This window comes from Triturus cristatus, chromosome 8 (genome assembly GCF_964204655.1).
Source record: "Triturus cristatus chromosome 8, aTriCri1.1, whole genome shotgun sequence".
Taxonomy (NCBI): Eukaryota; Metazoa; Chordata; class Amphibia; order Caudata; family Salamandridae; genus Triturus; species Triturus cristatus.
Window position 1 is genome coordinate 204,571,052 of NC_140591.1, and position 144,179 is coordinate 204,715,230.

General features: G+C 46.4%; 1 protein-coding gene across 1 annotated transcript; it reads left to right on the forward strand.

The window, feature by feature from the left end:
- Nucleotides 1-12,472: 12,472 nt before the first annotated feature.
- Nucleotides 12,473-111,860, forward strand: DONSON (DNA replication fork stabilization factor DONSON). Its single transcript, XM_085621361.1, has 10 exons — nt 12,473-12,935; nt 29,571-29,648; nt 71,550-71,744; nt 77,267-77,445; nt 85,837-86,015; nt 86,122-86,245; nt 88,464-88,562; nt 88,762-88,960; nt 89,419-89,631; nt 110,336-111,860. The coding sequence occupies exons 1-10, from the start codon at nt 12,546-12,548 to the stop codon at nt 110,471-110,473; spliced, it is 1,794 nt and encodes a 597-aa protein (XP_085477487.1). The 5' UTR covers nt 12,473-12,545; the 3' UTR covers nt 110,474-111,860.
- Nucleotides 111,861-144,179: the final 32,319 nt, after the last annotated feature.

Below are 144,179 nucleotides of genomic sequence, written 5' to 3' on the forward strand. Positions count from 1 at the left end.
CAGACTTGGCGCGGACGGGCGCATACGGGCTTGCCTTCGGTGCGCCTTCAGCGCGTCCGCTGCTCGTCTGGCCCAGCATGCTGTAAAATAGGCTGGGCCGGGGCAACTAGAGCGCTGCCCAGCAACTGCAGCAGGAAGTTGGAGGGAGGAGCGAAGAATAGAATACTCACTTCCCTCCACACAATCAGCAAGCTGTGGTGGACCGAGGAAGTAGTAAAGCAATCAAAAGCCCCCGAGCAAATGGTAAGTGCCCCAAGAGATGAGTGCCCAAAGTAAAATGCGGCGCTAACTAAAAGGAATTAACAGTTTTAAAAATTCACACAATCAGGTTTCATTTAAAATATGCAGGCAGGGTCAAAAGCATAGGCAGCGCAGCAGCGCAACAGCGTGGCACCTCTGACCGAAGTGATCCACTAACCGCGTGCTAAGTGCTGTAACGCCATAAAGAATATATGGTATGGGAGGTTCGTATTATGAACTCCACAGCACCATAATTGCCTTACTGAAAACTGGAAAGTTTGGTATCAAACTTCTCAGCATATTAAACCCACAATGATGCCATTGTGGGATTGAATGAAAAATTCACTCAGAGGGCATCTTAGAGGTGCCCCCTGAAAAACAACTTAACTCTAGTGTTCTGGCTAAGTGGCTGCTTGCCGCTGCCACCACCAGATATGTTTCTGGAGCCCTCGGTTGAAAGCCTGCCACTCTCGGGGTCATGAAACAAAGCACATCCTGGGTCTAGGTGCCAAGCCTCCTTCCCCAGGATGGGCAGGGTCCACCCAGGGGAAGCTTCAAAGGCTTGCCACCTTTGTGAGCTAACCGAGCCATTTGCTACTTCCAGCAACTGGCTCCCACCGGTTTTGACCCCCGCTTTGGGTGGGAGAATCAGTGTGAAAACCAAGGGAGGAAGAGAGGAGTGCCCACCTTTGCCAACCCCACCCTCAGTTGGGGAGGCGAGGTGAAGCATAACTCTCAGTACCCACCATCTTGCGGATGGGCGGACCCAACCAACCAGAGTGAGGCCTATGCACCCTCCCACTGGAGGGTGGCATAATAGGGGGTGTACCCTACCCAAGGAAGGGGCCCATTGGCCCCCACCTGTCCCTACCAGTATGGCCCCTAAATTTAGTATTTAGGAGCAACCCAGAACCTTGTCTCCTGAGACCAGAGCCAAAAAGAAGAGGAAGAAGGACTGAACAGCCATGCGGAGAGATGACGAGGAGGACACCAACTGACTTGGCCCCAGCCATATCCGCCTGTCCCGACCTCTGACTCCTCCAAAAGAACCTTGGTGTGTTCTGCAGCTAGGAGCCCTCAAAAACCTGGAGAGCTTGCTCTGCATTCACAACCAAAAAGAACTTTGTCTCCCGTGAGCACCGGACTTGCTCAAAAGTAACCGACTCTGACTCCGGCCGATTCTGTGAGTCTCCATCACTCTGCTCCCGGCGCCCTGAGCCCGAGTGACTCAACACTTTAAGAAGGTCTTCCCAACGATCCAAGTCTGGATCCTAGTGACCCCTGAACCTCTGCAAGCTCCTAAAACCAATCTGCAGCCAACAACTGAACCGCGACCGAAGGCGAACACCCTAACCAACTCCGTAACCAAAGGGGTCCAGACCAATCAACCACCACCGTCCGACCAACTCCGTCACCGAACGCTTGCGGTCACAAAGCAACAATTCCCAAAGACCACATTCGCCTCATCATCCGCTGACCGACTCAGAGGGATCCTCAACCGAATCTGTGGGCCATTTGGCCTTAGTGCTAACCTCGACCCCAGAAGTTCTTGTTGCCCAATCTGGTGGCCTGCTTGCCGCAGGCCCCCCACACCCACGACTGTGCTAGCTCGTTGGCAACTGTACGGCTCCTGCACCCAGCACCCAGCCGCCTCTGCGTCACTTGGGGTGCGACTCGAGTGCTCCTAGAACCGAATCTCTACCATGGACCCGTACAACCTGGTTCTGTACGCTCAGAACAAAATGTGGCTTGTGAGTACATTGTAAACCTGTGTTGAGTTTGCAAAACGTATTGAGTCTTTTTCGTTCCCTCAGGCAATGCACCAGCCTGGCATCTAGTGATACCTGGCTGCTCAATAAACGAAATTGCATAGTAATTCTACTGTAAAATTGATTAATTGCATTTGAATTGACGTTGAACTGCATTTGTATACAAAGTATTATTACATTCATGTGTACCAGGCCTGGCTTGGTTCTAGCAAATACAGTATATCTAAATAATATTTTTATACAAAACCAATTAGTCTGAGTTCAGTCCTTGAGTGTGCGAAATCATTCCTTGCCTGAATGTGTACAATAAATGCTTAGCACTACCCTCTGATAAGGCCTTACTCCTTGATCACACTACCACAAGTAGAGAGTAAGGTACTATCTACTTTAACCTCTGCCTACCTACCACTGGACTCTGTGCACACAATACCTCACTTTGGTATAGTATATACAGAGCCAGCTTCCTACAGGGATCCACTAGGCAGAGGTACCATTGGAAAAGGTAGATTTTCACTTTTCCAACAATACCTCTCCAGTAAGAATCAGTGCTCTGAGGGCAGCACTGATTCGCTGACAGTACAATGAGCCCATCGTCTCTTTTTACTTTCACTTTTACTGCAATTATATCACAGCGTCCTGCATGTCGATCGTCATTGAAGTTAAAAAAAACAATCAGGCTGCTCAGGAAGCTCTTCCAGAGCATCCTGATGTAAAAATAATAAAAAAAGAACCGCCCCAGTGTTGTCCAATGGCCGACACCCACAGTGGGAAGATAGGGCTGCAGGCAGCCATTCGCTGACAGCCGCACTTAAAAGGTTAATGCCCAGGCCGGTACAAAATTAAGCAAAATCACCTAAAGTCGATATTTTTAACCTTTATCTGTACATTCTTCAAACAGCAAATAGAAATAGAAATCACTTTTAAATGTGATCTAGTGGGGGCGTGGCCAAGATGGCGGAGCGGTAAGACGCGTCTCTGTCGGCTCCTACCTGCCGCTCGCCTGGTGTAGCACAGCACGGCCCGTGTGGGGCGTTTCTAGCTCGGCGAGACCCGGGTTCCCGGTCTGGGGTGGCGAGGCCTCGACATTGCGGTGGGCCCCGGTAGGGTCCATCGAGGCTGGCTCCGTTGCTTTCCGGGGGCTCCAGAACACCGCCCCACCGGACTGCGCCTCCTTGGAGCCTGAGCTGCCCGCTCGACTGAAGAGGGCCACCTGGGCAGAGATCGACGCAGGGGCACGGCCTAAACCACCCCTGTGAGCTACGGCGATCCAGAGCGGCCTGTGAGGCCTGTGTGGCGGGAACGGGGCCTTGTGAGAGAAGTGGAGAAAGCGGAATTGGAGTGTCGCAGCGGTGGTGCCTGGGGGCTGGCCCGCGCAGATGCCCGGCCCTACGAGTGTGGAGTTCCCACCGCGACGACAGCTGTAGGTATAGAGGTGCTGGTGGGACCGGGGGCAGAGACTGAGTGACGATACAGGTGGCGTGGGACTGCTCCGGCGCTCGAGCGCCACCCCTTCCCCCCTTATAGTCGATTGGTCCCTCGCTGACCCCGCTGATGAACCCCCGAGAGTGGGACCGGGCAGGCATGCTGTAAAACATCTCCAGCTGGACGCTGCGGAACACAGGCAGAGCGGGCAGTTTGAACAGGGGCCCCAGGACCTCAGATGAGCGCGATGTCGGCCCATCTCTGTACCACGGCAGCGGCTAGTTATTAGGTGGCCCTACCGGTCCCGAAACCTAAGCAGCAGGGACGATTGGTGCCGCGACATGTGGGTGTGCTGCGCCCCATTATTTCTTCGGCTTGTGGCTGTGGGCGCTCTCCTGGAGATAGAGGCTTGGAGTGTCGGCCGTGGCAATCGCGCGGCTGGATGACGAGGCCGCCCTGAGAGGAGTGGTGGGGGTGTCTGGGGCCTCCTCCCTGCGATACTTGACAGTGCTGACCTGGCCTTCGGGGCTCCCGGGGTGACGGGGGACTGGTCGGCTGCGTCCCTGGCCGCGCACTAGGTCCTGCCGACGCGGCGCATCGACGCGGGGACATCAGGCGGGGGTCCCCGGGGCTTGAGGCGGCTGGGGCCTGCGGTGGCCTCGTGGTGTTAGCGGGGGACCCACGTCCATCTGGGGCACCTCACCTCGAGCTCTCACGGACTTTTCCCGGTGATTGCGCCAGCCCCCGGAGGGGCTCTGCCCTCTCTGGTCATACAACGACAGGCGATAGGCGACCGGCAGGGGAGAGAGAGCATGTCCAAACCCAGGCACACCAACCCCTGAAGGATATCTTCGGTCGACCCCAGTCGCCCGCCTCCATGGCGAGCGGGCGCCTGATGCTGAGCCCTCCAGACTTCCACCGTGCACCGGGGAGGAGCCCATCACTAAAGCTTTCCTGGAGTCTCTGTTCCTTACTCTACGGGAAGACATCCAATCTGTGAAGGCCGAATTTGCCGCGGAAATCAAGGAAATGCGCAGGGATGTTGATGTTGATGGTGTTGGGGAAAGAGTACCCACCCACGAGGAGAAAAGCGATACGGCGGCAAATGAACTGGCAATGCTTCAGCAGGAGGTAATCCGCCTACAGGACCAGAATATGGATATTCAAATGCATCTGGAGGACCTGGAAAACCGGTCCCGAAGACATAATATCCGGATACGTGGGGTTAAACTGACCGACGATACTAGGGACCTGTTTGCCTTCACCGCGGCCCTCTTCCGGCACATCTTGGGGGGCACTCCTGATGCCGTCGTTGTCTTGGATAGAGCCCTAAGGGTGGGTCCGCCCAGAGGTCCCAATGCTCCACCGGCAGACATCCTGGTGTGTGTTCAAGACTTTAAAATCACAGAGTCCATCCTTACCAAGGCACAAGCCCTCCATCCTATCTCATTCCAGGGTCATGCTCCTGTCCTATATCAAGACTTGGCCTTGATTACCCTACAGCGACGACGGCAGTTCTGCCCCGTGACGGAGGATCTTCGGCAGCAGGGGATCACCTTTTCGTGGGGACATCCGTTCCACCTCATATTTCGCCACGAGGGCAGGCTCCACCAACTACGCTCTTTGGTAGATGCCTGCCGGCTTTTGGGCCTGGGGGCGCCAAGTGATGAAGACGATCGAGGTGGTGCTGTGTCGGGCTCGGAGACTTCCTCGTCTGGATGGCAGAGACAGACTAGACGGCGTCGCCCTCGTAAGCCGCCCCCAGTCGGAGATCACTCGGAGTCAGCAGGCGGTCCTGACCGCAGCCACGGAGGCTCTTGCAGAGAGCGACGACATAGTCAAGTGAATCGGGAGGGCACCTTTCACTCTTGATCTCTCTCTTAGCATCTTTGCAGGCTCTGGGTGGTTGGCGGGGGTGGGGCTGCTCTTCTGGTGGCCACGATATGGACCCCTGTACTTTGACTGACCAGTTGTCCAGGGACGACGGACTATGCTCATTGTTGTTTATGGTTGGTATTTTGCCTGTGTTAGGGGGTGTAGAGTCCTCTTGTTTTGTTGGGGTTCTTGGGTTGTTTTGGGGTTTGCTCCTCTCGTCCATCCTCCTCCCATCCACAGACAGGTGGTGTACTGGTAGTGCAATATGTCCGGAATGTCTTCGTGTTGCGCCTCAGCGTAGTCGCTGCGCGCTCCGCCTTAGCATGTCTCTCCTCCACATTCCAGATGCCTCATAAGCCACTTAAGATTCTTACTCTTAATGTTCGCGGACTTAACAATCCGGTCAAGCTAAGGCAGTTCTCTACTTTTTGGAACATTCAGCTGCAGACATATGCCTCTTACAGGAGACGCATCTCACCCCCAAGGACCATCATAGGATGAAAACGCGCGCCTTCCCCACACAACTATTCTCCTCTAATTCCACCAAATCCGCCGGAGTTGCTATCCTGGTCTCTCGCTCCTTTCAGGGCAGGGTCTTTCAGAAGGAGGCTGAGATAAAGGGCCGCTTACTTACTTATCAGTTCCTAGTGGCAGGGGTCTCTCTCATAGTGGGCTCTGTGTACGCCCCGAACGAAAGTCAGGATAAATTTTTCCACACCGTACTTACCGAGGCAACAGCTAATGATGCAGAGCGCCGCTTGTTACTTGGAGGTGATTTGAATGTAGTATTTGACAATGTCTGTGACCGCTCGGCCCAGTGGACGACATAGGTGGGAGCTCTTTCTCAAGCAGGGTTGGCTCGTCTTGGCGAGCTTGGGCTCGTCGATCTGAGATGCCACTTTCACCCCCGTAGTCACGCTTATACGCACTACTCAGGGGCACACAAAACATACGCTAGGCTTGACTATTTCATTAGCTCCATCCCGCTGCAGGCGCTCGCGACGGGCTCCGAGATCCTTACTGCATCTCTCTCAGACCACTTCCCTGTTGTTGCCACCTTCCACTTCCCCTGAGTCCAGCAATCACTGCGGCATTGGCGACTGCGCGACAAGCTATTACACTCTGCATCCACTGTCGATCAGATCAAGGTAGCCATTGCCAACTACCTTGCCCTTAATGCAAACTCCGACACGTCTCCAGCGATACAATGGACAGCCCTTAAAGCCGTCCTGCGGGGGGAATTCATAGCCATCTCGACGGCCAGTAACCTGGAGCGCAATCGCAAACGTGCTGAAATCACCCAGAGGGTTGCTGAATCGGAACAGATGCACCAGCGCACAGGGGCAGCTAGAGCATGGCGTCGGTTGTGCGTGGAGGGGAAGCAGCTCGCTGCACTGGACCAAGATAGAGCCGAATACGCGGCTCTCCGATTGCGCCAGTCCTTTTATGTTGGTGGCGATAGATGCGGCCGCCTGCTAGCCCATAAGCTGCGGGTGACTCGGCAGTGCCAAGGGGTGCAATCTATTCGCCGCTGCCCGGGGGGGACCTCACGTCGGACGATGTGGCGATTGCGGAAGCCTTTCGTGACTTCTATGCGACTCTTTACTTGAGCGACCCTCTGGATCCGCTCCACTGCTCCGACTATCTAGCGACTGCTCAGGTGCCGGCTCTCAATCCAGCGCAAGCCGACTATCTCAACAGGGATATAGGGACTGAGGAGGTCATTGCAGCAATTTCGTGCTTAAAGTTAGGTAAATCGCCTGGGCCGGATGGTTATTCGGCAGCCTTTTACAAAACCTTTTGTGCTCAACTGGCCCCCTTACTAAGAGACCTGTTCAACACCTTCTCCCAGGATGGAGCCATCCCTGAAGAGATGCTGGAGGCGTTGTTCGTGGTCATCCCCAAACCTGGGAAGGACGCGACACTTTGTAGCGCGTACAGGCCGATTTCCCTACTCAACGTCGATCTTTAACTGTACACGAGCATCCTCGCAACCCGTCTTGGGCCTTACATGTCCCAACTCGTGGAGCCGGACCAGGCGGGATTCATACCACAGAGGCAGACGAGTGACAATACCAAGAGAGTCCTCAACCTCATTGAAAAGGCATCACGTACCGCAATATATGTTACTGGCCGTAGACGCTGAGAAGGCCTTTGACAGGGTGGATTGGCCATATCTAGAGCGGGTTCTGCGGAGGTTTGGCTTAGGGGAGAAGCTGCGTACACGGATTTTGAATTGTTACCATCTGCCCACGGCTACTGTCCGGGTGAATGGACAGACATCTTCTCGGTTCCCCATTAGCAGAGGCATGCGGCAGGGGTGCCCTCTCTCTCCCCTCCTCTTTGCGCTATATATGGAACCACTAGCAATTCGGATCAGGCGCCACCCCCTTATAACTGGCATCAAATTTGGCGGAGATGTCCACGCCATCAGCCTATATGCGGACGACATTCTATTATCCCTCACTGATCCAATCCAGTCGCTCAGAGCGCTTTTCATCGAATTCCATAGTTTTGGGCAGGCCTCGGGTTTTAAAATTAATATGGGTAAGTCGACTGCACTTAATATCTCCCTTACCCAGCACACGTTGGCTCGTCTTCAAGAGGAACACCCGATACAGTGGGCGGCTTCCACAGTCCCCTACTCTGGGGTGCACTTAGGCCCCACCATTCAAGCTACAGTTACCGCTAACTACAATCGGCTTCGCACCGACATCCGCAGCGAACTAGGTCAATGAAAACATCACACCCTTTCCTGGCTAGGTAGAATCGCGGCCACTAAAATGACCATCCTACCCCAAATCCTGTATCTCTTACAGATGCTCCCTCTCCGTCCCCCGGCGGGCTGGATTCAGCAAACTCAATCGGACTTGGCGCAGTTTATTTGACAGGGCCGCAAGCCCAGATTCAAGCACGCGATATCAATCTTGCCGCCCGAGCGAGGAGGGGTGGGGATACATGACCTGCAGCTTTATTTTTACGCATCACAGCTCCGCTACCTTGTAGAATGGAGCCGTTTGGAGTCCGAGAAGCATTGGTTGTTCCAAGACCAAGCGGTAGCGGCAACGACCCTGCAGGGTGTCCCCTTTCTTTGTAAGGCCCACAGGCCGCCAAACCTCTATGCTTCCTACATCACGGGCACGATTTTGAAGGCATGGGACCGTACTGCCCTGACACATGCTCTGACATCCTTTCCCTCCCCCTTAACGCCACTCGTTAACAATCCAGAATTCCAACCTGGCATGGCAACCAGGGCCTTTGCGCTCTGGTGGCCCTCTCCGTGCAGATGCCTCGGGCATCTATTTGATACGGATGGCATTCTTTCCTTTCCACAGATTCGAACAGAATATGGCCTCCCGGAGACTGAGAGGCTCCCGTATATACAGCTCAGACATTGGGTCTTGCAACCCCAAGTGAAGCCCGGTGCCCAGCGTCCCCTTACCACCTTTGAGAAATGGCTTATTACTAGGTCCTCGGATAAGAAGCTTATTTCCGAACTTTACAAGCACCTCCTGGCTACTAACGCACATACGTACAATGCTGGCCGGGCACGCTGGGAACGGGAGATTGGCAGATCCCTCACCCATAAGGAATGGGATAACATCTATTTTAGGGCCCGACACTCAGCACACCACACAGGCCTTACTGAGACAATGACTAAGGTGGTTACCTATTGGTACTATACGCCGGAGCGCCTCCACCGTTTTGATCCTCGCCAGAGTGCTTTCTGTTGGAGGGGCTGTGGGGAGGTGGGCACCCTAGAACATCTACTGTGGAGTTGTGAGCACATCCAACCTTATTTGTCCCAAATTCTGGATGAAATAGATATTCACCTGGACACACAGCTCCCGCGCTTCCCGGCTTACATCCTTTTGGGCCTGCCAAACCCGTTGATGTACCCTCTAAAATCCCGAAGGGGTCGCCTGATCACCATTGCCCTGGGAGCGGCCACACAGAATATACTGGCGCACCCCCTTGCCCCCACCTCGTTCTGGATGGCTGCAGAGACTATGGTTGGTGTTGGGTATGGAGAAGCTCACTCTCACTCTGGCAGGCAGAGGGTCTGAGTTCCCAGGGCTTTGGCGTCCCTTCCTCACCCTCCTCCAAACTGACTTCAGGGAACTGACGTGCCCCCGCTATCACAGATTATTGCTTCTGGCTGACAGGCAAATCCCACAGAAGGCCCTCCCGCGTAGACCTACTAGACTGAGATGATCCTCTGTGGGTCCTTTAATCCTTTCCTTCCCTATCCCGTGGGTTTTTAGTTGATGGACGAGAGGGGGGGGGGAGGGTGGAGGGCGGAGGGTGGACATGTTTGGGGAGCTTTTGCGAATATTGCCTTTGGAGGGTTCCCCCGCTTTTTTCCTCTTTTTTCCTATGTTCTTCCTTTTATTTTGTCCTCTCTTGTAGCCTCACTCCATGCTTCTTACCTGGGTAATGCTATTAGTCGCGACACTTGTGTCTGTTATACGCTGTATTCAGGAGTCGGGGTCTGGTTTCATTTTCTCTCTTTGTATGAAAATTAATAAAAGATTTAAACCATAAATGTGATCTAGTGCTGCGTTAACAATCCCTGACTAATAATTAAAGTAAATAGAGACAGAAAAGTCATGTTACAAATGAATACATTTTATTCTATTTACTGCCCTATTTAGTATCATGTCTAGGCCTTTGCACACTCTTAAAACTACAACAAATGACTGGTATTTTTCTTTTGGAGAGGTAGCAACCCTACAGCTTAGAGATGTTTTAATCTCCCAATTTAGCTTTCCTTTCCTTTCCTAATTTATTTTGTTTTTTGCCAGGACTTTACCCTTTCTATTACTCCTATCTTAATGATTTTAAGTGATCACAATGTCATGACTTCAAAATCATTGAGAATACATTTTTCAGATCTCTCCTGGCAGCACCCCAATCTGCACCTTCTTTTGTGATCCATGAAGAGCTAGGGGTAAGCTACATTTCAGATTTACTGGTAATACGGCCTTTGTAAATTGTAATTGTAATTGCATTTATATAGCGCTTAATACCCCTGACTAGGCGTCAAAGCGCTTTTCCGGCAGAACCCAAAAAGGATTAGTGATGAATTAGTATAGGGAAATATGAAATTAATTTGAAAGGTGGACATGTTAGTCTGTTATTTGGGTTGAAAAGGATAGTGGAGGGTTAGAAGAGGGAATGGTTTGCATTTATATAGCGCTTGCTACCCCTGATGAGGTGTTGAAGCGCTTTTTGGGGAGTAGCATGGTACTCTGGAACCCAAACCCAAAAGGATTAGTGGTGAATTAGTATTGGGAAATATGACATTAATTTGAGCAGTGGACAAGTGAGCCAGTGCTTTGTATTGAACAAGGATTGTAAAGGGTTAGAAGAGTGAAGGGTTTGCATTTATATAGCGCTTGCTACCCCTGATGTGATGTTGAAGCGTTTTTCGGTAGGTAACCTGCTCCCCTGGGAACCCAAACAGGATTAGTCGGGAATTAGTATAGGGAAATATTAAATTAATTTGAGCGGTGGACATGGTAGTCTGCTATTTCAATTGAAAAGGAATAGCAGATGGAAGAGGGAAGGGTCTGCAAAGTTTTTTTTTTTTAAAGTCAGAAGGAAGGGTTTAGAAAGGCTTATTTGGGAGATCTGATTAGTAAAAGAGGTATGAGGATGCAAGGTGTGGTAGAGGGAGGAAGAGTCTAGAAAGGGTTATTTTGGGGATCAAATGGTTTTCAATTTTGTCTAACCCTGATTTGAAACTTAACGGGATTATACTGAGGGACTGTCTGCTTCTGAAGAAGGCCAAATCAATTCCTTGGCTGAATTATGTTAGCCAAGGAATTGATTTGGCTGAGTTGCTGGGTCGCCCTAACTTGTATTTTCATCCGTAGAACATTAGCAAGGGGGAATTTATCTTGGGTGAAAAAACGTTTTCTACCAGGCAGTGGACAGAATTTGTAACATTTTCTCTCCGCACGCACATTATCATCTCCACCCCTGTGCGTACCAAACTATACCGAACCTTTGACACCAACCCTCAGATTCGTTTTATGTTGACTTGCTTTAGGCTGAACCAATTGCATTAGTTTCTAGCAGACCCTATTGAATTGGAACAAGGCCGATAATCTACCTGTGTTAACATCTGAGATCAGAATACTTTTAATTTTGTCCTGTCTTGTCACTTTTATCATGTTCCTTGTAGACAATGTATTTATTCTTCCTATACTCAAAGGGAAGCAGTTTACTCAGGCCAGGCCTGCTTTTATGTTTTTTTTACAAATGTTAAATAATGAATTTGTTTGTTTTAGTGGTGCCAGGTTTTGTAATGACTGCTGTAAGGGTCAGAAAAAAAGGGGATGATTGGCTTTTTTTATGCACATATGATAATTTTTATGGTTTTATCTTAAACATTATATTTTTAACCATTTTTATTTTTTGACTCTGTTCAGATCAAACCTGTCTTTGAGGCCGTTTATCTTTTATTGCGGTTTGTAAATGCCATGAAATGTTTTTATTGTGTGTTTGTATCTTTTATGGTTATTATTAACCAATGAAAGGTTATTTTAACATACAAAAATGTAATCACACAAACTATTTACCCCTTAAATAATTAAAAAAAAAAACTTTACACTTTGCCTAAGCCTTCCACTTCAGGACCAGTGCAGTTGTTTTAAGTCGTTTAAGTCCCAATTTAAACCATTTCATTAAAAGGTTTATAGCTATCTCGATCAGCTCAGGACAAAGTGTAACTCAAAGTGTCATACAACATAAAGCATGTAAACGTCACACATAAGCATTCTGCGAACACAAAAGTGTCACACATAAACTGAAAACGTGGCATAAATAATAACACTACCTACCACAACCTCAACTTTAGAATGCCCTAACTTCAGAATGGACTGAGTGAATCTATTTAATATAGTTGGTACGTTCGACAAACAGGTCGAGTGTTCGCAAGTTTCTTTCTTTGGATTATATGAAAAATACCCTAATTCGCTTGTTTTGTTTCTCATCTTTCGCACAGTCGTCAATGAGGAATGATTGGCTTTTCCAACATGGCCGTGACATTTTACTACTTGAAGTTCAGAAAGACCAGTCAACTAATTCGCGTCCTTCTTTTGTGTTCACATGAGATCAGAGTGTCCTGTCTCCGCGAATACTGCTTTCCTGTTGGTTCCAGCTTTCAATACGTAAAAGACAGCTTCACACGCGCGTTATTTCAAAACAATTCAGTTTCCCGCCACATCTGCCATGGCTGATCTGCTGCCCGGCTATTCCCCCAGCTTCAAGAAGCCTTCAGAGATCTTGCGGCTGAGGCGAAGAAGTCGGCGTGCGCAGACTAGCGGGGATGCCCCGCAGATACCTGGCGTGCGGCCCTTCAGTCCGGGCCTCAAACGCTCTCCAGGCGCTCACGGGGCTCTTAAGCGCAGGAATCCCTTTGCCAACCTTGAGAACACAGTATGCAGCCCAGGCAAGAGAAGGGCGCTGCCTAGCCAAGGGGCATGTGGAACATTACCAGCATGGGAGAGCGGAGTGCAGCGCTGCGAGGGGCTTCGGACACCACCCAGGGAGGTGAAGACAGAGCTGCATGGATGGGACCGAGTGGCGGCGCCAACAGCCTGCAAGAATTTGGGACAGCAGGTGAGTATCCTCAGACCTCGCGCTCACTTCAACTTTCAGACGGATTCTATTTACCTTTCAGTGATGATTCTGAAAACGTACATAAGGCTGCTAAATTGCCCCATATCATATGATACCTTGAGCCAGTCTGGGTATTCTAGGCAGCAGCACTCTGCTTTTTGGTATTTGTAGCTTTTGGGGGAAGGGGAGGTGCTTTCTTTTTGTTGTGGTGTGTGTTTTAAACACATTTTAACTCTTCGGTTTCAGCATGTGAAGTGATATTAGCTTACGAGCCAGTGCTGGCTGTGGGTATTGCACTTGATAAGCGCCTCTAAGGCGGTGGACACTATATACTGAGCCAGCCTCCTACAATCAGCAAGTTGAATTCTAGCTTTAAAAATCTGCATACACCCAGAAGGTCACAGGCGCATATGAGAACTAGCTGACCTGGTCTTCTATCTGTGAGGATAAAATAGATGAAAACCATTGCACGAGTGACGCTAAACGAGACTGGTTTACATGGGTCTTTGTTAAGTCTTTACTGGAAACTCCACAACCGATACATTTGCCAATGCTGTGAAGTCTCTGTGGCCACCAGTATTTTATTATATTTATTATTTGCATGAAGTGACCCTGGTAACATGGCAGTCTAGTAGGCTGTTAACCCATTGCAGTCTTGTTCGGTGCTCTCACATGTCATACATTTTTAAAAGCATGTCTCCTTAGATTGATCTGCTGTTTATTGCTGCAGTGTTTCTTCTTTGTTAACCAAAAGGTAAGCTTATGACTTGGAGACCTATACCCTGACAATGCTTTCCACCGTCTCGCATATTTCAGAAGTGGACTCTCATAGTTGTTTTTCTGCAATGGGCATCTCTAACAATGCAGGAAAGGTTGTTGTACTGTTAGTGAAATGGAGGGCATTACAAATAGTTGGGTATCAAATGAGGGTACCTACTGATAATAAATTAGCCTGGAACTAACGTAAAATCCACTAAATGTTAGAAAATTGAAAAATAAATCTACGGCCTGGTGATATCGCAGACAGACATTCTTTTGTAGGAAAACTAAGAATAAGTGTTCCAAACCTCATTACATGAATGAAAAAATAATTTACATATTTCTTTCCAGAACTGAAAGAAATGAGCAGTTCTTGCTCTGTCATACTTGCTCGTTTTAAAACCAACATTGTGACCATTGAGTGTGGAATGACCATGTGCTGTAGTGTTTTTTTTTTTTTTTTTTTTCCTGAAGTCTCTTATGAAACTTTGAGCCCTGCTTAGGATGCAACTTACTAAATAATAATTTGATCTGTGAAATGATTAAAAAGTTTAAACCAGTGACTGTCGCATATTCTGCCATATAGCTGGTTCCTAAAGAACACCTTTTCTGGTAGACTAGCTAACCGCAGATTCCTTAACTGAGAATATTCCCTAGCTATCAGACTGGATCCAGAAAATCTTGAGCAGTACCTGTGCACGCCGGTTGGAGGCACCTACGACTGCCCGCATCATCCGCTTCGGATATGACGTGCACAGTGCCTATACAGGCGCCACCCCAGTGTGCTGACATCAATTTCTTTTGTGACATATTCCATGCGCACAGACTCTGAGCCATGTTCGAACGGTTGTGACTCGTGTGCATAATCTAAGTAGTAACATCTAGTTCGCAGAGAGGAGGAAGGAGGCCTTTAAGGAATCTGTGGTTAGTCAACATCCACGTAGCCGCCTAGCATATGCCCAGGACATGCACCCAGCGTGCCAGTGCATTAGCAACAGAGGTGGCTTTGGTGGAGTGAGCCTTCTGGAGACTGCTTCCTAGTCAGTACGTAGCAGATTTTAATCCAGAGTACAAAGGCCTTGCCTTTCTTTGCTCCAGTGAATCCGGTAACACATTGCTTGTCCAGCCGGTGTTCTTTTATACGATTGGATAAAAAGCCCACTTTGGGTCCAAGCGATACTCTCACCTCCTCCTCCTTAGAGGGGGGGAGCAAAGAATGTTGGGAGGATGATAGTGACTGCCGATTTAAGGGTTGGGGGGTGGCACCACCTTTGGGGAAAAGGAGGTACAGGTCTGAATACCCAGTTTGTACAGGTAGAAGCTATTGTATGTCAGGTAAAAGCCGGAAGCTCACTCACCCTCTGTGCTTATGTAATAGCAGCCAGGAAGACAGTCTTGAGAGCCATAAGTCTAAGAGGACAGCTGTGCACTGGTTCTAAGGGAGAACACATCAGATAGCTTTAGAATAAATTCAAATCCCACTGGGGCATAATGAAAGGGAAAGGTGGAAATTTGCTGCAAACCTTTCAAGAAACTAGTCCCAAAAGGTGTCATAAACTGGAAGGGCTGATCTGGCAACAATAGAAAACAAGCATTTACAATGCAACGGTCTCGGCATTGTTAAAGTTAGAGCTATTGGCATTGCTCATGACAATGCCGTTTCTTTAAATGTTTTAAAAACAAAAACATAAACAAAAATAATGTCATGAGCAATGCCAATAGCTCTAACTTTACCAATGCCGAGACCATTGCATTGTAAATGCTTGTTGTGATATATACTTGAGTGATCAATTGGGCTGTGCTGCTTTGAATCCCTTGACTGCTTCTGGAGAGTTTAGCATGGTGTGCCGCCGGACAGGTAAATTTGCTGCTTCTGTCATCGCATCCAGATAAATAATACAACAAGTAACATTACACGCACAACAAGTCAGTTGTTAGGCGCAAAAGCTAAATAAGCAACAACTTTGCCTTGGTAGATAACATTAAAAAAAGCTTCATTTCTGAAACAGTGAGACTGTGATAGAGCTATAACGAGTCTCTTTGAAGTTACATTAAACGCAGCAAAGGGTGGTACTGCTGCAGAGTTGTTGTATTTTTCCCACCCCGAGGATGAGGGCAAAAAAGGAGAGTTCGATAGTGACTCCTCTCATCACCTGCTTTTTAGCACCGGCAGGACCCGGCCCACTTAAAGCCCTTACTGTCCCTTTAATGGCGCTGATTCTCAGAGGTGTATTTCCGGCGTTGCTGTCCTTGGAGCACAGTGCGGTTACTGTCCCTTTAAATACTCTGCGGCTGTGTTGCGCAGTTCCCGTGCTTTTCTTATGATAAAGATTCTATCCAGCGCCTATTTTTTTTTTTAATATGCCGAAATGGACGCGTATGCAGTGCGATTTTGTCGCACTGCATGGATTTAATCCTCCCTGCTCGTTTTACTATTTAATGATCGTTTGGCAGCAGCAGCACTATGAATAGCTTTGACGTTCAGGGAGGGAGTATTTTTTTCTCTCATTTCGCTCCTGTCTGCATCTAACAGTCTCTCTCCTAGGGCTCTTAGTTACAGTGCAGCAGCCAACCACCGGCGGCGCCTCCTGCAGCCAATCACCGAGACCGGGGAGCACCGTCCGTGTTCAGCTCCCGAGTCCCGTGTTAACACTCTGGTGACATAACTTACGCGCGTCTCCAAGCCTGGATAACTTTCATCGGACCAGCTGGAAGTGAAATTCGAAGGAGGTGCAAAGTGCAGGTCCCACGCGCCATCTGGAACCAGAACTCATTGCCGGTTCTGTGGACGGAGCTGGGAGTGCTTTCTTTGACGCAGTTCCGGACTAACTACGGATGTATCATGTTGGGGACTTTTGAGCTCTGTCTCAGAGAACCAGTCTGGTGCCACTGGTGCCCCGCGGCGTAACTGTACTGTTGCGCTCAAAATTCTGCTCTAGTATACCATTTCAGCACTTACAAGCGAAGTCGATCAGTCCACGGTTAATTCAGGGAGATGGCGTGGGGTTTAGAGAGTTAGAACGCTACCAGACAGACAATACACGTCCAGCCAGTGACAAGGCCTGGCTTTGCCCACCACCGTAGTTACCAATGCAAGCGACATCTGGAAGTCTGGGGGTGGGGCTGTTACGAGTTGTACAATGAGAGCCCATTTCGAAATGAAAAACAAGGCAGAGCAAAAGGCACACCACCGCCTTTCTCCGAGGCAGAGCAGAAATGCCTCGGAGAAAGGCAGCGTCCTTTTCGGATTCGGGGGCGTGTTTTGCTGTTGTCTCCTCCTTGAGACTTCTTGCAAAAAACACGCCCCCCGATCCGAAAAGGACGGGGCCTGTTTGGAATGACTGACCTCTTCTCCAATGGCTGGCCAGCATTCAAGAGGCCAGCCAATGGAGAACAGGGGAGAAGAGGGGCGGGTTCAAGCCCCTCTTCTCCAAGTCATTAAATCTCCGACTTCCGGTTCTGCCTTTCGGCAGACCGGTAGTCCTCGACCTAAACAGTCAGCCGACAGATGCCCCTTAACAGTGCCCATAGCAAGGCCTTTCTGGCCCATCGACAACGCAGACGCAACACTTCAGACAGGTTTGCATGAAGTGGGTCAACAGGTTTGGTCGAAAACCAAGCTACAAACTTTAGTCCCAATGGCAGGTATATACAGATTTGGTTGAAGGCCTCGCTTCTAGACTGAACTTAACAGCCTAGAAAGGAAGATCATAAACACTCACCTGTTGCCGTTCGATCTCCAAGTGTGAAGGTGGAGCATGCACAGGTTTGGATGCAGGCCGCTGCTGCGACTGAAGATCCTCCCAAAGAGGCAGCCTGAAAGGAGGACGGATGCTCATGTCCAGGAGTTTGGGATACCATACTCTCCGTGCCTCGTCTTGAGCAACTAAGATGACTTGGCCCTGGTCGGCCCTTATCTTCTTGAGAATTCTAAGCACGAGTGGTATTGGCAGGAAGGTGTACAGGAGTCACGAGTTCCACACCAAGCAAGAGCCACTTCGGAAACTCCCATGCGTAGAAGTGCTGACACTGCACATTCTTAGCGGTCGCAAATAGATGGAGCCAAGGTTTTACCCATTCTTGGAAGAGACCTAGTACCACCTCCAGGTGTAGACTCCAATCATGAATGGTTCACAAGGCGCCAACGACTGAGTTTGTCTCCCTTGGCGTTCATAAATCTTGCCAGGTGTTGTATGACCAGAAAGATGTCCTGACGTTCCAGCCATGTCCAGCGGTGCAGGGCCTCCTGGCACAGGGTCCTTGACCACACCTCACCCAGCTTGTTGAAATACAACATGCTTGTGGTGTTACCCATGAACACCTGAACCAGCCTCCCTTCAATGGGTAGCAGAATGACTTTCAATAACCAGTGGATGGCCCTCGACTCCAGCATGTTGATGTGGAGCCTCGTCTCTGCCGGATACCAGAGACTTCTGATCTTCACCTCTCCCAGGTGGCCTCTCCATCCCAGGAGTGATGCATAGGTCACCACTGTCCTCTCTGGTTGGAGAAGCCGCTGACCAAATCCTTGATTCAGCAAACGGCACTTCAGAACTTTTACAGTCTCCTTCGAAAGACTGACCCTGTTGGAGAGATTCCCCTGGTGTTGTGCCCACTGGGACTTCAGATTCTTACTCGTATGCCATCTGGCATGCTTCACCAGCAGGATTCCCACTGCACAGCCCGCATCTGGTGTGCTTCACCAGCAGGATGCAGGAGGCCATAACTCTCAAGATTGTCAGTCTCTCACCAAACTCCAGGACAGAGGCTGAAACATCTGGATTATTGCCCAAATGTACTGGAGACACTGTGCTGGAGGGCCGATACAGAACCGCACCATGTTCAGAATAGCTCCGATGAAAGGAAGCACTTGCGGAGTCTGGTTTGGCAAATATAGAAAGTTCGCCATATTCTGGAGATGGTGTACAACCACCTGTCGCGAGCCTGCCTTCAGCAACAGTCATCGAGGCAAGGGAAGAATGGGACACCTGACTTTTGAAGATGAGCAGAAACTACTACAGTCACTTAAATGATCCCGGGGGGGGGCCCTGGTGAGGCCACAGGAGGAAGCGCATCGAACTGGAAATGCTCCTAGTCCACTGTGAAATGCATGTAATGTCTGTGGGACTGCAAGATGGGCATGTGCTAGTAAGTGTCCTGCAGGTACAACACTCCCATCCAGGCTCTAGAGCAGACAAGTGTGAGCATCTTCAATCTGTCCTTCCTTAAGGGGTTGAGAGGGCTTATGTGTAGAATAGCGCAGAGGCCTTTGTTCTTTTTAGGCACCAGAAAGTGGCAGAAGTAGCAACCACAACCTACTTATGGCATCTCCCTCTCTGAATCCTTTAGCTAAAAGACCCTTCACCTCCTAATGTAACAAGGACCGGTGGTCCTCTGACAGCCATTCTAGAGACGGTTGACATGTGGTGTTGAGGAATGGAAGAGAGTAATCCTGCTGCACAATCTGCAGCACCTATTCGTCTGAGGTAACAGCCTTCCATTCTTGTAGAAGGTGCTGTATCCGGTCTCCTTCCGGATGGCAGTATGTCGCTGAGGGCACACTAAAGAGGTTTGGGGAGCTTGGCAGCTGGTAAGTTGAAGGACTGGGCTGCACGGCGCCCACAAGATTTGTGGGAACTACCTCCGTGGCCACAAAAAGGCTGGGAAGTCTGATGGCCCTGTGCGCATGGATGGTATTGTCGATGAGACTGAAACCCTCTACTGTAGCCACGCAATGGGCGAAAGGCAGGGGCAGTGGACGAGGCCCAAGATCGAGACGTGGCTTGGCTATTTTTAAAGCGCTTCAGTGCTGCATACGCCTTGGCACTGAACATGCGAGAACCATCAAAGGGCATGTTCATGAGGCTTGCTTGGACATTGCGTGAAAAGTCCATTGACCGCAACCAGGTGTAACGCCAAAGTGCCGCTGTAGAGCTTATTGCTCTGCCTAGCAAGTCCTTGGTTTCCAACCCACGCCAGATGCAGCGATGAATTCACCATCCGTCATCAAGCATAGCTTGCATAAGGCTCCCAGAAGCTTCTTACAGAACTAAGGAAAGCACCTGCACCACCAAATCCCACAAGGCATGGGAGTTGGGGCTAAAAAGATCTGCTTTGTTCTTCGACCGCAATGTCAGACTGGTTGAGAAGATCCTTTTCCAAAAAATCTCCAACCTCTTGGACTACTTGTCCGGGTGAGTAGTAGGGAATGCTCGCAGGTAAGCCTTAGCTGCTGAGGCCTGCACCACCAGACTCTCAGGGGATGGGTTCCTGGTAAAGAACACTGGATCTCCTTGTGCAGGACGATGGCGACTGGCACTGTGGAAGTTGCCTGGGACCCCTGAACAGGGTTTAGACCAGGCCTCCAATAAAACATCCATGAGGGTTTTGTTAAATGGGAGCAGAGGTCCCACACTTGGGTTCCCTGGCTGATTTTTCTCTGTTGAAACATTAGTCTTAACTTTCACAGATGGAAACTTCTGGGGCCTCCTTCTCATTCCTTTCTCCCTTCCTCCTCCTCCCTCCTTTTCCCTTCAGCCTCCATCATTCTATCCCGAATCGCCATTGGGTGCATCGACCGGCAGTTGGAGCAAGACTTGGGAGTCATAGTTCAACCTCCAACACACAGACCTCTGTCTGTGGCATTCCCTGCAAGATTTAAAACCCATATGTTTTGTTGGGGACATGTCCCTAGCACACTAAAACCATTTTGAAAAATGCCCCAAGGAAAAAGTTGGTCAAAAAGTGACCAGGGTAGCTCTGGATCCCTGACTGTTGGTGTGGAAAGAAAATAATTGATGTAAGCACGCTAGGGTGGAGCATATATAAGCACCGCTCGCGTCACATCGGGCTGGGATGATGTCGCTGGATAAGTGTTTGCGCCACCAACTGGTAAAAAGAAATATTGCTCAACATTTTCTGGATCCATGCTGCCACCTGGGGAGTATTCTCAGGATAGGAATCTGAGTTTAGATGTCTCTTTGAAAATACATAATCTATCTTGTAACTCTCTCAAATGAGATGTGTAGTTGCGGATAATCTAAAGAAACTAATTGTGCTCCCTTGGGTTGGGGGGGTGGGATGTTTTCAGATGCCTAGATGGCAGACGTCTAACCTCCCAACTCTGCATCTGTTCCCACTTATCCTACATTTATCGGCTCTGCTGGGGGTCATCGGCTCTAGATTTCGGCCCCACTATTGCGAGGGGTGACTGGCGAGCTGTGCAGGGCTGGTCGATGACTTGCGTGATCCTGGCACCTTGCAGACTGAGTTGCAGCTACCCTTGCACTCGAGTCTGCCTGTGGCCTGCATCTCTTCCTGCTACTACAGTGGGCGTGGATGGACTGTTTTTTTTATGCCGCCTCAATTGCCTGGGGCTGGTTGGTTTAATTTCATGATCCCACTCCATCTGCCCCGCTGACGTCCGGACCGCTCTGCGAGGTGCTCCAGAAGAGTGGGGGGGCATGGGGCTTTATTTTGCACTGCCTTTTGTGGCCTTCCCTCTCCCCTGTTATGTTGTGAGGACCACGGAGCTCACAAAGGCGTTTGTGTACGGGGTTGAGGGTGGCCTGGAACGCAATAACCACAGGAGCCAAGATTCTGTGTTGGGGAGGGGGGGGGGGGGGGGAAGGCGGTCACTCTCGTTGTTCGCCTGACTGGCGTATGCCCGTGCGTCACCCATTTATTAACGTTGGGTCACATGACCCTATGTGGCGTGCCTGTTGTGTCACAGGCGCGACACATTCCTCCCCAACAAACGTGAAATAAACAACGAATTTGCAATCTCAGTACCATACCAGTTCTGAAAGTGTCAATACCTAATAGCTCACCATGAGCAACATTTCAAACATGTAATTGAGAACAGTCTTACGTGAAATAGTCCCTCAGCCGACGACTGGGCTCAGGATTTTCTCGCAGGCGGTACTGGACTCTGCCACGACCCAAGGCCTCTCGGACAGCCACACCAGCCGGCATGACACCCTGTTCACTTTTGGCGTCGCCTAATCCTTCTCTGGAGGTCTCCTTTCTGGACTCACCGTCCTGATGTGGGTTACTGCTAGGTTCTTCATCCTGATCCCTAGCGGGTGATGTTCCAAGACTTATGTCCCCGCTGGCCTCTGCCGGTGTCACCACCTGACGTTCCTGATCCACTAAGACTGCTTCTGGCAGTGACAGTGTTGGCTGGTATTTCTTGAAGGACATGTTTCTGGTCAGTCTCTCTTCCTCGCGTCGCAATAACTCTGGTGCCTTTGACGCCTACAACAGTCCATGGACTCTCTTCATATGGCAAACGGAATTTTCCGCTCATCACCCAGTTCCTGAGTAAGACCATATCTCATCTTGCAAACCGGGGTTGCTCACGCCGTTTTTTACTAATTTTAGCATGGGCTTGGAGACGTTGGTCATCCACTTGAACGTTATCAGGTACCTTGGGGTGACACTGTGGGTGATGTGGAATAGTCATTGACTACTCTTCCCATGAGCAGATGCGCCGGAGCTACTCCTCTGGTGGTGTGGGGTGTCTGACGGTAACTCCGTAGAAATGTAAAGATAGCAAGCTCCAGGGACTGTCCTTTGTCAGAGGCAATCCGTATTATCTTGTTCAAGGTTTGCATGAACCTTTCGATTTCCCCATTGGCCAGGGGCCATCTTGGGGTAATCCTCCTGTGGCGAATGTTCAAGGACTTGATGCAAGTTGTCAGTTCTTGCCCTTGAAAAGGGGGTCCATTGTCTGTCTTCAGCTCCTGGATAAGGCCATGGGTCGCCATTACTTTTTCAAGCTTGGGAATCGCCTCGGCAGCACTGAGGGATGACACGATTTCGACCACAGGATATTTGGAATGGTCCTCAAAGACAACAAACAGGTGCTGGCCATCAGGCAGGCTGCCACAATCCAAACTGACACATGACCAGGGTAAAGAAGGCCTTGGTTCCGTAATAATGGGAGCAGGACGAGGAGCGTCCCCAGTTACTTGACAGGACAGCCAAGAACGAACCGTGGCCTCCACCAGCTCGTCCATGAGGGGAAACCAGACCTTAGTCCGTAGTCGTGACTTAGTTTTGACCATCCCCTGGTGTCCGATGTGAGCTAGCTGAACGACCTGGGTTGTGAGGGCCGTTTGAATGACCAGTCGGTGTACCCTCAGGAGGCATCCTGAGATGTCTTCTGTGAGCTCATCTTGGACGTGATAGAGGCTGTCCATAATACGCTGGTCCTCTACGGTCAGAATTTTCCACTACTCTCTGGCTCGGTGCCATTGACAATGCCTCAGAGCTACCTTGGCCCGTTGCAGACAGTCGTCCTTCTCTGTCTCGGTTCGCAGGTCGTTCATGTCACTGGGCCCTTTCTCTTCTTCCGGGACCATGTTCACCACCTGACGAGGTTTCCGATATCTCTTTGATCTACAGACGATTTAAAAATGGTTAAATCGCCCACATCTTGAGCACCTTTTCCCTTTGGCTGGGCAGTCCGCTGTCCTGTGAGGTGTTCCTCCGCAGTACCCGCAGGTTTTCGTCTGCCCCTGGAACGCCGTTCCTGCGTCTTTTTTTTTCGTCCAGCCATTCGTCGACTTGGTCGTCAAGACATTCACTGGTTCCGTCTTGACTGGGGATTGGAGAGCTGCTTCCATATGAGCCGCCCGGGCTTTGGACAGTTACTTCGTGCGCCCCAATGTTACTATGTCCTGTAGTGGCTTCCCATATTCCTCCCAGGATTCTTTCGCGGAGCTTGGCAGATGCACAGCCCTGGATGATCTGTCCCCTTATCTCCTCTGTTTCGTCGCGGAAACCACACGTCGACGCCAGGTTCTTGAGGCGAGTGTGAAATGTGTCAAGGGACTCATCTGGGAGTTGGTGCGCCTGCCGGAAAATGAACCGCTCATAGTCCTGATTGGCCATTGGCTCAAAATAGCCATTGAGAGCATTTATCAGGGTGTTATGAGTCTATGGCGTGGCTTCGTTGAGCGTCTTGGTTATGTTATGGATGTCTTTACCCCTTAGATGCAATAGCATAGCTCGTTTCTGATCTCTGTGCACCTTGGTGGCTTCAAAGAATATCAATAGACGTTCCACCCAGTCTTTCCATTTGAGGGCGAGTGAAGACTGGGAGCCTTCCACGATAAAGGGCAATATCGGGGGAATTGTGGACATGGTGACCCTCAGTGACTTTATAGTGTTCCACTTCAGATGCTCTGTGGAGGTGATCTCCTGGCTGCCAGCGTTTTGGTTCCCTTTTTTTCTTTGCTGTGATAATTTCTATGAACAGCCTCCCCTGGTGTCACTTGCTGCAGTGTGCTTGCTGTGCTGTCTCCTCTGGGGATTTCCTTTGGGGGCAGGAGGTTCATTTGCTCACGAGCCTCTCCCTGCTGCAGTCACTGATGGGCAGGTATTCTAGCGCTCTGTGGGCATTAGGCTCACTTGCTGGTACGGATTGGTGGCTATTTTTTTTGTTCATTTGATTATTTCTCCAGCGCGCTGTGGAATTCACTGCCTCTTCTCCTCCATGTGCGCGCCGAGCAGAGAGGCGCCGGACGCAGCTGTGATCGGTTGGCAAAACACTGGGCATGACACTACGCATGTGGAGTAACGCACGCGGAGACTCCAGTAGCGGAGCGGCTCACACGCGGCGGCAGTTCTCACGGCGGTATCCCAGCAGGAGCTCCCCTCATCACGGGCACAGTACACGTCAAGCCGCCTCCGCACGGCACCCACCCACTGTGGCACGAGTGCCGCATGGCAGGTGAGCAGCCCTCGCGGCTGCCACTCGGTGCGAGAGCGGGGCACGCCCACCTCTCGTCACCAAATGTTATGAGGACCGCAGAGCTTGCGACCTCACGAGGGCGTTTGTGTGTGGGGTTGAAGGTGGCCTGGAACACAACCACAGGAGCCAAGATTCTGTGTTGGGGGGGGGGGGGGGGGGGAAGAGAGTCACTCTCGTCGTTCGCCTGACTGGTGTACGCCCGAGCGTCACCCATTTATTAACGTTGGGGTCACATGACCCTACGTGGCGTGCCTGTTGCGTCACAGGCACGACACAACATCCCCCCCCCCCCCCCCTCCCTGCACGCTGACCCCTCGCTTGTGCCCATTTATAGATCTTGGACCTGGTGCACACTTGATAACTACGGTTGTGCATCTCTCGCCTGCTTTTGTGCTTTCGCCGCTGCCCCGTACTATGTTATTTAACTGTTAGATGTTTGGATGGAGGAGCTGTTGCTCTCTACTCCCGCAATGGTTTTCTTGGTTTACTCCCCTTTGCTCCCTGCTGACTCTGGCTGGCTCCCTTCGTCTCTTCCCTAGGCGATGCACCGCCTCCCCGAGCGCAAAATTCTCTCACACTTGCTGAGTCCATGGCACGCACTATTTTTCCTCTGTCTATGGGCAATGTATCGAGTGACTAAAATCTTATCGCCTGGAATGTCAGGAGTATAAGAGCTGCTGCCAAGCGCTATCCTGTATACTCCTACACGAAACGCAGAGGGGTACCTATCGCCCTACTGCAGGAGTCCCACATGTCTGGGCATGAGCTTGGCAGACTACAGCAGTGTGGGTGACCTTTTTTCCACCTACTAGTCTGCATTTGCCCGGAGAGCGCTGATTTGGGTCGGGGTGGGGTATTCCATTTTAACTCCTCAATGTGGAATTGGATGTAGAAGGCAGATATGTGCTGGTAGAGGGCACCTTAGATGGGTGTCCCTTAGTGCTAGGCAGCATATATGCCCCAAGCATGGTACCAGTAGGTTTTTTTTTTTTTTTTTTTTTTTTTTTGTGTGTGTTTTGTCCTCACTCGCTGGGACGCCCTGGATATTGAGTGGTGACTTAACTGTGTTCTGAACACCAGCTTAGACCGCTCCATGCCACTGCAGCCCCATACAGCTGCAACGAGCTGTGCATCTGACCCGCTGGCTCCAGGATTGAGCTCAGAAGGACATCTGGCGCAGGTATCACCCACTCTCCCACAAGTACTCATTTTGTTCTCCCTCTTATCTGGATGTGCGTCTTGGCAGGCTTGCTTGCTCAGGTCCTCTCTGCAATACTTTTTTGTGACTAGACTACTTGGGTCGACTGTGTCCGATCGCAATCGGGTCTTCGGATACCCTCTTTGCGCTTGCTGCTCTGTCCCCTTGAAGGCCAGGTGTTCTGTGGCCATCGAATGGGCCGCCTCCAAAGCCACATTTCGGGGCACTGCTATTGGCATGGTAGAAGGAGCTTGTAAAACCCTGGGGAGAGAGCTCCATAACTGCAAGGAGTCTATGCTTCCTCTCGATTCCATGGCGTTGCTGACAGTTGAGTAGACGGACCCTCCTGACACTGTGTGCTCATCATGCTAGCCTCATTGACTGCCTTAAATGCGTTAATTACGCTGCATGTAATCACACTGAAGCTGATAAATCTGGCACTCTCCTTATGTGGCTACTCCAGCCAGACCACACTACTTCGATCCTACTTGTGCCCTGTGCATATCACATATGCACCTACCCAAGTAGACATACTTGAGGACTTTACCTTGCATTATGCGGGGTGTACTGACTCGGCCCAGACCCTACACTCGAGGGCATATTGGACTTTTTTTCGGAGGCCTTTCTTTACCCCTTAACCCAGATCAAGCTGGGTCAGTGCCATGCGCTGGCTCTTCCCATCGCCTCTGTGGAGGTTGTAAACATGCAACCAATAAACCCCGGGGGCTGGATGGTCTCCATCGAATTTTACTGGGCTTACATTGACCTGCTTAGAACATCTCTACAACACGACAATGACGGATTGTCTCCTCCTGTTGTCATTTCGGGAGGCCTTTCTCCTCTCCATACCCAAACCTGGCAAGGCTGCATCCGATATTTCTTAATGGTGCCCTTTAACGATGCTTAATACTGATTATAAAATTCTCAGCACAGTATTGGAGTGTCTTTTTCCCCTGGTCTCTGGCCTCATGTATGCCAAACTGCATGACTGATATTGGCCTAACTCATTCTCTTCAGGGGCACTAAATAGGGGTGTTCTGTATGTATGCTGGAACATCAAGGGAGGTTCTGCTTGATCGCATCCACGCCTTCTGTGTAGATTAGGTGACTTTCTACTCTACGTTTGGGATGTTCGAACCAAGTTCGCACAGGTTGCGGGTCTTCGGTTGAACTGGCAGAAGTACTGCCTCTTCCCACTGCCGCCCACTATGGACAAATCTAGAGTTAATTAGAGGTGCGGACGCTTATAATGGCAACCTCAAACGTTCTGTTATTTGGGAATCCAGATTTATCCTGAGGAGTGGGATGGTAATGTTGGAAGGGCAGTGACCAGTATATGCGACCAGATCGTTCTCTGGCAAGCCTTACCTCCGCTGTGGTTGGCAGAGTAACTCTTTAAAATAATGTTGCTGTGTCTGCTGTACTATTTTGCTAACCTGTCCCTTGCTTCCCCATCCCTCTATATTCCTCACCTTCAATTTCTTTTTTGGGGACCCCCTCTGGAGGGATGGCTGCCAGAGTGACCTTACTCAAGTTGTTCACGGCCACGATGGACTTGGCACCCCTAACTGCGAACACTATTATTTAGCCTCACAACTCCAGTGGGTGTGCGTAAGGTTTGCAGGGTGCCATCTGGATGACACCGCCTCGGCCTCCCCACCTTGTAGTCTAAACCAAGTCCTTTTTAGGTCTCGCCTGACCCAGCGCATGCGCTGGTCGGGCGAGACTTATTGAGAGGGCTCCAAAAAGTGCTACCAGGCCAGCCTAGAGCTACAGTGCATGTGCGCGCGCGCTGCGTTTTACCGCGATTTCCTTTCACTTTCGTGGCCGCTTTGATGTTTGATCGCGATCCCGATCACTTTCACTTTCACCGCCGCTTGGCATAGCCAATTAGTCTCGCTTTTGGAATCTTATAAGTATTTAGTTATGCAACTGTTGCATGGCTAAACACTTAGAAGGTCCCAAAGGCGAGACCTATTGGCTATGCCAATGCTTTTGACTTTTTCATCCTAATCAGACTAGGCCCCCTGTGACTCCTCACATCCTCTGGGTTGCCTTTTTATGGTATAGAAGAAGCCTGAGTGATACTAAGCTGTCTTAGTCCTCGGCTGTTCCTCTGCAGGGCTTCCCGAGTTGCTGGTACATGGTGTTGCCAGCGGCACTCCGATTGGCACACAGGGGCATTTAGACCTTGGCCGATCTTTTTGAGGACGGTGCTCCTATATCTTGTATATTAGCTGATTGTTGCGGGGTCCTGAGTGGACACTTCCTGGCACACCATGCTGTGCTCTGGGCACTGCATGCTACATAGCACAAAACTATCACTGAACCCCCAATCTCATTCTCTCTTGTAATACCTTCACACACTTGGAACAGGCAGCCGCCTTATTACTTGGCTGTCCGGGGCACTGCAAGACCTCTCGCAGGCCCTCCTTGCGAGCCAGCGTTACAACTAGGTTAATCTAAACAGATCACCACCTGACAAGGAATTGGACAGAATCTTAGCCTACCCCGTGACAATATCGTGTAATTCCCAGTTCAAGTTTCCGCATTCTTTACGCTTTCCAGGGCCTACCTAACCCTAGAAAGAATCAGTAGATACTTTGCTGGTGCTGACGCTGCTTGCCCTCGTTGCCTCACACAAGATGCTGACCTTTGTCACATGTTTTGGACATGCCCATTGCTTGCGCACAGTTATGCAATGGTCTCCTCACACCTCACAAGTAACTAATTTAATCCCTCTCCATACATGGGAGTTGTGCACCTTGAGCTGTTTGCCATAACCTGCAAAATGGTGAGTTGAGACACACTTCCTATATCTTACCATGCTCCTGTTGTGGTGCACCTTAGCACTCCACTGGAAGGCTGCTCAGCCTCTGAGTCCGGTGGCGTGTAGACTCTCGACCCTGGCTTGGGTCGAGAGCACCGCCCTTCGCAGGGAGGCTGCCAGGGGACATCGCCAATATCCCATCACGATGGAGTGGGACTCTCTCCTATTGCATTCCCGGAAGTAGGATGCACCAACTTCAAACCTCACTCCTTCCCACTTTGACAATGTACAGAACATCTGTACCCCCATGCTGGTATCCCTTCTGTACTTTGCCCCGGACTCGGGCCCTTCACTGCCTCGTTTTGCACACTTAATGGCGCAACCTCTTCAACTGCGCACAGCATCGCCACTCTCTTGTGTTTCACACAGGGAAACCATTCTCTTTCCCTTCCACCCCCTACGTTGCCACCCCGCTTCACCATCCTATCTCTGCCTCGATCATTTCCTTCATTTTCCGCCCTTCTTGGGTTATGTCTATGACCCTATTAAGCCTACTACCTCAATTATTTCTCTGAAAGATGATTCTTTGTTGCTGTTAATATTGCATTCTATAAACGCTATAAAGATTTTTATTTTTTAAGAAATTGATTGTGCTCACCCATCCATTGCCTTTGTTCAGGGGCTATTGAAAAATAAAAGCCTAAAGCAAATTATTTTTTACTTCGGCTGTGTTTCCTTAAACCCTCCCATCAAATGATGGTCTTTCTGAGCCTACACTCCCGAGTGAGTTGATGAAAGCCCCTCTGACGTTTCTGGGCAGAGCACAACGGTTGTGCAAAGGCAAAATGGATGACCGCTTCTAAGATAACATGGAGGAAACTGTGAAGGTGAAAACTAGATTAGATGCAAAATGGCACAAAAACATATTCGTGACCAGTTCCAGCTTGTCCTGATTTGGTGTTTTTAGTGGCCAGATATGAACAGTAGATTGCAACAAGTTCCATGCTTTTAGTATGTATTTTGGAACTAATGCATGCCACGTCTCATGAGCTGGGCCTGTTACTTAGACGTTTGAGCTCTATGAATTAAGCATCTTGATATCCTGTATTGCACATGAAGATGAACTTTCTTTTTTTCTTCTTTGTATAGTTGTCGGACTGTGTTGACGACAATGCTGTTTTGGAAGATATCTTTTCAAGGACGTTGGTTGCTGCTCCACTCCTGAAGGTAATCTCAATTTATTTTTATTTTATACTTCATTTAAAAAAAAAAATAAAAAAAATACACTTTGGCATTGTATGTTTACGATGCAAAATGTGAAGTTGGCATCTAGTTTTTTTAATTGTATGCGGAGGGGAGCCTTGTACTTTTGTTTCAGTAGGCGGTCATGCTGTAGTGACACCAAAATTACCTGGACCATTCTGCTTATGTTCTTGATCTGATTCTTTATAGTTTTCATCATTATACAGACATTGACAAAAGCGATTAGAGGACCTTTGTTTAGAGCATGCACACATAGACGCAAAAGTTGATCACAACATCCAAACTGAGCAAGGCACCACACTGGACCGATATCTCTACCACAGAAGCACAATTTATAATTACTCATGTCCTTGTAAGACCATAAGCAGTTTTGGCCAGAACCAGTTTGTATATTGGGAGTTGTAAAGGTCCTACTTTTAGTGCTATTCAAAAAACAAGTCTTGAGTGGTCACATTATGTTGGCTACTTAGTAGTCATGCCTTGCACTAGTGCCAACACACACATGTTCTTTAGCCTATTTACATTTTGATGTAATCATTGTGTCTTACACATTAAATCTTTGGAATAAGATACTAACGAGTCATGTTGCCATTAAGTGCTGTTATGTTATATATGCAGGCTGTTAAAGGAAATCCCTGCCTCAAATTTCTGTGAATTAAATTTCTACACTTGCTGCAGTGAAAACAGCAGACACCACATGAGCATATTTTAAGTTCTAAACTTCATACCTCAAGTGCAAATAACTTTCGATCAATCAGTTGCAAAGCTCCCTCTTTCTGCATCCAATGCCCTTTTATCTAATCTCCAAAAAGCTTCATATGAATGGCACAATTGTTCTTTCATGAAGGCAAACCTAAAAGTAACCTAGTGATATTTTCCAAGGTTGCATCAGTAGTTGACTGGCTAAATTATTTTAATAATGACAATTCATAATTTCAATATTGTTCCTTTCTCCCAGAAAGGAAAGCCTATCTGGTCACTTGTGATTGACATTTTTATGTGTATCATTTATTTCCTGCGGCTGTTCTCCAAGTCGATCAAATTTATTTCATAGTACTTAAAATAAGTAACCAGATTATGACTACAAAAGGTAAAACGTCTGACACAAAGTTAAAAATGTATAATACAATCAATAATGGCACCCACTCCTTTATGCAACTTAAGCCAATTGAAAAAGTAATTTTACTGTAATCCAAATGCTGACCCTCCCCTTATAGATAAATGTATTGAAAAGACTTGAACATAAATTCATACCCAAAAGCGAGAAGTAATTGTAATTTCCATAGATAATCATATTGTAACTCTAATGTTAACTCTAATCGTCTATTTAATTATCTGCATTAACCCGATTTTGGGTGTTCTTTGATAGGATATAAAGTAATTTTATTATAACCCACCTGTTAGTAGTTCTAAATTTTCAAATATTTATACAAATACGGTCATCCCTAAATTAAATATAATTTGGTGGTATTCCAGGAACCATTATGCCAGGTTATTCTTTGGTTGCTTTCCTGATATTTTGGGTGAAATGATGATTTGGCTCACTGAATGCAGGAGAAATAAAGATTAAGTAATGGGGTGAAGTAAATATCAGACATCTGAATCCTACGTTACTTTGAATATCTTAGTTTTGCTCTGCTTCCTACTTGGACTCCTACCAGCTTTTCTGATTGCACTTAATGTTTCTAATATCTTGCACATTGAACAACATTTCGCTACCTTTGCATATTCTCCTTGCAGACTCTAGGTATTTCACTCAGGGCAAGCACTGACTCCTTATACTCTTATGTTTCAGCATTTATCTGGCTCTAACTTGCTGTTCCACTGTTTGCCATAATTTTGTAGATGGGAAGGAGCGACCAAATGTATATATTTTAAGTCGAAGAATCCTGACTATTCGTAACTCTTAAATTACATGACTATAGAAGTTGGGCTAAATCTGTGTACATCTATGTGCTTAAAGCTCTTCAACATTCTTCCATACACCCGCAACCGTCTCTTCTATAGAGACACTAGCTTCAAGAAACCTCATTAGTTTAAATCATAAGTGTAAAGCCTATTCCTGAGCATCGTATGTTTGAAATGTGCTGGAGACTGTATTGTTTTCAAAATGGCACTCTTGCAACATTGAGAATGTTGTAGTTAGTAGGCCCAAAAAGATTTTAACACGTTTGAAAAGTTATTGTTTCCTCAATAGTGTTTTACTTTCAAGAGTGAGTGTTCACTGCTTACACCTGTGTAAGGCAAGGGAATATTGGGTAGTTGGCCTTTGCCACATATCCCTCGTCATACCCTATACTCTTCTAAAAGTAGTGGTAACTGCTTAGTGTCCAGTGTGACCGGAAGAAGACTGTCTTTAAAGGTTAAGTGGATCCTTGCCCTGCAGCTTTTAGACCTTGAAATGCTGAAGCTAACAAGTAGGTAAGTCTTGTGTTTTTCTGTGTGGCTATGTTCTCCTTAGATCCCCTGTTACCCATTCATAGATCGTCAGAAACGTTGGTTGCATCTAGGACAACTTTATTCAGATGTCCTTTTTCAGCAAGTGGACCTTTAACTAAACAGTTGATATGGTCTGTATTGACAAGATCAGCTTTAAGCTGGCATCCAAACATAGCTCAGCCAAACTAGAAACCTAGAACCAATAAGCAACATCTTTGAAAAAACTGTGAGCTGAGGAGACCTGTAAATATACCATTCTGGACAGAGGAAATTAACTGGAAATGTTTCTTTGCACGGTTCCTTGTACTCCCACACAACCTTTACTCAGCATATGTTTTAGCTTTTAGAAGAGCACATAGTTTCCTTAAATTGGGAGATGCAATCCTCAAATTTTAAGCAGCTAACTGGAAACTTTTAGCACACCCAGTTGGAAGGTAAAGGAACATAATCTGAAGCGCATTTCTCCTCCGGGGCATGCTGTTAATCTGTAGCACCACATCAGCTACAGGGACAGACAGAGTAACGAGGCAGAAAAGAGCAGGATGATGGAGGTTCAATGCCCATGCAAGATCTTTCTGCCATATTGAGGGAAGAGGTGTGGCGCAGCGGCCAGGGTGACTGACTCCAGAACCCGGAGGCTCACAGTTCGATCCCCAGCAGCACATCAGCCCAGCACCATGTGACTCTGGGCAATAGCTTGCTTATTCTTCCCGACGGCCCCCAGCGCCTTCACACCCTCGGGTAATTGTTTGCGCTTTGCAAATACACATATGGAACTTTCATAACCAAGCATAGATATCTGATAATAAAGATTTAAAACTGCATGAGTAACAGGACCTGTGCTGTCAAGAGGACTGAAGGAAGCTCACACTGGTCACTGAGGTTGCTGTTGGTTAATTAATTACCTAACCGTATGAAGATAGTCTTTGTCATTGTATACTTTATCTAAGATGAACTCTTCTGATATACTTTATCTAAGATGAACTCTTCTGAATAGTGATTTGAGCAGCACTAGGTTGGCTGTCTGGTGGCCCGCAGTACACTCCTCAACTCTGACAAGATTTTCCTTTTCCCCATCAGAATGCATGGGCAATGAGAACATAATCTACTAAGCACTTGATCCTAATCACGTGCGTTAGATTCGTCCATTTTGAAGTCTGTAGCCTCCCAGTGGAAGCTAGAATAATAAAGATAAATAGAACAGGATTGCAATTTTGTAAAATGCTCCGGTTCTGTCATAGGGTGTTGATTTAATCACCGCAGTGTGGTTGCAGTTTTTGCAGCTGTTGTCAAGATCCTTCTAGTCCTAGTGTTACTTATAGTATGGTGTTGGACGAGCTATTATACTGGTTATAACCTTTTTCTTGGGTAGTCCTTTCCTTGGATTCACCTCGTTCTTACTCTGCTTTATACTTCCCAAGACTACGAGTGGTAGCTGCTTTGCCCCTAAATTCAGACTGCAGGCTAGGTACTATGAGAATTAAGATGAAGCCCATTTTGTAAACCGTATGTCAATCATTTAAATACATGCAGTGGAAACCGTAGACAGAGAATTACACATAATTTTACATCAGAATCAGTCAGGTTTTCGGTCAAAACACTCTACCGAGTCTGCCCTACTGTTTACAACTGAGACTCTCCGTATGGCCATCTAACAAGGAAAAAAGGCTGTCCTAATTCTACTTGACCTGTCGGCAGCCTTTGACACGGTCTCACATAACATCCTAGTGGACCGTCTAGCTGCCGCAGGGGTAGATGGGACAGCCCTGACCTGGCTGAGAAACTTTCTCAGGGACAGACACCAAATTACAGTATTGGGCCAGTACCAATCTGAAGCAAAGGCCCTTAGCTCTGGAGTTCCCCAGGGCTCGAGCTTAAGTCCTATACTTTTTAATCTGTATTTGGCTCCCCTGATAGATTTGATTGCTTCCTTTCATATCAGTACCATCTTGTATGCTGATGACACCCAGCTTATGCTAGTACTAGACAGGGAGCAGGTTGGCGCCGAAGAAAATCTCAAAGGATGCCTAGCTGCAACATTTAAATGGATGACAAATAACCACCTTAAATGTAATGCGGGTAAAACGGAAATTCTACCAGTTGGGAAAGAAAATCTGTTTTCCCCGATAGGATGTTGGCCTGATGGGGAGGAAACTCCCCCTAATACCATCACATCAGTCCGGAACTTGGGCATTACATTTGACAATCAGTTGTCCTTTAAACAACAAGCTGTTGCAGTAGCTGGCACGTGTTTTCATATCACTAAAACCTTGAGAAAGTTCTTCGATCTCCTGCCATTGTCAGCCAGGAAAACTGTTGCTGTAGCCTTGATTACTTCTAGGCTGGACTACTGTAATAGTCTATATGCTGGAACCAATAGATCGGTACTCCACAGACTTCAAATGGTCCAACATGCAGCAGCCTGCCTAGTACTAGGCTGGCCACGCAGATCATCAGCTTCCGCTGCAATGGATGCTCTACACTGGCTTCCAATTGCAAAGAGGATCCTTTTTAAGGTCCTCTTGATTACCTTTAGGGCTTTTCACCATCAAGGCCCTAAATATCTAAGCCAGGGTTTTAGACTATATAATCCAGTACGCTGTCTAAGGTCTGTGGGTCAGAATCTGTTGGTTATCCCTAAATTCAGACTGACAACAAAGGGGGGTAAATCTCTGTGTTGGGTGCCAAGGCCTGGAACAAGCTCCTCCTTTTCTTACGTTCCATGTCGGATGAAACCCAATATAGGAAAGCACTAAAAACCTGGGTATACTCTATGTCCGATTCAGCTTGCATAGCAATGGTTTAATGATGCAGTGTCCTGTGTGAGATGTTTGTCTACCTCTTCCCCCCCCCCCCCCCCCCCCCCCATCTCGTACACCTGAGTTGGGTGAGCGCCAAGATACTCCCTGGAGTGATAGCAGCGCTATAGAAGTGGATTTTACATTACATTACATAATTAGTAACAGGTAATCGCAATTGTCTGTTTGATGGCCAATAAGGTCGTAGTCAAATTGTATGCATCGAATCTGTGGTTATTGCAAATTAGGTTCCATCAGAGATGACCAGAAACAGTGTCTTTCAATTTAAAGTTGGAGGCGACAACCTGAAAAGCAATAGCTATTAGCAGATCAACCTATTTAGCGAGCATGCTATTATGAGAACACTTAGTATGTACCCCACCCTAATTATTTTCTTGGAGAGAATTCCGGTGATGCAATTAATTTTGAACCATAGTAAAGTCCAAAACTTTTGAACTTTAGGGGAATCGAGGAACATTTTTTTGTTTTTTTGTTTTTTTTGTTTGGGAATCAAGTAACATATGCAAGTAGGAGCCATCCATACTACATCACCAGCATGTCTGTTTTCCTGAAAGAGCAAATTTATGCAATTTTTCAGGTGTAAGGTACATTGAATTATAAAAGAAAACAAGTTTGTAATGGGTTAGCTGAAAGTAGAGGCTTTGTGGAGTATTGTATGGTCTTATGACTTGGTGTTGGATATATCAGAATCCACAACAGTAATTGATAGAATATTCAATGCAGAAATAATTCTGTTGTACATAAGGTTAAACCTATTACTCTGAGTAGAGGTTAAATTAAATTTAGAAGAGAATTCAGAAAAAGTGAGTAAGACATGATTGTATAATAATTACGAACCTGTTATTAATCCCTTATCTGCCCATTCCTTAAATACATGTCCTTTGTTTAACGTACTCGATGGGACTTTTATTAAATTAAGAGTTGGATGAGTATACACACACAATATGGTTTTAACAAGTTACAAGCATGTGCTAATGTAGATAGCAACAAATATGAGGGTGGTGACAATATAAAGAGTATGTCCATATATGTTAATGGATAATTAGTGAGTTCTAGATCAGACCATAATGTATAAGTTGGCAGAAGGAAATAAGACCATGAATTTGTTTAATGCTAAATGCCCTATATCTTAGTCAGGAAAATTAACTCCTCCATAGGCGTTAGCAAGTTTAAGTCTGCAAAATTGGTCACTGGCATTTTTCCCGATTTCCATAAAATGTTTGAAGTATAGTATCAATTTTCAAAGACAGATCATGGAATTTTTATGGGTAACATCATTTGGAAAGAATTACAATAGGTAAAAGCATCATTTTAACAGTATGCAATCTATCCTACCAAGAAAGATACAAAAGGGACCACTTCTCTGTAGAGGTTCGAAGTTGTTCTGATAATTCTGTTATTTGCCTTAAAAGTTTCCCTAAGTGAACTGCATTACCAAATTCCTAACACTTTAAACTTAGACGAACTCCAAGTGAGACCCGTATGTGAAAACTGATCCTTAACACAGCATTTATTTAAAGACAGCCCCTCCGATTTAGTTAAGTTTATATTCAGAAACTTTAGAAAAGAGACTAAGTTCATTCAGAAAAGCTGCAAGCGCAGTTTCTGGAGATGACCTAACCAGTAGAAAATATCCAGCATAAGCAGTAAATTTGATATGTTGTGTTCTTTTTCTTTTAATTTGGAATCTGGTGAATTGCGGAGAGGACGTACGCTGAATCAATAATGGCTCTAGAGCAAAAATAAAGAGAATGGGCAATCCTGTTGAGTACCGTGTAGAAGAGAAAAATAGGAACCTAAATTGAAGTTTAAGGGGCAGAATATAATATAAATTTAGATCTATAAGGTTAAAACCAAATCCATGCCATTGTAGGGCTTTCCTCAAATTGTTAATTCACTCAGTCAAATGCTTTTTCAGTGACTAAAGATAGGTTTGATAAAGAATGTTTTAAATTAGAGCCAGGATTTATAATGTTGAAGGGCGAGAACTATCGGATATATTACAACTTTTCAAATATCCAGTTTGTTCTAATACAATTAAATCCGGTAAATGTTTCCAATGTGAGCACAAGTGCCTCTGCAAAAAACGTATATTCTATATTTATTAGAGAAATGGGTCTGTAATTCTGGCATGAGGTGCGATCCTTTCCTTTTTTCGGTATAAGACAAATCATAGCTTCAGTGAAAGAACCTTGAAGCATTCAAGGAGAAAAAGAAAGTTAGGAGTTCATAAAATAAGGGAATTAAAAAAATTGGAAAAAATAAAAATTAATTCGACAGTAAAGCCATCTGGGCCCTGCGAATTGCCATTGGGTAGTCTTTTCAGTGCTTATGGAAGTTCTTGAGTTGACAGTGGTCGTTATAAATAAGAGAAGTGTAAGGACTGAGGGGCTGTTTTTAAAAAATGTTTTTAATTTGGATGGATGAAAAGTAATTGGCTAATGTATACGAAGGTTTGCAATCTGGGGTATAATATTACACAAAACTACTCAAAATGTACGAATCTATAACATGAGTGCCGTATGCATTGAGGATTGATTTTAATATTTTTTCTTTCTGTTTTAAATATAAGAATTTACAAGCAGTTTGCCAGATCTATATATATATTTTTTTTTTTTTTTTTTTGCCGTTAATACCAGGAATTCAGTTTCAATAAATAACCACAAGCTTTGTTGGTGGCAGCTTTTTAAAAGTGCATTTTATAATGAACAGATTCCTCTAAGTTATGTTATTTTTGCAGGTACAGTACATATTTTGTACAGAACTAAAGATTCCTTTTCAGTTTTACTTTTTATTTTTTTTAACCGATACATCATTAATAATGAATACTGCTTTAAGAGTATCCCAAACAGTGTGTAAGGAAATGTTGTCTGTCATATTGTGTCATAGAAAATCATGAACAAAATTCTCCTATTGTAACAAAATATCAGGGTCACTGAATAAAGCATTATTAAATCTCCAGCGTATAGATTTAGTTTTTTTGTGCAGTATGTCAAAATCTGTCCAAAAAAGGGCATGATCAGAAAGTACAATACAACCAATTTCTGAATTAGCCAGTGCCTTAATCCTATTTTTAAAAAACACATTATTATTGAATTTTAAAAGCAACATTGCTGATTGCATCGGACAATTACAAATCATGTTATATACATGCATCAGGTAGCGCGTTAATGCATAGTACAAATTTGGTACATTGTCTCATCAGCCACATCTCTAAGAGTTCAATTTGTATCCCCTGGGCATCTCCACGGTGTCGCGTGGGCTGTTATAGATTAGTCACTCAGATCTGTGTCGGAGTCTTCCGGGTTGGGGGGAGCAAATATTGCCTCAAAGTGCCATTTTCCCCATACTCTTGTCCATTTTCGAGGACAACCTCTGTGGATAAAGACTTCCTCTCTGCCACCATGGCCTTATCTAGATTGTGGCACCAGTGCTGGTGCATGGGGGCTGCCAGTGCTCCCCACGTTGTGCAATGTTGCGCTTAGCAAGTGTAATCCCCAGCGTCGCCCAAGCCTGCGCCGCGTGATTAAGGTCTGTAGGCTCCCATATGTTAAGGCAGCACCAGGGCTTCCTGGGGACCTCCACTTCACTTACTCGGGTGATAGTAGCCATGACTGCTTCCCAGAATTACGCTATAATGGGACAGTCCCATATTGTGTGCTGAAACGTGCCTAATTGTCCACATCCCCGTAAGCAGAAAGGAGTCTGCCCTCCCAATCCTGTGAAACCTTATTCTGGTATAGAATGTTCTATGCAGTATTTTCAATTGCATAAGTTGGGGACGGGATTGCCACCTCCCGCGGGGATGCCAGGGCCTCTTGCCAGTCTTGATCTAGATCCCCCAATTCTGCCTGCCACCTCACTCTGAGGGCGTGTGTGGGGTCTTTTTGATTTTCAGTTTATGGTAGGTGAGGGAAATTGCTTTTTTTGGAGAGGTGGTCTATAAGGAGGCGGTCCTCAAGAGGTGAGGACTCGGGGAGGTTGTCCCCTTGGGTTAAGGTCTTAGTGAGTACATGCTTGATTCGTAAGTAGCGGAACTGTTCAGAGTCTGCCATGTGGTATGTTGTTTGCAGCTGAGCAAATGTCACCATTTTCCCCCTCCTACACAAGTCTCCCACCCTGGAGACTCCCAACGATCAAAGTCTTTGCTGTTTCGAAGCTTACCCAATCTAGGGGTGTCCCGTAGTGGCGTATGCTGGGTGATTACCCTGTCCCAACAAAGCATGCGCTGTGCCATGACCCAGCTGTGAATCGTGATTGCAGTGGGGCCAAATGGAGTGCGTACCTTGGCCTTATTATAGAGTGCCCCTAGTAGTCCATCTGTGCCAAGGGTGTACCTATCGAGCCGTAAGGCCTGCTCATCCTGCGCGGCGTGGAGCCACTGGTTCATTATTATAAGTTGGGAGGCCCAATAGTACCACTTGACATTAGGTAGGGCGATTCCGCCGTTGTACCACCCCCTAGTGAGTTTGGCCATTGCGATGCGAGTAGATCGTCCGTCCCAGAGGAGGAGGCTCACCTCCGCCTCAATGGACTTAAAATATGAGGGAGGGAGGGACGGGGGTAGGTGTATTCTGGAGGGCATATAAGAACCTGGGGAGGGCCATCATCTTAAACAATGCCGCCCGGCCCAGCAACGTCAGGGGCAGGGAGTACCAGTATTTCACATCACTTTTGAGCCTTCTTAGAGGAGGCTGTGCTCATAGAATAAAGTGGGATTAGGGGTGATGTGGATGCCTAAGTAGTTAAACCCGTCTTGACTAGTTGGGATGTTCACTCCTCTAGGGAGACGCGGGGGAGGACCATGGAGAATGTACATGACTGACTTCTCTGCTGAACCACACGCTTTGGACGCTACGCTGCTTGCTGGGGGCTGGACGCTGGTTGATTCACTCACGGGACTGCGAGGACCACGGAGCATTGCGCTCCTCCAACTCTGCTCACCTGGTTCCTCTTCCCGCCTGGTTCCTCCCTCAACCGCCACGCCTCGCGGCCCCCGCTGCGCGGGTGCCGCTCGTTGACCCCAGGTGTATAAAACCTTGGCTGGGGCACTTCTACGGTGGGACTCTCTGCTGAACCACACGCTTTGGACGCTACGCTGCTTGCTGGGGGCTGGACGCTGGTTGATTCACTCACGGGACTGCGAGGACCATGGAGCATTGCGCTCCTCCAACTCTGCTCACCTGGTTCCTCTTCCCGCCTGGTTCCTCCCTCAACCGCCACGCCTCGCGGCCCCTGCTGCGCGGGTGCCGCTCGTTGACCCCAGGTGTATAAAACCTTGGCTGGGGCACTTCTACGGTGGGACTCTCTGCTGAACCACACGCTTTGGACGCTACGCTGCTTGCTGGGGGCTGGACGCTGGTTGATTCACTCACGGGACTGCGAGGACCATGGAGCATTGCGCTCCTCCAACTCTGCTCACCTGGTTCCTCTTCCCGCCTGGTTCCTCCCTCAACCGCCACGCCTCGCGGCCCCCCGCTGCGCGGGTGCCGCTCGTTGACCCCAGGTGTATAAAACCTTGGCTGGGGCACTTCTACGGTGGGACTCTCTGCTGAACCACACGCTTTGGACGCTACGCTGCTTGCTGGGGGCTGGACGCTGGACGCTGGTTGATTCACTCACGGGACTGCGAGGACCATGGAGCATTGCACTCCTCCAACTCTGCTCACCTGGTTCCTCTTCCCGTTCACGCCCCTGACTCCTCCCCCGGGCTTATCTCCGCCTTCGCCCTAGCGCGCTAGCGGTACGCGCGCGGGACGAGGCCCGGGGCGAAGACCGGGCGAAGACCGGGCGAAGAGCGGGCCGTTTGTGGCCGTTCGTGGACAGAAGTGGACGGGACGGGCCAATACTCTGTACTTAGGCTGAGTACAACCCTAGCCTACCTGTCCCAGACCCAAGTCCTACTCCCAATTTGCCGTATACAGCGATGTTGTCACTGAGGTCAGGTAGGAAACTAGCACAGAGTAGTACCGGGGGTTGTGTCTCGGGGACATTAGATAACTTTATCACCAGAGCTGCCCGGATTCTTGAACGAGAAATAGATTTAACAGAAAAAAGACTGTCTCTTGAGCTGTCCTCCAAAAGATCCTCTTTGGGCAGCCTTATGACAGTCTCCTCTCCCATCCCCAGGCCCCCACAACCTATTTCTGATCTTACAGAGCGCATTGGGCTTGGCCCGGATATTGGCTTAGTAACAGGCCCACTGGTTAACACTCCACTTTCTACATCTGGTTCTCCTCCCCTTGGTTTGCCCTCTACCACTTCAGACAATCCTTTACAGCCCCCTCCTGATTTGCCTGGTCCAGCTATCTCGTCACTGGGTGTCTTGTCACCGACAACCCAGCGGACGAACTCGTGTAGGGAAGCGCATTCCAAGGGCAATGCAGCTAATAGTATCAAAATGTCCTCTATTTCTGCTCCCTGTCTCGATCCCATCCTCCCAGCGCCACAGGTTAACTTTGCCACTGACGAGAGTTCCGTGCCCATTTCTCGCCCTGTGCCCCCAACCACTACATTCCCTTTTTCTGCCGCCCATATTGAGGTCTTAGAGCAGCTGTTCAAGGCTTTCTTTACTCCACTATATGAGAAGGTTAATCGTCTTTCCCATGTGGTCGAAAAACTAGAGGTTACGATGCACGCCAACTTGGCAATAACAGAGAAGCTTTCAGCTCCCTCAGTGCCTTCTGGGTCCACTACTCCTCCTGATGTAACCACTGCGGTTGAGGTAGTTTCTAATGACATCACCCCCATGTCTGGAGCTCTCCCTGATCCCACTGTCCCTCTTACAAACACTCCCCATCAGCCACCTTGTATCATTTCCCACCATATTCCAGATAGTAAAGCAAATAACAATAGAAACCAACCTATTATTAACCGTTCCCCCGTTCAGGGTTCCTCTCCATCTTCTGAACTCCCTCGTATTAACCGTCCTTATACTGCTATTCTGGTGGGTGTTCCCAGTCTTATGCAGGGTAAGGCCGAGACTCACGGTGAGTTAAAAAACAAGGTTACTCACTGGTTAAATCGTAACAGGCCTCTGCCCGTTTCTTCTTGTGCAGAAATATTGCTTGTTCGTAGGGTATGTTGGTTGGGTAGTGGGGTTAAGGGAGTGGAGGGGGACTGTGTGCTTGTAAATTTCCGTGATCCCCGGGTGGTGCGTTACCTATGTTCCCACCCTAACATCCCGGGTGCCTCGGGAATTTTTGTTACAGATCTATCCTACTTTTATCCCCCTGCACCTCTCCAACAGTTCAACTCCGGGTCACTTGGTTGGGAGATGGTCTCTAGGGGTCCTCGAAGAGTACAGGGCCTGGATTTCCATCTACCACTATTTAACCCATACGCCCCGCTGAGCGACCTGAACGGGGTTGATTGACCTCTTTGCAACCATAGCCCCGCGCCTTATAGGACCAGTGGCCGGGGCATGCATGGTAGACTTAGTTCGGTCAAGGGGATCTCACCCCCCGGTCTCTCTTGTGACCGCTTACATACACACCCCCATAAGTCCGCTGCACCACCCGCAGTTTTGGAGAGCTTAGATTTATCCCTGCCATGTGCCCCCATTACCACCAGCAGCACATGCTCTGATGTGGTATCTGATATTGGTGGGTTGCTCCTAGTACCTCCATCCCTTGTATTAATCGCTTCCTGTAACCCTGGAATTAAGTTTACGGGTTTGGATGGCGACGAACTCCCTCCCGTGTCTTTAACTCCACTATGTCCCCTGATTCCTTTGGAGTCCTCCAGTTGCCTAACTTTACCTTGCCCCCCCAGTTCCCTTGGCCTCCCCTGGCCCCCCCGTTCTTACCCTGGCTTCCTGGAATATTGCGGGTCTCCGTAGTAAATTAACCAACGAGGATTGGTCTGCTTGGGTCTCTACCCATGATATCCTGGCTTTCCAGGAGATATGGGCTGTCGACCCTGTGTGTTATCCTGGATACGTCAACTTTTTCAAGGGGGCAATAAGTAACCCCAGGGGTCGTTCCTCTGGTGGTCTGTTTTTGGGTTAGGCAAACCTTGAAGTATAGCCTAACCGAAGTGTCTATAGAAAATCTTGACCTTCTGATTATCTCCTTGCAGAGTAACGATGAACCCTCAATATTATTAATTAATATTTACAACCGGGGTCTTCCAGGAGGGCGTGGAACCAATACATTCCTTCAACTGGACGAGTTCCTTGAGACAGTTGACCCCAGTTCCAACGTACTCATTACAGGTGACTTCAACTGTTGTTTCGAGCCACTATATCCAGAATGTGATTCTCTGACCTCGGAAATCGATGTTATTTGGAACATACCTTTTCTCGCCCTCACTCCTATTAAACGCTGGAGTGAATCTGCTGTTCAATGGACGAGTTTATGCCTTGAACGTGGTTTTAGAGCAGCCAACGGACGAACCCCCTCGGACCCGTTTGGCAAAGTGACCTTTTCCGATGGCCGAGGACGTAGTAGTCGAATTGATTATGCTCTAATAAAAGTGGAGTACTGGCATACCCTGGGTGATATGATGCTATGTGAGCGAATTGAGAGCGACCACAATCCCTTGGTTTTGACACTCCTGCTCAGTCCTCAGTTTAGAAACACTCAATCCGAGATACTGACTGCAAATGCCCTTTTAACCAATAATCATCGCAGAGTGCGATGGGATAGGGTTGCCCTTGACAGTGCTATACTTTCTGAGATTGGTGACAAAGTCTTTACAGCAACAGTAGCCTTACAGTCACTTAGGCTTGATAATGGCGACTTTGCCAATGCCACTAATATACATACCAACCTGTTTTTGGACCTAAAATCCATCTTTTCAAAACCCTGCAAGGTCATGCCCCCCAAGATTCCCAAGCAAAGCTCTTGGTATAATAAAAACTGCCGAGATTCATATAATGCTTTGAAAGCTGCTATCGCTTCTAAGGATCAGGCCACCATAAGATCTACGAGAAAACTCTACACCAGGGCCAAAGTCCAGGCGAAGCGTGACTGGGATAATGACCACTGGAGTGCCCTACTGGCAGCCAGCAAATCAAGGAACCTAACATTGTTCTGGCACACCTTGAAGTGGGGTAATACCTCAAACTCTCAGGCTCCCACCAATAATGTTTCTCCGGACAACTGGGTATCCCATTATGAATCCCAGTTTTCCGACGCTGACATGGCCGTTACATCTCCTGAATCATTTTGCTGGGACCCGTTTATACCTTCTAACTTTGAGTTTGATGTTGATGAAGTCAAGATGGCAATATCAAGGGTTCCTAACGGTAAGGCCCCAGGTATCGACTGTGTCCCCGCGGACCTCTTTAAATCCGACCCTGGAATTTGGGCCCCTTACATCGCCCTCTTGGCCAATGCACTAGTTAAAGGGGCCCCTATCCCTGACTCATGGATGGGCGTCGAAATCCTGCCCATCTTTAAAAAAGGTGACCGCTCGTGCCCGGGCAATCATCGCCCCATTAGTCTTATTGACTCTGTTCAAAAGATTATAGCAAGGATGATTTTGGTAAGGGTTCAGCTCTGGGCTGAGCAGTTTGATATTATTTCGCCCCTTCAGGCAGGCTTCCGCTCGTGCATTAGTACCATTGACCAGGCTTTTAAATTCCAACTAATTGTCTGGAAAACGGTTGATCTTTGCAGTGGTACAATCTATGCTTTCGTAGATCTTCGGTCTGCTTTTGATTTGGTCAATAGGACCAAACTCTGGGGTGAATTAGCGGAGCTCGGGCTATCTTCTGACCTCTTAAACATCATAATTAGGTTACATGACAATAACTTTGCCCAAGTCCGCTGGGGTAACCAAGGGCAGGTCACTGATAAGTTTAATGTCAACAGACTCGTCAGACAAGGGTGTGTACTTGCACCTACTTTGTTCCTACTATTCATCAATAGAGTTGTTCAATACTTCTCCGACAAATCCACAGATGCCCCCACACTAGGAGGGTCAAAGGTTCCGTTGCTTATGTTTGCTGACGACACCCTACTCCTCTCACAAACCCTGTCAGGGTTGCAGTCGGCTTTGAATTTATTTTCTTCTTTTTGTTCCGACTGCGAACTGTCAGTTAACGTTTCAAAAACCAAATATATGGTTTTTAATAAAGGGAAATCTGTGTGGGGCCAGGTGACCATGGATAGTGGTGTTCTGGAACGTACAAATGTTATGACCTACCTAGGTGTTTTGTTTGAAAATAAGTTGAACTGGGGACCTCAAATTGACGCTCTTTCTCTCAAATTTGCTCAATTATCGGGCTGTCTGATCAAGGAGCAAAAACGATCCCAAGCAAAAATGATAGGTCCGCCTATCAAAATTTTTGAAGCCAGAATCAACTCGGCAATTTTATATGGCGCCGAACTATGGGGTCATGTAGATCTTTCCTCCCTTGTTATAGCCCAAAACAAATTTTTCAGAAAGTTAACGGGACTCCCCAGCTCAACGCCAGTGAAACCACTTCTTCTGGACCTTGGTTGTTGTTCATTTGATGACATCGCCAGGTTCAAACCTCTGGCTTACTGGAGGAGGTTATGGACAGTCCCCGAATTGGCCCCCTTTGCCAAAGCCCTTATGGATGTTCGTTGTATTTTGGGGACGGGTGACCTCCCTTGGTGTAAACATGTCAGTCTCCTACTGTCCTCTATGGGCTTAGATACCCTCTGGAATGACCCAGCTAATAGTTCTTTTCCCCCGAAACAAAGTTTTAAGACCCTCTATTGGTCCATGATTTCCCAAAAACACATGTTATCTGTTTCCCCTGAGTCCCTGACCGGCAACTTTTATGGATTTAAACAAACCCCTGTTTCCGAAGAGTATTGGGATATCATCACCAGGCCTAGCGACAGGAAACTATACCACCAATTCAGGGTAGGTTCCCTACCCACCAACTCATTTACTAAAAAATGGAAGGGTGGCTCTCGAGATACCTGTAGGTGGTGCTCGGATTGTGTCGAATCCGTTGGCCACATATTCTTTGCCTGCCCGGCCTATGCAGCACCCCGGGCTAAATGGCTAAAACCACTCTGCCAGAATATGGGCACCCGGCAAGGCTTTGTAGCACTCAACATTTTGAGAATCGATACTAGTGAGTGCGTTGTAATTGCTGTGGCTAAATTCCTTGCCTGGGTCTGGATTATTCGTAATCAGTCCTAATAGTTGCCTGGTATGATGCTGTGATTTTCCTCCCTTCTTACAGTGTCACATGGTTTATGTTTTTTTTTTACCTGTTTTTAATGATATTGTATTTTAAATTTTATGCCTGTAAAATGTCTTTCATGATATTTTATCGAAATAGACTATTTGAAATGAAATGACTTCTCCCAATTGATTGTGTATCCCGAGAAAGGGCCATATGATGCACAGATGTCGAGTAAGCAGTTGATCGAATGTCTGGGGAAGGCCATATATAGTAAAATATCGTCTGCATATAGGGAAATGCGATACCCCGGACCACTGGATCTCCCCTGATCCAGGCCGCAAGCGGCTCTAGCACCAGGGCAAATGAGAGCGGGGAGAGGTGACAGTCCTGTCTTGTTCCTCGCCCCAGCAGGAAGTTGTCGGACACCCGTCCGTTAACCACTACGTGCCCTAAGGGCTGTGTAGAGGAGCCGGACCCACGCAATGAATTTGGAACCAAAGCGGTGCAATACTGCAAACATGAAGGGCCATTCCACTCAAACGCCATACTGGCATCTAGTGATAGGATAACTGCCTCCTCCTGAATAGCCAGCACTCCGTGGAGGCGTCGTAAGTTCATTGCAGTGTTACAGCCGGGCATAAAACCGGACTGGTCAGGGTGTATGAGAGGCTAGGTGAGGCTGGAGCCGGGTGGCAAGCGATTTTGCTAATATTTTAGCCTCTGCATTGAGGAGTGAGAGAGGACGGTAGGAGGAGCATTGCTCCGGAGGTTTACCCGGCTTCGGGATGGCCACCAGGGTTGCGGTCCTTTGATCTCGTGGGAGCAGTCCCCGTTCTAGGCTGTCTTCGTACATACGTAGCAAGTGGGGTCCCAGCATTTCTACCTCTTTCGTAGAGCTCTATTGGGATACCGTTCGGACCCAGCGCTTTACTAGGCTGGAGCCCCTTGATGGCCGCCGCGATTTCGTCCACTGTAAATGGTGATTCCAGCGCTTGCATCTGTGTCCGCTAATACGGGCAGGCGAGAATCCTTAAGGAGGTCTAGATTGTCTTGTACGGTGGTGGTCGTGGCGGGTTCGTAAACTGTCATGAAATGTTGTGCGAAGGCTGTAGTTATGCCATGTGGGTCAGTGATGCCAGCTCCGGTTGGCAGGCGTAGGCGAGCCACCCAGCGAGTTGCGTGCTTTTTTTTTTTCTTTACATTTTTTTTTTTTATCTAGCCATGCTGGAAGCTTACCGGCCTTATCCCCCACTTCGTAGATGGTGTGCTGAGTTTTTTTGGCTCGGTAGGCTTTTATGTGTGCGGCTTCGGCGCGGCTCACCGCTTGTTAAAGTTCATGCACCTGTTCCACATGGTCCCGTTTATGTGATGTGATCAAAGAAATGGCTTGTCCCCGCAGGACAGTCTTGTAGGCTTCCCAGAGAGAGGCTGGAGAGGACACAGAGCTTGCGTTGTCCTGAAAGTAGTGTTTCGTGTTATGTAGATTTTTTTTCCCTATGGCCGGGGCTTTCAAGTATCCTGGATGTATGGGATATATACGTCTCCTCCCTGTGTGATATGCTGTATATGTCACTAAAATTGGAGTGATCAGAGATCCCTCTGGCCAGATGCGTGATCTCCAGGACATTGGGAAGGCTCTCAGAGGAAGAGAAAATGTAATCGATCCGGGACATGCTGTTGTGGGCTCCCGAGTGATATGTGAAACTGCGGTCTGTGGGATGACTTGTACGCCAGACGTCTACTAGCCCTAGTGCATCTGAGAAAGGCCGGTGTGGGGTGACCCCTGAGCCCTTCCCGGGAGCTGATCAAGGGCAGCGTCGAGAACCGTGTTAAAGTCACCCCTGATAATAAGCTCCCCCGGTGGTAGCCAGAGCAGGAAATCGCCAAGGGCAGAGAAAGCTGCACCATGTAATGCAGGGGGAATATAGACCGATACTAGGTTGTATGCCCTCCCCTCCCACCGACAAGAGTGAGGCAAACCGTCCCTGGTCGTCTGTCTTACTGTTGTTAACTAGGAGTGGCCAGCTTTTTTGGATCAGTATTCCCACTCCCCGGGAGCCGGAGGTGAATTCAGAGTGGGCAACCATCTTAAAACCCCATCTGTCAAGTGCTTTGGTGGCCGTGCCCACCAGGTGCGTTTCCTGTAGGAGACTAACTTTTGGCGCATGCTTCTTAAGGTATTGTAGTGTAAGCCCCCTCTTAATTTTATCACAGAGACCGTTCACATTCAGGATATTAGGGTAAGGGAGGTGTGTGGTTTGTGTATCCCCTATGTGCAGGTGTTCGGGACCGGAAGTCACTATTCCCGGGGCAGCCATGTGGTCATTAGGCATTGGTACGACGTGGGTGAGACATGTAGGTTGAAGTGCGCTAGCTCTGAATTATATTGCATCAGCATTAACTGAAAAAACAACAGAAAAAACCCTTCAGATCTGGATATAAGCAGAAGTCCGTGACAAATGAGCAAGAACGGTCGTGTGACTATCTCTGCTTGCTGTAGTTGAATTTTGCGTATGCATTAAAAAATAAAGAACCCTAAACATGAAACAAACCCCTCCCCTGCCGGACGGATTCCCAACTACCCGCCACCCCAACATTGCAGAGTGCTTCAACCCCATTAAACAGCACTTGCGTGTAGGGGGGCGGGGGGGGGGGGGGGGGGAGAAGCTCGAGAGGCGTCTCAGTCTACCCCTTCCTCAAAGACACATTTTGCAGCTGTGGAACTTAACGACTCAGAGTCTGAGTATGATTCCTCTGGCCTTTTTACTAGGGGGGGGGAATGCCCATCCGGCCATCTTCCTTGCCTCCATTTGGGTGCGCATCTAATGACGGCTCATGCTATGGATGTGTCCCCTGGTTCAGGTCAGGTCCGAGCATGTAGTGTCGCCATTACTTTATATCTCGGACTCCGTTTGTAAAGTGTCTCTTTCTTCGTCTACGATTTCTGGATCCGTCGCCCTCTTCAAGTGGATGTTGGCGTCTCTCCGGCCATTTGGATCCTTCCACCCGTCTCCAGCCCTCGAGCCAGTCATGGGCCTCCTCAGGCGTGTCACAGGTTTTTCCATCCGCTACTACTCGCAACTTCGCCGTAAACAACATGGAATAGGATAACTCTCTGCGTCTGAGTTCTTTTTTTACCTCAAGGAAGCTTCTGCGACGCTTTGTAACTGCCGCCGTGTAATCCGGGAAAAAAGGAAACCACCGAGTTTTGAACACGTAGCGGAGGGGCCACCTTCGCTGTTTGTAATATGGTGTCCCTATCTTGAAGTTAAAGATGCGGGCCAGGATAGGTCTAGGGGGAGCCCCAGGCTTCGGCATGCCCCCCGGTACCCTAAGTGCTTTTGCTACAGAGAAAAAGGTTGAGAGGCCTCTGGGTTGTAGTCTGGGTTTTATGAGGTCTTCTATGTAGAGATCCATGGCAGGGCCGCCCTCGCTTTCCGGAACACCCATGATACGTACATTATTGCGCCTGGAGCGTCCATCCTGATCGTCAAGCTTTGCCGCCTTGAGTTTGTTTTCGTCTTCTAATTGACTGACCTGCTTGAGTAGGGTGATAGTGTCTGTAGCAAGGGTCTTCGTCACCCGCTCAACTTCAGTGACCCTGGTGGCTATTTTTTGGAAGTCTTCCCTCAGGAATGAGACATCAGAGGAGATTGATCCCACCGGTTGTTTGTACATTGGTGAGAGTGGACATATCTTCCAGCGTGACCTTGGCCGCACCTTCCGGCACCGGGGCGTTGTCCGATAAGGCCTGTCGTTCAGGCAGGGCTGGAAAGTCTTTTGTATAGGTGTATTTATCTAGTTTGCCCTGGGCCGTCGTGCGTGGGCCTCTGTTCCCTAGCCCCACCCCCTCCCACCCCCTATCTGTGGTTAGTTTTTGAGGCACTGGCCGGTACTCGCCGCCTGCCACATGACCACAAACCATGCACGGCATGTCTGTTTTCCCTCCGTGCCACTTATTCGTGGAAGGTGGGGACGAACCTTGGTGGGGAGCGCTCTTCTGTGGCTGACCTATTGGAAGGCACCACTGATGCTGGTTGCGCACACTTCTTCCCTGGGGCCCTCTCAGGGTCCCGAAGCCCGCAACTATTGGTTCATCCTATGGGTGCAGCCTGTGACCTTGGGCGTTTTGTGTGTTGGCAGGCACTGCTGTTGCACGTGTTAGTTCATGGGCCATTGGGGCAGGGATGCTGGTTCTTCCTGCCTGCCCTTGGAAGCGCGAAAGTCCGCCAGGCGCCTTCCCGAGCTCCGCACGTCACATGCGGCGTTTCAGCGCCTCCGTTCCCCATTGTTTCACCCTTCACCAATATCAGGGCCGTATGGGTCGAGCAGCTGCTGCTGCTGGAGGGGGGGTAGGGTTGGGGGGCGTTTCCCCCCCCTTTCTTTCTTTCCCTGGTGCCATGCGCTGTCTGAGTTACTCACCGCACCTCTTGCAGTACGCTGCCGATTTTAATTGAGGTCGTGGCTGCGAGACCAGGCTGCTCTTTGCAACTCAGTCCTCGATCCGTTTTAAGCGGAGGCGCCGGCCAGAAGTGAGGTCTGAAGATGCCGCGTGCACTCCGGTTGCTGTGTGTCTTTGCAGCAGGATTATTTGCCGGATCGTTAGGGGAGTTTGCGCCTTTCTCGGAGCTCCGTTAAGCTGCAGCCATGCCCACCCTTAATCCTATTTTTGCTGATGAATAGTTAATCCTGAACTGAGAATTATGTGATGGAGAGTAATATGTATATTCCCTCAGGGCTGAATTCAGGAGTCTCCATGCATCGTTTTTTTGGAACAGGGGGTGTTGAAATGATTTATGTGTTTATTTAAGAATAAATCTAACTGGTGAGTGTCTATCTAAAAAGGAGTCTATATTGTCTAATTACAATATGTTCCTAAAATGAGGTTATCTGTAAAGTATTTCATGATTTTCAGTTATAAGGTAGACCAGAAGTCAGGGTGAGGAATATTAGAACCATCTACATTTACAACGCTAGAGTTAATATCTTTAACTTTGACGTGCATCAAGAGCCATCTACCCTCAGTGTCTTTTTCCTCTGAAAGTACAGTTGAATGTAAGTGTTTTGACATTAAATAGCTACACCACCTTGTCAGGTGAGGAGTAGAAAATGTCTCAAACCCATTGTGACTTTGGCTAAAGTATATCAAATTTCCAACAGAGGAGTTTCCTGCAAGAGGACCAATTGCTCTTTAATTTGAGCAAAGTGAGACAATACTCTGTGCCTCTTAATGGGGTTCTTTAAACCTTTTAACATTCCAGGTAATAATCCTAAGGTTCATTCAGAACTTATATGAAAATTTTAGTTTTATCTACTGTCTTAAACAATTATTGAATACTACGATTGAAAAGAGATCAAATTTCCTCTCCTCACAGCACCTCCTCCCGCCTGCACTTCTTTCGCCCGAGGTGAGTCACGTCACGAGGGCACAGATTTTGCCCAGTGGGCTCTTGGACCGCTCCCTGATACTACGGACCGTGGGATGACACTGCAGGGGCGAGCGGGATGTAGACAGACTGAATGCCTGGTGGCTGCTAGATTGCACGTTCGTGGAAGATATCCGTGGCTTGATTGTTGACTATATTGAGGTAAATGAGGGTATGATCTCCTACCCCCACTACCCTCTGGGAGGCCTTCAAAATGGTCCTGCAGGGCAATGCCTTGGCACTTATTGGTTACAGCAATAGGTGCAAAGAGGCAGAAGTGTTGCAGTTAGACATCGGGGACTTGAAGCGGACAACTGCTGTTGCCTTAGCGCAAAGGGACCTGGCACAGGTCTGCATGACTCTTAAACAGAAACTGCTAGACCCAGTTGCATTGCGCCGGCTTCATTCCCGGGGTGGGTGTACGATTCGGGTGCTAAATCAGGCAAACTGCTATACTGGCTGACGGCAGCCCTACAGCCTGGTTCCAGAACGGCGGTCAAAGCAGGGCCACATGCTGAGAGAGGCGGATCTCGTGGTGTGCGAGTTCACCTTCTGTTTAAAAGGCCTGTGTGCTCTCCAGCAGCCTGGTGCTCTGGAGCGGGCCAATCCCTTTATTCGCGACTTGTCTGCATGCTTAATGTGAGGGGAAAGCGATGATCTCACCCTGTCGCTCACTAACGAGGAGATCAAACGGACTGGATCGTCCATGCCCTTGGTGAAAACTGTGTCCGAATGGCTTTCTATTGGAGCTCTATAAAACCTATTCCTCCCTACTGATTACTCACTTCCTAATGCGCTACGGAGACTCCCACAAGAGAAAGCTCCAGCTTCAGAGGGTGATCATAATGACTGGCAATCCTCCGAGTGGAGTGGGTCTTATCGTCCCATCTCCTTAATCAATCTAGAGTTGAAAATCTTAGCCAAGGTTCTGGCTACATGCTTGGCCACAGTGATTCGCTCCGTCATTCACCCTGACCAAAACTTTGATATGGAGGAGCACCAGGCACTGCATCTGGCGTTGGCCCGTCTGGACAAACTTCAAGTTGACGCAGCACTGCTTCTGCTCTATATTGAGCTGGCCTTTGACTCTGTGCACTTGCCCTGCCTGCAGGCAGTGGTAAAGATGGAATTCGGCCCACGCTTTAGGAACTTGGTCTCTCTCTACTCTGATCTGTTGGCCCGAGTTAAGGTCAATGGAGTCTTGTTGCACAGGATCCCCATTGAGCGTGTCACGAGACAGGGATGCCCCCTCTCTCCTCTTCGCCGTAGTGGTAGAGCCCTTTGCATATCTAGTATGCACGGATGCCAGGCTCCGCGGCTTTGCATGGCGGGAGGGGACAGAGGACTATCTCTGTATATGCTGACGGCATGCTGTTCTTCCTGCGGAGGCCCAGGGAGACGCTTCCACAGTCGTTGGAAATACTTGAGTTGTATGGCGATTCCTCGAGTCTCAGGGTAAACTGGGGGAAGTCTGTCCTGGTGCCCCTGCAGGGGGTGCAACTGGGAGGAGAGTTTGGTTTCCAGCTGCAAGTGGCGAGCGACCACTTCCTGTATCTGGGCATGACGGTGGCCCTCGCAGAGCTCTGCTATTGGAAGCTCAACATCCCCCACCCCCGCCCCCCCCCGGCTGGTGGACATAATGCAGAGAAAGATGGGAGAATGGTAAAAACTGTTCAACTCTATCACCTTCTTGGGTGCGCTCTTCAAAATGGTGGCCCTCCCCAGGTTTTTATACGTGCTACAACACTATCCTTACCCATTGCCACCAGCTTTCTTTGTAGATCTTCAGGCCAGGTCTCCAGTTTATTGTGGGTAGGCAAGACCCTTACGGTATTCTTTGAGAAATGCAGATCTTCCTTTTATGAGGCGGGCCTGAGCTCGGCTGACGTGAAACTGTTACTGAACGTCCCAGCTAGTCAACATGAATGACTGGTTCTGTGAAGATGGGCACCCCAGCCCATAGGCTGGAAGTGGAGCTGCTCCATCCACATGGCTTCTCCCTTTGCTCTATTGCATGTCACCCCCTCACTTCTTGCCATCGGTTAGTCGCATTCCCCTCCAGTGCTGGTACCTAGCCCTCTGCCGTATGAAGTGGTATATGCAAAAACAACAATTGATGGACAGAATGCAGAACAAGGTCATACTTTCACCCCAGTACAGAGATCTGGACCTAAATCCATCGTTTTTTTGCTCACCATGCCGTTCCAGTTTGAACCAGGCCATATGCAAATCAGTCTTCACTCTGTGCCTCATGGGAACAGTCCAGCCCGAACTGCCAAGCCAGGTCCTCCCTGGACTGGAAACAAGCATCCTAGGACCGGTTTCGGTTTCATTTACTTTGGTTTTGCTTTGTTCGCCATAAGTTGGCAGGGTATGATCAGACGTGAGTCCCTTGCTCACTTTGCCACTGGATTCAGGCAAGCCTGGCTGAAGACTGCTGAAATGCCAGAAACCGGTCCTAGGAAGCTTGTTTCCGGTCCAGGGAAGACATGGCTTGGCAGTTCGGGCTGGACTGTTCCCATGAGGCACAGGGTCAGACTGATTTGCATATGGCCATGTCTGAACTGGGGTGGCAGAGTGGGCTAAAGAACGGTGATGGATTAAACCCAGATCAGTTGACTGGGGGTGAGTGCTTGCAATGTTCAACACTCTGTCCATTTCCTGTGGTATGGCAGGCTCACCAGAGCAATTTCTCCCCCTCTGCCCTCCTAACTGTATCATATCTTGTAGCCAAGAGGGATCTGGCCAGACATTGGTGGGGCAAATCTGCCTCACCCTTCCATGAGTGGAAGAGGGGCATGGAATTCTGTGCAGCAATGAAAAAATTGGTGTACAAGCACATGGGTTCCCTCACAAGCATGACCGCATATGGGTGTCCTGCAAGGGTAGTATCGTTAGTACTGACTGACTATTCCTTGGGAATTCTGGGGATGGGCACACCCTACCTCTCTGGCCAAAAAGGATCAATGGCTTCCTTTCTTCTGTTTCCATGTGACCCTCTGTCAGACCCCGAGTGTACCTCTGTAGATGTGCATTGTTGCTGCCCACCTGGGACGCTGTTAGTGTGCTGCTGTATGTTTTCTCAATTTATTCTTGTGTATTGCGGCTGTGCCACTGGGGCTACAAATGTGACTGTTGTTGGTCTTTTGTTTTTCTGCTACATTTTGAAAATAAAACATTCTTTAAACAAACAAAAAAAGAGCTAGGAAATGAAAAAAATGTAAAGCTAGAAAAGAATGGTGAAAGGAAAACAGAAAAAAACTGATACATATTTGGGAAATAATCCCTAAAACAAAAGCTAAACAAAGAAAAGGTGACCCGCACAATGGCCATCAAGTGAAACTTAACTAGATAAAAAGTGCACACCGATTTAAGGTGTGGGAGTGTTGGAACATCTAAGGGAAGAGCATGTACTGTTTCTCCATGACTTCAAAGAATACGCTAAACAAAAGTGACAATATCAGTAGGGAACGAGTAAACAAAACAAAAAAACAAGATACAATTAAAAATGGTATAGAATCAATTACACTTACCTGTCGAATACAAGTACTGCAAGAAAGAAAGGTGACATGAACCACGGGAGATCCAACTGACCTGAATGATCCAGTATTGTACAAAAAGGAGTCCGGTAATTGCATAGAGACAAATTAATATTAAAGCAAAAGAAAAGGGATACACAAAATTGACTTAGACTATTTTAAAAAATTTGTAAGGAGAAACGCATGATGCAATAATAGAACAAGACCAGTTCAACCAGTAGAATGAGCATCCAGATCCACTTCGTCTATTCTTTTTCGGTGAAAGTCTTTCAGAACAGAAGAATCCGTGTAGGTAGTCGGGTTGTCTCTGTAAGTAACTTTGATGAAGCATGGGTGGACCAGAGTATACCTAGCATTTAAAGACTGTAGCTGAGGTCACAATGCTAGAATATGTTTGCTTCTTTTTGCAGTTGCGATCAAAACATTTTGAGAATTAGTGTTGGCAGACCATTGAAGAGTCTTGTGACGCTTGAATAATTAGGATTTGTTAAACGTTGAAACACAGTTCAAAGATGTTGTAAATACTCAAGACCTTTGCTAGTATAGTTTTGGGACAATAAACTTATAACATTTTAGTGGGTGCATGTATAGATGAAAAGTGGTATGAAAGCATAAAGGATGTGGTATGAATGCAGATTGAGTACAGGTTTTTAAATAGTGTTAATAAACCTTTCATGTTCTGAACTGCGAATACACAAACTTCTATCAATATGAATAAGTTGTATATACAGATAAAATGTTAAATGAGCAAAACATAACCTGTTGAGCCATATATTAAAGTGTGGATGCAAGACTAATAAGCTATGAGAGAATAAGGTTGCCAGGGAATTTTGTTTCTATTGAGAGTTTTGCCCTGCCCTAGGAACTATAATAAGCAGGGGGTCCTAATTTAAATGTGTTCCATTGTATGCAAATCTTTATCCTAGTAGACTTTTTACAAAGTTGTATATGGATTGCCTCAGATAAAGAGGATTCAGGTCTACTCTGAATCCTTTTATTCCTCCTCATGCAGCAATAGGAATCCAAAAAATCATTGGTGATGGAGCGATATCGACCTAATAATGTCCCTTGTTGAGGATACAACCATTGTCAATAAGTTATGTGCCATACCTATTAGCTACAATATCGACTGTAAGACGGCATAAAATGTTTGTATGACGACTGCAGCATGAACAGGAACACAGATTCTCCTCAGGACAAGGACCAAAAAAAAAAAGTTACACGCACTGCAGAGAATAAATCTAACTTTGTGTTTGTCCTATATAGGTGCCTCATCTTGATACAAATATGCCCTGAGATCAACAACCATTGGTCCTCCTGCAATGTAACACCATGCATACAGCGAACAATCCAAATCTGGCTTCTCCAACCAGTAGCTACCTGGAAGTTGTTTGCCAGTGTGCTGTAGTGTAGTTCCTTAATATTCTTAAAGAGAATCTGCGCGTTCAGATAACAAAACTGTGGGTTTGGTGGCAGACTGGTTCTGAGCACCCCCACCGAGAATGTGAACCTGTTTGCATTAACTAGCTCACAGTACCATTAGAATCTCCTCTTATCGGGGAGAGAATAGTTTCTGGCAACCTTAGAACATGACACCCCTGATCCCTCAATCGTGGAAACAATGCACTACCTTTCGCTCAGTACTCGTTCTCACCTATTCGGTCTCAGTTTACGCAGAAGCAACAGTCGGGTGTGTTGCAATAAGAATTTATTGCACAGTTTGTGGAAATGTGCCTACAAGTGGGCACACTGGTGCAGGGTCACCCTCTTGTCCACTGGTCCAAAGACCAACAAAATAGAGATGGGCACTGTAGTTGGAATAAATAACAAGTTTATTAATCACTCATGAGTGGGACCACATCCACACAACACGCAAGTGCTGCAGGAGGTAGTACACCGAATTCACAAACCATTATCCCTTTTATACCATTTTGTTGCAGTGTAAGCTTGTGATTAGAAATGGAAAGAACAGTTTTAGAAATAGCTATCCGCAAACAAGGGCAGATGAATAACCACTTGGTCAGCAAAGTGGGAGGGGGAGCAGGAATGCATATGGCAGCAGTTAGTTGCCAACAGTTAACATCTAAGACCAGGTGCATTAGCAGCTAAAAACCCCCAGTATGTACATTGCTTTAGCTGAGTCAGGAAGTCAACTAAAATAGAAGAGACGCAGAGTGAAAAAGACGAGCAGCAGAGGACAGAAGAATTACGAAGGAAATGAAATGGACACCACAGCGAAAATGTCTAACTTATGCTAACGTCAAATATTACATGTTTCCACAAGTTGTTCTTCTAGTGCAAAATTGATATGCTGCAACAACCGTTAGACAGTAGCAGATATATATGATTAGCAGTACAGTGAATATAAAAGGATAGTATAACTCTACCATCTTGCAATAATCATGAATATAAAATGTATGATAAAATGAAAGCGCATAATCCTATGATGCCTGTCTAGATGTACCTAAGTGTACCTAGCATGTGAGTAGGTGTAAAGCCAAGAATCCGTCTAGGATTTAGTCTAACCCCATTACCTGAAGTGAGAAAGTGTGGGACCCCATCCTGGTCTTGAGTTGGACACCCTGCGTGGGATGCGTTAGACCACTGCCCGCTGGAGCGTCTGCATGCAGGAACCTCAGCGTCTCTGGTCAGTGTGTCGGCTGGAAGTCTTGGTCTCCTCTGGCTAACACTAGCAAGATGTGCTGTATTTATACAGAAAGTATCTAGGGTTCATTTGTCCCTTGTTTCTTGTGTTAGCCATTGCTGGATTGGAGGATGACTTATGGGATGAACCTTGTACATAGATATTATGCAGGTGGTGTAGCCCCTGCCTGTTTTCTAAGAACCCTTAAGAATATTCATTCATACTGTGAGTCTATTGAGGAAGTTATAGGACGCTATTATTCAGGGAAAAACCCTCCTTCTGAACCCAGAACTAGGTGATGGTTCAGTCCTAAAAGGCTGGTTACTGTGTAGTGTAGGGGAGGTGGTGAAGGTGTATGATATTACCCGGGCCTATATTAGGGTACCTATATGGAACGTAACCGTGCTGCCCAGCCAACTAAAGCAGAAGCTAATGCATTAGAGACAAATGTGTATTTTCAGAACTCCTACTCTTAGCTGATGTTTGGAGACAAATGGCTGGATTTCCAAAATACATTTAAAATCGATAATTGAGTGATAAAATCATGAGGCATTGGTGAGAAATATCTAAAATTATTACCTTGGTGCGAGGGGCATTGAATCTACAGCTGTCATGTATTACCCCTATATTGGCATCAAATTCATAATGCCATTTTCCCATTATTGATGGCAGCTGATACACTGAGGTAATCACTAAAGGTAATCTTGCATGGGGTGGTCACTAATGTGGTCACTTTCAGCAGATTAGTTGCTCGGTATGATTTTCATTAGACATAAGTAGCTCTTATTACAGAAAAGGTTGGTGGTCCCTGATCCAAATCAACTCCTCATGCAATAAGCAAAATGATGGGTGGAGCACTCCACTCAAAAAGCAAGAGTGAAAATTATTTTTAACATGCATGTTGAAGTGGGTAGCCAAGTTGAAAATAACTGCGGATTATGGGAGCATGTCATTGGAAAGGCCACTGCAGCACGAAGGGAGCTGAATATCTTCTTACCCGAAAAACAGTATGGTGGGTGGCGCTCACCACGAGTGAGAGCACAGAGCAAAGTTATTTTTCTCGAAGCCTGATAAGGCTATTGAACTGTGCCCGAAGGGTGACCACATGCTGGCAGAACAGAGCTTTAAAGCTGGTTTCCGTGTCCAAACCATGGAATTCTAATGTTCTCTTCAAGCTATTCATAGGCTCCAGATGTAAAGCAGAAATTAAAGTGGAAGATCAGTACATTTCAACAAAAGAGGTAGCTCTTGAACCTAAGCCTCTTTACTACTGTGGCAGTAGTATTTGGTTTGGGTGCTTATGCTTGGAAGAGCTGCTGCTTGGAAGCACGCATGCTTCTAAAAGAAGTCCATTGTACCATGTTAAAGTTTTAGCAGTTATCACCAAACAGCTTGCTATTGTATAGCGTGTTTTCTCGGTAGAAAACTTTATTTGGGACAGTAGATGGAGTCTGAAAGGCTCTTCCATTTTGCACATTTCTGTGCTTGTGAAGCCTCGTTCTCTCAGCTAAACTTGTGTTGGATTTTGCTCTTTTGTCAGCCGATAACTGTTCCATACGTTAAACAGTGGTGCACTAACCATGAAAATATAACTGCAGAGAGGAAGCTTAGTCTAGTGAAACTCATCCAGGTGGGCTGAGTGCCAAGGTAGGGTTGGGTTATGTCATTCTGATATTAAAAACATTTTCTTTTATTTTTATGTAGCGCAAACCTAGCTCCAGATACGGAGCACTGAACGTAGCTGTGAATGGATCTGAGTAGAACAAACCAGTATAACAATGGCTATAACCTGATCAGTTAATCTCTGGATTCAGGGATGTTAATTCGGGAACTGTCCACAGTGTGAACAATTCCAAGAGTACATGTTGAGGAAGAGGTAAAGAATTCTGTAAAGACTGTTGGCCTGAGCTCCATTCTGAATGGAAGGGAAGCAAGTGCAAGGCCGTGGGAACGATTTAAGTGCTTTGTTACTGTTTTCTGAATTTGGCTCGACAAGCGGTCCGATATTTGTGTTGTAAGCTTTGATGACAGTGCTAATACCAGCCCCCTGATGCACATGAGTTAAAAAAAAAAAAAAAAAAAAATTGTCCAGTGATATTCATTTTTCATTTGTGATTTTGGATCATTGGAGAAGTAATTTAGCTTGGGTACACATTGTTGATCTGGACCGAATTTTTCAGGACGACATTTTTAAAAATGGCTGATTTGTTACAGTGATGTAATATTTCAGGAAGCATGAGACCTATATACTTCATATTGGTGTCAAAACATAGGTTTTGGGGGTCGAGTAGTCTTCTAGAGACAGAAAATAACTCCTCAGAGCAACCCATTTTCCACATGTTGGCTAGAATAGAGGGTGGAGATGGAGATATACATTACCGACAAACTTTGTGGATGAGTGCACGGACTGCACAATGCGGCGCCCCCCCAGCCTGGGTTGGGTTAAAGGTACTGGGGAGAGAGCAGCAGCTGGTCTGCTGATGGAGGTGCTCAGCGGTGATGGAATCCGCCAATGATCATGCAGGTATGAGAGAGCAAACACTACAAAAGCTGACTACGTCAGGGCATCATTGTATGCACGGGCGGGTTATTATACCTTGCTCGCAAATTTGGATGTGTTTGTTCTCCTCTGTGGGACCGTTGCACTGGGCGGAATGAGGGGAACCTTGGACGGACACATTGAGAGAGGAACAGTACTTACTGAATGGAACTCTTTGTCCTCTCTCGATGGTTACATCAGTCAGCCAATAGGGTTCCCTGCCACAGGCATTTAAACATCGTCCCGCCAAGAGCCTCACTTTGAACTATCCAGCTGAAAACCGGCATTGATCAAGGCATCCGCCGAAACGCGTCTGCCAGGAGCTGTCACTGAGGATATTGTTTTCGTTGGAATGTGCGTATTGGTGGCATTAAATTTACCGCTGAGCAACTCTAGCATGTGTCCCGTTTTTTTATGTAAAGCGGGACTGGTGATATATATTTAATCACTTTATGTATACAATCAATCACTGCATTTGTAAAGCGCGCTACATACCAGAGAGGATCTCAAGGCGCTGGGGAGGGGGGGGTGGGGGTGCCAGGTCTTGAGGAGTCTTGTGAAGGCCAGCAGGTTCTGGGTCTATCATAGGATGGTGGGGAGCGTGTTCCAGGTCTTGGCGGCGAGGTAGGAGAAGGATCTGCCACCGGCGGTGGTTTTTCGGATGCGAGTGACGAGGGTGAGGTTGGCTGAGCGGAGGCTTCGGGTGGGGGTGTGGAAGCTGTCGGTTGTTGAGGTAGGTGGGTCCGGTGTTGTGCAGTGCTTTGTGTGTGTGTGTGGATCAGGAGCTTGAAGGTGATCCTTTTGTTGACGGGGAGCCAGTGCAGGCCTCTCAGGTGGAGTGATGTGGCTGCGGCGGGGGATGTCGAGGATTAGTCGGGCCGAGTCGTTCTGGACGCGTTGGAGTCGTCTCAGGAGCTTGTTTGTAGTTCCTGAGTAGAGGGCGTTCCCGTAGTCGAGTCTGTTGGTGATGAGGGCCTGGGTAACGGTTTTTCTCGTGTCGAGGGGGAACCATTTGAAGATCCTGTGGAGTATACGGAGGGTGTTGAAGCAGGACGCGATGATGGCGTTGCCTTGCCTGGTCATGGAGAGAGTGGAGTCGAGGATGACCCCCCAGGTTGCGTGCGTGGTCCGTGGGTTCCGGGGCTGTGCCTAGTGACGTGGGCCACCAAAGGTCGTCCCAGGCTGATGGGGTGGGTCAGAGAATGAGGACCTCTGTCTTGTCTGAGTTCAGCTTCAGTCTGCTGTCCTTCATCCAGTCTGCTACGGCCTTCATTCCTCTGGGGAGGTTAGCTTTGGCGGTGTGGGGATCTTCGGTGAGGGATATGATCAGCTGGGTGTCGTCGGCGTAGGAGATGATGTTGAGGTTGTGTTGTCGTGCGACATGGGCGAGGGGGGGCCATGTAGATATTGAACAGCGTCGGGCTGAGGGAGGAGCCCTGCGGGACGCCGCAGATGATCTTGGTGGTTTTGGAGCAGAAGGGTGGGAGGCGGACGCTCTGGGTTCTGCCGGAGAGGAAGGATGTGGTCCAGGCCAGGGCCTTCTCTTGGATACCCGCTTCATGGAGGCGTGCTGATAGGGTGCGGTGGCAGACCGTGTCAAAGGCTGCTGATAGGTCCAGGAGAATGAGGGCGGCTGTTTCTCCTTTGTCCATCAGGGTCCAGATGTCGTCAGTGGCGGTGAGGAGGGCTGTCTTGGTGCTGTGGTTGCTGCGAAAACCGGATTGGGAAGGGTCCAGGATGTTGTTTACTTCGAGGTAGCCGGTCAGCTGTTTGTTGACAATCTTCTCGGTGACTTTTGCCAGGAAAGGGAGCAGGGAGATGGGCCGGAAGTTCTTGAGGTCCTTGGGGTCTGCCTTGGGCTTCAGAAGGGCGTTTATCTCAGCGTGCTTCCAGCTTTCTGGGAAGGTTGATGTCTCACAGGAACAGTTGATTGTTTTCCGGAGGTGGGGCGCGATGGTTGTGCTGGCTTTGTTGAAGACTTGGTGAGGGCAGGGGTCCGATGGGGATCCGGAGTGGATGGAGTTCATGGTTTTGATGGTGTCTTCGTCGCTGACGCTGGACCAGACGGTCAGGCGACTGGTGCGAGTGGTAGTCGCAGGGGTGGTGGACTTGGTGGTGGGTGCGGGGGTGGGGGTAGGAGTTGAAGCTGTCGTGGATGTCGGTGATCTTGCGGTGGAAGAAGTTGGCCAGGGAGTCGCACAGGTCTTGAGATGGCGGGATGTCGTTGGTGTTGGAGCTGGGGTTGGAGAGTTCTTTCACGATGCTGAAGAGCTCTTTGGTGTTGTGTGCGTTGTTGTCTAGGCGGTCTTCTTGACGGTCCTGGTGAGTTGGTGGTGTCTGCGGGTGGCGCTCTTGAGGACTGTGTGGTTGTCTGGTGTTCGGTCGTGGAGTCATTTCTTCTCCAGCTTCCGACGGGTGTGCTTGGAGATCCGGAGGTCCTTGGTGAACCAGGCGGCTTTCTTGTTGGTGTGGTTGGTTGTAGAGGTCTTGAGAGGGGCGAGGGTGTTGGCGCAGTCGTTGATCCACTGTGAGGTTGGTCGCGGCGGTGTCTGGGTCGGTGAGTGGTCTCAGGGCGAGGGCGGTAGTCAGTTGGTCCTTGGTGACCTTGCCCCAGCAGCGGCGTGGTAGCTGTTGGGTGCGGTGGTGTGTGGTGGGTTTTCTGAAGGTGAAGTGGACGCATCTGTGGTCGGTCCAGTGTGGTTCGGTGGTGTGGTTGAAGGAGACGTGGGGGCTTGCGGAGAAGATGGGGTCGAGCGTGTGTCCAGCGGCGTGAGTAGGGTGTCGTTATGAGCTGTTTGAGTCTGAGGTTGTCGATCAGGGTGGTGGAGTTGGTGTCGTTGTTGTTCTCTAGGTGGAAGTTCAGGTCCCCGAGGAGGATGTAGTCCGTGGAAGCGAGGGCGTGGGTGCTGATTAGGTCGGCGATGGTGTCCCTGAACTGTGGGCGGGGTCCGGGAGGTCTGTAGATGAGAGTTCCTCTGAGGGTGGTGTTGGGGTCGGTGTGGATCTGGAAGTGCATGTGCTCGGCGGTGGTGAGGGTGTCATCGGTGTTTGTTGAGATTTTGATGGAGTCTTTGTGGATGATGGCTATTCCTCCTCCCACTCCGTTGGTGCGGTCTCTGCGGGAGATCTTGTAGCCCTGTGGGATGGCTATGGCGATGTCTGGTGCTGAGGTGGCGTTCAGCCAGGTCTCTGTCAGGAAGGCGACGTCGGGGGCGGTGGAGTCTAGGAGGTCCCAGAGTTCGATGGTGTGCTTGCGAGCGGAGCGGGTGTTGAGGAGGATGCAGCGGAGGTGGTTGGGTTCTCTGGCTGGTGGTATGGAGGGTTGGATGCTGGTGAATCTGCAGTTCCGGCAGGTGAAAGGCCCCTGGGTGCGTTTCGGGGTGGCCCGGTAGCAGGGGTGGTCTCGTCTGGTGTTGAGTGCGTGGAGGGTGCTTGCGTCGTAGTGCAGTCTGGCATTGCGGGGTCCAGGGGTTCTGGCGCTGGGTGCGGTCCAGGCGCAGACGGGCTTTCCTTAGGCGCGCCCGATGCGCACGTCCGCTGCGCGCCCGCTTCGCGGCCTCCATATGAGAGCAGAGGGAGGGAGGAGCAGCCGGGAGGTGGGAGCGGGGCAGCCAATGGGAGTGAAGGGGGCGGGGCCGCAGGGGCTCAGCGGCGGGGGAAAAAGACGGCGGGAGAGGGACAACAGAGCACAGGGGTACAGAAAGCAAAACACAGGGGCACAGAATGAAAAAACAAAGTGGCACCGAAAGCCAAGCGCTGGGGTACAGAATAAAAAAGGGAGCGAGCAGTCAGGCGGCAACGGAGGTTCAACCCACAGGGGGCTGCGTGGCGGATGGGGGGGAGCGACCTGCCTGGTGACAGGGTCAAAGGTCCTGTCCATGTTTATGATCTGAATATGAGAATTTTTTCACTCCTGTTTTAGACACAATTTCATAGTTCACTTTATTTGTTTCGGCAATCGCTAGTGGTACCTTTGCAGAATGTTGAACATTTGCGAAGAGCATATCAACAAGGACATCTTTTTGTAGCACAGCTTTGGCAAGTACATGTAGGTGTAAGTTCTGTGGGTAGAGGCTTTAGAAACTGTGTAGGTTTTACCACCCCATTAATAATAATAATATGAAATTTATAATGCGCTCAGCTTACCCGGGGGCATCCCGGCGCAACAGACCAGAAGGAGAGACTCAGCTAATCACTACTATGGAAACAAGTGGGTCTTAAGAAGTTTCCTGAATGGTAGGATCTTGGGCTCTGAGCGAATCTTGAGGGGCAGAGAGTTCCAAAGAGAGGCCACTTGCACAGAGAAACGCCTGCCCCCAACTTCCCAACCCTAACTTCCCAACCAAATTCACACAGATCTAACTCTACATATGCATGATACAAAACATTTAAACCTCTTCTGTTCAAGTAGAATGCTCTTTTAATGTGTCTATGCACAGAATATGACATCGGTGGAAGGTCCGTTAGCGGGACTGATCTCTTGAACTCCCTGTACAGACTATCATCAAATATGTGACAAGTCGGAATTCTTTTTCCACACACAGTATTATTCTACGTCTTTAAATTCACATTCTTCTTCTGCCTCTAACTACTTTTAGAAACTTCACAGGTTCAGCAGTTAAAGTTCCAAGCTTTGTTGCAATTGTGCTCAGTGTCTTCACCTATAAGAATGTGATATGAACACTGGGCATCTCTGGGTCAATTTTCTTGTACGAAATATGAAGCAGGATTAAGTGTCTTTTCTCTCCTCTTCCATAATGTATCCATAACTATGACGATCCTTGACTTATGAACATTGCAACAAATCTAAGTAGTATGTGTCATTTGACAGTAGAATGACTCGATTGGAACCATTTGAACAGTCCACTCCACATGTGGCACAGCACAAAGGTCCGCTTCCTCCAATTTACTGTTGAGTTCTTGAACCATATGTCCTGTACCTTTTTGCAAAACTCTCAGCAGGCACCATCTCCTCATTGCCAATCGTTCCACTTGCAATATTTGGAAATTCAGTGTTCACTGAAGTATCAGCAATGTTTTGGCGATTTTTAACATTTCCAAGTTCATCTTGTTCGATGTTGATGACCAGAATGTATCAAGTTGCACAGGTATAGGTTTCAATTTTTTGATGCAGGCAAGGCCAATTGTTCCACTTGTAGACCATTGCCTGATTCTCTCACATTCTTTGACAGATAGTTCAAGATAACTGTCAAAGACAATGTGCACACTGACTTTGATATCTGTAGAACAGTCTGAATGACATCCCCGGAGTTATGCATGGATGAAATCGTGAGCATTCGCAATTGTGATGTATACTCCACAACAACACCAGTTTTCATTGAGGACACCTTTTCAAATTGAAATTCTTCATGTGAAAGTTTATTTTCGAGCTCTTGTACGAGTTTATGCTTCACAGGTTTGGTTGCAGCATCTCCATCAAATATTGCGTTTGTTGGAAGAAGATAATGCAACAGAATATCCTTGTTAAATCCTCCCTTTCTTTTGCTACATCCATCTGTGTTTGTGAAAGTTGTTTTGTAGTGGCTGGTTGGATGAAACTCTGACATAACCACTAAAGCTAAACTTCCACGCTTTCAATACAAATCTCTCCTGCTTCAGTTCTGCGTATAGTTGCGATCCATTTTCCAGGACCTCTAGTAGACTTGTCTTTATATCGTTATCAACATATTGTTTGGTCATGAAGTTGTCACACAGGCTCGGTCATTTCGAAGGAGTTTCCTTGATGCATGCATGGCATGAAGAAGGCTGTCAACCTGTTTATTAAAACGTTACCATCTCTTTCGTGTTGAGGAACAGTTTCAAGATGGTCCATTAATTTTGAATTGGTCATCTCTTTGAAAACATTGCAAATGGAAGGGACTTCATGGTAAACTAGCTGCCATTGAGCAACATATGCCCTCTTAATGTCTGACCAACAATTCCCTCTGAGCTTTTCTGTGATTTATAGATCGTTTGTTCCAGTTTCATTTCTGGAGCCACAGCATTGAACCTTTTTTTCTGTAAAGATGTGGGTTTTTTTCATCTCTAGCTTCATTCTTTCCAGATAACAGGACCCATATCTCATGTAGTTTATGCAATCGAATTCGTGAAACACGATAACTAGTGACTCCACAGTTATCTTGTGCAGCTCCCAATCCCCTTCCCGATCAGCATGTACCAAGTTTTTCACTAGAGCTATCATGTGTAAAACATTTCCCTAGTACTTCAAAAGTTCAGATTTTTCTCCACATTGCTTGCCAAACTCTATGAACTTGGTTTTCTGATTTTGAACTCAGTATATTGAACATTGGTTGGCTTTGCACTGTGTGTTTTGAATGAAGTGCGCCTTGTTCCTTGTTCACATCTGAGATCAGATATGCAAAACCTAATTTGTTATTCTTATTCCAGAAAGCTTTCCAGTGCAATGTTTCTATAGCCTCGTATATGATGAGCATACCTTGTAAGAAACTAACATAAAAAATTCCGCTTAATACTGACTGGACGCTTTTGCTTCCAAAGATTTCAGCCTCAAAAAGTGCATAGTCTATGCCACATCTACTGACAACTTCTTGCACATCGCAACTGAATTTTTGTAATGTGGAAAATGCCTATCATTGGACAATGATCATCAAATTGTATTGGATTGCTCATAAAAATGTCAGCTCCAATATGGAAAACACCTTAATCGCAGAAAACTGGCTAGATGGGCTTATGTTCACGCTGAGCATGCACATTTTGGATTTTTTTTTTTTTAAAGAGCTGTGTATACTGCTGTGTAGTTTGACTGGCGATGGTATTACTGGTAAAAAAACCAACCTTTTTCAGTGGGACAGTATTCTGGGAGATCAGGACATGCATTCCAACCCACAGAAGAACTGGCTTTTCTGCATCCTCCAGTCTGCACCAAATAAGCAATGATGAATTCAGTTAAACCAGCTTTGCAGACAGCAGCATCGGGTAGAAGATCCATGCCACTAGTAGTGATTTTATCTGTACACAAAAAGGTAGGAGGGGTCCAAGGGAAGTATAAAGAACATCAAAGATTGGTTTCCAAACAATTAATAATAACCACTGAAAAACCCTTGGGTCGAAGTTGCCAGACGGAGAAAGACACTGAAGATTATCTTCATGATGCTTGTGGGAGAATCCCTTTGTTGGGAAGAAATCCCTCACCCACTGTGGGTGGCATGCTTCATCATTGGGACTCTCCTCGTGACAGGAAAACCTAGTCCTGCCATGTTCCTAATTGTAAGGATATGCTAAATCCTGCAATGAGAAGGAGTTCTGGTTGGGTAGAGGGCGCAGAGCAAAATAATATATCCACTGTGGGGGTAGTGATATTAAAACTAGCTAACAGGAGCGGCAGAAATGACTGACTCGTGTAAAAACAGTGCATAGTAACAATGGGGCGACCCTGTGTCCCTCAGAACCTTGGTATCTATACAAAAAGCTACAGTTGGTTCTGTCGGGTAAGCACAATTGCTTGAAACAACATCAATTTAATCATAAACCATACACTTGAATAAGTACCAACATTACTCGAGAAAAATATAAGCTGGAAAGACAAACCACTTTAAACAATAAAAAAAAAAGTCATAAATATTTACTAATGTGCTATGAGTATTTTTTTATGTACTTTTTAAGGAGGCTGTCGGCAATTCAATAGAAATGGGTTGACAGTAAATAGTGACAAAGTGCTTAGCGACATTGGTGAAATGAGTATCATTTATACATGAGTGAGACCAAGACCTATATTGTAATTACAAATTCCAGTATCATCAGGTCTTTTGGTTTCATAGTACCAAGAAACCTTGCAGTCTACCAGAGACACTTGATTTCTCACAACACTGGCTGACTGAATAAAATCCCCCCGTCCTTTGTACAATTTGTAAATACAATGTCTTTGTCTCACTCACGTATAAATGACACTTTTTCACCAATCTCACTAAGCACTTAGTCACTTTATTTATTGTCACTCAATTTTTATTGAATTGCTGGCAGCCTCCTTAACCTGTTCGGTGCTCTGGATGGCCCCTGGCCGTCCGACGTTACGGTGGGCGCAGGCGCAGGACAGCCGGGGGCCGTCGAAACACGCCCACTCATTAATTCCCCCCGCATAGCTGGAGAATTCGCGCAGCGTTGAAGGGGTTAAAAAGTACATTTAAAAAAAATGCTCCGCACAGAAGTAAATACTTATGACTCTGTTTAAAGTTGTTTCTTTTATGTTCCAGATTAGATTTTTCTCAAGTAATATTGGTACTTACTCAAATGTATGGTTTACGATTAAATTCATGTTGTAAGCAAGGATTAAAAACAGAGCACCGGCAGTGGGGATTTATAACTGCAAGTATCAGACTAAAACAGGTCTAAATGTTTCAGCCTTTTAGACCCAGAAAGAGGTCCTGACTAAAGAAGCGACAAAATTATGCTACTGCTTGACAAAATGTGAAGTGATAAATAATAAAGATGAATACAACACCATTTATCTTACTGATTGCATGGATGATTTACTGGTCAAACCTGTCGTACGGATAAGAGGCCTCACCTCAACCTGGCTATAGCTCGGTGTAGGGGCACCCCTCTTTCCGTCAGTACTCCGGACAGTCCTAAAACTGCAAACGGAGGCCTCCGGTGAAGCATGCCACCTACAGTGGGTGAAAGATTTCGTCCTAACAAAGGGATTCCCCCACAAGCAACATGAAGATAATCTTCAGTTTCTTTCTCCGTCTGGAAACTTAAACCCAAGGGTTTTTCAGTGGTTAGTAGTGATTTTGCACATGTTTGCAAGCCAGTTGGGTTATAAGTTTGCAGCTTAGTTTGTTTATGCCTACAGCTGACAGTTTGTTTTCCAGCAGCCACTTCATTGGTACAGTCTTGAAAAAGCACCATGGCTGTATAATCTGTGCTGAATGTTCCAGACAAATAAGAACGGTCTTCAAAATTATCAAGAAAGAGCAACCATTGTAAATCCTTTTCTGGTAAAGTGGCTTGGAAGTGGTGTGCTGTCTGATTCACAAGATTGTACAACACAAATTGCTAACCAGTTCCTGCATTGTACTATGTTATTATAACTTGTTGATACACCAATCCTATTTATTGAAGTGATTAGCTCTTTACATTTGCACTTATCCTAGATTGCGTGGGCTGTCAACATGTGAAGCGGAGTTTTTTTTCCTGTGTTTAATTCATAAAACCTGATTTGGAAAAGACCGTATATTTGCACAACATAAGCCTGTCGGTTCATGGGATTGTCTTCTACCCATATATCTTCAAAGCCATCATCGGTTATGTTGGCTTCAGTTCCGAGCTCAAGAACTTGAGTTTGTAACAGTTTTGCTTTGCTGATATTAAACAATGATGTAAAAAATATTAAGACAACATCAGGCATTGTTGTTGACTCCCATAATTTGCAGAGCCCTGAGGCATAACAAAATGTGTCTAGTCCAAAATCTAAATCTCTCAGGACGTTTCTTAAAATGGTTCCTGCTGATTTTACTGCATCCTGTGATCTTATTTTGGCAGCAAGAACTTCAGGAGTCAAATCAGCTGAGAACACCAGAAGTGGCTCATTCTTTTTGTTAGACTAACAAAAAGGAATTCTTTTATTGTACATTTTCACCCCAAAAAACTTAATTTCATTATTTTGGATCAATACAAATTCATCAATATTCACCATTAATTTTCTGATCTCACGGGGTTTCCACACGTAGACAGCACTCGAGTGGCTTTGAAACCAAATTTGCTTTTTCAAAGAGTGCAAACTTAACTGAAGGCTGGCGGTTAGGTTGCCGCTGGGAGCTCATAGTACGTTCATATTTTTTAGTGTATGCACGCATGCAGTTTGAGTGGGCATACAAAGCCGCTGCACATACGTTCACCTTGCTGTTTTAGATCAGTTACTCAGCTGAAACCTTAATCTTGTAAGAAACTAGATGAAGATAAAAAACGTTTGCCCTTTGAGACTCTCATACTCTGTACTTTGTTCTTCCGTCAATCCCTTTGGTCCTTGTCCTGGCTAAACCACAGATAACACATAGATAGATGCCTACCCCTCGTTCACCTCCAACAACCGATCAGAAAGCAGAGGATCTTCAAAGTGGATGGGCATTGGGTTTGGTTGCCGTCGCTTTCTCAGACTGATTCTTGTGATTCACTGGTTTCTGCAATTTTTTTAATGACTATTTTCCAAGCCTTTTTTCCATTGTATACAACTTATAGCAGTTGTTACAATGATGGAATATTTGATCCTTCACCCATCAGCTTCAATCTTTTGTGAACTTTGTCTTGCTGCATTTCTGCAGCATCTCTAACTCTTCTTTCCAGCCGCAGTTGATGTTGGCTTTTCTTTTCAATTAGTTTGACATGATTCCTTTTTTTTGTTGTTGGAGTCCTCAGATTTGTAGTTAGCAACAATGTCAGGAGGTAAAGATCCTCTGTTACCATTTGCTTCGCTCATGTTTAGAAATTTGAAGCCATATAAAACCTTAAACAAAAACATCTTCAAAATAAATAAATTACCAACATGATTGCGCTAACATCATTATAGAGCCGTCGTTTTTGAAAATGGCGGAAGGGTTGCTCTACAGAGTTACTTTCTGTCTCTATAAGACTACTTGACCCCCAAAACCTATGTTTTGACACCAAAATGAAGTACATAAGGTCTCATGGTTCCTCAAATATTACTGTAATCGTCACTGCAACACATCTGCCATTTTAAAAAATGTAGTCAAGAAAAATTCGGCCCGGATTAGCTGTCTGCCCAAGCTAAATTCCTTCTCCAATGATACAAAAACACCAATCAAAAATGAAAATCTCCGGACAACAATTTATTTACAGAGTTATATCAAGGGGCCAGAGGGCTATGCAGTACATCTTGAAAAACGTACTGTTATTGGGGTATCCATTATAATTGTCTCTTGTGTGCACGCAGCCAAGTAAAGCCCCAAAGTATAGTTAAATACATCTTTTGCTGTAGTTTAGGGCACAGGCTTATACTATTTCTTGTCAACTGAAGGATGACAGACTGGTGCTAATATTTAGAATGTTCGGTGTATCCGTGCTAAGGAGAATAAACGTGGGCTTCGTTTGAAAGACCGATAGGAATCATCAGTGGGTAGGGAAATCACCATTTATTTGTGTATTCCATGGAAGGAACCAGTGGTGCAAGACTGTTTAACACTTTATGGGCAAGAAATAGTTTAACCGATGAAAAGGATCTCTATGGTGTCAGTGTTTAATGCTCTCGCAGACTAATTTGCTGAGCCTCTGGTCAAAGGGCTCTTGAGTTTAAGAATCTCATGCTATTTAAAAAAAAATAATAATAATTTCTCAATCTGTTTTGTATAGAGTCCTCAGAAAGCCTCACCGCCTGACTCTTCAGGAACCGATGCATTTCCTGCGGACTGGAGCATTAAAACACGCCTACTGTTTACCTCTTCTCTACCTTTCACCTGGGCAGATCACCTAAAGGCACAAGAAGAATCGCAAGGGCTTACCATGCATTGTCGAGCAACAGCAGTCAATCTGCCACTGAGCATACAGGTAAAAATGGTTCAAGCCAATGTGCCTTTGTGCTTTGTATCGGATGTAATTCCTGGTTTGTTTTTTTTCTTTCTTTTTTCTTCAGATTGGCGGCATTGGCTGTATTTTATTGTGGGTGTATCACGGCTATGTTGGTACGCCTTACATAGACAATGATCTAGCAGTAATGTCGGAGAAAGTGGTTTTCCACTAAATGTAGGTTTGTCCGAGCTAATAGAATACATTACTTTTGTATGTACAGACTTTTGCTGCTGGCATGGTCTATGACTTTGAGGTGTGCGATGTGTACAAGAGTTAGCCACTTAGTTGCAAAGAACACATTGCCTTAATTTGAACAGCAAATTATAGGAAATATGAAATATGGAAATGGCTTGGATTGTTGCGAAGGAAATAAGCTGTTCCATGAACCTGAACAAGTTGGGAAAGGGCAGCTGTAATCTAATTGGTATTTATCCATTTTTAGTTTGTGTTCTTTGAAAAAAAAATGAACTAGTACAGTTCCACTTTAAACTGATAAATGCATAGTCCCGCTTAGACGTATGTTAGGACTGTAAGTGGCCCCTGTGTGAAGTACAGCTGAACACTTGTCTGAAAACAATTGTTTAGTGGGAGAAATGCATGTCCAAATCTGCTGTTGATGAAGGAAATATCCCTTTAAGTCCACATGCTTTCACTCTGTACAGAGTATGGCGGGTCAGTCCTAATTGAGAGCATTGAGCACCACTCGGGGGGAGGGGGGGAAATGACTATGTTGTATTTTTCCATATACAGACGGAGCAAAATATTGTTTTGAATCTGTATTAGTGTGAAAATCAGTGAAAACAAAACTGAGCCTTAATCCAACACAATATTTTGGACGGTGGGTTAGGTGTGATATAGAAGCAATTTTACAAGCAATAAAATTGTGCTATACCTCTTATCAGAATATTGTTCTGTCAGCAAAAAAATGTTTTCTATCCATAACCGTACCATGAAAGGGCTACACCTTTACAGTTCGCCCCACCTGTCACAATATGGGCACGGCTAAGCTATTTCAAAGACGAAGGGAGGGGGGGACCAGGAGTTAGTTAATGGTCCAGTGCCCGTGCTCCATACTAACGATGGACGTAATCGCATGCGTCACCACTTTTACCCCGCTATCTAACCAAATAAAGAAGATGGTCAACCTCCACTGGAGGATCCTCAACACCGATTCACTGGGTCTAGGTACCCTGTTTTGCCATCAGACGGACCACGAACCTCCATGACCAGCTGGTCAATACATGCCAACGAGCAAAACAGAAACCCCAGGAAACCACGTTGTGGAATCTCCCTGCTGTGACTGGACACTACCCCTGTGGCACATGTGGAGCCTGCTCTTCAACCAAACATACCCAATCACTGCAATTGGATGAATTTGTGTGGGAACAGCGTAAACACACCAATTGTAACACTAACTGTGTGTACTTGATCACCTGTCCGTGCCTTCTTAGATATGTGGGGATGACAACTAGAGCCATATAGGTGAGTATCAGTGAGCACGAGTACCTACCATCAGACGCGGACAGATGGCCACCAAGATGACCAACCACTTCATCGAAAAGGGACACCCCTGCGAGGCCATACAATGGACCATTCTAGAAGCGAACCCAATGTGGAATAGCCAATCACTTCTACGCTGAGAACAACGTTGGGTGCATTGCCTCCGTACCCATGAACGAGGCCTGAACGAAGAAATTCCATGGTCTGAACTCTAACCTTCGTCTTACATGTTCGTTTCCATGGGCTAAACTCTTGCTCACATTGGGTGTACTGTGAGTGCGACACAGACTCCAGTGCATGCAATATACACTTATATGCCCCAACGTCCTCTTTAAAACCAGGGAGACACCAGCCCCGCACATTGAGTAGCCCCTATGCCTTTCATGACCGCCTGCGGGTGCCATTTTAAGTTCGCTAGCAGCACTTTCCAACCCCACATTATCGGTCCCACAACCAGTGATGCCTTTATAAAGCTGGGACTACTACACTAAACTCTCTCCCTCACTCGGAGTCCTAGCTGGGGGGGGGCGAGTACGTTACTATTTGGTTTTGGAGTGCGCCACCTACTATAACCCTTGTGCAGACACACGATCACTGAACACTTTAAATAACAGCATCATGTCCAAAACACATGAGTAACCTCTGTCCCCCACTCTACACACGTGCTGTCCTTCATTAGCCCTTTAGGAGTCCTGACACAGCAGGCATGCGCACCTCTGCAGACACTGGAGCGATGCACACATGCGCAGCCTGGTAATGACTAAGCATACCGGAAAGAGGAGCCTCCCACGGGCAATTAAGGACAGTATTTGTAGATGGGCCCCGCTGGCTCTCCCTCACTTGCAGGACGGGGCAGGTTAATCGGAGCCGACACCCGAGCTAATATGTAAGTACTAGGATGTCGGCCAGGGCGGCTAAGGATTACGCTGACTTAAGGAAAAGCAACCAAGAAGAATGTTTGATGCCTTTTTCTGATCAGTGTTGCCGTACCTTTTTGTTACACTCTCTAGCCCGTTAAGGTGTGGGCACCCTACGCCATTAGCTTAAGGAGCACTTTTCTTCCCTCATTAGGTAAGGGTTGCAGCGAGCTTCTATTGAACATTTGCTTGTTTAAAAATTTTTATTAACATACCTCTGTACTCCTATTACTGGTCACCGATATGGACAGGAGGGACTACCATTGGCCCTCACCCAAACGTTCCGCACAGGTGGGTGCTTCTAGTTCACTACACTAGTACTCGCAGGACTAGTAACTTCGAGACCCCAGCCAGTGCTCCCTCATATCTCACGGGCACCACTGCTATTACTGATGCCCCCGGGAGGAGAGTCGAATGTGCCGCGGCTCCCCTGGGTGGCCGGCCAGCCCTCTGCTTGTTGCAGGGATTCTGCTCGTGCACAGAACTATGTGCAGGAAACCAGGACCTCCGTGAATTGCGTTGTTCCAAAAACTCACCTTAGAACTCCAATCCGACTAGCATCAGTATCCCATTCGTTCTCCGTATCCTCTCAAAGCTCCCAATGTATAGACCACCCAGAACAAGCGACTTAGAGTACTCTCAGGAATGGTGGGAATCAGAAATACCTGTTCGTTATTATTCTCATATCCGTCCACAACAAGAGTAATCAGAGACACGGTAAAGTTTAAAAATGTTTTTTATAAACTACGTGTCCTAAGATGCAGTACTTTGGCTAACATAGGCAGACAAATGATTAAAATTAAAACCATCAGCATTGTTACAATACCATAGAAAATTAAGGGAGAAATCATATTACAAATGATAGTGGAATACAACCACCCTCCCTTCGCTAGTGAGCTAGTATTATACTAATAGAAGGGCTCTAGGTTTGAATGGGGAACCCCATACCGTAAAGATCAGCTTAGGTGAATCACATCACAGGATCTGCTTTGCTTTGCGCCTGGGAAAGTTCTTCTCCAGAATGTGTCTCTAATGCATGCAAACTGCAATATTAAAGGCTCTCGACTTTCAGATATTTGCAGCTGTGTGCGTGTTGTGGCTAGAGCGTGGGCCGATCAACCTGAACTCAAAAACATGCCATTGTTTGGTGGCTCAGACTGTATCTGCACACAATGTTCAGACCAAGGTCCCAGTGCACGTCTAGGGTTGTGAACAACAGACAGTTCTCATGTGAAGAAAAGGCAAGCAAGCAGTTTTCAAATAATATGTATCTGCAGTGTCGTGTGCAAAAGTGGCAAGATGGCGTTTCTAACATCTAAGGCGCTTATGCTAACATAGCAATATATGTATCTAAAATGCTGCCTCCACTACAGGCTCCCTCCGTCCGCTTCCAGGTGTCATTTTACAGAGTGCCGAGAGTGATGGGCACTGTGCCGACAGGCTTGTCTCCTTCTCGGGCTGCTCTGCTCTCTTAACTTAGCACACTTTGCGTCTTCCACACCATGTGTGCAGGGAGGCACACCTACCAGCCTCCCTCACTCACTTGAAATATGTCTCTTGTTTTGACCTTTCCTAGGTCACGATCCAGAGTGGAATTTACTATTTAGTAAAATGCTTGGACTAAAGGACTTTTAGCCCCAGGCCCCCACTGATCGTCTAGAGGAAAATACTTACCCCTCTACCTTATTTATTACGTGCACAACACCACTCACTGTTCACTTTGGTCCTGATGAAACGCCAAGGATCGTTACGACCATAGAGGCGTGAAACATGTCGACCTTATAGTTACCTGGGCACATCGCACCTACAGGGATAACTCATTAACCTACTGGTTTTTTATTCTGCCAAGTGTACCACTTTATTAATGCACCCATTTGTAACTCTTAGGCAGTTTTAACGCTCTGCACGCACTTAATCAGCCTCCACAGAGTACTCACTCCACACACTCGCACGCATCAAACGGCAGTTCTCAAAAGATCTCCGATAAAGTGACCCTTCGGGGGACCTGTAGGGCATTGCAGCGCTGGCCCGACGAGGAGCAACTGCCCGATGACTAAGCATGACATCCCTCATGGTGTGTGAGGGCAACAAGAGTCAAGACTTGGTCTCCCCTAACGGAGTCCCAGACCTAGGACGCCACCCCTTTCCTCCCTTTGTTCTTCCCCCTCTTTTCAGAAAGTGAGGCAGTGACTCACTGCACTACTCACCCTGGAACAGTGTCCCCCCCCCCCCCCCCCCCCCCCCTGTTGTATTCACGGCTAAGCTAACCAAGGCCTAGCGATATAATCAAGCCTGCTTCTTAGAACATGGACTAAGTAGATTTTATTGTGTCTGCATGTTGATATTGGATGTCCGTTTTCGAAGAGAAAAGCTCAAGAGACCTGCAAAACTATAAAAATTGTTTATCTTCTGTTTTGTTGGTACCAGTTTCCCGACTATTGAGTCTGATCAGCCTATTAGTGCTTGACACCGAGTCAGACTGAAAAGAACTATACTAACTTACAACTGTACGGCTTGACTAACCAGTCAGGTCGGTTTCCTTGACTGTTAAATATTACAAACCTGATGCAGGAGGCGTCTTTCAGGTTTGTTTCTACTCTTCGGAAATCTTCGGGCCTGCTAATAGAAGTGCCCCTTATTTCTTGTAAACTTCATAATGGACAGCATAAACATGATCTTGGATCAGCCATTATGAATTGGCACGGAGGATATAAGTGGCTGGGGTAGGGGGAAGCAGGGTTTTCCTTGTGGTTTGCTACTTTTTATGGGCGTGCTCCTTTTGTGGCCTGCCCTTCCTAGAATTCCTACCAAGAAAAAAAAATGGATGCACCATGGGCACAGGGAATCCTCTAAACTAGTATTGTAAGGCAGAATGTAGGAGTGGTTTACAGCACCCATATATAGATCTTCAATTAATTATCCACTGGAAATGAAGGCACCCTAAGATCCAGTTTTGAAATATGAATTACTTTGACTAGGAAAGCAGATGTTTCATCATCTGCCTGTGATGCATGCTATGCTTAATGTTTGCTGTGTTTTAATGTACCACCCAGTGTATTTCCCATTTTTTTAATGTTGATATAGGAACCCAAATTGTCAACAGATCTGCGGTGTGCATTCCAGCAGAGCCTGGTTTACTGGCTTCATCCGTCACTGCCATGGCTGCAGCTATTCCCTCGCATTGGTGCTGATAGGAAAATGACTGGCAAGGCTATGCCATGGTCTCAGGATGAGGCTTTGCAGCAGGTTCTGATGAGTGAATGGTAAGGAAAGTCCAGAATTCCCTGTTGCAGATTGTGTTTTTTGGTTTGTTTAAGCTTTGCTCAAATATAGTCATGTTGGTTTATTCTGCTGAAAATCCTTGAAACTCATACTTTTTCCCAGCACGTTCGAAGGTTTATGTAGGGGTCTGGGGCATTAATAGCTAGAGAGCAGTTAAGCTGTGATATGCTTCCCCTCATCAACTTGCCTAATGTCAACTGCCTTCCAGAGGGTTGAACACTGATTTCTGTCAACTGATCTTTCTATCTTTCTGAAGCATGTCTTAGTTGAAATAATTTGGGGGGAAATGGGAGCTGTATTAAGTTCAGATTTGAGTCCCTCAAAGGATTTCAGAGTGGTTTCTTCTGTCAATTTTTTTTGTACCACCCAGTACGTTTAATGGCGTTCCACCATGATCTGACTGGCTTCGGGAAGGTATTGTATGGACTTAGACCCAAATAGGAGGGCTTGTGGATTGCAATCTGGGGGAAATGTCCAGCTCAAAACCTTGTGCAGGATCATCCCAATACTTGCTCTGGGACAGAGTTATGTAGATTGCCAAATATTTAAAGTTACCTAACTTCACTGGGAGTGGTTTTCCATTGCTTCTCCTCAACTGAGAATCTCACTGGCACTAGCACTGCTTTGTCCTTATTCATAGGGTGCCTAGATAAACATCTGTATGCGCCTAGTATTTTTATTAGGCGTTCAGTGGATGTAGGGTGATCTTGTAAGAATCGAAGGTTGTTGGGGACTTAAATGAATATGTATTCTTTGGTTGGTCTGATGAATTGAAATCATTCCCCACTGTATCCTCCCGACCACATTCAGCCACGGTTTCTGTAGCGAAGGCAAGTAGGAAGGGGCAAGAGTAAACACCTCTGTCGCGTCCCCTCTCTATTGCAAAATAATATTATAGTACCCTATTTCATACTCGGACCCATGCTGCTGGGTGCCGTGTCACAAAGATGATAACTTGGGTTTCGAATTTTAGCGTAAGGACCTGAAATAGAAAGTCACAACTTATGAAGTGTAACGCCTTTTCAGAATCTGTACAGTCTAGGGCACGGGTACTCATAGTACGGCCCGCGGGCCGTCAGCGGCCCGGCAAGCCTTCCTTGGCGGCCCGCGGACCTTGCAGACATAGTGCCTGTGCCCTGTGCTTGTCAGCGAACACCGCCAGTTACAGCAGCGCGGAGCTGTGAGGCCCGGCGATTCTTTTAAATGCCATTTACTTGTTAATGGGGCTTTGTTGTATTTCACCTCTTCTTAGCGCCCCTGCGTCTCCCCTCTGAATGAGTGGAGATGCAGGGGCGCTAAGAAGAGGTGAAATACAACAAAGCCTCATTAACAAGTAAATGGCCTTTAAAAGACCTGTGAAGTACTTGGGTGCGGCGGCCGTGTGCGTTCCCTGGAAGCTGTCAGCAAGGGGTGAGGTGACAGAGGACAGCAGGGTGAGGTGATGGAGGGCAGCAGGGAGTGAGAGCAGGGGGTGAGGTGACAGCGGGAGGAAGACAGAGTGCGACAGAGGGAGGAAGAGGGAGGGAGAGAGAGGGAGAGGAGGAAGACAGGGAGAGGAGGAAGACAGGGAGAGGAGGAAGACAGGGAGAGGAGGAAGACAGGGAGAGGAGGAAGACAGGGAGATGAGGAAGACAGGGAGATGAGGAAGACAGGGAGAGGAGGAAGACAGGGAGAGGGGGGAAGACAGGGAGAGGGGGGAAGACAGGGAGAGGGGGGAAGACAGGGAGAGGGGGGAAGACAGGGAGAGGGGGGAAGACAGGGAGAGGGGGGAAGACAGGGAGAGAGAGAGGGAGACAGAGGGGGAGGGAGGGAGGGAGAGGGAGGGAGACGGAGGGAGAACGGAGGAGGGAGGGAGGGAGACAGAGTGAGGGAGACAGAGGGAAAGAGAGCAATAGAGAGAGGGAGGGAGACGGAGAGAGGGAGAGGGAGAGGGAGAGAGGGAGGGAGGGAGGGGGACAGAAAGAAAGGGAGACAAACAGTGAGTGAGACAGAGGGAGGGAGAGAGAGAGAGGGAGGGAGACGGAGAGGAAGGGAGGGAGAGAGGGAGACAGAGGGAGGGAGACAGAGGGAGGAAGGGAGGACAAAGGGAGGGAGGGAGACAGAGGGAGGCAGACAGAGGGAGGGAGACGGAGAGAGACGGAGACAGAGGGAGGGATAGGGAGGGAGGGAGACAGAGGGGGAGAGGGAGGGAGGGAGACAGAGGGGGAGAGAGAGAGGGAGGGGACAGAGTGAAAGGGAGACAAACAGTGAGTGAGACAGAGGGAGCGAGAGGGAGACAAACTGAGTGAGACAAAGGGAGCGAGAGGGAGACAAACAGGGAGGGAGACAGAGAAAGGAAGACAAACAGAGTGATGGACGGAGAGAGAGACAGAGAGAAAGGGAGACAAACAGAGTGATGGACGGAGAGATAGATAGAGAGGGCGGGAGACAGAGTGAGAGATAGATAGATAGAGAGGGCGGGAGACAGAGTGAGAGATAGATAGATAGAGAGGGCGGGAGACAGAGTGAGAGATAGATAGATAGATAGATAGATAGATAGATAGATAGAGAGGGCGGGAGACAGAGTGAGAGATAGAGAGGGCGGGAGACAGAGTGAGAGATAGATAGATAGAGAGGGCGGGAGACAGAGTGAGAGATAGATAGATAGATAGATAGATAGATAGATAGATAGAGAGGGCGGGAGACAGAGTGAGAGATAGATAGATAGAGAGGGCGGGAGACAGAGTGAGAGATAGATAGATAGAGAGGGCGGGAGACAGAGTGAGAGATAGATAGATAGATAGATAGATAGATAGATAGAGAGGGCGGGAGACAGAGTGAGAGATAGATAGATAGAGAGGGCGGGAGACTGAGTGAGAGATAGATAGATAGATAGATAGATAGAGAGGGCGGGAGACAGAGTGAGATAGATAGATAGATAGATAGATAGATAGATAGATAGATAGATATATATGTGTGCATACCGGGTCTGGTGGCTCAGTGGATGAAGGCGTCCGCTGCAGTGGCCTGTGTTCAACCTATGGTCTACCTATGGTCATAGTTTTTTTTTGCTCTAGCCCCGCCCCCTCCCCCACTGGCCCCGCCCCCACCGGTGCGGCCCTCAGCCAGAAACCACACTGTAAATTTGGCCCCCGAGAGAAAGTTTGTGAGTACCCATGGTCTAGGGCATTCAAGACTTCGAGTTCTTGACTTCTAATTCCAAATATAGCCATTTTAGGCCAAGTCTGCTGCCCCTTCCCGGGATGCATCCATTTTGGTCCTGGTGTGCGAGGGACGTAGTAACTTGGCTGTTTCACAAGGAAATTTGTAAAAATGTTGACCTCCTAGATTGAGGGTGATTGGCCAATAATATGAGGGCTATTCTTGGATGGCCTGCTTTCTAGGAATTACTGCTATTGTGCCCTGCACAAGTTATCAAGCAGCATTCACTGCTGCGCTGCTTCAATAAATGGAGCTAATAAATGGGGGTAGATGAGGGTAGTACATTTCTGAAAGAGCTCGACCAGTTATCTGTTGGCACTTTGAGTCTACCTTAATTACAGCATTGTGGCTGCTTCGAAAACCACTTTTCGGTTGGTCTAGTTCTTTTCAGTCTGCAGGTTGTAGAGTGCATACTGTCAGGTCTTTTAAGTGGGCAAAGGCACAGTGGCGGTGTCAGGCATAAAGGTTTTTTTTTTTTTTTGTCCATGATTTTGCCATCTCTTTCGCCTTAGTAACTATAGTTCAGTTCCCTGTTTTTATGATGGGCATGAATCTGGTTGATATGTCTATAGAAGCCAGACTTGTCTCCAGTCTCGCTTTGGGAGGCCACCCAAATAAGTCTGGCTGTATTGAGCATCAGCTTTTAGCTATGTTTTGGGCTGCTTCCAGCTGCCTGAATATCAAATCAAAATAAGCTTTAGTCGATATCAGTGTGAATCATAAAAGCATACCCAATAAAACCAATATTCAGTATGCAAGATAAAATGCAATACGCTGTTTAAAAATCTGATACAATGCAGATACAGCTTAAAGAGGAACAGTACTCTGCTCCCACGTTAATAATTTCCTCAGACTAATAACTGCCCATGAACATTTTGATAAAACGGCACATATATACAAATTTGGAAGTAATTGTAAATATGAAAAAGCGGACGACATTGCATACAATTTAAGGGCTTACCATTAGCTTAATTGAGTGCCTCATCTGCATAAAATGTACAAAAAGAAAATGTGCGTAGTACACTCTTTAGATTTATTGTCACAATGTCAATGCGCTAGTTCACGTGACCAATTAATGTTAGGAAAGCTGGTTAAACGATAAACCCCTTAATAGTAATATTTCATTGGATTGTTAGAGCCTTTTTTTCTAATTCGGTAAGTTTTGTTTTTTAATGTAGCAATATTTGCCTAATATTGGGTCTGATATTGGGTCTGCTGCCGCTTGATATTGGTCCTGGCTTTACCGCAGATAACCGCTTTGAACACCCGCGAAGGAAGTAGGTTAACAGACTGAACCCTTATTTACCTCAAAATATTCAGTTGCATCTTTCCTCCTGGCGTCCACAGTCCTCATCCGTAAGCCACTATGTACTAAGGTGCTTTACTACTCTGTGTCTGTAGCCTTGACGGTGTAGGATATTGTTACCAATGAGTAGTCCGTCCTTGGGAGAGTATCTCTGACCTTGCTATGTCTAGAGTGTCGATCACCGGAAGGAAAAATGTGTCTATTCTAGGGAATGGCTTGTGCATGCTAGCAAAAAAGGCATATGACTGACGGTTCTTCTTGGTGGCAGGTCAGGTGGGTCAGGCTTCAACTCGCCACAAGAAATTCACCAAGTCAGGTGGCATGGTCGGCAGTGTGTGGTTGAGGACGTTGACTGCAATGTGTCTCGGAGTTTGTCCATTATGGCTTTGAAGTCTTCTCCGATTAGGAGTTTACTGTTGTGTAAGTGATTTAGTTTGGTAAATGTACGCAGGGTTTTGTCCAGGAGGGCAAGCGTAAGAATAAACAGATTGTCCATTTCTGTCCTTCAGTAGCGCTGGACAGGAGGACAAAGGGCGTCTGTTTGTACTTGATTTATAGAGAAGGATTTGTGTGTAAGGAATGCCACATCTCCAGAGCCAGAGTCGAAGACTGGGCATACCCATGTCATTCAGAAATCCCAAGTTTGCTATTTAGGCATAAAGGACTAGTACCTCAGGGGATTGGCATCTGCAAGACTCCTCTCTTGATTTGGTGAATTAACCCATTAACATTTGAAGAAAGGATTTTGGATGTGCTGGGGTGTCAGTGTTACTACCATTCACCACTATTCTTTAAGAGGGATGGGATGGCTGTTTGTCTTCTGAGCTAGGTTGAGACTAAATTTTCCCCCACCGCACTTCCTCCCTCCTTATATTTCTACCCAAGTAGCATCTTTTACCTTAACTGTAGAACATCGTATAACAAAACCAAATATTGAGTAGTTTAATGTGCACTTAAATCTGAAGTTTAATGGTGGGCCATGAGTTAAGTGTGAGCTCCAGTTTGATTGATCAGTGATGAGACATCTGGCAGGTTGTTGTATTGGTCTGCAGGTGGAAGGTGAAGTGGTATGTCATTTAATACCTATTCAAGATTGGGGTCTGGAGTTTTGCTGCTTCTTTGACCGTGGGTGTGTATTGCTCTCCATTGGTTGTTTGTAGTACCGGTTTCCTTCATCTTCTGAGCTTGGGTTTATTGTTCCTTTGTTGTGTGGCCCTAAGTGCCTGGTTTGCGCTCATCGGGGTTCCTTTGGATTTCCTTGTTTCGCCCCCTATTTCCTTCAGCACAGTCCCAAGCTTTTTCAGGAGTATTAAAGTGTGACATTCCCGTGTGAATCACTTTAAGTCTAGCAATTAATAGTAGCATTTATTTCAACAGCATGACCTTTAGTTTTTGTTTCACTGCTGGATTTTTAACTGTGTAATTTGAGAAAATCATGATGGTGGAGGAATCATAGCAAATAGTTCCCTTTAGCCTAGCAGCTTTCAGTATTGCATTTCTATCTATGTAATTAAGATTACATGTGATGAGGGGCCTAGGTGCAATGGATCACTGTTCCCACTCCACCATAAAGCATTGGGACTGCTATTATGCTGGAACCATGACTGCAGTCTCATTTCAACTCCTCCAATGTTGTTGCACCTGAACCGTCCCTCTGCGTCTTCGCCTTTGTTTTCTAATTGACTGCTCTTATTAGCTGTGTGACGTGACTTTGGAGAGTTTGGATCATGTCTTCAGTGCCGGAGGTTTTTCCTTTTGACTTGTCTTGTACGGTCTACCAAGTTACATAGGTTTTGATGCAGCAACAAGAGATCCAGGCTTATCTTGTTGATATTGCCATCCAGGGATAGTTGTGTCATGGATTGCTTGAAGAATAGCTGCTGCTACTGAGGTGTTCACCTCCCTCATTGTTCCTGAGTAGTTTTGTGGGCGGGGAAGATTTGTTGTGATTTGGATAGACTAATCTACCAAACCCACTAGTGTATCTTTTTTTGAGCGGGCGGAGGTTCCACCTAGTCTTTGACCATCTTTAACCACGCAGTGTCAAGCTGCAGTCCGCCCCTTTGCCTAATATGAGATAGTGATGTGCGTTGGATCAGCAAGGGGCAATGGGTGTCAGTCAGCACAAGGTGTTTTGTGCGAGTCCTGAACCACTTGTTTTTTTGTCTGACTTTACTACTACCTTTACATTGTGCTACTGCACTTAAATTTTCCATATGAGTTGTGTCACTGTCTTGGTGGATTTGTAGTGTGGTGGAGTGGGCGTTTCTTCCGAGGGTAGCAGTTCACGGTCTTCTACAGCGCTAGTTCTTCTAGTTGTTTTTGTTCTGCTCTTGACTCTATTGTCAATGTTCTAGCACTTGCCTTTGGTCTATTGATAGGAGGGCACAAGCAATCTCCTCCAACCACCCTCCCCCCAACCCCCTGGGCCAGTTGCATATATGCATCTCCCTGGTTTTAGAGTGGGTTATTGGGTGGGGGAGTTCCCTCTCCTTTTTGTGTTTTGCATTCAAGTTGCCCTTTGTTCTTCGGTGGGAGGGAGGTGACACTGCGCTGCAGGTGGGCCTTTCTTTGTAAGGGCTAGGGCCCTAGTGGTGGAGGGTTAAGAAAGGAGCTCCCCCTGTCAAATCTTGTTGGCCTTTCTCGTGCCTTACCCCCAGTTGTTTTCCTTTAACCCAGTATCGATCTTGCTGCTATCTTTACCCCTGACCTAGTAGAGGGAGTTAGGTTATGGATTCAGAGTTGGATGTATATTGAAGGGCCTTCTCTGCTTCTGGGAACTAAAGTTAGTATAGTCTTTGCTGTTTGGGCCTCATACAGGCCTGGTTTCACCTGTCCTCCTGCTGTATTGCCACTCCTCCTGGCCTAATTGCTTTATTGTAGCCGGTTCTGGGGGAGTGGAGGTTTAGGGAAAACTCCTTGTTGGGCCACAGACCCTAGATCTGTTCTCGGGTCTTTCCTTGCCCCATCATTTTCCGGGTCAGGGTGAGCTCACCTTGCTAGCAGTTGCCATCTAATGTCCTTTTTCAAGGAGAATCTGCTTTCCATGGGATGCATGATTCTCCACCCACGTCATGCACCAGTCTGGTAACGATCACAAGGCCCCAGGATTCCTGCTGCACCTCCAGGCCTTTGTCTGATGTTAGGGTGCTGCCCGTCTCAGACTAGCCCTCCTCGCTTCCCATGTCTGTGTATTCCAAGGCCTTGAGTTGAGGCGGGAGATTCACCCTGCCGCCTCTGCAAATCCCTTTTCTTCTGTGGCCCTGCCTCTCTAACTGCTATGTTTTGCTGTGCTGCACACCAGTAGCAGACCCCCATCACCAGAGCTCTGATGCCCGCCAGCCTGAGGGACCAGCGCTCTGTTTTTGCTGATGTTATCTGCTTCCCTTCTGATCTGAGAACTAATTTGGTTCTGGACCTGCCAAAAGAGTGAGGATTGGTCTGAGGTCTCAGACTGGAGCTCAGATTAGAGCGACTGCTATCTTCAACAGTCAAGCTACCTCCAGCCATTTTAAATCAATCTTGACCTAGCATTTGTTATATTATTGGTGAATATGTTTTATAAGCAATATCTTGCTTTTATTGGTATTCGTAACCAGAAATGGGAGCAGGGATGTTTTCATACTAAAAAAAAAAAACGTGGTTTTCTTCCCTTTTTGTTTATCACCGGTTTGAACATGTCCGTAAATAAACATTTGTGAATCGTGCTCCTGTCTCGAAGGTGTCTTAACTCTTCTGCTCATGGTGTTGCCTTTGTTCATTTTTACCACATCACCTAAGTTTGAGCTTTAGGTTTCTTTCACTGGGAATTGTTTTCTCCTTGCAGTAAATATTTATAATAACCCACATTTCCATTATCCCACAGGGCTCTTAGTTTCACTTCTTTGTACAATCTGCTGAAGGCGAAGCTGTGTCCGTATTTCTACGTCTGTACCTATCAGTTCACTGTATTGTTTCGTGCTGCTGGCCTTGCAGGAAGTGATACCATTACCGCTATCATGTCACCCACCACCCGAGGTTTAAGAGAAGCCATGAGGAATGAAGGTATTGTTGTTTTATGCTCTTCAGTTACTGTGGGATATCGGCAATATAGATTAACATAGGACTTGTACCCTACAACCAAATACTTTATTTTTTCTTGATCACCTAGGAATTGAATTTTCCTTGCCTTTGGTTGAAGCAGAGTTTGACGGCAGAAAGAAACAGAAAGGTTCTGAAACTTCAAATATGGATTTGAAGGATTCTGAAGTAATCAACAGCTGTGCAGATGAGGAGTATGTTGTAAATTAAAAATAAGGATTTGTTTGATAACCTCCAATTCAGAGGGAAATTTATGTTGTATTTGTGCTACCTCAGCCACTGGGTACCTTTTTTCTGTCATTGGAATTATCGTATATGTAGCATGGGCAACCTGGGTTTGCCCGTTCCGGGCTAAAAGCTTTCCTGTCCTTCATTTCAGTTGCAGTCCTTCCATCATAATGACAACAGCATATCACAAGGATCAATACTATCCCCTTCCCGGCTCCCCACAACTCCAACAATCTAGCCATTTTTTTGTTTGTTTTTAATACATGTAGCAAAATCTTAGCTAGTGTCAATACTAGGGTGCTCCATTATAGTATTTTAATCATTCATAAGTTGGGTCTTTCTCGTGGGAACAGAAAAGTTAAAATACCATTTCATTCACAATTCAAATTTTTTTACAAATCGAAAACCGATTCATGCTAAGGTCGCACAGGCAATTAGTTGGCCTTTCTTTAAGATGACCAGCCCCAGAGAACCTGTCCCTCACTGCTGCCCGGTCTCTCAGGTCCATTTTCCACTTGTTTAATAGGCGTTCTAGAACACAGGTTCTGTGTTTAAGAATAGTTTGTTTACTTAACTGCTCCTTATTTGCTCGGTTTGCATTTTTGTTCTATAGTAAGACTTTGACTCATTTATTCTCCTATTGGAAAATGCCATCTCTGTATGAAAATTGCTCCAAGTATGGTAGAAAGATGGGCAGAGTTGATGGTGTGAAGAAAATCGACATGGGCTGTTGCAAATGTTGTTGCAGGGGATACAATTCAAAATGATTTAAGGATCAAGCATGTAGGCATCTCAAATTCAGCCTTGGTGTCGTAGGTCCTAGGACTTCAGCCATGTCAGTAGAGGTCCCTCTGAGATCTGTTGTAAAAGGAAAGTTAAATAAGCCTACTTCTTAGCCTTCCTTTTGGGATATTGCAGTGTCCCCACCTCTGTCATCAGTCATCACTTGCACTGGTATCAAAGCTGCCATCAACTGCAAGGGTGCCATATTTGCCAAGACTGCCTTCAACTAAGAGACCCCCATAGCCACTTGGACAATTGCCTGCGCTCTCGTTTAGTGTATAGGGTAATCACTCACAAGGAACCCTCTGTCAAGAGGCATGCAAGGTTTAAGTCCTTGATCTTGTATTACACAGTGATATAGAGGATAGACTCTGTTGAGGATTCCTACTTGCCTTGCAGCACGCTCAAAATGTGATGCGTTCTCTTTAGAATACTCTTGAGATTACAGACCATACATAGACTACCCTAGTGGAGTTCCACCAAGGTCACCAGTCTAGGAGGGGAAGTGGTTGACAAGGCAGTTATTCTGTAAAATGTACACCTCCAGAGATTACATAAGCAATTGGTTCAGGCCTTCATTCAACAGCCTGTGTCCCAGATCTAAAGACGTGGACACTCGCATGTTTCTTGGCCAGCTAATTCACTTGGTTTGATAAACACAATTTCAATATCTACTTCACTGGTCCAGATGTCGGTGAAATTCAAGACTCCACAACTTACTGCTGCACCAAAAAGGCAATACAGCAGGAATTGTGAGTTTTCTGCTTTGTTCTAAAGGATGGACTATTATACAATAGCTCTCTGCTCAGCCTAACATCCCTAGTTGTATTATTTCCCTCCCTGCTTTCCTGTACTAAACATCTTACTTTTTATTTATTTTCTGAAGATGATTTACTACTACTTTAAATACTAACTTTATTTTACTGTTCATTTACAATATTGGAATCCATTCCCCCTTCCCCATTCCTTTCAAATGTTTGCTTTCCACGTTCAGTGCCCAAAGCTATACCCTTGGAATGTTTCACCAACCTTAAAGACCCTTTACTTTGAATTATTGTTTTTATATTCAAAACAGTTGAAAAAAACTCCAGACATACCTGTATTGCCTATGAGTAGCTACCGCTTGATTTTTTTTTTTTTTTTGTTTTTTTTTTTTCCTGTTCCACTTGTAAACTTCCCACTCCAACTCAGGGTCCTGAAAAGTTGGAAGTCAGCCTAAGCCTTTACAAACACACATGTAAAGATTAATCATTTTTTGTCCTCTTTAGTATGGTTTTAGTTTGCTTGTTCTGGGGATTCTGTTCCAGAAAAACGTATAGGATCAGTTCATCAAGCAATTGGTGGTTTCTACATAAATGTTTTTGTCGTACAACTAGTGACTTTATTTCACTTTATTCATAGAGTACAAGCAGAAAGTGATGATGATGAGGGTTTCTCCTGGCTTGAAGAGATGGGTGTTCAGAATCAGATCAGAAAGCCAGACTCCATTTCTATTAAACTGTATCCTTTAATACTGGTATGCTTTGTGTCATGTCTGCGGATCAAAATGTATTGTTACACTCGTTATTACTGGTTGGGAGTTAGGACTTCAGTCGAGCACCAGCTCTGAGGGCATTGTTGCCTGTTTTGAAATACCCCTCTTCTGTTCCTGATCCATTTTTAATGTTTATTCAGGTTCCTTGACTGAACATTTATTTAGCTCTAAAGAGAAGAATGAAGTGAAAATGGATCATAAGCCTGAGTCGGTTGTGATGGTGAAAGGGACAAATACGTTTACGTTGCTAAACTTCCTGATAAACTGTAAGAGTTTAGTGGCTGCTTCGGGTCCACAAGCGGGGCTTCCACCAACAATTTTGTCTCCGAATGCTTTTCGGGGTGCCACAATGCAAACACTTAAGGTATGGAAGCTCAAAAATGTCACTGTTTAAATATTCTGGATATTCACCTCAAAGTTGTTTATACCAACTCAGTTGAGTCTTGTTATGAGAACCATCATCTGCGATTATGTAAGTTGGTGTTTACTAATCATTTGTCACTATCCCACACACTACCACCATCATAATGAACATATGATCACAAAATATTCAGTAGAAGGGTTGGAGGTGCCTTTGAGTTAACTCAGAATATACTCTAACTAGTGTCTTTGCTGGCTAGCATTTTAGGAAAAACAGCACAATTTTGAGTAGCAACAGAAGGGGGAGAGGACTGTATTGGTGCTTTTTTTGTTTTTTTTCGTCTAATTTCTTGATGGTCAGTTACGTTCCAGTAAATTGGCTTCAAGGCCAAGTACCACTTATGTAAAATGTGCGTTTATTGAGCCATGATGTTGATAGCTAACCATTCTATTTTTTTCCAGGCTCGAAGCGTTAATGTGAGGACCCAGGTTAATTCTGGTTACAAAGATCAGTTCAGCTTGGAGATCACTGGCCCCATTATGCCTCATTCGCTGCATTCTTTTACGATGCTCTTGAAGTCTGCACAGAAAGGAGCTTTTTCTGCTGGGCTCTACACCCATGACCCAACTGCTGTGTTCAACGTTGGACCCAAAACCGAGGACATTCTAAGTGTGGTATGTGATTTGTTTATAACATTTTGCAAGCATTGGTGGCTGTTTTGCTCAACTTTGACACTGAAGAGTTGCAAGAGAAGCCCCAGGTTTCATCTTTACCTTTTTGCCCTTTGTGTGTATGCAATGTTTAACAAATGCCATGCTTGTTGAGTACAATCTGTTTTCTTCCTAAATCTTACATAATTGTTATTGCAATTTGGAGATCTGAGGACGAGCAGATGAAGCGTTTTATTTTGGTGTCCTGTGGAACTCTTAATCGTGTTGATTATCACCATGCCACTTTCCCAATAACATTCTTGCCTGCAGTGCCAATGTTTGGTGCCCGATTTTGAAGCCAGAAATGAAAACAATGCATTTGATTGAATTTAACTGAAATGCACTTGCTTTAGATTATTTTGGCTCATTGCTAATGGTTGGAAAATAAAGAAAACTGGTGAAAATCTTAATGTCATCAACATACCTCACCCTCCCCTTTTTGTCTTTAACTTATGAAGTGCTGTGACACTGTTTATTGATGTAATTTAAATGCCAGTAATTATAACTTTTAAGTGCCAGAGAGTTAATGGAAACGCGCCATGGGAATGTCCTTTTCTACACTTATACTATTTTTACCCTTATTTGAATTCTTAAACTGAACTCCATCGGACTCCCTTTTTGGTATGACCAGAGTTAATTTACTAATCTAACTCTGGCTGCAGCCTTATTTGTATGTTTCATTAGATTTACTATTTTAAGATTGTCCTCCTACAATTGCACATAGATAACTTTACAGTAGAACCATATAATGTGATTTCACAGGATTGAAAACAAACATTCTACAACTGATAGTATTAATAGTATTCTATTAATGCATGCCCTATATTTTCTATTGAACTGCATTATCTTTCAACGGCAATCTTTGTTTTTTCTCCCACAGTTTACAGATGTTGTTAGAAATGTATCTCAGAAGTCCTAAACCTTTTTTAGGTTCAGTTGTGGTATCTGATGTGCTTGCTGAGCCAATTATATGATTTGACGCATAGCAATTGGCACTTAAAGTTGGAGATGTTCTGTTTCATATTGGGGAGCCTTTCAATGGGTCCCAATCTTGAGCTTGCCTTTCTACATTGCCAAGGCTTAGACCTCAGCCCTCTGCCACCCTCCTCATGCACACTTTATATAATAGCGACTTCTAGCTGCAGATCCCTTACCATAGAATATTCTCAAGGCATCCGACTGGATCTGGACATTTTGTTTAGCAGTACCCTTGTACGCCAGCAGGTGGTGTCAATCAGTTCAGTGTCAACCGTGATGTGCGGTGCCTATGTAGGCGTGTTCCGTTCCATCTTTTCCATGTCATCAGCACAGATGTGGATTGAGCTCCCCTTTTCAATTTCACCGGCTTCTTTCAACAGTTTTGTCAAGTACTAGTGTGCCTTTTAGGTCTATTTTTTTTCCGGAGATGTCCCAGAAGAAACCCACCAGGTTCAAAAAATTTGAAGCTCTATTGACAAAAGTCAGTGACAGACCCCCACTTGGTGTGTCTGCGGTGCCTGGAAAGGGACCACGACTCAATGTCGTGTGCAGAGTGGAAGATTATGAAGCCCCAAGGCCACCCGCGAGCCGCACATTATGTCCTTGGTCACTCGCCATATGTCCCAGCTCCCATTCATGTGGGAGGTCTCAGTAGCACTCCTGGAGTAGCGTGCACTGGCCCTCATCCCACTCCAGGACTTCTTTACGAAATTCCCATAAGAAGTTCTATATGACCAAGAACTCTTCCACTTCTGAGTCCCTCCCATCCTTCAGACGACAAGGGATCAATATAAATAAACAAAAAAGAGGGGGGATCTGGGAGCAAGATCCCCCCCCCCCCCCCTCTTTTTTGTGATTTATATTTAGTACGGCGGTGCAGCCGTGGGATCATTTACCTGTAGTTCCTTTTCTTGGGGCACACAAGCCTTGATAATCATTACATGGGTAATATATGAGTGCTCTACACGATCCAGATATGGCACTACCTGTCCACCACTCACCTTATTTCAGTTACTTTGGCAGCGAATTTGATGGGGCTGATCCTCCACGGGCATTTATAATGTCAATACATTAACCTTCCTCACGTTGACACCCCCCCCCCCCCCCCATCAGTTTTAAATAACAGTATATTCCAAACCCTGCATGTCACGTACATACTCACTATCATGCATATGTACTGCTAATACTATGAACATACCCTGGGATAACTTTTATACAAACTATCTTCCACATTTGTGCGCATGGGAGACCTTTCGATCTTGCTCATTTTTGGCAGTGCGATGGAGTGACGTGATTCCATATGTATTTGGCATTCCCATATTGGGTAGAGGGGATTAGCTTTCCTCTTACACGCACGCGCACTTCCTGAAATGCTATATGCATGCGCAGCTCTTGTTGTTGTGAGCCCGGGACCCGGAACAAAAAAGTATCCCGTCACTAGTTCCCGTGACCTATTTAAGAGGCATGCACTGCCGTTGCCATATTATCTCTGGCAGCTGCATGGATGGGGGTGGCACAGCTACGTGACTACCCGGACGGAATCCCCGTTAACATGAAGGAATTCCATGCGCCTAACCGATGGAGTATCCATCCTTTACCAGTCAGGTTAGCTCCGGGCATAACCTATTTCTCTACCTATACAGCTTTTTTCTTTTGTTATTAAGGGTGTATTTTCCCTATTGGGATTAGGAGTGTGATCTATTAGGCGAGATTTCGTTACCCTGGCCCATTATATGGTTTTTAGTCTACAGTTTTTGACATGCCATTGAGTGACTACTGTTGGGTGGGATATTGTGTAAGATGCCGTACATGATGTTGGTGCCCTCATACACATTTAGGCGCTATGTCCCTTCTTCGCTTGGGGTTGATGTGCACACGACTGTGGCACACTTATGTTGTATTAAGTTGTACTGATACACATCCCTTTGTTCTTTCTTTTCTTGTTTCCTAGATATTTATCTGGAGCGATTTTCATCGTTGACCTGTTACCATACTGAGGGTATACAGGCAATTGCCCAGACCGATACTGATGGTATTTTTAACTTGTTTATGTAATTTCACGTGCACCTTTTTTTTAAAAAGAATATGGTCCTGATGAAGCGCCACCGACCCTTTGGGCGTAAGAGGCGCGAAACATGTTGGCCTTTGATCCATGATTCCTGGGCGTAATGTACCTACAGGGTCAATTTTTTAAGCAGTTTATTTCTGCTCGGGGTACATCTATATGATTCGCTGCATGATGACCCTCCATATTTTCACAAACCTGCACGCACCCTTTTTACCCTCTACACTCAACCCACTTTTTCACACACCCACATGCACCATCCGGCGGTTCTTAAAAGATCTCCGTCAAAGTGACCCTTCGGGGGCCCGTGGGGAATTGCAGCGCCTGCCCCACGAGGAGCAACCGCCCGATGATGAAGCATGACACCCTTCGGGGTGTGTGAGGGCAACAGAGGACATAGAGTGGTCTTCCACTGACCTGAGTGGGTTTTTAACTAGGAACTCTTTCACTCTCTTTTCCTCTTTTAGGGCTTGGGTGACTTTTTGCACCCGCCCGTAGGAACTTTGTCCTCCTGGTGATATAGACAAGGGATCAATGCCAGAAATCCCGGCCTTGCTTGTAGTGGTTATGTGCAGCCGGTGTCGGAAACTGGGACTGCTCTGTGCTTCCCTGAATTTCCTGGAACCGGAGCGACCCCTTCCCAACTCCGACAGTTTGAGGCCTAGAGCCTCATTTTTGGGCAGTCAAACCCCCTTGGAGCACCTTTTGGAGTCCCATGAGTTTGGAAGGTCTTAAACTGAGGCTCCGCCGGTGGACTGCCATCGGCACCAGTCGACCCAATTGGTGGATCCGGATCGACCCTGGCAACAACTTCATAAACCCCACCGGGGACTGTTACAGAGCTGCTATTCCATGGTTGCACAAACACATTGTGATTCCCGACTCCAATACGGAGCCGGACAGGTGTCTCTTCCGGCACCTACCAGGCCCACATGTCCTGAATTGGAGACTGAGCCCTATTTCACTGACTGGCTCACTGAGGAACACAAATGCAGGGGATCCGGGGATTCTTGTACCGACCCCCTTAGAGTCCATGGCTGATGACAAGTGGTATGTGGACTTGGCTGACACCAGTGGTCTGGATACCTCCCCAGAAATCAGCCTCCGCTCTCCTCCCACAGTGACTAAAGAGGAAGGGGACCTCTTTCCCGATGGTGGTCAGGAGGGCAGTTGAGGGCTTGGACCTACAGCTGGCCACGGTTCAAGTCAAGACCAGTGTCTTGACAGAGGTGCTTCAACCAGGGGGTATCCATCTAAAACCTTAATACCTTTTTAATGAAGCCCTCACTGATGTCCTGCATGGGGCCTGGATCAAGCCCTGCAATGGCAATCCTGTGCACAGGAACCTTGCTCGAGCCATCGCCAATCTCCCCAAGACATAGCCTTCCTTTCCCTTCACCCTACCCCTGAGAGCCCAGTGGTCCAGGCCTCAACTTCCCAAATCAATCCTGGTGCATTCCCTACCACACTACCAAATGCAGAATCCAAGAGGCTGGATACCTTCGGTAAGAGGATTCTTTCTTCCACCAGCCTGGCACTGCGGTCTGTGACCACTGCATGCTCCATTGTGCTGTATCCCCACAATGTGTGGGATACAGTTGCACAAGTGTTGCCCATGGTTCTGGATAAGTCTCAGGCCATACTTGCACAAAGCTTTTGCTGATAGACAAGATGCCCATCATTAGAGTGATGGCCAAGCCTTGCTCATGGACATGCCCTTTGATGGAACCTCTCTTTGGAGATAAGGCAGCTTCTGCCTTGGAGAGATTCAAGGACAGTATGGCCACTGTCGGGTCATTGGGAGCTCTGTGACCCCACAACAGCTGCATTCCAAGTAAAAACTGCCTTGGAAACTCCAGCACACGGGATAGCTGACATTGTGCGTTTTCAGCAGTGACAAATAGGTCTAACCAAGGCTTTCCACAATCTCAGAAAATAACTTGCACCACCTCAGATGAAGTAGCCATTCGTTATCCGATACGAACAGCTGAGTTTGTCTGCTACGGTGTTTAAGGAGCCCACCAGATGTTGAACTGCCAAGTATTTTCTGACGTTCCAGCCATGTCCAGTGGCACAGACAGTTTAGGGCGTTTGAGATCTCACCTGAAGTATGCAATGTAATTCAGGGAGCCAGGTGTTTTTCTACCAAAACTATTTTTGCCTGCCAAAGGGACTAGTTTGTGGCTTGGTGTGCATCTAAATTAGTTGACCCTCTGTTGACATCCTTGTTTGAAGATCTCTGCGTTCTGGCAAGGCTTTGGTTTGGGCACAGTGGAAGGATATTTGTATGCCATTTCTGCCATTCTATGGCTGCTGAATCAACTTTCCCGGTTTAAATCACACATTCCTTAAAGGTTTGCAGCATATGTTTCCTCCCAAGCCTTTTTATTATGTCCCAATGGGACTTTAATTTAGTTCTCACCTTCCTCGTGTGTTTCCATTTTGATCTGATGCATAGCTGCCCTCTACAGCTCCTATTAAAATGGTCTTCCTTGTGCTAATAACATCTGCCAGGAGGGTTGGTGAATTGCAAGCAAAATTCAGTCATTCCTTCCTACACATAATTCTTTCCAGAAATGCTGGCTCTTAGAACTCCGTCATCCTTTTTAGGTCTCGCCTACGCAGCGCGCATGCGCTGCATAGGAGGGGACCTTTTGGAATCTATCAGCTTTTTGGGCAAAAACTTGCACGTTTTGCATTGCTTTGTATTGCAACGCGTGCACATTTAGCGTTTCCCTTACGAGAGTGAGCAGCAGCGCCATGTGTTAGCGTTTACCTTACGGGAGTGAGCGCGATAATTGCTGAGTGTCCCTGCTCTCGGCCGCACTCCCCTCACCCCTCCCACTTGTTTCACTGAAGGAATTGTTCCTGTTCTGCCAAGGAACGTTTCTTTTTTTTTTTTTTTTTTATACATTTCCTTTCTATTCTTTGTTTTTCCTTTGTTCCTTCCAAACTTCCTTTCCTCCGGATTTCTCTTTTCCTTTCATCTTTCTTTCCTTGCTTGGATTCCTTCCTCCCTTGTTTTGTGCTCTATCCATGTGCCTCTTATGTTTTGTTTCTCACTGTGGCCTTGTTGAGTTTCTATGCCACCCTTCGGCCCCGCCAGACAGACGCCCGTGAGGTTGTTCCTTCGTACCTGCGGTGTGATTTCTTTGCTTCGGTTTGTGCCTTAGACAGTTCACAGTACAAGACAGTCATGTCCCCCATGTAATCTGTCCAGTGTCCTCGCTGTGGGAGGCGCTGTGAGGCTGTGGAGTCTAGGTGCCTACATCGCTGCCAGCTGGGCTGCAGCTGTTTAACATTAAAACTGTTTACCCCCAGCCCCCCCCCCCCCTCCCCCTTGGCAGCTCTGTATCGATAACTCTCACGAGTGTCTTGTCGGATGTCACAGCAGCCTCAGTGCTCGCGCCTCTGCCGGAGCACTTCTTGTCCCCACTCGAGCTTTGCAACAACTTATCGTTTTACAACGCACACCCCAGGCCTGGCGCTCGAGCTCCGCGGACCTCCAACTCCGGTCCAGGTCCCCCCTCCAGCTGTCTGGATGCTCGCGAGCTCCAGACTCACTATCGCAGGCATAAACCAGGGCTGCTCACAGGATGCGCACAGGCGTGGGTCTATCCACAGGATACGCACTGGCGTGGGTCTACTCACAGGATACTTAAAGATGTGTCTCACTTCCGCTGCCCTCTCCGGTCTCCTCATGTACTAGAAGATCCAGCTAAATATGTAAGTTACTCCCAGATGTTGCACTGTGAAGGTCCCTCCTTTCCAATATATTACACAGTCGTCTGTTGCTATCCTCACGGCATTACTGTGTAACATACCAGTGTTTGGTTACGTTAGTGTAAAACGGCCCTGTGCGAAAAGTGTCTGCCTCACAGAAAATAAATACACGAAAAACACTCGCTGCTGCAGGTGTGTGCTTTTGTTGAGCCAGTGGTTTCCAGGACTCGCCACAGCATTTAAATAACACTGATACTTATACAGCAAACTGGACCCACAAATATTTGAATTTTTTATGAACTTGAGGACATATTAATTTCTGGTACAAAATTGGAGACTACGTGATATGCCCAGGATGTTATGCCAATGCCAAAAATCAAACTTTGTTCCCCAGCTCTAAAATCTGCACCTTTCACTGCTATGTTATAGCTTTTCTCCAATGGCATTTGCCTCTCCTATGCTTGTGTGGTTGCATCTATTACTGTAAGCGGCTGCAGGTGGCTGTGTTTCCAAATGTGTGCATGTCTGTCTGTGCATGCATGGTTCTTTGCTTGCACGTTTGTGTGTCTATCTGTGCATCTATGTTTATATTTAGGAGATTCTTTTAAAATGCACACGCAAGACCCAGGGGGTGAGTGAAAGTGCTTTACTAAAAACAATATCTGCGACAAGAACTACTGGCTGGGAAAAGATTAACCTCATTAGCACTTTAAAGGGGCCATCCAGGGAAGGGAAAAATAGTTCTCTTTACCTATTACTGGCACTACATATCCAGCAATCGCCAACAATCTTTGATTAGGTCTGCGACCTATTGTGGCATCATTCACAGGATGGCTATATAAGGCAATAAAAATGTTTACTTTCTTATAACTTCTCAACATGCTGCCCAGCTGGTAAACTGCTCTGCAACGTAGCCTAAACACATTAGCAAAGCCAATAGGTCTGGCAAAATACTTATAAAGTCCCAAAGGCGAGACCTATTGGCTATGCCAATGCTTGTTGCTGAAGGTGCTCACACCTTCTGACATTGAACAAAACATCACCTTGCCTACCTCTCCCTCACCTTCATCCTTGCACCAAAGAATTCCAGTGGGACAATCAACTCTGTTGGATTTGCAGGGAAAAGAATGGGAGTGCAATTTAGAAGAGAACCATTTGTCGATGGATCATCCTCTCCATTAAGATCTGCTATGCAGTGGCCTAGAAACAGCAACCTGAGGGCTTAAGAGCTCACTCCACTAGAGCTACAGCTGCGACCACTGTATTGGCTAGAGGAATCCCAGTCCTGAACATTTGTCAGGCAGCTATATTGGCATTCCTGCATATATTTACCAAACACTATTGCTTCGACTTTCTGGTCTGGCGAGATGGGCATTTTATCTGTTTGGTCTCCGAGGACTTCTTTGTTTAAAACAGTCTGTAGGCCCACATCCTGGGAGAGTTTGCTTTGATATCTATTTTAAGGTAAGTAATCTGTGGCTAGAAGTCAATCAGATGAACCAGTTACTTACCTTCTGTAACGCATTATCTGGTAGAGCTCTATCTAGCCGCAGATTTCTTACATCCTTCCCATTCTGCGAACTGTATTCTCCCAGATCCTTTAGGACCTCGCTTTGGCGCACTAGTCAATTCTTATCAGCTTGGCCCTATGCTCCTAGTGTGGAAAAACAGTCCAGAATGGAGGTCGGTGTGCTGGGGTATTGCCTGTATAGGCACTGCGCATGTCCCTTCCGGTGCGGACGATGCCACGTGGAGCCGACCAATGCCACCTGCCGGCACGCGAGGGGTTTACTCAAATTTCCAGATACTCTGACGCCTGGGGAATATTCTATAGTGAGGAATCTGCGTATATGGATATAGTCTCTACTAGATATGGTGTTACTAAAGGGAAGTAACCTGTTTAGCTCCACCCCAGCCTAAAATCCTGGCATCTCCCCAATGCAACATCAACGCTTGCAGTTATCCAAGCCAGTAGTCTCAGACGTTTTTAGGCATGGGGAAAGTGGGCTGGCCCAGGACCCCAGGCTTTCAGGGGGCCCCATGATTGATCAGGCTCTATTCTCCACACAGTCCTGCCTTAAAGATATTGAATCATTTTTGAAACCTAGATTTTTAAATCCCACTTTCCTTTATTTTTAATACAGGTAATGTGTGGGAGTCTATTACAGACATTTTGCAGAGATATGTTAAAAGTTTGTTTTTCACCACTATGCAAAATGCAACAAAAGAAAGTTACTATTTGATCAAAACAGGGCTTCACATGTGAGAAATGGCAGTAGGCATGCTGCTATATTACAATATTAAAAATACACATCACTATCACTAAATAATAAATGGAAACCCATTTAGAATTTGGACCAGTCTGCCTATGCAGTGTAGGTGATCTGGCCAAAGTGGGCATGAACAAGCTGAAAATGTATCATAAAACCAAATCTGTTCTGAATGGGGGCCAGGATATGTCTGGCCTAGGGCCCTCAAAATCCTTAGGATGTCACTGAATAGTTTTGTAACCACCTCCTCAAAAAAGTTTGAGAAAATTGCAACTTCCTGGTTGCCTCCATTCCCATCAACTGGTCCAACCCAAAATTTTGTTAGGGGGAAAAGAGGAGATCTGATGGATACATCTGCCAGTGGATTCCCTCACCTTGTGATAATTGACAATAGTGATTCTGTTGAGACAAATTGTTGTGCTTAAAAAATGGGGGTACCTGGTTGGGGGAGGAGGTTCTCCATTCACTTTACAGCATTGTGAAATTACCATGTTAGCTTGTCCCAGGTCGGTTTTTCTACTTGGCTGACATTCCGTTGTGTAGCAGGTTACTTCAATTTTGTTGTGCTAGGTAGAGCGGTGGGTTTACAGCTCATGGCGCTAGGGAGTTTCTCTTTCTTGGTCTAGGTATTAGACCCAATTGGCTTGCTTTTGGTCGCTATTGGACTTTCTTGCATGTGGTTTTGGTTCCTGCATCAACTATTGTTACCCTGCAATGGGCTATTAGACATATGGCATGTGGTAAACCCTTCTTTCTGATAACATCTTTGGAGGGACAGGTCATACATTTTTGCTATTTGCCTGGGAATTTGGTACGTTCTTTGAAGGTAGTTAAATTAACTTTAGCAGTGTGTTTATAGATCACTTGGAGGTGTGAAGTTTTAGGTTCCAGTCCTCTTCAATTTTTTTCTCCCCTGTGTCCAACTCCCATATTTTTCCCTTAGTTGGCTTAGTGTGTGTTGTTTTTTTCACTGTCTAATAGCACTTTAGAGGTGTCATTGTCTTCCACCCTGCCACCATTGTAACACTGTCTGCTATGTTTTGGATAGCAAGGGTTCTCTAGCCCTATCTTTCAATTGTTTTGTATTTTAGTGATCATTTTCTCGTCTGTCAGGAACTGACCCTTGGTAGAGTAAATATAGTTACCAGCTCCTTAAAGGGCTTAAACTCCTCTGTTATACAGGTTCCTCAGGGACTTTATGCAGACAGCTGCCCATAAGTTTACTGTATTTTTCTAACAGACTGTTTGGAGGCCTGGAAGGCCCTGAATTGGTATCTTGCGGTAGTATGCAGGTGGCATTGGTGATAGTCTTCAGTACCTTATCCAGCAGTGTCTGGTTACTTTAATCTTGGGAACTTGCCTTTTTGGGTGCCTCTTTGCACCAGCAGTGCAACCACTCTGCCTGTATCTGCTTGCAGTGAAAAAAAATAGCTTCAAGTGAAATATCTGGCACATTTAGGTCGCTAGGGAGCTGTAGTTTACGAAGTGTAACTCTTGAACATTATCTCAGACTACTGTCACGGCCCTAACCTAGAGTAACTCTTTAAACATTGGTGGCGTTAATTAAGGGAAGTGGGATGTTTGAGAAATGGAATAGCAAATGTGGTAGTATTACCATCTTGGTCAGGGAGGTTGTCGTGTATCCATAAAAGTACATTTTCCAGATGGTTGTAGAAACCTTTATCGCTCTACTTGCACTATTCAGATTGGCTTCAATTATATCTGGTTCTGTGCGTAGTGTATCTCCCTAGATAGCAAAAATGATTTCTAACTCCTTGTACATTGCAAGGGCTTGAGTTACTTTTTTTTTTTTTTTTTGAAAAATTTTATTGTGCAGAGAAAAGGTTACAAGCATGGGCCTACAACCGCCAGGGCCGGCCGCTAGTAGTTAAAGTGGTCAAGCAGTTCAAAAACAATGACTGGCCCACAGGGTCTCCGCAATATTACAGAAGATCAGACTGCACATAAGGGAAGTCAGGATACACACTTTTAATATAAATAACAACAAAAATAAAGAAAAACAAAAAGCAAGGCGAAACGACTTGAAATGGGCGTCGAACCACAGCCGGGGGACTCCCCACCCGAGGGCGGTCAATAAAAGGAGGCCTGAGAGGGAGGGGGGGGCCCACGGGAGAACCAAATCTGTACTCCGATGTACGAGATAAGCAAGGAACCCTCAAGGATCAGGGGGACGAGGCAACCCCAGACGTATCCACCGGGGGGGAGCACAGATAGACCCGCGATACACATTCCACTGCCCCCAAATTCTACCCCATGCCCCCGGTTTACCACGAGCCACATACAGTTTTCTCCCTGAACATGCACCAGTCCATGTTCTCCTTCCATACGGACACGGTGGGAGGCCGTTGGGAACCCCAAAGCTGCGCTATATCTCTCTTTGCGATCATGTTCCCCAAGGCCGCCCACCGAGCCTGAGCTGCATTATAGTCATTGGGCTCCCATACATTCAGAACACAGCGACGCACCTCCGGCAGCAGAGCGACCCCAGTCACTCGTCTCATAACATCATGCACCTGGCGCCAATATTCCGCCACCTCGCGGCATTCCCATAGGATGTGGAGAAAGGTGGCACTGAGCCCGCAGCCAAGCTTACAGAGCCCGTCAGAGAACCCCATCGAGACCAAGCGGGGGCCCGTCACATAAACACGATGGAGAATCTTAAGCTGGACCAGACGGAGACGGGCCGGGATGGCCACCTCCTTGGGGGATGACAGTGCAGTCTGCCAGTCCTCGTCGTCCAACTCCACCCCATCTCCCGTCCATGCCTCCCGAAGACGCACCAAGAGGTCAGCCCGATTATTTATCAGTTTTTTGTAAATCAGAGAGATAGTACTGTCGGGGACGTGACCGTCGAGTATGCGGTCCTCGAGAGGCGAAGAAGCAGGGACAGTGGTCCCCTCCCCAAAGACCGAGAGCAGGGCATGCCGAACCTGTGCATAACGGAAGAACTCTCTTTCACTAAGCTCGTGCTCGCTCTGGAGCGCCGCGAAGGATTTAACCGCACCTTTAACCCATAGGTCCCCCACTCTGCTGATGCCGATCGTGTCCCAGTGCTCGAAGCCTTTCGTTGTCCAGAGGCTTCCCAAGCGTTCTGAGGCGAATAGAGGAGTAGCACACGTTAAACGCTCACTCCAGCCCATCGCTACGTTCGCCGCCTTCCACACACGTACCGCAATTCTAGTAGGGCCCGTGAGGGTCCTACCAGCGGATCGAGAGTAAAGCGCTCTGTTATAGTTACCGCCGGGAAGCAGGAATTTATCCATCTCATATGCCGGGTTCAAACCAGGAGCGTACGTAGCATGGTTAATGGCAGACAGCTGGGAGGCCCAATAGTACCGTCTAATATCAGGAAGCGCGATGCCCCCGTCATACCAGGGGAGAGTCGGCTTTGCCAAAGCGATACGCGCTCGCCCGTCCCAAACCAGTCTCCTCTGCAAACTCTCCACTTCCCTAAAGTAGGCCGCCGGAATGACATCGAAGGAGTTCTGGAGTGCATAAAGAAATCTGGGAAGGGACATCATTTTAAACAGCGCCGCGCGACCAAGTGGAGACAAGGGCAACTTACACCACCGAGCCGTATCCGCCCTCAAACGCCGGAGTGGAGACAGATTCTGCTCATAGCGGACCGCCGGATCCAACGAAACGTACACCCCCAGGTATTTAAAGCCGGACTGAGATATTTGGAGCGGAAGCCGAGGCGGCAAGAGAGGAAGGCCACCAGAGATAGGATACACGCAAGATTTGGACCAATTAATTATCAGACCCGAATTTCTCCCGAAGGAAGTAAGGACATCAAAGAGAACATTGACCGACTTCCGCGGCGAGGTGAGGTACAAGAGAATATCATCTGCGTACAACGAGACCCGATCCTCGAAGCCCGGGGCCCACCGGATCCCCCTGATCGAGGGCTCCCAACGGAGCCAGGCAGCGAGCGGTTCCAAGGCGAGAGCAAAGAGCAGAGGGGACAACGGGCACCCCTGCCTAGTTCCCCTCCCGAGAGCGAAAGGCCGAGAAACCCGCCCATTGACAACAACCTGAGCCATTGGTCCAGCATAAAGAAGCTTCACCCAGCTAAGAAATCCCTCCCCAAAGCCAAACTTCGCCAAGACGGCCCAAAGGAATGGCCACTCAATGGTGTCAAAGGCCATCGTGGCGTCTAAGGAAACCAATATGGCCGGTTCAGAGAAGTACTCCGCCCTAGCGGACGCCGTGCAGACGCCGTAAGTTGAGAGCGGTATTACGATGAGGGATGAAGCCGCATTGATCCGGATGTATCAAGTCACATATAACGCTCAGCAAGCGATTAGCGAGGACCTTAGCAAGGATTTTGGGTTCGGCATTTAGTAGGGAAATAGGCCTATATGAGGCACAGTGGTCCCGTGGCTTACCATCCTTGGGAATCACCACTATAGTAGCCAGACGCTGGTCGTCGGGAAGGGAACCCCTGTCGAGCGACTCCTGAAACATACGACGGAGGAAAGGCGCGATTTTATCCGGGCGTAATTTATATAGTTCAATCGGCAGGCCGTTGGGGCCCATAGCCTTGCCCGAGCGAAGGGAGCGAATCGCAGTAGCAATCTCGTCGACAGACAAAGGGGCATCCATCAGCTCGCGGTCCTCGACGGATAAGCCGGGCAGGGCAATATCCCGCAGCAGAAGACTAGAGTCGTCCTCATCTCTATCAGACACCGGGGAGTACACTGCCCGGAGGTGGTCAGCAAAACACTCCACAATCTCACCAGGCTCAGTCACACACACTCCATCCGAAGCCCGAAGCTCCGGGACCACACGATTCACACTCTCCTTCTTATCCAACCAGGCAATCAGCTTACCCGCCTTGTCTCCGGCATCATACAACCTACCCTGCTGCTCCCTATACATGGTCTTGGCAGCGTCAGTAACAAGAGACTTATATTCAAACTGCTTCAGGCTGAGGGCATGCAGCCCATCCGGAGTGACACCCGCCTCCAAGGCTGCCTCCAGCCCCGATATTTCAGTCTCCAGCGTCACCACCGCCTCATTCTTAACCCTCTTAGCATCCACTATCTGGGACAGGGCATGCCCGCGGAGCACTGCTTTAAAAGCTTCCCACAGGGACACTGAGGACAACACCGACCCCTCATTCTCAAGAAAATATTGATCAATCGACTTAATCAGGCTATCACGGATCGTGGGGTCTCGCAGGTACCAAGGGTTGATAGGAGCAATCCGCCCAGCGGACCGCGTCCCAGTGTCAAAAAGCAACCACAGTGGGGAATGATCAGAGATACCCCGGGCCAGGTGTTTAACCTCTCGAATCCAGGCAGTCTGGGCCGCGGGCATAGGAAAATAATCCAATCTGGAGAGACTCCCATGGGCCCCAGAGTGAAATGTGTACTGACACTGTGTCTGATGCATTAACCTCCAACAATCCACCAGACCGAAGGTATCCAAGAGTCCGCCGAGCCACGCCTGGGCAGCAGGGAGGGCCCTGGGCGGGTGGCGATCCAGGTCACCCGAGACAACCGAATTAAAATCCCCACCCATAAGCAAAAGACTGTCAGGAAGCCCAAGCAGCATACGACCCAAGTCTGAGAAGGTGGAGTTCTGGAGGCCCGAGGGAACATAGACCGAGATCAAGGAAAGGGACTGCCCCTCCCACCTCCCAGTCAGAGCCACATAGCGCCCTCTATCGTCTAGGACTACCCTGGTGATCTCTAACGGAAGTGAAGATCGTAGGAGAATGCCTACCCCTCTAGAACCAGTGGTGAAACCAGAATGGGCCACGAGTCGGTATCCCCCCCTGTTCATGGCATGACAAATATTACCAACCAGATGCGTCTCCTGTAAGAACACCACATCAGGAGTCAGACGACGCAAATATTGCAGCACAACACCCCGTTTGATACGGTCCCCCAATCCATTGACGTTCCAAGACATCAATCTCAACCCGTCTCCCCCCCCCCCCCCCCCCCCCCCCCCCCCATCCCCTCCAGTAGATCAAAGGTCCCCTAGCAAATAGCGCAACACCCGAAACTGAACCATAGCCAATACCTCGCCTTGAAAACAAACACAAATCCAAACAGCCCCACCCACCCGCCAACCCCCCCCCCCCCCCCCCCCCCGAATCCAACACCCCCCACCCTGCACCCCTGCGGTCCAAAAAACCACCCCAACTTGCAGTGTGCCTGTCGCCTTACAAACCCCATTCTACGAAAAGACCCCGGAGGAGGAAAGGGACCCGTCCCCGCCCGCCCCCCACACAGATCAGAATGAAACAAAATGCACAAAAGAAGTAGAACCCAGCCGAACAATACAAAATGGCAAAGTCAAGGACCAAAAGTCACTCCGAAGGAGACCCGCCACCCTCGGTACCGGCAGAGGGCCCAGGCCGGTCACCCCGGTCCGGCAGCGAATCCAGCCAGTCACTCACGGTCGCAGGAGAGTCAAAAAAGGTAGTCCGATCTTCATATTCCACTCTGAGCCTAGCAGGAAAAAGCATAGAGTACTTGAGACCCAGGTCCCGGAGACGACGCTTCACCCCCTGGAAGCCCATCCGCTGTTTCTGGACAAGTTGGGTGAAGTCCGGGAAAAAGTTAATGGACGAGTTCTCATATCGGACAGGGCCATGGACCCGTGAGGCCTGCAGAATCGCATCTCGGTCTCTGTAATGAAAGTTTCGCAACAATAGGCCTCGGGGGGGGGGGGGGGCCCCCGGTCGCGGCCGACCACCTGGAACTCGATGGGCCCGCTCCACGGCGAAGAATTTACTCAGGCCAGCGGGGGCAAGCTGTTCGAGGATGAGCTCCTCAACCATGAGATCAACCGGGCGGTTGTCGGAGGTCTCCGGAACGCCTATGACGCGGATGTTATTGCGTCGAGCCCGTCCCTCGAAGTCCTCCAGCCGCCGGGCCATCAGATCGTTGGCCGACTTGAGATCGCCGAGAGTAGTCTGCAGGTCCGACACGTCCGTACCAAGGGAGGACGTCCGCACATCCAGCGATTGAACCCTCTCGTTGGTCTTAGAGAGATCCGCCCGAATTAGCGTAACATCAATGGCCACCGTGTCGATTTTACGGGCCAAGGCCTCGTACTGCGTAGCGATGGTCTCCATGATGCCATTAATGGCGCCCATGATGTCCTGCAGGGACAGATCCGGAGAAACAGACGGGCCACCACTGGCATCATCCGGGGGGACACTGGCCGTCCCGGGGGACCCTTTACCTTGAGTGTAGTGGTCCATGTTAGTCTGGACCGGTCCCCCACGTAGGGATGTCTTGGTCTTGCGCCTCTCGGGGTCTCCCTTGCCTCCCATGAGAACCACGCTCGCCGAAGGGGACCACCGAGGAAGCGTCGAAGGAGCACAGGCCAAGCAGACGTGGGCCGCACCAGAGGCCGCAATGTGGCGGAGCGAAGGGACCACCGTCGATGGGCACACTAGGAGCAGGCGGAGACACAGGCATCAAGCGAAGGCAAAGTGAAAGCCCAGCCGCACCAAGCAATTCCACTGTCCAGCCCCTCAGATCTGAAAGTGATGGGACGGCCACTGGCACAGCCCCGCTGCCGTTGTTGTTCAACTACGCCCCGGCTCCACAGTTCACCTTCGCACCGGGCACAGCCATCGGTTGGGCCTCAAAAGTTAAAACCACCATAGTTCAGGATTCCCAGGTCCGATTTGGTTTCCGAAAGGAGTTTAGTGTTCAGCCAACATTCGTCTTCCAGATTCCATCAACCAAGTCAGGATAAAGTCAGGATAAATTCCGAGGAGCAGCGAGGGTCCGGGGAGCCCTGTGCTCACGCGACCATCTTGGATGCGCGCTAGGCTCCTCTCTGAAGTTACTTTTTAATACTGTATCTGGTCTTGACGCATTGGCCTCTTAAGGTGTGTCTCCTTATTAGCGCTATTTGTTTTTCACACCCCTTAACGCGAGGAAGAATTTGGTTTTGTTTAGATTGATTGTTCAAGTTACATTTGGTATTGTGCAGCGGGTGTGTTGTAGTGCTGGGAATTTCCTACTGGGGTTTTGTTAACCGGGGTTCTCTGGGTCTTACTGTTAGCTCCAATGAGCCACAACCACATGCAGTTACCATCCGCTCAATCATGTAGTACCTTAATAATACCATGTCCTTACTCCACCCCCACAAAGACAGTGAAACAGTTAACTATTGTAGTAACTAGCAACATGTTTAGATAATTTCGTAGTGGTGTTGTGGTTCAACAACACCGTCGAGCCATTCTGCCAACTGTTAGTTGTAAATTAAACTAAAAAGGATAGCAAAGCATTACAAGCAAAACTTGGTCCAGCAGTGGAGTTGGGAGCATATTTGTCTCTTAGCTGTTATATTGTTTCATCTTATCTGAATATTTAGGTTTATTTTGGATTTATCTTTGTCACTGTGGAGCTCTTCCTCTGGGATACACTTCATTAGGGGATTCTGTCTCTGATGCATTGTTTGTCATAAGTGATCCTCTGTCGTGTTTGGTATTGCCTCAATGGCCTTTTGTCTGTTAGTTTTGTCACTTGTGGGTTTCCATATGTTTAAAGTTTTGTGTTTCCTCTTGACCTGGTACCATTTAAAGTCCAAGGTGGCCCTGGCTTCTCCTCTTTGGGCCCCTGTTCCATGCCTCTTTGGGGTTCTCAAGCAAAAGTGATGAGAGAAGAGCATTGTGCCATCCACCATGATCTTTAACTGCACCGGAAAAAGGAGCGTGTCTTGTCTCCGAGCTTAATCTGAACACTTATGATGAAGAGCAGTTGTTGCAAAGCAGCAGTGTAGTCTGGGAAGAGCGTCACTTTTCTGTTCATTTCGATGTGTCCAGCCTCAATGGCTCAATGTAGGATAACATTTGTCCCTGAAATTGTTGTATGCATGCCACCTGCGGTCTCAGGGTGCCTGTGGAGGGCGTCACTTAAACTCTATGGAGTCTGTACCACATACATTTTTGAGTCCTTGTGGTACTGTGCTAACCAGTTTTTAGGTCTCAGCCTACTAGACAGCGTAGAGGTCTGGTCTGCTAGAGAAATCTTGGGGACATTCAGAAAGTTGAGCTAGGAATGCATTCCGCCGGTTGCTTACTAGTGGCTTTGTGGTTTGTAACTTGCAGTTTCTGACTATTTGCTAGCTTTATTAGCTTTAGGCTGCCCAGCTCGAGTTTATCCCTCCTGTTGCCCAAACCTTGTTTACTGTATTCTTCCACAAACTTTGCTTTCTGTAGACAGTGTAAATTGTGTTCTTATCTTGTCACATTGCTGTGTATTCAAAAACGGAGGTCAAATGTCAGGCTGTTTTCCAGGGAGCTTGATATTTTATTTTTATTTCTCTGACTTAAAAGTGAGAGGATTTATGTGACAATCATGCTGGCTACTGGGGGCTGCTTGAGGATATAAAATGTACATGTTTGTAAATTAACTGTACTGACTAACAAATCCATACATTTGATGACATTTCAACCCATTATCGTTTTACTTTTATCAGTACAACTGAGTGCAAATGTAATGGTCCTTTCAATTGAAGATGTGTTGTATGTAATGGCAGTACACTGTCATGCCATGCATACTCCATGTTACCCCACACCACACAACTGCACTCTTTTTCTTTACCACTCCACGCCTATCTACTCCTCTCTACGCCAATGCACTGTACCCCCACACTACTCTGTGCACCACTACACTATTTGCCACTGCACACCACTCCATGCCACTGCACTACTACACTGTAACACCAGTGCACTCTATGCCAATCCCCTCTACGCCACTCTAATCTGAACCATAGAATGCCTATTCTGAAACTATCTACTCCATGCCACTGCATTTTGCACCACTCCACTTTACACAACTGCACTCTACACCACTTTACTCAAAATCACTGCTCTCTGTGCCACTCTGTTCTGAGCCACTGCACTCTACACCAATTCACTCCACACCACTCTATTTACACAGCTGCATTCCACAACAGTATACTATGCAACACTGCACTGTCTGCTACTCTATGCCATTGTCTGCCACTGAACTCTAAGCCCATCTACTCTATGCCACTCTAATCTGCACTCTACGCCACTTCACTCTACTCTGAAACCATCTTCTCTATGCCACTTCTGTCTACGCCACTCTATTGCAGTCTGCGCCACTGCACTCCATCCCAATGCACTGCACACTACTTAACTCAAAAACAATACTCCACGCCACTCTACGCTGCGCCTCTCTCTCCGCCAGTGCACGCTGCGCCACTTCACACTTTTCCACTCTGCACTGCTCTACTCTGCCATTGCATTCTACCCCCACTCTACTACATGCTACTCCACTCTGCCACGCCCGTCCATGTCACCCTGCACCACTCCACGACACTACTATCACTTCTCTCTGAAACAATCTACTCTACCCCACAGCATTCTATACCACTGCACTTTACACCACTCTACTCGGCACCACTCCACACCACTTCAATCAACGCTGCAACACTTAACTCAACACTACTCCATGCCAGTTCACCCTGTGCCACTTCACTCTATCCTGCACCACTTCACTCAAGTGTACTCTGTCCCCCTGCACTCTGCCACTCTAATGTCACTGTCCTAAACCACTGCACTTTACACCAATATTCTTACCACTTTACTCAAAACCAATGCACCCTATGCCACTGTACCCACACCAACTACTTTGCACCACAGCAGTTTATGCCCCTATACATTACGTTCTACTCTATACCACTGCGCTCTACAATACTGCACGCTTAGTTACTACACATCATTGCACTCACTGCTCTCTACACTACTCTATTGTACTCTGCACCCCCTCTAAGATACTGCACTATGCATGACTGCACTTTACACCACTCAACACCTCTACTCTGCGCCACAGCACTACTCTATTCTATCCTGCACCACTTCACTCTGTGCCACTTCCAGTCTCGGGTTGCCAGTTGGGATGCTGGAAAACTCTGGAAAATTCCCATTTATAATAATGCAGAGGTATTCTGCATGTTTGAGTGTACATGGTGTGCAATAAAATATGCAAAAGGGTTTTCTGCAGGAAATTATTTTCCTTGTACCAGTATTGGGGCGGAGGAGTGGGTGGGGAGCAGGTGTTGGGGAAATGTTACTTTCCATTCCTACCCTGGAAACAATAGATACTAATAGGAATAAAGTCCTTACTTTTTTCCCAGGGCAGCAATGGGAGAGAACTAGAGAGGGAACACTAGCGGGAACGCTGGGTCTGGTGGACTAATGCGTCCACTGTAGGGGCCTGTGTTTGACTTCATGGTCACAGGTTCAAATCCTGGTGGGTTCAGTCAGACCTTCATCCTTCTGAGGCCAATAAAATGAGTACTGTTGAGTGACGATAAACGCCTGTTCTGCGCCAAGATAACCTTGGGTGAACGTGTGCTTTACAAATACACATTACGTTATGTGAATGTGAGGGAGAGAATAAGGGAACACGAAAGCGAATGTACAAACTCTCCAGAATGAGTAAGAAGGAAAATGCTCTACTTGAAGCTTTGCTCGGCTTGCTTTTGATCCAATTTTCATGGCATAGGCGTAGCAGCCAGTCATGATGCAGGCGTTTTGCATGCAAGTATTTCATAATGTTATTGCTGATGTGCTGTCTTAAATAATGCATTTCTTTTTCTGTAGGCATCCTCTTGCAAAGACCTTGCAACCTGTGGATTGCATCCTACAACATTGGATCAGCTCATTCAGGCACCAGTACTTGGAAAATCTTCTCTGCGACAGCTCGAAATGAGCAGCTACAAATGCACTTGGAAATTTTGAGCCCCGTGCCCAGTTTATGGGTCAGTTGGTGGTCTTCGATGCTGCATCATGCAGTAGGACTGAGCGCCTACGGAAGATGGAGCGTGTTGTACATTACAGACTTGTGTTTTAAAATGTATTTTATACTTCAGTTTCAGATCACTTTAAAAATTTTAATGTTTCCAAGCCATGGGGACGTATTTGAGTAAGGAGCACTGCCAGAGGAAGAGGTTGAAATGTAGCCTCTTCCTCACTCGCCTTCTCAGATGATTGATTGGCCGCTTGGCCAGAAGGGACCCTAAGCTGCCCCAATGCTGCTTCCCTTGCTTGACGTAAGGCGAAAGTTAAGTAAGGGTGGTATGTGTTTAATTGACATGGATTGGTTTTATTTTAAGCGCTTAGCCATTTTTTATTTTCCACTTCAACTTTTTGGGGGGTATCCGAGGAATACAAGCTTTTATTAATTAAACCACTTTGTTCCTGCCATCCCCCTCTTCTGCTTTTCAAACACGTAAAGGAAGTACACCGAAAAATGATGCATGATCTTAGCTAAGGAAGGCAGCGTTTTGTCTGACAGGGAGAACGGTGGGAGTGTGGCTGGAGACCTGCAATGTTTTGTGTCTGACGGGGCGGGGGGGAGGGGAGGGAGAACGGTGAGAGTGTGGCTGCAGACATGCAGCGTCTTGGGTCTGACGGGGAGAACAGTGGGAGTGTGGATGCAGACATTCAGCGTTTTAGTTGATGGGAGGATCCTCATCGAGTCAACGTTTCAATGCGAAGAAATGCAAATGGCTCGCAGTGGTAATATTTCCGAATCCTTATTTTAGTGGATGCATTTTTATAACCTTGATCTACCTCTCAAATGTGTCAGAATACTAATGTGTTTTTAAAGCAGTTTATTAAAAATAAACTGTTTTCCTGCATTGGAAACTGCCAGGATCAGCTAAACTTGTTTTTCCTCACTAGTTTTTATCAAACAAAGACTGCTTTTGTGTATTACTAAACTGACTGTTCTTTGTGTAGAAAAAGTGATCACAATTTGTAACGTTAGTTATTTCTTTGCATGCAGCCGAGTAATTTAAATACCCAAAGTCGCATGCAGTGCAACTCCCCTTAGCCATTTTCACTGCCATTTTGAAGCGAGACAATAGTGTTGAACACTTGCCTCAAAGTTTGGAAACACTGCCAGAAAAAGTACAAGCACTCAGGTTGACCTTAAGATGTTCACTGCCAAAGGAGGCCAGGTAGAAGGCGTGCAGAAAAGGGACTGGAATAGAAAGTGCAACTGCGACATAAACCAACTGTGCTGTTATTTTTTACTAACCTGTCTGCCAGTGTAGTTTGTCAACCAGTGTTTTCGTTGGTGTTTATTTTAATTTGCAATAAAGATTTGCTGCATTTGGCTGAACTGTGTTTAGTTTGTTCTGTAACTTAAGTGTTTCAATATCAAAGCTGCCTCTGGCCTAGAAAATCAACGCTACGTTAAAATAAATGATGTGAAATTAAGTCTTCCGTTTGTATCCACAGAGGGCATACAAATTCATCTGCTGCGTGTACTCTATTGAGTTCCACCCTCTGTATATCTTATCTCTGTTTGGCTTAGGATTTTTTTCCTATTTTTAGTGTTTAAACTTTTATAAAGTGCATGGCTGTCCTGCCAGGACTTCCCAGCACTGACTAAGCCAACAAACAACTTGATAACAAATACTGCGCTGCTCAGAAGGAGAAGATGTTGAACTTTTTTTTTTTTTTTTTTTTTTTTTTTTTTAAATGGCCTCGCTAGGGCTCGTATTAACTGGAGGGCGAGAAAATCCCAGTGTTTGGTAGTTCGAACCCAAATCATGGGCCACCCGCTTAGGCTCTGCTCACCTGTGGTGCACAAGTAAGCCTCCGATTGGCTGACCTAAGGGCCTGGTTGTAGGGTTGATTCTGTTTTCTGACCAAAGTAGTCCTGACGGTGGAGAAAGACCAGGTATAGGGCCTTCAATTTGATTCTTTTTGCAACAATAAGTCTGTGCAGATGGGAGGAGACCAAAGCTTGTCTGGGAAACCGGAACAGGCGTGCTCGCTTTCTGAACGGTCTGTAGTCTTCTTAACAGCGTCTGGTTCTTGAGTTGAGATATAACTCAAGCCACAGAGACCACCTCCAGGGAGAACGATTATCTCTGGCATAGGCTCCACTCAAGCCTTTATCGCAGCTCGTCGACTTTGTCCTGCGACTAATAGTTTGCAGAATGCCCACATACCTACCGGGCACAACTGATATTTTGCGCCTCCTGAGAGGGGTCAAATTCAATCCAGACAGACTATCTTATGTCTTTTGATGTGGAATCGTTGTATAAATGCATCCCCCAGGACCAGACCCTAACTACGATAGAACATCTCTTGAGCCAGCACCCACTAGACACCATCACACCGGTTTCCTTTATAATGAGGTGCACCATGATTGCCATGAAAGAGAATTTTTCAATTTGAGACACAGCTCTACCTACAGGTGTCTGGTACCTCGATGGGCAGCACCTTTGCCCCCAGTTTGGCAAACCTTTGCATGCATATCTTTGAGGAGGACGTCGTCCTTGCGAATAACAACCCATATTGCACGCACATTGCACTCTGGAAGAGGTATATTGACGATATCCTCGTGATATGGCATGGAGATGACGTCACCATTAACTCATTCCACAAGTGGCTCAACACCCGTAATGACCACCTTCGGTTCAAGTGCTAATATAGCAAGGTGAAGTTAGCCTTTTTGGATCTCTCCATTTATCCATCGGGAGGAACTTTAGAAACAGAACTCTACCAAAAGCCTATGGCCAGGAATGCCCTGCTCCAGTATGAGAGTTACCATCCCAAATCGCTGCGTGAGAACTTGCCCTTTGGCCAGTTCCTGAGGCGTAGGCGGAACAGTTCCAGCACGGACAAATGCAAGAACCATGCCTCAAGACTGAAGAGCAATCTACTGGACAGGCACTATCCGACTGCCTTAGTAAAGAAATGGGCCAAACGTGCCCTCCACAATAACCGAGAGGCCCTGTTGTACATCAACTAAACAACCACATATGAGATTGGTATGTGTGAATACTTTAAGCTCTCTCTCCAATACTGTGAAGAAATCTATCATGCCCAACTGGAACATCCTGAACAAAGGACAGATGTCCCTTGATAAACCCTTGTTCGCCTTAAAGATGGGCTGGAGTATGAGAGACAACTTGGTTCACACCAGACCTCCACCTGCAACCACACATAGACCAACACTCTCTGGCACCTTCAAGCGTTCAAGGACATTTCTCATGTGGATCTTGTGCTGCCTGCCCTCAAACTAAGGTCACAAAAACCATTGACATTGGGACATCTAGGCCATGGGTTTAACAACACCACACCAACTGCAACAGTGAATGAGTTGTCTATCTAATCACGTGACCATGCGGTCTCAGATATGTTGGGATGACCATTAAGAAGGTGCGAACATGCATACTTGAACACATGAGCACGATTAGATGTGCAAAACAAATGACCAAACTTACAGAGCACTTCTTTGACATGCATCACCAGGTTAGACACTCTGAGCTGGACTGTCCTGGATAAACCAAACCTCTGTGCAACCACACAAGGCCTTATAACGAAGCTTCTTAGACTCTAGCAGAGATGGGTTTTCAGACTGGGAACCTCCAGTGCGGGTCTGAATGACGACTTTCCTTGATTGGCGCTCTCCTGAGCTTTGCAGCTGACCGACCATTCACCACCTCTGTATGGGACTTGATTGAGCCCCACAGCACATACAACCACGAGGTACCAATCTGCCACCACTTTGAGTAGGCACTGGGGTGACCTACATCCCTCCTTACTTATGCACCTCATTTGATCACATGTCCCTTCCATGTTGACCAGCCATGTTGGTGTCAATTACCCCAAAGCCGTTCCAACCACACACTAAGGTAACCTACCTCTGGGCTTACAACTCCCTGTCCTATGACCCGTCTTCACCCCTCTTTACACTCCCCCCCCTTGTTGGGCACTCGATGACAGGGCTGACAGTGTCGGGCGTAGCCACTTTTCTAACTGACCACCTGTCTCAGCATTGCTAGTGCCCCATTCGATCACATGTCCCCTTCATGTTGATCAGCCATGTTGGAGCAAATTACCCCAAAGCTGTTCCAGGACCCATCTTTACTCTCCTCTGTACCCCCCTTCTTGGGCACCCGTATGGCGGGGGCCGACAATGTCAGGCGTAGCCGCTTGTCAAACTGACCACTTGTCTCAGCAGCACTAGCACGGCATTGCCACCACAGCCAGGTGCTGCTGAGCGTTCATTTCACTACAACTCCCATTAAGCTCACAAATCCGGGTGGAGCGCACTCACCAGGAAGTGCTTCCCCTGGCTGCCACGCCCCTCAGCAGACAGACGACTGCTCAACACTACTTAACGACTGGTGTTAGTGCAAAAACTGTCCCTGTCACGAGGACGTGTGCCCCATACCTCCACGCTACGCACTAGCGGTAAGCTTCACACATGCTCCCTCTGACCACCACACCGCCACCAGTTTCACACGCCTTTCGTGGCCTCCCGCACCACCCTCCGGCGCCACACTCATGCGCGGTTTATTTTTCTGCCGACTCTCGTGGTGTCCACCCCAGCATAGAGAATACTACAACCTAGGCTCCCCCAGATGCCACGCGCTCCTACACAGCCCAGTAGATTTGGCCCCCCCACCGTGGGTAACCTCGCCCAGACACCATAGCCTCCTGCACGGTTCCCTGGGGCCTGGCAGGCGTAGCTCCCGTTGCGGGACTCTGGCGTCTTCGACCCTGCCAGAGCATCTCCACACTCCATCCCCGACCAGGGTTGATCAGCTAGTAGCTATAACCTGTTGGTGAACCATCTAACGCCCGGTCCCCGTGGGGCATATGGGCCTGCCATCACAATTCACTGGCATGTAAGCGCGTCTACCTTCCTTTTGTTTAGCACACTGCTGCCGGGCATAGAAGTTCTGCCACTGGAGTATCTGCCCTGCAACAATCCGGGTGTTCTTGTTCAGTCCCATGCTACTCTCTTCTCTGTTTCTAAGACTGCTAACCATTTCTGCAATATTGCGTGATGGGGGTACATTCCAGTCCTCCTGTTTAGCGTGAACAACATGCACTACTGTTCTTTCGTACATATTTCAGAGTACTTATTGTACATGCTCATCATTTGGGCATATCTCTTTGGCAACGCATGTTTTTACTGACTGTCTCTGTTCTTGAAGGCACATCTTCGCCTTCTATTACTTTCTTGACCTCTTTTCGATTCTAACGCCACCACCTTATTCACTAGGTTGGATTGGCGCATGTACCCGATGGCTAATAGGCCTGGACAGATGCATTGAATTAGTTTACCATTGATGGTGAGTCACGCATCCTTGTATTCATTTTCATGTCAACTGATTGGTCACATGATGTCTAATGTCGTGACCACTACGCGGATTTACTGTGCTTCCATGCACTGCCTTCACTGATTGTTTCATTTTAATTAGCGCACGTTGTGTTTTTTGTGTTTCATTACAGGTTCCAACAGTGAACATACTAAACAGCAGGACCACTGGTTCAGTATAATACACCGTAGTTACTGCGCATTATCTTTCACATGCGCGTGTACCTTACTTTACCCCACTTGGTTGCAGTAGCTGTATGTTTGACCCGGAGGAAGGCCATAACACTCTGTTATGTCCTGAGGCCGAAACATGTTGGTCACACACTAATACAGAAGCCTCGAATGATGGCAGATGTATTGGCAGTTACTTGTTTTTAATCTTGTCACAAGGTAGCCGATTTAAAGTTGATACATAGCTAACCTTGTAGCCAGTTTTAATCGCGTATACTCTAGCACTGCACTTTGTATAACGCACACCACGCTCACATAGGGTTTTTAGTTCAACCCCCCTTGCTTACACAAACATCCTTGTGCTCCTCCCTCGCAGTGAGGGGGTTGTAGCCTGCGTAGAGACTAGGTCTTCTACGCAAGGAGGCACCCCTATGATGAAGCATGACACTGTTGGCGTTTGTGAGGGAAACAGTCCTTAAAGGGATTTCCCTTCAGTACAAGGTAGATCAAATTTTGTTGCAGAACCTATTGCATTGCAAATGCTTGTTTTGAGTGTAGGGCGGGAGATCTCCCAACACTCTTTCGTGAGAAGGGCAAAACGGGGTGATAGTTTCTTTGCTTAATATTCCATAGTGAGCTTATTGTCCTTCCAAACCTCTAAGTATTTAACGTTAGGTTTTGGAGCTGGTAAAGAACCCAGCACCCCTGCTCACCATTCCAGGGTCCATAGATGAGGCTGATTCCCCACAATCATTAAAACGTAATGGTGGCAAGACGGAGGTAAAGTGTTGAGGCCCATCTAATTGGCCCCTGCTGATGTACAGTTCTTCAGATGGCCACATTCCTAAGTCCCTGACAGAGAAATGACAAACCGGGTTTCATCCATGCATGTCATGAGTGATAATCCAGTGACCACAATATTAATGGTCTAACATTTAAGGGTAAACCGGGTGGGTCTCGGGGAAGAACCCTGAGGAACTCCACATGGAAAGGAGAAGACTGAGTAAAGGAAGGGCTTATCTGCGACTTGGTAACAGCAGTCTGTAAGAAAAGATGGAAACTACCGAATGCTTTCTCGCATACACCGCACTTTTATATGTGCTGGAGCAGAGAATTGTGGGACCCTATCGAATGCAGCACTTAAGTCCAATAGGATAACTTCTGCAGTAGTTAGTAAATTGTGATGCTGCAGATAAGTGGAAACTAGGGGGTTTGTGTTTATCCAGTACTTTGGCTGGGAATGGAAGTAAAGATACTGGGCTGTAATTTTCCAGTGCACCCGGGTCCAGTAAGGGTTTCTTCAGAAGTTGGATCACCAACGCTTGCTTCCAAGCATCATGGACACAAGCTAAAGTGATTGACAGTAAATCAAGCAAGATGGAGTAAAATGGGCGTCAACTTATTGAGCCTATGAGGTGACCAGATCTAAAGAAGAGGAAGACTTTGATTTGGCAAGTCAGGTAAAGTTCTCTTATTGATTAGGTTCAAAGCTGGGCACCTTGGGATCCTCATCGTTGTCGCATTCTCTGCCTATGGGAGCAAGGCGTTATGGGCTTGGTCAGGGAATGTGTAAATGTCACGTATTTTGCAAGAAAAGAAATTAGCCAGATTACATCTTTCCAGAAAAGAGGCAATCGAAGAGGCCTTAATACAAGGGCCTAACAGATTTCACCATTCCAAAGCTAACTTTTGAGGAGTTGGTGCCCCTTCTATTGGGATTGGGCTTGGGGTAAGTATTAAGAAGGGCTAAGATCATCCAGATCTGAGCTGGTCCACTCTCACCTGCATCCAGTACATTTATCACCATTGGCCTTCATCCTATCAAAGGTTTGGATTTGTTAAAAGGTTGCGTTCATCTGCTATGTTAACTTTTCAGCCAATGGCAAATGTTAATTGAGTGCGAGTGGTAGTGAACACAGCCCTAAAAATTCAAGCTACATGCGTATTGCAAAATGGTCAGACCAAGTCAACTGAAGGCAGCCTGCTTTTAGGATCGCTAAATTGGAGAACAGAGCCAGTGGATGCCTCGCTAAGTGTGCGGACCCCTTAACTTGGAGCAGTTGGATAGCTACAAGGTCTTTAATCAAGGTAGAGACCCTGGTGTCTTCTGGATTATTAAAATGCAAACTCAACTCCTGTAAAATGGTGAAACCACAGAGCATACAACGTGATTGTGTCTGCAATTTTAGTAAAATTGCCCACTGGACCGAGTGGACGATAAATTAAGGTGTTGAAGACGAAGGCCTTGCAGCCTGCTATCCTGATATCCAATGCAACGCAGACAGTATAGCTTTAAATATAATCTCAATCCCTTCGCTTACCCCTATGATTGTGTTTACTGATACAATAGCCTTTTGGTACTGCCAGGACAATATCCGGCGTATAGCCCTTATTGCGCCATGCTAAAAATACAGTTTCAGGATTATCAACTAGGAAATTAAATAACCCACCACATATTTAACGCCCCATTGACTAAGTGTTAGCTGCAGCAGTGATTACAAAAGTTCCCCTTAGAGACGCAGACTTCTTTCACATGAGCTGGGAGTGCCCGGTGAATGTAACTTCTTGGCAGTTGGTTGCTGGAAATAGTGAACAAGAAGGCTGGAGATCTGCCTCTTAGGGTTATACATACTGGGCGGTTGCTAGACTAGTCATAGCAATGCACTGGAGTCACGGTTGTGCACTTGCTAATTATGAACATGTGTAAATTTTGCTTAACATGCATGACAAGATAATAAAATACTTACGTGTCCCTAAATGTACCCCCAACCTGGTGGTTCACGAAGAATTGGGAGTACCTTATATATCCGACCAATTAACACTGCGCCCTATGATCCTTTGGCTACAGTGCTGGCTTAATTCGGATATTCCTCTGACCCGAGCCATATTTAAAGACTGCTTGGCATTAGAGAACATGGCACGAATCCCCTGGTTTAATTATATTAAAAAGGCATTTGACCTACTGGGAAGGGGTTCCTTATTTACCAATCCCGAAGAAATCCTTAAGAATGATATCCCACTAATTAAAACCGCTTTCTTGAGTCATAGGACGCAAGAAAGGGAGGGGATTGAGGTCATGAAACCAAGTGTCCGGTCTTATCTTCCCTTAATCACGAACCCCACTGCTGAGCCCTACCTGCTGGCCACTCTTACCTCACATGAAAAATTTCTGTTAACCAGGTTCAGATGTAATACATTCCATTTTTTATTGGCTAGACCAAAAGGGGCTACTAGAGGTCAGCTGTTACCAGTACGTGGCTGTAACGGGCAATCGCCGCAAGATTTAGAACATTTCATGTTTTTCTGCACTTTTTATTCAGTCCCAAGAAAATCCTTTTTGATCCCAATTTTAAAGAAACTGAATTTTATTCAAGTCAAACCCGCTTTAATGTTTTTACAACTACTAAACATGGATTGTACATATTTTATTGTTCGTTTTTTAAAATCCACTTTGAAATCAAGAATGGACATGGACGGTTAAATATATTGATGTGATTTGTTCTTTTTATTTTGGATGTGTATTTAAATTGTGCTTGTTTGTGACTTTTATGAATTTATATTCTAAATTCGAAATAAAGTATTCTTGATGATGATACTAAAATACATTTTTAAAAACAGGACATTAAATAGGTCAAGTTTGTGCTTCCCTTTTGAACAATTGCTCATGCTAAAGAACCATGTATTTGGCTGTTGTGGAACTGCATGCCCTCGGGCTAATGGGTAGAATTATAGGCATTACAATTCCCAACTCCATCCCCGGGGCCATGTTGTGGAGACCGGAGTAGAGCAGAAGCTCCTCCAAGAAATTAGGTTTGTCAAGATTAGGGACCTAGATCTAATGCCGACTACCGAGGGTGCCTGGCCCGTGGTGCCGGGCAGGTGCAGATGGGCTTGCCTTTGGCGCGTCCGGGCATTGGCCTACTTTAGGTGGAGGTCGTCCACCTGATGAGCTGTGGGCAACTAGAGCTCATGCACTAAAAATGGCGCCTCAAATAGGCACAGGACAATGCAATCCGCCAGCGGACCAAGGAATAAAAAAGACAAACGGTGAGTTCGAGCCCAACACAGTACAATTTACCCCTCAATAGCCTTCCAACCATCAACAGAAACCATTGCAACAAGAGTTTAACAAAATTACAAATCTAAAAATACCCTTTTGAGGGCTAATTATTAAAATAAAGTGCTAATGTATCGGGCACCGTTTTCAAGCTTTTATTTTTTATCATAGTTATAAATAACGTTTTATAACCGTAGGGGTGGACGTGCTAGATATACAAATGTATGGGGGGTGGAGGGGGGGGGGGGGGAAATGGTCCATTTTATCCCGGGTATGGCAATTATTGTAGCTGTGCAAATGTTTTTTTTTTTTTCCTCTTACCAGAACCAGCCACTCCTTTTCTACTCGGGGTATTGTCATTTCTTTCATGTTGGTGGGGTTGTGCTCGACACCAACATCAGCCTAGAGAGCTTTATGTGATCACCAAACAGGGACCAGGCCTCAAGGTAGAGGACCGCAACACATCACATTAAAGCAGGTCTCCTGAAAGTACTACTGTAGCTACACAAGCGCAAATTGTGTTCGATATTTTGTTGGTGTGAATCTGTTGTGCATATTCGGGTACCCGGTGTTTGGGCATGACAACTGCGATTGGACTTCACAAGCTTTTGCTTCAGTGTCTAGTGTAGGCGTGTCTACGTCTGTAGGACGTAAACAAATTACCCACAATGCACCACAGTTTGCCAAAAGGAGAGCCATTCTGGAATCCAGAACTTTAATTGCAATCATGGCTTTCTCAATATGGATTGGGGGGTAAATGGGCAACTCCCAGCATTTTTAAATTGCTGTCTCGTATTACAAATTGTCTGATGTGTATTACATGGTGTCTATGGAATGATAGACATCCGGTCGGTAAGCTTAGTTCTTAGGCTATGATTTTACTGTGTTTGGCAACTGTGCTCTCAAAATAAAGAGGAGGATGCATAAGAAGAGAGTAACTGATTGGGAAGTTTTTTTTTCTTCGTGTGTCCAGTTATAAGTAACCATTTTATATAGCGCTGCTGCACAATGGAATTAAATCGAGCAAAGTTGTGTAGCACAGAAGAACAGAGTGATGTACAGAGGATGAAATCACCCAGTGATTAAGCGTTTGTTGAAAAGCCTTTTTATTTTATGTTCACTATGGTCTTGTGGTTTGGGAGGAATGTGTTTATAGGGTCCTGTCCCGGGTGTATCTCTAAACCTGGTATTAGTCTAATTTGGGAGGGGCATGTGGTCTGTTCACCTCTGTCCCTCATATCTAATCACATATGGATTCTGGCATATAAACAAACTAGTTTGAAGTCATGTGCAAACCAATTTTTGTTGACTTTAGTGCCCCAGTGTTATTTCTGGACTATCCTAGGATTAGTCCTCTTTGGCTAAATATTCAGCATGGTCCTCTAGTTTCTTATGTCAAAACTTCTTTGTGATTGAATCAATAGCCCCATCGCTTATGAAGAGTGACCTGCTAGATACCTTGTTCACTAATGCAAGGAGTGTGTCCTTTGTTCCATCCACTTGCTCAAATCATTTTAATAAACTTTTTGAATCAACCTAGAACCAGGTGTCTAAATCAGTAATCCTCAGTTGAATGATGATCAGTTGGTTTAGAGACTTCAGGATGTGCCTTGTGTTCTGTAGTGCTGACTTGAGCAGTCGGGGTTTCAAAGCACTGTGCAAGGAATTGTAATACCATAAGTAGCTGAGGCACACGGTGAGACAGTTTCAGAACACTACAGAGTTCCCAACAATAAGCGACTCATTGAGTGAGTCCGCTTCAGAGTGCTGTACAAAAGCGTTTCCATAGAGGAGTAAAAGAAGAACTGAGGAACATTTACAGAAGGCTGCACAAAGCGGTAGGTGTAACAAGCATTCAATAAACAATTGGACAGGTAACATTCGCATGCAAGGAGGAATACTTTTGAGTAGGGCATAGAATGTCGACAAAGATGCAAAGTAATGGACACAAAAGTAAGGTGAGAGAATTGTCCAAATGCTAGTCAAGTATAGATTTATGCTACCGAACCATGAGATATGAAAATAAGTGCAGCCACACAGAAAGCAGTTACTATCCAGAGTATGAACAATCCATCAGAAGGTCCGCAAGACGTAGAAAAATACACCGGTGGGGGGGGGTGGAGGACTTATTTCTTATCATTACACTTTGACCCTTATCGAGAGAAATAATGTCAGCACAGTTGGAAAGAAGAAAGAAAGACTAAAAACTGACAAAGGGAAAAAGTCAGTATGACAAGGAATGAACAAGAGTGAGATTTATGGGGCAGGGAAGAGAATATTGGCGGTGGAAAGATGCACGAGGTGAAATAAAGACTAGACAGCCTTACTATTATATAAATTAAGCTGGTTTTTGGCTCCCATGAAAGTGTCACAGGACTGTCTGAGGTTGGATGTTTAGGGAATCGGGGTAAATTACCCTTTGTACCTTCTGAGACTGAGGACAATAAGGGGTGGGAGAATGTTTGTGATGAAAGTGAAATAGTAGTTCCAGGTTCACCATGTGTTTCCAAAAATAAACAGCTCAATCAGAACGATCGAGGAAATATGTTGTGTATTGAATTCTACAGCTTCATTTATATATTTTTTTTAATCTGTCAACTATTCTCAACTGTACAACAGACCTGTTCTCAATTTTACAACAGAACTGTAAAGAAGAGATGTTGGGTGCTTTCATCCAGGATGTGTGGAGTTTAGAATGTAGAATTGTCCCCGGATAATAGAAATACTTGGGCTTGTTGCCCCTTGAAACTTTGAAAACTGATGGATTGGTTGTCTTGGCAATAAAACATGGGGGAAATTTATAGCACCACAACCAAAGTTACTACACTGTGTTTCATCAAAGGGAGAGTGAAAAACAGCCTATCAATTAAGATATGGCTCTATTTTCCTCTCCACCATCGATGGTACACTTTAGGTTGCTGTGTCCCCTCAATAGTGCAAGGGTGGGGGGGTTGGGTGTTGCTGTCATTATTTGTAACCTAAAGCTTACCCATGATGTGGACGGTCACTGAGCAATGTAGTGCTGTGATATGTATATTTTGTGGAAAACTAATAAAGAAACTTTAAACTTAGTAGTGCGTAAGTGTGCGTCCTGCCAACCATAGGTTTTGTCCAGTACAAAAACTATGCTTTAATACTTTTACCACTTTGCATGTGTCCTATACAATGCAGCACACACGCTCAGTTTGAATTATAAAGCGAAATTAAAACATTTCCCCTCTGTTACAACTCCCTTCAGGAGGCATAAGGCTTTAGCGGGGGGAGTGGACAGGTTCCAATGTGAGCGGACGTGGGCTGCGGAGCTCCGGACGACATTTCCCCAGCAAGCAATTATCCTGAGCCCCGGGCGAATCCATTTTGGGGCACCTGGTTGTGAAAGTAGCCTGGGAGTATGCTGATCTCCACACCGTGATCAGCAGGGTGGATTGGTGGCGAAATCACTGAGAATCGAGCTGTTGGCGAATGCTCCGGCGAGGAGCAAGATGGTGTCTGGAGTAGGGCACGAGCAGTTGGGAAAGCCTGGCTGTGCTCGGCGCGAAAGTTGCTGCAAGTGGAGACAATGGGCTCGGCGAGGTGCCAGCGGGGGAGTGTGGTGAGTGTTGCCAATCGCGCTGGAGCAGAGACCGGGTACAAGGGCACTGGGCGAGTGCTGAGGACTGGTGAAGATGCGTCTCCCCACTGCAGACCGGTAAGAGAGGCCTGCGAGCTGAGGATGGCGGCGCTGGTGACCGGTGGAGTACATGGTCCCGAACTGCCCTGAAGTGACTGGTGGAAAACAGGCACGATCGGAGGACGGTGAGCAGGGCCCCCTCCTCCCCTGACATCGCCATATTGTTAGGAAGCGCACCCGATCTGGTGAGTGCGTGCAGAGTGCCCGGATTACAGCAGTAACATCCAAACTGAACCTGAGACTACAAGTGGGGGATCCGGTGTGAAAGGTCTGAGCTTGTGTGGGTCTCCGCTCTGGGCTCTTCAGCGAGGGACCACAGGGGAATCCCGACCACATCATTTTGGGGCCTGGACCGGCTTGGGGGAGCGATGTTCTTGCAAGTGATGAGACCGGCCAGGGCATATCCATCGGCAGGCTATTTAGTGGAAAGGGGGTTCCATGAACACGAAACTGGCCTGCCATTAGGTTCCCCGGACACTGTGCAAGGTACAGAATCCTGCTAATTTCTGAGATTGGGGCTGTACCCAGCTGGCCTGATAGTCTGGGGGTACTGGATCACTGGAGAGGGTACAGCCTGGCCAAGCTACTGGGATCACCGGGCAGGCGATCATCGCCATAATCAAGGAGGGTTGTGGGAGGCCCCCCCCCCTCCCCCTTGAGAGCACTGTGCGCCCATCCTGCACTGGAGATTTCCGCATAGTGGAAGCCTACAAGGCGCAATGGGGAAGCCATCAAATAGAAGGGGATATAGTGTCCTCTGCACTGGAGGTCCAGGAACCCAAACAGACTAGGAGGAGGAGTGTATAGAATCGGGGAAGGAGACGGTCGGCACGACCCCCACCCTGACCGACATTATGCAAGCTATCACGGCCTCCAGGGAGGCCTTAGAGGTGAAAATCAACTTGATTGGGACAGATTTGAGTTTACTGAAAGACGACCACCGTAAACTCAAAGAACGAGTGCTAACCTCAGAAAAGGAACTTGCGGATGTACCGGAGAAAGTAGAGATGCTCCAGAAGGGGCTCAGCACAGTCGAGGGTGAGTTAAAGTGCTGGAGGCGCGGGCAGAGGACAGTGAGGGAAGATTGCGCAGGAACAATATAAGAATTATTGGAATGCCGGAAAAATCGGAGGGTACAGATATGGTGGGCTTCCTTGAAGACTGGATCAAAACTAAAGTTGCCCCAGAGAGACTCTCCTCCTTCTATTCGCTAGAACGGGCCCACCTAGTCGCAGCCCGGCCTCCCCATCCAGGGGCCCCTCCCTGACCCATAGTGGCGAGATTGCTTCATTTTCAGGATCGCTATCATGTGCTTCTTAAAGCCCGTCAGAAATGGGATCTGCAGGTTGTGAACCGCAAAATATTGATCTTCCCAGATTTCACAAAGGAAGTATAGCGTCAAAGGGCCTCATTTTTAGCTGTTAAGAAAAAATGGAGACCACTTCAGATACCTTATGCCATGCTATTTCCGGTGTGGCTGCGAGTGGCGGACCAAGCAGGGGCGCAATTTTTCACCACCCCGCAGAAAGTATGGGACTGGCTGGACAGTCAACGGAGCCAAAATGAAGAGACTGCGTTGCTGTAAAGATTGCAACAGCATGCAGGGAAGGCCGTGCTCGAGACGTGTGCTCCATCATCTAGAGAAACCAGGAACGAAAGGCGTAAGGCATTACAGCCGGCGGTGGATCTTACCAGAGGGGACTCCAGCCCTGGCTCGAATAAGACTGGTCAGGACGCAGATAAGTCAGAAGGATCGGTGGCTGCTAGCTCTAATGAAAACTCAGAGGAAGAACTACCGCAGGTCACGCTTCAAACAGTGGACGGCATTGCCTGACCTGAACAATCTGGGTGGTTGAAGTGGCTATTTAATAGTGCTACTGTTCGGCCTAAAATTTCTTGGGAGGAGGGAATGGTAATGGCCCTCCAAATGCAAGGTTCTTGAAATGCTCCTGGATCCCGGGGAAGATAATGTTCTGGAACACTGCTGGGGGTGGATGTTGGTGGAGCTATGGGAGCTGCTGCTTGTACCTCACAGCCCCATAACTAGTCAGAATACTGTTTTGGAGATTACTCCGAGTTTGGATGGGAAATAATTTGGTTACACCTGTCCTGGGGAGGGGGAGTTGGGGTGTTATTACATTATTTAGGGGTTGGGGAACTGTCGGGGCCAGCCGTGTCAAAATCAATGTAGTTGTAGAAGACATGTCTCACCTAACTCAGTGGTACTCCCCATAGATCTTAAATGTATCTCTTGGGATGTACGGGGGATGCACACACTGTCACAACGTCATAGTATACATGCTTTTCTATTAAGGAGAGGAATTCAGATTGCGTTGCTCCAGGAAACTCCTGTTCTGGCCAAAGAGGGAGCCGCACTCCAGCGTAGATGGAGGGGTCAGGTGTTTTAACCTAACCATTTGGCTTTCACTCAGGGGCCCTAATTTGGGTAAGAGCAGGGGTACCCTTCCAATGTACGAACCAAATGATTGACCCAGAGGGCAGGTACAGTATAGTCACAGGTAAGTTAGATGGCAGAGATGTAGCCCTGGACAGCGTTTATGGACCAAATACAGAGCAGCCGGCATTCTTGGCCCAGCTATCGGACACTGGCCTCTGTACTGACATGCCCAGTAATCCTAGGTGGGAGTTTTAATTGTGTTAATGATGTTGGATTGGACCGGTCGCATCCGCCACTCCTGAACACACACCACATAAAATAGCAGCAGCACATCTTTCCTGGCAATTGCAGTGGGGTTTGGTAGATTCCTGGAGGGCACAACATCCAGCTGACAGGGACTATTCATTTTTCTCTGCCATGCATAAACTCCATGTTAGATTGGACTCTATACTATGCTCCCCAGACATACATGAAAATGTACAGACTACCGAGTACCTCACTAGAACAATCTTGGATCATTACTTGCTACTACTAGGCTTAACATGGTCTCATGAGTGGCCTAGAATTCCGTCCTGATGCTTGAAACCAGAGCCATTGGAGGATCAGGTGTACAGAGCGGTGGTGAGTACTGCTATTGAGCAGTATTTTGAAGAGCATGCCAATACAGCAACCTTTAAATTAATAGAGTGGGATGCCTTTAAGTCAGTTATCAGAGAGCAGTGTATCTCCGAATCTGTGGGAGTGCGTAAGACTTTACTACAGGACACGATATCAGCAGAAAAGAGGCTTCGGGAATTGGAGAGGGAACAGCCAAATCAAGCAGGAGCAACTTCTAGTGGCTACGGAAGAGGTAGCTACCCAGGTGGAGCGACTTCGTTGATTTGACTATAAAAACGATATATCCAGAGCCCACACTGAACGAGATAAATCTGGAGCCTGGCTGGCCAATCCGGCTCAACGGAGTTCAGTGATACTAAAACTAAGAGGTCAAGGGGAGGAACCTTTGTACCGTCAGCAGGACATTAATACTAGATTCTTTGAATTTTATGAGACATTATATAAGAGCAAACATTCGCCTACACCTGATGACTTGGCTAATTTTTTCAATGCAGTGGACTTACCGGTGGTTTTTGACGAAATAGCAGAGGGTCTGGGAGCTGACAGGGCTAAGTGATGTGAGAAGGGTTATAAAAACCATGGGCAGAAATGAGACACCGGGTACAGATTGTTTCCCGGTGGAGTTCGACTTGACCTATATTGACCTGCTTGCTCCTAAGCTAGTGGAGCTATATAACCAAGCAGTACGGGAGGGTCCCCTTCCTGCCACCACGAGAGAGGCGGTAATTATCCCATTACTAAAGCCAGGGAAACCAGCATGGGACACAGCAGCCTACTGGCCATTGTCTATGCTAAACCTGGACTATAAGGTATTGAGCCGGATACTGGCAACTCGACTTCTCCCCCATATGTCAACTTTAATCCACCAGGATCAGGCAGGCTTTATTCCCACCAGAAACACTGCACTAAACATTAGGTGTCTTCTTCGGCTCCTTGAGGCGAGATCTGGCTGCGAGAGTGGGGAGACCATCTTTGCAGTGGATATTGAGAAGGCCTTTGATAACCTTGAAGGGGCTTACCTCTTCGAAGTGATGAGAAAGTTTGAGTTAGGCCCAGCATTTTTAAATGGACGGCCCTGTTATATGCAGAATCTACTGCCCGGGTCAAGACTGGCAGACCGATTTCTGGAAGTTGTAGATTAGAACAGGGCCCACGGCAGGGGCGTCCTTTTTCTCCACTGCTGTTTTCCTTGGCCATGGAGCCGTTAGCAGCTAGAGCTCGCACGGAGCAATATTTTCAGGCATTGGAGGTAGCTGGCCAGATTCGCCACATCATGCTCTATGCGGATGATCTGCTGCCGTTTCTAGCGGATGATCGTGATTCACTTAGAGGGGCAAAGGACCTCCTCCATGGTTTAGGGCAAGTAGCGGGCCTAAAGGTAAACTGGGCAAAGTCATCCCTGTTCCCGGTCAGGGTGGATGTAGCTGTTCCCATAGAGACAGAGGGGGTACAATGGCAACCCCACTGCTTGGCCTACCTTGGCACTCAGATTTATCACTCTCCCAATGACCTGTTAGAAGGGAAAGTAGGACGGGCTTTATGGGAAGTTAGGCGCAGCTTTGATTTCTGGGGTACTCTGCCTCTGTCGGTCATGGGCAGCGTGGCCCTCCTAAAAATGGTGACGCTTTCGCGGCTGCTCTGTTATTATGGAGTCCTGCCAGTTTAGATCAAGACCCGAATGTTCACCCAACTGAAATCACTGATAACGCCGTTCATATGGGGACCCGGCAGGAGGCGGGTGACACTTAATACAAATATGAGGCCAAGAATTGAAGGAGGTTTAGCAGTACCTGACTTTGAGCACTACTACATAGCTTCGCAATTACAATGGCTCACGAAATGGGTGGTGGATGAACTTAGGGGGCCTATGGAAAAGAGGGTAGAGGCCCCAGACTTGCGGCTCCTGTCACAAATAATTTTGAGTCTTCCTTGCCGTGAAGGGGACCTCCCCATGGGCCTCGGTGCAGCGCGTAAATGCTGGAATAGAAGTCTGAGGTCAAACGTCCATATGTGCTGGAAATCCCCTTGCTTATGTGTGAGGCACTCCCCCATGGTGGTGACTGGCGTAGGTTTGGTGCATGGGCGGACCTGGGGATATCTACGAAAGGGGACCTTTATGAGTAGGGCACGCTGATCCCATTCAATGACCTCAAGGAGCGTCACGATCTGCCGGGAGGAGACTTTCTATTACACACAGCCCTTACGGCAGCCATGAGTAAGGGTCTTTCTGAGCCGGGTATCTCGATGGGATGTTAATACTAAGTCACTGCGGCGGGCACCTTTAAAGAAGTCACATGTCTGTACAGGTGACTTACATACACGGCGCTCCCTCCCCTGACTAAAATCCATAGAGAATGGGAAGCAGAGCTGGGCAAGCCTATAGCAGACAAAGAATGGGGGATACTGGTGGAGAGGTCGTGGAAAAGTACTAGAAACGCACGGTTTCAAGTGATAAACTTTTATGTGCTACACAGAGCCTACCTTACCCCAGACAAGCTCAATACTTATTTTAATATGCAAACTGCTGCCTGCCCACGATGTCATACAATAGGAGCTGACTTTTTGCATATGTTCTGGAGCTGCACGAACATAGGGAACTTCTAGAAGGAGGTAACCTTAATGTTGGCGGAAGTGACCGAGAAAGAAATAGGGAATACCCCGAAATACTGTCTGTTGCACGGGTTTCCCCATACTGCTGGTGGTTGAATGGGAAGGCCCATAAGAACACTACTTTGCGTAACGTTGGCCAACTTTCCAATTCAAATCCTTATCTGCGTTGGAAAGTATATACCATCACTGTAGGAAAGTGCCCCTTTTTGACATGGTCTGACCCACTTTTTGCCTGGTATCTGGTGAAATTTTGACATACGTGCACTAGGTTCCTATAATCGAGGTCCCACGTACCAGATCTTTCATTAAAATTGTTCCCCAATTGGCAATACCTTTAGCACCCCTTCTAAGTCCCTAGTAAATGGTAGACTTGGTACCTAGGACAAGGAGGCTAAAAAGGGTCCCAAAGGGCTTCAGCATGTATTGTGCCACCCTAAGGGACCCCTCCGCACCAACATGCAAACTGCCATTGCAGGCTGCGTGCCATGGTGCAGAGAAAAGTGAAGACACAACATGGCACAATTCCTGTGTGCTGTGCCTACAGACACTGCATGCAGTATAGGTATGTCACCCCTACAACAGGCATTACAGCCCTAACGCAGGATGCACTAGACTACATGTTTGGACATATCTGAATGAGTAGATATGCCCCTGTGATGTCCAAGTTGATTCTTAGATACTACAAGTTAACAGGGAAGCCATTTTGAGAACATGTGCTGGGAACTGGTGTTTACGAGTTTTCTTGCTCCATGATGGCTTCACTACAGCGAGAGATGTTTGGTATCAAACATCTTGTATTAATGAACCCACACTAATTCTATTGATGGATTTATTAATACATGCACCCAGAGGGCATATTAGAGGTGCCTCCTGAAAACCTACCGACTGCTAGTATGCTGGCTGACTGGTGTAGACCAGCCTGCCACCACAGACAGGTTTCTGACCCCCCTAGAGGTAAAAGCCCACGCTCTTAGGGCAGAAACCATGCTTGCTCCAGCCAGAGGTGTTGTCACCACCTCCAAGCAGGAAGGCTAAGTGATCAACAACACGGGAAACCTCACCCGGATCAGACACGGAAATGATTGACAGATTGATAGCTCTTTCTTGATTCTGTGGGTGGTGGTGCATGGCCATTCTTAGTTGGTGAAGCGATTTGTCTGGTTAATTCCGATAACGAACAAGACTCCTCCATGCTAACTAGTTACGCGACCCTCCGCTAATGTTTAATGTGTTTATTTGTAGTGATAAATCTGTTGATTTGTCAATGTTTTAGTCTTGTACTGAACACTGTAGTAATGTGTCCTGTGTATTATGCAATGCAAATGGTTTAATACTTTGCTCCACTTTTGTCTCCTAGAAAATGTTTAACTGTTTGATACAGCCAAAGGGTTGTGGTATATGAGTAACAATTGACATAATCCACTTGTATGGTTTAGTTCAAGAAATGGGAAAATTACAAAAATAGAAAAAGTTCACTAATTGAACAGGTCCGGAGTTAATGAACAATCTACGCAGTTGAAATGTTTATTTTTGATCTATGGTTGGAGAGGTAGTCTTTTGTTGTTTCAGCATATCAACTAAGGCAGCTTCAAAGGCCTCTGCCGCCTCTGAAATGCAACCCAAGGCTTCCCCAAACCAGGGAAATGCCACCCCATGCCCGGGCCCATTTGGCACCGGGACAGACAGGAAAATTAGCTAGTCAGAAGGCGTTTTCGCCTCTCAGTCTAGTACCACCCGTAAGGTGGGCTGCCTAATGTAAAAACAACTTTTAGAATTGCACAATCTTAGTTTTGGCGGAATTAGGCTCTCTGGGTAAGGGTTATGCCAACTTCCCACAGGAATTAGTCATATAGAGGGTGTAGACACCCTAAAGGCAGGTAGTCTATTGGCTACTACCTGTAACTCCCCTTAACACCCCTAAATTGAGTGTTTAGGTGGCACCCTCGACACCATGAATGTAGATTCGACAGATCAAAAAGAATAGGACAAAGAACAACCGCGAGAACTGAAGACTTGCTGTAGTCTTTTGGCCCCAAACCCTGCCTGCATGCACCAGTCTTGACATTCGTGACCAGCAACTCATCCTGCAGCTGAACGGTCTATAAGCACCCCAGGAGACTGCCAGCCCTTTGCAAATTGCGACTAATCTCCCTTGGAGTAGAGGAGCTACACCCCGACAGGACACCAGGACCAACCAAAACCGCACAGGAGCAATAGCTGGGACAGCGGACCCATTGCAACAAAAAGAGCCCATGATAGTCCAGTCTGGATTCCCACTACACCGCAACCGAGCAGCCATTGAGGGACTTCAGCACCGCTGAGACCCACTTCCAGAGTTGCCCAGCTGTCCTGATTTTTCACCCTCAACCAACGAAGACTGTCAAACAGCAAGGCCCTAGGATGCACAGATCCCAGCTGACCTTTCCACTTTGCATCCGAGTGTCCCAGCCCAGTTACAGATAAACTCTTGAGACCTGAAACCACCATTGAGAGCACCCAGACTTGTCCCCAAGTCCCCCTCTGCAGCCCCCCAACCTTCTTTCCACTAGTGTAGCGCACACACTTACCAACCCAAACAGCACCTCTGCACCTGGACGCCCCAGGGCAGGTAACGTGTAACTGCTGGTGGTACTTTGGACCTTGGCCCCCCTACAGCCCCAAGTCCTGAAGGTGACCTCCAGAAACAGATCGCAAATAACTGTATGCAACATAGGCCTTTTCTCCCAAAGGAAAGCATTGCTGCGGAAACGCACACTGAATTGAACTATTTACTTATCTTTAAAAATGAATATCTAAGAAAAATACTCACTTGATAACCAAGTTCTTGGTATCACAATTTATATAAAAATACTTATTTTTCTAAATTGGTCTCAGATTTATGCTGTAGTGCGTCTCGTTTGTTGTCTCCGTGAGTACAACAAATGCTTAGCACTACCTGTGATGAGCCTAAACTGCTCTCCCACACTACCACAAAAAAGAGCATTTAGTGTTATCATGTTTTGCCTCTGTAAACCAATAAGGCTTGCCTGGACCCTTTAAACAGCGTACCATGTTATTCGCCCGCTATATAAAGAGTCCGCTTCCTACAATCACAACACTCCTTTATTCAAGAAATGTATTCCTTCCATTGCTTCAGGTCTTACATTTCTTCGAAGAGTAGTCTCAAATGGTGAAAATCCACCACAAAGATGCCCGCATTCATATTGTGATGCTTTGCAAAAACAACATGTATCCAAGGTTTGTAGTAATTGGAAAATATGACAAGCAAATAAGCTGTCCAGAAATAAGTATACTTACTTCTGGACAGCTTATTTGCTGAACGTTGGGACACGGAAGAACATTATCACATTTTAGGAACCCACTTGCTTGACCCTCACTAAGGGGTGATCTCTTGATTGTTATATTTATACGGTTAATATTGCAGAATACGCTAAACGATTGTCAGAGCCCTGGTGAAGTTCCTTTGGTTGAAGGAACGAAACGCGTTAGCTGATGGACACTTTTACTTTTGATACTAATAAAGCAGATTAGTGGACTCAAGCATATAATTCCGACTTAATTTCTGGTGCACCTTCCATTTTCTACAAAGATAATATCTACATATCGGGAAATAAATTCTGCCAGATGCCATAGTGCATGATGGGGAGTACAGTGTCAATAATGATGGCCTCCCCCTGGTACTTAATGAACAGTTTCAAAAGAGACTGTACTCCTGAAGAGCTTAACAGTGGTTCATATGGAGATACTTTGTTTTATACTTTAAACTTTGGCAGAGGCTACATATGAGAAAATCATAGTTGTAGCACACATTACTGAAAAGCTACAAAACAAATGTTTGGTTGTTTATGTTGCTTTCATGTATACTCAATAGGCAGATGTTGCTGATAATACAATAACCAGAGAAGTAGCGCACTGCATGTGAAAGGTGACAGATATGATAAGATGGAGTAATAACTCAAAATATTCAATGAACAATGGCTGTATAATATGATAGAGGACAATTATGTAATGACACATTAGTCTGTATCTTACAAGTCATAGACACAGTCCAAAACAGAGCATCATTGATGTTCGTCCCTACTAATAAAACCTTTACAAAGCTTTCAAACCAGGGTCTTCCTCAGAATCAAACATCAAGAACACTGAGGGGTGCATGTCATGTACTGTCACAAAGTCTGCAATAAGAAAGGGGCCTTTATGGAACTGGGCAATAGGATAAGATCCAAATAATCCGTAAGATCTGTAGACTGTTCACCCGACACAAAAAGATCTAGACAAGTCAAATCAAAACCGAATACATAGATTGGGGGGCAGCAAGTGTGCTCTGAATCACACAAAAAAAAAGACAGAAAAGAAGAGTACGTCAGATATACAGCATAGCAAATACAGGTAAGCTTACCTATTTGTTCAAGAGCCGTGCTGAATTGCTGCTTCAGCATAGGATACGTAATGTGGGCCGAAAGTTTTCCAAGTCAACTAGATGAATCAAAGTAAAACAACATGAGTGATGCCTAATGTTAACAACTGATGAACAATGCCATCCAGTAGACTATGGAAGAACTTACCCTGTACATGTCTGGGAGCATCTGAATCAAACTGCAACAAACGCGCACATGGCTTGCATGTACTTCTAGAGAAAGGTTGGGGAGTACTTAATTGTGTACCTTAAGGCCAGCGTCACATAGTAAAGTTTTGAAAACCAGATCCTTCCCAAAAATGTGCTTGATGCAGGTAGCAGCGCAATGTTACAAAATGTGATATATTGAATTAGAAATTGAAATCAAAAACATATTGCTAAAACATGTATTGGTGAAAATTGAAAAATAGACGCCGAAGAAATACTGTGAACAAAAGGAGTATATTAATACCACAAATTCGAGATTTTAAAAGAGAAAGAGAACCCAAAACCTAGGAAACCACCTTGTTCCCATAAATTGCTCCAAACCCTGGATGGTGTTAAGGATAGATACGACCCAAGAATACATACGCAAATTAGAGAAAGAAATTGCTGCACTTATACAAGTGATCCTTGACGAGCGGGCCCTTACAAACGCCAAGGAAGTGCTAGGTAAATCAGTACACAACTTTAAACTTACACACGACATAAAAAGTTAGACAAAGTTGCTAAGCATATTAACTATGGCAAAAATAATACATACACCCTAATCTCAGGAATACTATCATCAGGCCAGCCAGGGCTGTTCCAAAAATTAAAGACCAACATATTCGGAGAAGGTATGAGAATTTCTCAGACTAGTCATTCTCTAGTGGATTTGACGAAAAGAATAACCCACATACCAGGGACCAGCGAGTCTTCCTTTCAACCTGGAACAATCACATGGGATTGGCAAAAACCACCACCTTTTTAGGTCTCACCTGAGCCAGCGCATGCGGTTGTAATATTGTCTGAAGTGTTCACTAGTCCAACACTATTAACATTAGTAGCTTGTACTTATTTTATTTAAAAATAGGTAGCGCTTATTACAAAAAAGATTGGAGACTCTGGTTTAGTAAGTACAAAGCAACACTACCCAGGGCATAGAGCTGCCTTGCATTACTTTGATTTGCGTTGGGAAGGCGTTGTATTGTTAGAGTGTGTGCGATCCCATGAATCCACCCCTATATTTTGACACAAACCCAGATGTCTTTGTAAATATGGAGCATTTCTGCTCTCTCTGTTTCACGCAACACTGTGCAGGAAGTTCCCATTCTGCGCCACATTGCGTGAAATAATTATAAATTTGCATCTTATGACTATAAAGAAAAAAAAAAGTGATCTGAATGACCTGACCACTTGCAACAGCATGAATGTAATTTATGTGATTGTTTGCCCATGTAAGCTTCTATAAGTAGGACAAAACGAGCAGAAGGTCAAAGCAACAATACTGCAACATTGTAGCCAAATCAGATGTAGAACAATTGGAGCACCGTTAGTGGATGACTCCAAGTACACAAATCACACCCTGGAACACCTCCGGTGGCTTGTCATAGTAAAAGTACAACAGAGTCTGTGCAATGGTGATATCTTAGCAAAACATAACATAAGTGAATGTAAATGATGACATCAGATGGATACAATCAATGAGGGATTGAATGTATCAGACTAGTGGGGTTTTCTGGTGGTTACCTTCCCTGTTGGTTGAATGAACATTCTTGTTCTCATGTTCGTATATAGACAAGTGGTGATTTCGTTTTACACTTGTATATATTTTATAATTATAATGACAAGAAACTGTACTATTGGGTCCCCGGTTATTCATTTTCTGAAAATCAGGTTTCCTAGGTTTAGGGGTCTCTTCTTTTGTACTCTTAAAATCTCAAATGTTTGGCATTGACATACTCACCCCCCTATACTTTTTTTTTTCTCTGTCTACTTTTCACCATCTTTCAATATTCACTAATGCACGTTTTTAGCAATACGCTGGTTGGCCCTAGTGTGCACACTTATGCGCTAGCTCACCTTTCTCTACAAATAGATTTGGTGCATACTGCGCCTGTACCAATTTAATCGATCTTAATATGACGTGCCTCGATCTTATTTGGTTGGGTAAGCTGCCTACAGGTCTCTCATGTTATTTTCATCTTATCCTATAGCCAAAATCCATACGGTATTATTATATTTTTCCATCTTTTTTTTTTCCCAGACTTTGTGACAGTATGTTATATGCAACCTCTGGTGTTCTATTGTGAGCTACGATCTGATGTGGTATTATACAATTGTCCCTCATTATCATGTATTATACAGCCTTCACATGCACTGTGTTTTTGTCTCTTGTATTTCAAGAACCACTGTTGACGACACAGGTTTATGCACACAGGTTTTGAAGAATATAGGGTACCCCATTGCTTACAACTTTGAAGAGCCCAACAGGCATGGTCTCAATCCGAGTAAACATGCAGCGAAGATTCTGTTATATACATTAAGTGTTTTGAGCTAAATACAATGGGAGCATCTCTCTAGGCCTTCCACTTTCATATTCAGAACAGGACTGACAACACCTCAACCATGTTCCTTCATATCTCAATAGTTAAAGGATCAATCAGATACTTTAGGGGAGCAACAAAACACAAAAAGGGAAATACAGTTGAAAATCCTAAACTTCTAGTCAAAAATAGGGGTGTACCATACAGGGCAAGCCATAGAATGTTTGCTGCCCTAGGTGAAGTACACAGTATCACATGTCGCCTCTAACGGAATGCTTGTACACATGCAAGACCACTACATTTTAACTCTGTTACAAACCACATATATCTCATACCAAAGGGAATAATTTAACTTAGAACTCAAGTGAAAAAACTTTATAGCAGAAGGATGGTGGTTAGAACATTTAAGACCTGCACTTTTCACTCATCAACTAAAATGACTTGTGTGTTAGAGGTATTGTTTTGCGTGTTAAGGATGAGAGATGCCACATATAACCATTACCTTTGAATAAGACACAAGCAGCACATTTTATATACCCTCAAAAGCATGCAGAAGGATTCCACTGATCTGCGTTTGTGAGTCATTAACAGTCTTCTGGGGAGGATTAATTTTTCTTCTAGTTTTAGACTGTTTTGTCTTTTTCCTGTCCGGTTGTGTTATTGTCTACGGCTTCCTTCATAGGAAAGTTAAAGAGGTTCTGATGAGCAAATTTCTGGTCTAGATCCCCAGTTTCACCCTAGGCTAGGACTTGCTAGCTTACTCTTGCCTTTATTGAAATGTTATGATTGTTATGATCGGTGTTGTCCTTTTCTGGCCCGGTATGTGCTTTTGTCGACATTTCTTGTACCTTCGTAACTACCAACCTGTAAAGCGCTCTGATACCCCATTTGATCTTGTTCATGCTAAACAAAACTCTTTAAATAAATAAAGGAATCAGGCTGTGATTGAATGGATTTAGTAGAAGAAAGGATTTTGCTGACCAATTGTATTATCAGAAATCACTGGGGTCACAACTGGTCTATTTCTAATGACCCAAAAGGAAGCTGCAACTTTTTTGGGAAAAAGGAAACTGCAGGTGTCCTTCACCCCTTTTCCTGGAGTTCTGCTCATATGAGGAAGGATAATAGGAGTTAGATCTCTCAACTACAGATGAAATGCGGAGCCCCTCCATGAACCCTGAAATAAGGACACACACACGTATTGTTATTTTACAACAGACTAATATTCATTAGACATTGTTCTACAAATATAAGTAAAAATGAATGTGGGGCATTAGTAACCCAGAAAACAAAATGATTAAAAATGTATACCCTTAATATATTCCAACTATATTTCCTCACACATCCCTCTGTAATAAACGAATCCCTTACTGTGTTATAACTAGCTGTTTTACAGTTTAGTTTATTTGAGAATCTGCTGAGTCCTACTACCCTGTATACCTTTATGCCATGAGGCCTGAAGTCAGTATTTCATCTTTCAGCATCCCTCTGTCTTGCCCCTCCCTAATTACCTGGTATGTTTTATACTATTTTCTAATGCTGTAGTCTATGGAGCATAGAGGGGTCTGCTCTACTTTTGTTTCACTTACACTGAATGATGAACAATACTTTTGTTCTAATTTCCTGAAGCACACAGAAAAATCTTTCCTTTGATTGGTACAGTGAGCTACAGAAAACTACAAAGAAAGTGACAGCTGGGCACACAATTGTAAAGCTGAAATGGCCCTCAATATTATAAACATGCACTTATGAGGCTAAGGCTACCCACTGGGTTCTTCTTATGGTATTTACAATTGTTATTTTAGTGGGAACTCATAATGATGTCTTTATAGTATGCAAGCAGCTGGCAACCACATTACATGGCTGTTCAATTGATGTCATATACCAAAGATTGTCAAAAGTCGGATTTGGGTAAAGCGTGAACCTTTGCATCCATTCCCACTTTGTCTTTACTTTGCCATCAGTTTTTGTTGTTCTCAAAACTTAATAAATACATACTGGAAAGCAAAAGTATAAAGATGCATCTCTTCTATGCCCTAAATTACTATCTTATACTTTATAACACACTCTTTGAAAGAACAATAGTCCTGTTAAAATGCAGAAAGGCCTGTGCCACATGGTATAGCACATTTGGTCAATGCTATGCCACAATGTCAATACTATTTATTGATTGCCCAGTGAAATGTTGATGTCTGTCGGGAATGGATGGTGATCAATGCCATGATGGTGGTCTGTGCATCCTTTTTCAACATACTTTGTAGGATCCCGATTACTAAATGTTCTGAACGTAGGCAACCCTTGGTTCATTCTTCCAAGCCTGGTTAGGATCTTTATTTAATAGTATTACCTGAGCATGTTGGAGCTGGGAGCGTTGCTGTTTCCATGTCTGAGGTTTTCCACAAATGGGGGGTGTCTTTTGTCCTGGTCTTGGTTTTCTACTGAAAGGTGGCCAAGGCATTGCATTTGCAGTAACACCCGGTACTTTCTGCCGTTTTTCTATCCCTGGTCCTATTTCTCCAGATGTGCCTGTAGTATGTCATTCTTATTACTCTTGTTCCTTTAAATACATGTATTCCATTTAGAGAATCTTTATTGCATTCTTTTCTCCTATGTTCTCTCCCTCCACGACAGTTGCTGTTGGTGCTTTTCTCTGCCAGAATCTCTGCCGTGGGCTCCCTTACTTTATGGTTTCTAGAAAAAAACCTTTTGGCTGAAACTACTTGTGGAGACTTCAGAGCATTCCTTCTTCACGCTCCACACTACAATTTGGTACCAGGAGTGGGGTGATATTTCCTATATTGTGGATTTGCTTAAGTCAAGGATTCTTCACTTTACTGGAACCCACCGGTTTTATGCTGTTCTTCTCGACCCATCAGGATTTCTACAATTTATCCGGAAGGTGGGTCAGAAAATTTGAAAGGAATCAATTTAATTTTTGCCTGAACTCACCGTTGTTTGCCTCGCGGATCTCTTCAAATATCAACATTCTTTTGGTTATCATCGCATCATATTACACGCCGAGCACTCGTAAGTTCCAGTTCCCCTCTTCCATTTCCGAAGGAATAGAGGAAGTTTGGCAGAGTACTCTGGGTATTATGCAGACGTCACGCGTGCAGAGCGCAAAGGATTGTGGGAGTGTGCTGACGTCATACACATAGCGGCCATTTTAGGTAAGTCGTGAAGTCATCTCCAGTATATCCGACTTCACCCCAACGTTTCTTCTTGATTTCAACGTTCGCTTTCATCGTTTCCTCATCTGTGCGACGCCTCAGTGATTCGCACACCAACAGCATTTTCATTTTCATTTCATTTTGTGGCCATTTTCAAGCTCATCCTGCATCTTCTAAAAACTGCATATTTCCAGCACCTTCTCCAACTACTGATGATTGAGTGACTTCTTTGCTTTCATACTTTGGTTTCCCTTCCAATTCATGCGCATCTCATTTAATTTGATTTTATTACTTTTCATTTAATCTTATTCTTTGAATTAACTATTACTATGGCATCTGCTCAAGGTGTTATCCAGCCTGCACTTTTCCTACAAAAAGCAGGTAAACCAGAACTAAAATGGGCAGAATGGCTGAAGGATTTTGAGAATTACTTAACTGCGATCGATGCAGATGGCTAATCTCCCACAAGGAAATTAGCCCTGTTAATTAATCACTTAGGAGCCGCTGGTCGCAGGGTCTTCGACAATCTTCCACATTTTCCTGCACCAGTGTCTGAAGGTGCTACATGGAACGTCTTTATTGAAGAAAAGCTACGCATGGGAAAACAATAACCTGACTCAACAAGTGTTCTTCTCGAAAGATTTAATTTTGCAATGTGTAAACAATCCTCAGAGGCATTTGTAGAAGACTATATAGCAAATTTAAGAGTTCTAGCGGAAAAATGTGATTTTGGTACTAATGTTGACACCTATATAAGGGATCAGTTTGTGTTCTATTGTCACTCCAAAAAAATACAAGAACGTCTCCTTACTTCTTACAATCCGACTTTGGCTGAAACAATTGATATCGCTAAAAGTATCGAGAGATCAATTGTTACATCCTAAGTTTTATCCAGTAATCAACCCCTTATTTTTTCTACTCAAAATAACACTCAGACTGTTACCCCTGATATCCCTCAAACTATGAATTTTGTTTCTGAAGGAAATACTATTTGTGCTATAAATTCTAAACATAATTCTGAAAGAAAATATATTAGAAGTCATCCCACAAGGACACAACTAATATGTTTCCGGTGCGGTTCAAGAAACCACAGAGGAAACAATCCTGCTTGTCCTGCTTTAGGGAAAAAATGTGTTAGATGTCAGAAATTTGGACATTTTCAAAGTGTATGCAACAAAAGAACCAACACTGTTTCCAATAGCAACTCTAGCAGAGTCAGAATTGCAAATGTTTCTGTAGACACACCTGAAGTTCAAGATTACACTGCCCAATTTACTAACATTGCAGTCGCGATTGATGTCCCTGACTGTTCTGACAAGCCTATCAAAGGACCGTTTATTGATATATCTATTGAAAACAATATTATTCCTGCCATGGCAGATTCAGGTGCCCCGGTCACTATTCTCGCAGACACTACATTTTACGAACAATGGCCTAACAGTGCACCACTAATTGCCCCCGACATTAACCCAAAAGCTTTTGGTGAGCAAGATATCGATTTAGTAGGATATTTTTGGGACATACTTATGTGCTTAGGCAGATCAATCAAAACTAAAGTATATGTAGCGGTCAAAGGAAGAAATATAATAGGATGGAAGGACCTTGCCCTTTTAGGCATCATTCTGCGTCCTGGACAAGATCCTCCCATTGTACTGGGTGAACTACCTTCCAGTATATTATCTATTAGTGATCAGGACTCCGTTGTTGATAAAATTGCACTATCTTTTCCCAATGTGTTTAAGAATTCAGTTGGCACTGTCAAAGGTTTTGAACATACTATTCTATTAAAGAAAAATGCCATTCCCATAGTGCATAAAGTTAGGCCTATTCCCCTCCGTGTCAGAGACGATCTTAAAGCTCTTTTAACCAATCTCCAATCTGAAGGTATCATTGCCCCTGTGGATGCCTCTGAATGGATTTCTCCGGTAGGTTTGCGGAAATGAAGAAAAAAAAACGGCAATCTCAGGCTACGTGTTGACCTAAGATCTCTCAATCAAAACATCCTGGTTGATTGTCACTCCTTACCACATATACATGAAATGTTAGCCAATATTGGCAAATCTAAATTTTTCTCCACCATTGATTTACATTCGGCCTATCACCAAATCCAACTTTCATCTAATTCCCAACTACTCACTGCTTTTGTAACGCCCTTTGGTGCCTTTCAATACTTGAGATTACCTTTTGGCCTCGCATCAGCTGCGAGCATTTTCCAAAAGCTCATGGACAATCTCTTTGGTGATTTGACTCAAGTACAGGCATTTCAAGATGACATTTTAGTCCACACGGAAACCAAAGAGAAGCACTTACTTATCCTCAACAAAGTATTTTCTATTTTGCAAAATAAGGGCATGACCATAAGACAACAAATGTAAATTACTTGTTCGTGAAGTTGAATACCTAGGGCATCTAATTTGCAGTGACGGCGTCAAACCCAAATTTTGCAATACTGAAGCTATACGTAATGCTCCCCCTCCGACTGATAAAGACGCTTTGCGTTCTTTCCTTGGTCTTTGTGAATATTACGCCAGGTTTGTTCCTGGCTATGCTCCGTTAATACAACCTTTAAGATGTCTACTAAAAAAAGGTTGCAAATTTGTTTGGTCTGACACACTTCAAGAGATTTTCAAAAAAGTGAAACTTTTAGTCATAAATGCGCCTGCATTACACCCCTTCGTTCCAAAAGCCAGTCCTTTCATGCCAGTGGATGCTAGCCAAAAAGGCCTTGGTGCAGTGTTTGGCCAGTGGGTGGATGGTAAAGACAGTACTATTGCCTTCGCATCCCGTGACTTAACACCCACCGAATGCAACTATAGTACTATTGAACGTGAGGCTCTTGCCATTGTTTGGGCTGTTCAGAAGTTCAAAACATACATTTGGGGAGTTCCTTGTGAAGTATTCACTGACCACAAACCATTGGTGTCTCTACTTTCAGGTAACGGTTTAGGCAAATCGTCTGCAAGACTAGTAAGACTACTCTCTAAATTACAAGAGTACAACCTTATGAATAAATACATTCAAGGAGGTAAAAACATACGTGAAGACTGTCTTTCTCGCATTCCGCTTCCGGATTGTAGTGAAGGCGAAGACAGTTTTCATAAAGACTGTGTTGTTGGTTTAATTGATGCTGTTGCTATGTGTTCTATCACTCAAGATGAAGGGGCATCTGCTATGGCACTAGATGAGACTCTTAAAAATATAGAAATCTACATCAAAACTAAATGGCCCAATACCAAAAGTCTTAGTAATGAGTTAAAATCTTTTGCACAAATCAGTGAGGAACTGTCATTTGAAAATGGGGTTTGTGTCAGGGATGGAATTTTTGTTCCTCCAACTGTGTTAAGAAATAAAATCATCAATATCGCTCATGAGGGTCATTTAGGCATTTCTGCAACTTGTAAGAAACTTAAAAGTATTTATTGGTGGCCAAGCTTAGACAAGCAAGTAAGTCTTTTTATAAAGAATTGTCCCACCTGTGTTGTTTCTGGTAAACACTGGAAAACTAACAAAAAACCCTTATTTCCTGTGCCATTTCCTGATATTCCTTGGGATAAAATTGCTTTAGACTTTTCAGGTCCATTCACTTTACTTGCATGTGCAGAGAGAAGACTGTGTATGTGGCCCGGGGTAAGCCAGGGGCATGGGGTAGAATTTGGGGCCAGTGGAACGCGTACCGTGGGAACACCTGCACACCCCCCCTCGTGGACTCATCTGATGCTGCCTTGTCCCCCTGATTCTGGGGTTCCCGGACTATTCCATTTCACCTGTAGATGGTTATGGCTCTCCCGTCCCCCCCACCCCCCCCTTGATCATCCTCATTGACCACCCGAGGGTGGAGTTGGTACTGTGTGGTCCCCCAGCCGTGGTTAGATGCCTCTTTTTCGATGGTTTCCGCCTTGTCTTTTGGTGCTATTTATTTTTCCTTTTTGTTTGTATTTCTAAAATTTATGTATCCGGATAACTTCTGAGGTGCACCCAATATTTTGTCAATTCGGCTGAGCCCCAGGGGGCCCATTGTTTCCTTGATGTTGTTGACCATGTACATATTAGCGGCCGGCCCTGGTGGTTGTAGGCCCATGTTTGTATTGATTTTTATGTGCAATAAAGGTTTTTCAAAAAAATAAATAAATAAATAAAATAAATTGAAGGTGCTCCAAATTGTGTTGTCACTGACAATGGCCAACCTTTCCTCTCTAATCAAGTTACCAATTTCCTACAAAGTCATGAAGTACAACATTACCAAGTTGCTTTGTACAGCCCTTCTTCAAATGGACTTGTTGAGAGAGCAAACCATTTCATAAAAGGAGTTCAAACTGCTCTCGCATCTAATGTTGATGTTGCTTGTTTTTTACAAAGTAAAATATGGGCATATCTCAATACACCCCATTCTACTACTAATGTTACACCGTTTAAGGCTCTCGGAGGCAGAGAAGCTAAGTCTAAACTTATGCCTAAATGGTTCAGCAATTTAGCAGCAGGATCTGATTTGGAAAAGAATAGGAATGTGATAACAGACCTTCGAACTACCAAAAATACTGTTGACAATAAACAGTCACTACAAAAGAAATTTTATGATGCTGGATCTAAATTTCACCATATTGATCTTAAAGTTAATGATTGGGTTCTCATTAAGAAACCTTATAAAGTGTGCAAAGGTCAATCTAAGTTTACTTTGCCTGTTCGTGTTATTAGAGTT

Bases quoted from the DNA above. Each gene is read 5' to 3' on its own strand.
- DONSON (XM_085621361.1), top strand. From the start codon at position 12,546: ATGGCTGATCTGCTGCCCGGCTATTCCCCCAGCTTCAAGAAGCCTTCA. The intron at 29,649-71,549 runs GTAATCTCAATT...TGTTTTGTATAG, and splicing joins TTGCTGCTCCACTCCTGAAG to AGTCCTCAGAAAGCCTCACC. The intron at 89,632-110,335 runs GTATGTGATTTG...CTTTTTCTGTAG, and splicing joins CCGAGGACATTCTAAGTGTG to GCATCCTCTTGCAAAGACCT.